This window comes from Salvia splendens, chromosome 6 (genome assembly GCF_004379255.2).
Source record: "Salvia splendens isolate huo1 chromosome 6, SspV2, whole genome shotgun sequence".
NCBI classification, from domain to species: Eukaryota; Viridiplantae; Streptophyta; class Magnoliopsida; order Lamiales; family Lamiaceae; genus Salvia; species Salvia splendens.
The window spans coordinates 2,795,736-2,936,207 of record NC_056037.1 but is presented as its reverse complement, the minus strand read 5'-3'; the positions used below and the strand labels follow the sequence as shown (position 1 = coordinate 2,936,207).

Genomic DNA, 140,472 nt, shown 5'->3' with positions numbered 1-140,472 from the left:
CTTATGAATCCAAAGTGGTGTCCAAGACCGCAATGGACACAAAACGTGAGAACGGATGAGGTTGAGGTGTTTAAGCGTTAACACCATTGTCTCGGTGCACGCCGTGGGGGATTAGTTCAAAGCATCGCGCTACTAAGCCGCCTGTGTATCCGATGGTGTCGACTATGGAGGGTTCAAAGTCAACAACTACCTATCCTTATGCTTATATACCTCTCGAGGGTTGAGCTTGTGTCTGCATGCATATGCATTCGGCTATTTCCACTCATGTGGGGGATTGTAGAAATCATGGTATTAAATATGCCCGGTCAATGGATTTTGACCAAATAATAAATGTGACGAGACATTTAATTTTGTGAAATTAAATGACATAGCGTCGATCTACATTTTACGTAGATAAATGTAGTATATTCACTTTCTCAAATCCGATTTCCGGTGAGTGAGAAATAGTGGATTAAAGTTGGGCATAATTAGCTTTTAATTAAAGCTTGGAGTTGGAGCTTAGGGAATAATTAACTAGTGTTAATTATCCCACACTGGAGGATTAACACATCTTTTAATGTGTATAAATTAAGTGACTTTATGTTACTTAATAATTATAGTGGACCAAGATGGGTGAAAGAGCCCACACGCGCGCACACGCGCGCCGCCGCCGCCGCCCGCCCCGCCCGATCCCGATCCCGATCCCGATCTCGATCTCGATCTCGATCGTGATCTTGATCTTGGGCTTGGACTTGGACTTGGATCTTGGCAATTGGTCTTTGGGTGGTCTTTGGGCTTGGGGCTTGGCCCAAACTATTCTTTTTGGACCACCGCCGAGTCAGCAATCCAAGTGGCTTGACACGCCGTCAAGCGAGGCACAGTCACGGTTGCCACGTGAGAAATCCACACGCTCCACACACGGATGACACACTCCTGCCACACGCTCGTAACCGTCGGCGGTTACAAATCTGCCATGATGAGCCTTCATGGCTGTTGACCCACAGCAGTGGACTGAGCCTATAAATAGGCTAGCCACTCCATGCATTTCACAACATCATTCACAAGCATTACAGCATAAGCTCTCTCCCTCTCTGCATTGTCTTTCTGTCGAAGCTCTGCCCTCTCCTCCATCCAGTTCGCCGGAGCTCTACTGATTGCGGTGCTGCATCAATAGAGACGTAGCCGTTTTACCTTTGGGGACGACACGCCAATCCGAAGAGCACTACCGGGGCGTATCTCGTCTTGCGGGAAGAGGCCTCCTCGACTCGGCTAAACTTAGTTCACGGTTTATTTGTTTCATTGTAATTCAGTTCAGTTTCGTTTCTTGTATTCCTTCTTTTGGGTTGTATTACGCCCGGCTTTTATCTCTTGTAATCCAGAAACCAACATTATTTTGGTCGTGTTACCATGTCTTGCTATTTGAACATCTCCAAAGGGGGGAGATAATGTGTTATAAGTTATAACTATATTTGTTTTCTTTGAACAATTATTCTCTAATGGAAAATGTAAGATATTACTATACCTTTATGTTTTTAATGCTATCTCGTACTATATATTTTTTATTATTTTTGAAAATAATTTAGAGGTACTTTTCTATATGCATTTTTCTTTTGAAATTTGTTACTTTTTAAAGGATATATTTCTCTTTTCAGAGGCGGCAAATGATAGTATCCTTTTTTATATGTCTTATTCTTTGGAGATGGTCTTAGTGGTGAGTACTTTATGATCATCCATCCCATAAATATGATTCATTTCATTCAAATTTATCAATGAACTAATAAAAGAAAAATAAAATGATAAAATAACTACTCTCTCCGTCCATTAAGATATCCACATTTCCTTTTTAGTTTGTCCTATTCGAGATATCTATTTTCTATATTCGGATATAAAACCCTTTCTCCTCTTTTAATAAAATATTCAATCACATTTTAAACTTTACTTTATCACACACAACTACTCTACTTAAAATCCATTGTCATTCAAGAATGTAAGTATAGATTTTAGTTGTGTGGAGTAAATCATACTAGTACTCCTGTAATTAATTAATATTTATAAAATTAAATTAACACATAGTACGGGTACTATAAAATTAATTTAAGAAAAATAAAATAAAATACTACAATATAGTAAATTAAAAGGTTACTATTATAAACTACACCGTGATATTAAATCAAAATTTATTTATAGTTTCAACTTTGATTTGTTGTACATATAATATCTGAAAAAAATATTTAATTATATCCATAATCAATCTGAAGCTATGATAGTTATTGTTCTATGTCAAGATTAGAGAGAATTTTGAATAGCGGATCGGACCATTGGTGGTGTGTATTGTCGCACTAACTTTCAGGTGCGATTCTGTTCACATCGATAGTCCGATTGTTCTCGTCGTCTAGAGATGCCGGCGGTTCATGAACCGGCGGTTACGGTTCAGAACCGCAGGTTCCAGTTTCGGAAATTGTCGAACCAGAACCGAACCACGAGGGTGTTTCACGGTTCCGGTTCCGGTTCCGGTTCCGGTTCCAAAACTGACGGTTACAGTTTCGGTTCGGAACCGTCAGTTTTCCGGCGGTATTTCACAGTTTTTCACGGTTCCGAACCGTCGGTTTCCGGCTAGATTTTACGGTTTTCCGATAGTTTTTCACGGTTTCGGTTTGAAACAGTCCGGAACCGGCGGTTTCGGCACGGTTTCGATTCATATTTGGAACCAGAACCGGCCCGCGATTCAAAATATGGTGGTTCCGGTTCAAGAAAAAAGTCAGGTTTCGGTTCGAATCCGGAACCGGCGGTAACGGTTCCGCGGTTAACCACCGGAACTGAAAACCTTAGGGCATCTCCAACGTATTATCAATAAATAATATTAGGTTTACCGTAATCTAATTGTGGCACAGAGACTTCCAAATGTTTGACAAAAGTCTGCAACCAAAAACACCCTTGTGTTGTGTGGGTCACTCACGCTCAGAGTAGTAGGTGCACACTCATAAATGACCAAAACCAAAGCAATCTCACTCCCCACCATTTTCACCACTGTTAACAAAAAAACCCTCTCAATCACAAAATGCCCAAACCTCAGCCGCATTCCTTTTGCGCCCTTCTCCTGCTGCATTTCCTCCTCTGCTCCTCAATTCCGGATCCAAAATCCGGCGAATTGAGCAAGACCGTTTGCGCGGGGAAGATCGGCGAGTGCGCGGCAGAGGAGGAGGTGATGGATTCAGAGAGCAATCGGAGGGCATTGCTGATGCGGCGGAGATACATCAGCTACGACACTCTGAGAAGAGATATGGTGCCGTGCGATCGGCCCGGAGCTTCGTATTACAACTGCAAGGCCGCCGGCGTCGCTAATTCCTACGGCAGAGGCTGCGAGATCATCACGAGATGCGCCAGGGGAGATTGATTGACCTCGGGGGTTTTTTTTTTTTGCAGAGCTCTGTTTCTGGTAAAAAAATACTTACCGACCCCTTTTTAAAATTTTTATATACTAGTTTTTATTTATGATTACGTTTGTATATTTGATTTTGATGTGATGCAAATCTTGCTTGTTTGTGGGAACATATATAAATGTGATTGGATTTCAGAATTTTGTCAGATGAAAGTTTATTGAAATTCTGTTGAACTCAACTGATTTTTTATACAATGCATGATTGTAGATTGGTTTGATTGAAAGTAAAGATTACATGGCTAATCATTGATGCTAAATGAAGTACTAGTATAAAATAAGTTTTTATCTTTATCTTAATGTTAATATCATGTTTTAATTGTTTTATCATCTGTGCCACAGTTATTACGTTTATATGTTTATACGGAGTAGTATATTTTTTATTTGTCAATTTCATTCTCTCCATCTACTTTTCGTGCACAATAATAATTGGGTGTTTGAAAAAGAAATAAGCCAAAGATACATGAGATAGCCGAAAAAGAAAGGATAGACTGAAAAAGAAAAGATAGACTGATGTTGTTCTCAACATTCTCCACCACGGTTGCCTCCTCCCCCGCTTCTTCCTCTGCCACCGCATCCTTGTCCCACTCCACCACCGCCGCCACTCCTTCACCGCCTTCTTTACAAAATGCATATGCTCACTGAGCACATACACACATATGAGAATCAGTGACGAATCTAGGATTTAGAAACGAAAAGAGTGGACATGACTATTATATTATTCTAGTCTTTAGAGCGACGTCGAGGCAAATAAAGGAGGCGGATATGAAAATTTTATGTCTGGATAAAGGAAAATTAGTCGCACGGAAGGGGCAAGCGAACCCTCCCGACCCCCACTGCTAGCGACAGTCTCAAAAGAAATACCGTGAGACGAAAAAGTGACTGGTTCTTTCATAGACATCAAATAGTGAATTCATATATATGACAGAAAAAATCTAATGTTCAAACCCCAATACATTTCCCCACTTCCATTGAAAAGAACAAAGTCTATTTCAGCAATAATTACATTATTCATACAAAACATTTCATCATCATTCCATACATTATTCATACAAATTATATCATCATTATTCTATAGTATTACAAAAAGTTTGAAATTTGCATAAATATATACTCTCTATCCCATAGGAATATGTCATTTTAGGTTGACACAAGTTTTAATGTGTAATTAGTAAAATATAAAATAAGAGAGAAGAAGGGATAAAGTAGCAGAAATTATGTGGTAGAGGGAGGAAAATAAAGTAAAAGATAATGAGAAAAAATTGCTATAAATTGATACGAACTATTTATATGAGACAAGACAGAAAAAATAGCCTATTTCTATACAACGGAAATTGAAAGAGTAAGTAAAAGTTTCATTCTTGCTTCACTCTACTTAATGCATATCATCAATTATATTTAGATAACGCCAACTTTTTGCCCACATTGAAATATTGTTTCAAATGTTCTTTAGTTATTTTATGTTAGATTGATTTTTCTTTTGCATCGTTTCATGTTTTATAAACATTATATAGGTAAAATGTTAACAACGTTTATACATATATGATGATATAAAATTAAAATATAAATAAACTTTTTGTGTAGTTATATAAACTTTAAAATATTTTATACTAATATAAAATAATAGGAGTAATAAAAATATGAATGAATTAATGGTTGAAAATTGAAGAGTAAAGGCTAAAATTGGTCCTGAACGTATGCCCATTTTACGATTTTGGTCATAGACATTATCTTTTGAATTTTCGCATCCCAAATATTTCAACTCAGATCACAATCGGTCCAAAACTAACTTCTTCGTCAAATTTTAACAATCAATGTTATTAATCTTGATTTTGACCAAATTAAGCCGTTAAGTATGATTACTACCTCCCTAATTATATCACTAATAATTTTTAAATTGAAATCATTTAAAAATACAAAATAAATAAATTTTAAAAAAGAAAATGAATGGAAATGCCCCATTAAGCTACCTCAAATGAGACGAGATCTAGAATGTAGAGGATCGCGTCGGGGAATCTCCGCCGGAGAGGCGATTGTTGCTGAGGTCTAATTCGGTGAGCAACGCGAGGGATTTGAACGATGGCGGCACGCCGCCGCTGAAGCGGTTGGTGTTGAGGCGGCACGCCGCTCTCTTTGAAGTTCAAAGCCCTCCGCCGACGTTCATCGTTTTTCTTCAAAGCCGCTCTCCGATTCTCCGACGAACTTCCTCAACGTGTAGGAGTTATTCGTTTCAATTAGAGTTGATAGTAAGTAGTATTACCACAATTTCTATCCAAATCTCCTTGAATTTCTGTTTCGCACAATTCTGACTCTTCGATCATTTTTTTCTGGATTTCATAAATTATGATTTCATTCTATATGTTGAGTTCAGGATTTTGATTTGATTTGATTTTATCTTATCTTATTCTCTTAGGCCACCATTATGTTTTGGATGCATTCAATTCATATGAGAGAAGAGTTGTGATCATATGATAACCTATATTTATGGTGATAACCTAATAACCCTCATTTTATGGAGGAAAAATATCATTTTATAGAACAGAATATCATTTTATGGATTAAAAGTATCATTTTATGCATGCTGAAAAAATATAATTTTATAGTGTATAAATATCATTTTTAGTAAAAAATGATATTTTTGACCCATAAAATGATAGGTTAGGTTATCACCATAAATATGGTTATCATTCTAACGCACCCCTATGAGAGAATGTGTATATGAGGTCTAAAATCATTTTTAATATTTTTTTATTTGTTTTGTACTTTTAATAGATTTCAATTTTAAAATAATTAGTGATATAATTAGGGAGTTAGTAATCATACTTAACGGCTTAATTTGATCAAAATCAAGATTAATAGCGTTTTTTTTATCAAGATTAATAGCGTTGACCGTTAAAATTTGACGGAAAAGTTAGTTTTGGACAGATTGTGATCCAAGTTGAAATGTTTGAGATGTGAAAATTCAAAAGATAACGTGTAACAAAAATCGTAAAATGAGTCAATGTTCCCGGCCAATTTTTGCCTTTAGTCAAAATTGAAATTACACCACTAATTGGCGTTGGCATCTCAATCGTCTACTTTGATGATTAAAGAATTCTTTATTCCTTTTTGTATATGCGCACAGTTTCTTATAACAACTGCTCCAATTTCCGTTCCTTCAAAAATCCAGTCAACTACACAGTCAATCAGAACTCCCGATAAATGGATGGAGGAGCTTCCGGCGGCGGCGGCGGCCCGGCGCCTTTCCTGCTGAAGACGTATGAGATGGTGGACGACTCGTCCACAGATGCGATTGTATCATGGAGCGGGAGCACGAAGAGCTTCGTCGTCTGGAATCCACCGGAATTCGCCCGCGTCCTCCTCCCTTCCTACTTCAAGCACAACAATTTCTCCAGCTTCATCCGCCAGCTCAACACATACGTATGTTTCTCGATCAATTCAACTGTTGTGGTTCAGTTTTCCCTTTAATTGTTCAATTAGGGTTTCAATTTTTAACGCTTACTGTTTTAGAGATCGAAATTGTGCGAGAATGTATTTCGATGATCATGCTTGTTGGTGGAGATTGAGCTGCGTGTGCCATCGTGTGTGATGAATTAGGATTTGATTGTGATTTGTGGTTGTTGACATCGTTTTTTGAGGCAACTTTTTTTTTTTTGCTGATGAATTAGGATCTATTTCTCGATTTTCTTATGTGTAGTTCTCGTTTCATGGTGTGGCTCTGCTTACGTTTTACTGAAACAATATTTCTCGAAAAACTCTTGTTCGCTTCTCTTTTATCGTCTTGTTTTGGAGAAGTACAGATTTCCGTTTTAGTTCAGAAAGAGAAAAACTGAAGTAGTAGTTAATTTGAACTATATCATTGCATAACTGTGGTTTACTAACGCGTAAAGGGACGTTTTTGGCTATAGGGATTCAGGAAGATTGATCCGGAGAGATGGGAGTTTGCTAATGATGAATTTGTGAAGGATCAGAAGCATCTTCTTAAGAATATTCATCGTAGAAAGCCTATTCACAGCCACAGTCAGCCTCAGGGTCCGGTTGATCCTGAAAGAGCGACATACGAGGAAGAAATTGATAAGTTGTCTCGTGAGAAGGCTGCTCTCGAAGGCAATTTGGTGGGATTCAAGGAGGAGCAGTCTGCAGCTAAGGGACAATTGGAAGACTTAACGAAGCGTATAGGTAGTATGGAGCAGAGACAGGAAAAACTACTAAGCTACCTGAATAAGTCAGCTCAAAATCCTCAGTTTGTTGAGCGCCTTGCTCAGAAGCTCGAATCAATGGATTTTTCAGCGTATAATAAGAAGAGGAGACTCCCGCAGGCAGATGGTGTCCAGTTGATTCAGGAGACTGTTTCGGTTGAAAATCATAGCAGCTGCAGGCCCGAGGTTGACTGTACAGAACAAGACCTAGAATTCTGCAATAAGCTCAGGCTGGAGTTATCTACAACTCTTTCCGATGTCAACTTGCTTTCACATAGCACACAGAGCTCGGACGAAGACGAAATAAGCCCTCAAGGCAGAATTGAGGAATGGCCAAGAGACGTCCATATGAGAACAGCAAGTTTTATATGCCCCCCTGAAACGTTGGAGCTATCAGATACTGGTGCTTCTTCAGATTTACAGATGGATACATCTTTGCCGTGCCTGAAACTGCACTCCTTGCATAATAGCCTGACTTCAAACAATGAAGGTGATGATCACCTCTCCTGCCTGCTGAACCTCTCTCTTGCTTCGTCTACTCTGGAGCTCAACAAGAGCCAGAACTCCACGGTGATGCCTCAATCAAGTTCAGATATGTGTACCTCATCACTGCCTAACAGTGACATTATTGATACTGGCCATCACTGCCTAACAGTGACAGCTGATAGAATTCGCCGGGATGAGGATTTTGATTTGTCTTCCTCACCCGATGCTGCCAAGCAAGCACCTGCAATGGAGCAGAAACGGGTGAATGATGTCTTCTGGGAACAGTTCTTGACTGAAAGACCCGGCTGCTCGGATGCTGAAGAGGCCAGCTCTTGTTTAAGGGCGAATCCTTACGACGAACAGGAAGAGAAGAAACCAGTGACAGGAGTGGCAAGAAACACTGAAGGTATAGAACATCTTACACTGTAGGTAAACTTTATTGCTATGTTGTACTATCACTTTATGGAACCTGATGTTTGTTTTGTGTGATTTTTATCTGTCTTAAATGATCATCTGCTCATGATGTGTAAACCCTGAAATCTGGCTAGTGGTTTTTATAAGAAGGAATTCTCCATTTAATTTTTGTGATTATGAATAAGGCGTATGAACGATCGAACATTTGATTCCTATTTCATTCCATCGTGGAGTACTCAATTGTGTTAGTTCGATTTTAAGAAAGCAACGACTTTAATCAAGAAAAGTAAATTAGGTGAACTTGAAAATCTAGCAATCAGCTTTTTGTCCACCAAAAATATCAGTACAAATACTGGTATAGTCCTGGGAAAAAATACCAATGCTGTTTGAACCGGGCAAATTTTTTTTTTTTATTGAAATTGTACCCAAATACAATTTATAAGTAACTGAACTCAACTATTTTCTGCTGTTCAGTATCGAAATAGCAAGATGTTGAAAAGAAAAGTGTGGAAATAATCGAATGGAGAAGAAATGTCAAAATAAGTGTAACGGGGGCAAGAAAAAAAGGCAATGCTATCAAAACTAACTACTATGATGATAGTTTTTCTGCACAAAAATTGTTTATTTTAGTACTTATATAAAATGTCAATCTGCACTACTCCTTTTAAAAATGGCACAAATTATCAAAAAAACATCAAATTTGGGATTAAAAACTTACAAAAATAGCTTATTGTAATTTTATCAATTTTCTCAGTTAAACTATAATTTAGCATTTGAGAAAATTATTTACTCCCTCCGTCCCACCATAAGTGATGGAGTTTTTTTGGCACGGGATTTGAGAAAATGATATACTATATTGAATTAAAGTGAAGAGAATAAAGCATGAGAGAGGAAAAAAGTACTCCCTCCGTTTCTTCATAGTTGAGTCATTTTTCCATTTCGGGAAGTTTCTTCATAGTTGAGTCATTTCCATTTATAGTAATTATTTTTTCCATTTCGGAAAGTTTCTTCATAGTTGAGTCATTTCCATTTATAGTAATTACTTTACTCTCTCTTACTTTACTCTCTCTTACTTTTTTCTCTCTACTTTATTCACTTTCTACTTTATTCTCTCCACATTTTTCTCTCTCTTACTTATTTTATCTATTTATTTAACACACTCAACATCTCTTTCTTAAACTCCGTGCCGAAAAGTTTCGCCTCAACTATGGTGAAATGGAGGGAGTAAGAGATAAAGAGAATAAAGTGAGAGAGAAGAAATAAAAGTAAGAGAGATGGAAAAAAGAAAGAGTGAATTGAAGTTTTGTTTTTTTGTTAAAAAAGAAATTGATCACTTGTGGTGGGACAATCCAAAATGGAAAGTTGATCACTTGTGGTGGGATGAAGGTAGTATTATACCATGACAAAACGAAATTACAATGTGGTGAAACCGTTCGGCTTCTTAAACGACATATTATAATACACCTTGTCAGTCAAGTTAATAAATTTAGACACGAAGCACATTAAATTTTTTTGATATTGGACCATTTGAGAAAATATTAAAGTGACGATATAATCCTGTTTTTTAAAAAAATTATCTAATTATTAAATCTAGTTGATCAAGTGGATTGAAGCTGAATTGGAAAGCCCAATTGATGAAGGCCCATTTCTTTAATTTCTAACTTATCAAAGTTGCAATTGAAACCTTAAAAGTAAAAACTACAACTCTGAAGCTCGACTGAACAACAATGGCGTCGGACAAATCAAACGATGCACCTAAAGAAGCAATCTTTCGTCTCTTCGGCGACAACCCCACTTCTGGATTAGGTTTCCTAGACTTCCCAGAAAAGCCTCTCCCTCCCCCGCCGCCTTGCCTTGAAGTTCTCCTCTCAGAGGTACTCTTTTTCTACAGACACACATTTGTTTTTGAACAAAAAGATACAATAAATTGCTTGATTAATAATCAACTATGTACGAAATCAAAGCTGCAGGTTTCAGCAGATGCGAAGTGCTCTATGGAGCCTGTGGATGTTGCTGGGCTTACGCTACTTAAGGTGAGTGACAATTCTCTCCAATATATTTATTTGATTGTAAACATCGGAACTCAAATATTTTTTGGAATCCGTGACTTTGTTTTTTTTTTTTATAACAATTTTGGTCTTGTTTTTCTTCCTTTTCTTTTAGGAGATTGTGGCTTAATTAATTGTTGGAATGGAATGACTTCATTGAATAGTATTGATTGAACTGAACTGGATGATGTTCTTGCAGGGGAGGGTAAGCACTGAGGAGGTGTTTGCCTTGTCCAACTCAGATTTAGTGCCTGGTAAATATGAAGGTCGGTATTGTTTCAAGATTGTTTTTTTATATGCATACCGATGAGTATGTCTATCATTCTTTACATATTTAGAGTTGTGCTCTCTGCCCATTCATTTGTATGTGCTTTCGGAGTGATCAATGCTTTGTGGATGGGTGCAGGAGGGTTAAAACTATGGGAGGGGTCGCTAGATTTAATTGCAGCACTTAACTCAGAGATGGGGAATGGGAGGCTGTCTTTCACCGGGAAGCGAGTTCTTGAGGTGGGACTTTAATGCTAAGGTGATTCGACAAACTTTAGTATGCATACTTGTGCTGTAACGAGGCCCTCTGGCTCTTAGTCATTGTTTATGATGGAGCTACTATTTTTCAAGAAAGGTTCAAGGATTATAATGCTTTGTTTCCAAAGGAGATGTCCATCATCAATTGGATATAGGAGAATAAATTTTGAGATTTTCATGAACTTCTTAGTGTAATATCTAGTTCCTGACTTCCTATCTTATATACCTTCTCTATTTTTTTAGTCTTTGGATGATACGGGTAAAAGATTAATAGACTGAAAAGTTTTGAGCAGACTTCGATGCATTGGTTTCTTCTTGTTAAAAACTGGAATTTGATAAATGACTGAAGTAGGCTATGTGATGGCTGACTCATTATGGTAACTCTGTGTCTGACCTCCCTTTCATGCTTACTTTGTTTCATCTATCAGCTTGGATGCGGCCATGGACTTCCTGGTATATTTGCTTGCCTAAAGGTAAGTAAAGGTGCAGTGACATTTTGATTGTAATCAACTTTGCTTCATCTATCAGTGAGTTCGTGACCATTGCTTTCACTGCATTAGGCGGCAGCTGCTGTGCATTTCCAGGACTTCAATGCAGAAGTCCTCCGGTGCCTCACCATTCCCAATGTTACTGCTAATATGGAAGAGAATCCTCAGTATTTGTCTGGTGAAGTAAAGGAAGGCCGCATCAGCACTGAGACTCGGTTCTTCTCCGGCGACTGGGGTGAAGTGCACTCGATTCTGGATCAGGGAACTGGTTATGATGTCATACTTATGGCAGAGACAGTTTACTCGATTCCTGCACTGCCAAATCTGTACAAACTTATCAAGAAGGTTTAATTTAGTTTCTTTAATCTCTCCTTTTCTATTCAATCACTTCTCTCTCTGAGCACCTTTCATTTCCTTTCACCAGTGCCTGAGTAGTCCCCATGGAATTGTCTACATGGCAGCAAAGAAATATTATTTTGGGGTTGGCGGAGGATCAAGGCGCTTTCTCTCTCTCGTTGAAAAGGATGGTGAGCAATTCTAAGACATCAGTGCACTGTGTTTATTTTGCTTCATATCAAAGAAAAATAATGATTTTCTTTGTTGATGGTCAAGATTTTCTTTCCCCCCTAAAAATATGAAAAGAAAAACACTACCATGATTGTTAAGAATTCTGGTTTCATTTGGAGCACAAATAGTAAATGTAAACTCTCGACCGTGTGAATGTACTAATACGAACGTCTCCAGGTCTTCTTTCCTCTTCTCTGGTTGCTGAGGTTGCAGATGGTTCATCCAATGTTCGAGAGGTCTGGAAGCTTCATCTCAAATGAGCTCACAGCACCGAGCAGCGTATATTTCATTTCGAAGAATGGACATCAGATAATTATTGCAGCCTCATTTGTGACTTCTGCAAGTTTTAACTATTGTATTTCCTGTTTTAATATCTTCATGGAAACTGTTTTCTATAGTTATTCATGCCCTAATTATGTTAATCCGATTGACCGATTCCATACGCAGTTTTTTCCTCTGATTTATACTACAACAAAGAAATGAAGTCCTGCATTTTATGAGCTAACAATCCATTAATGTCACATAGATTATTGCAGAAGCTTTTCTGTATTGCAGGTGTGAACCATTGAACAGCAAATACAAGTGAAACAAAAAAAAACATGAGAGGCCGGGCTGAGAAGAATCACGCGTCATCCCTGCATCGGTAGTATCTGGAGCATCCCCTGTGGTAAGGATTGGATGGCTCGGGGATGCAGCCGCTGCCTCTGGAGTAAGGCTGGCCTGCTGCTCCACCGTTGCATACAGGCTGGTCGGGCTTGAGAGCGCCCGGTGAGATGTATCTCTTTTGTTCAAGAAACCTCCTGCTGATGTCTGATTCCATCAGCATCTCCAAGTCGCTGTTGCATTCGGCTATCGAGCCTGTGCATGGCGATGGAGAGGGTGCCGTTGCATTGAGGGAGGCGGCGTTGATTGGAGGTGTGAGGAGGGTAAGGAGTGTGAAGAAGAAGAGATGGAGAAGAAAATTAGTGTGTTTCGTTTCCATTGATTTTGCTTTGAGCAGCACTGAAATTGATCAAAGATTATAAAGTTGGAAGATAGTGGAAGATGCACTAAGAGCAGGGTGCTGCACTTCACCTAAACTGGAACTGTTGCTTAATATTTTATTTGGAAAATATCAGAAAATGTCACCATGTTTTGTAACTTTTTATTCAATAATATCATGTTTTTCTAATGTCTACATGGCTTTTTGAATGTGATGTCGAATGTCTATTCTAGTTGATTTTGGTAATGGTAGTATTAAAAAATAAATTATGAGAGAAAATCGAGAGAGATTATTAATTTTGGACAAACGAAACAAATAATGAAATGAATCATTTAACTTTAGACATCACTGAATACAAAAAAAAGAATACGAATTAATTAACGAAATTTAGAAAGTGAAACATTTTATAATTAATAAAAATTGAAAACTTGATTAAGAGTTTAAAAAATAGAGGTGTTTTGTGGTGGATAGCATCATAGCTTAGCCACCACACCTCCATCATTGCTGCCCACTTTATTTCTTTTATACACATTCTTCTTATTTCTACACGATAAAATGGCTATAATTAGATACTGTATTAAATTTTAAGCCATGTGGCTCAAAATTAAACTTGTGATAAATTAATAACTCTATATCCTATCTGTTATCCTAAAATCAAGAACAAGACTAGCTATATAAATAATATTTGATTTTTTTTTATTTGGAAAAACAAATCTTATCTACTAGTATTTCACAATTAATTCAACTAATAATACTATAGTTATGAAATCATTTATGTATTATTCTTTTAAAATAAATTAGTCATACTAAATTTTTACTTTTCCGATCTTTTTTTGTAATTTAATAAATGTCAAATACAATTCGAACACGGAAACCGTTAATATTAGTCACACACTTTTATCAATTAGGATGTGAATAAAATATTCAATTTATAAAATACTGATATAAGTATATCATTATGTACTCGTCGTGTGGAGATGTAAAGTTATTTTGTTTGCATATTCATATCCTCAAAGCTTTATAATAAACAATTACTTATAAAGTGTATTTCTTGGGAGCTCATTCACATGGGAAACACATAAGCCTTCAAAATGAATTAACAAAAAGTATATATGGTGTAATATTTTAAATTATCACTGATTGATTAAATTATTTGATTTTGGTGTGTGTGTGTGTGTGTGACGAAGGAATGATAAACTTGAGGAAATTGATCGATCTACGAATATTTGCCAAGTTATATAGATAAGGATGGTGATTGGATGTTTGGTAGTGAGTAAGTATTTATCTCACGCCATTTATCTTTTTTTTTTCTCACTATATATGCGGCTATGCCCATTTTTAATAGATATATTAATCCTAAATAAAGTTTTGAAATATGTATTGTCCAAATTTTAATAATTATTTGAATTATTTCTGAGGTTTTTTAAGTTACCAATGTCTTACTAATCTATTTAATTTGTGTACCGTTACTTTAACAATCGCTTTCACATCGTTAATTTCTAAAAGAAGAAATAAAAAAATATTGCTAGTAATATTTTTGCATATAAACTTATTTACGGAGAAAATAATATGACATCTACATGTCATGATTCCAATATTGGACTGAAATTCTGATTATAGAGTCGATATAAGTGGTAAAGTTTATAATAAAGTTAAAAAGTCGAAACAATGAGATAAAATTGATACAGTTATTAAAAGTTAGTATAAATTTAACGAATTTAAAAAATCCGGATATAATTGATGAAACCATTAAAAGTTGTGATTATATCAATATTTTGGATGAGTTTGTCATAGAAAAATATTATGCTACACATGTGAACATTATTGAGCACTATTCTGGTTTAGTTTATTATCTATTTAATTTGGTTCTAAATTTCTACTAATACTTTAAAATTATAATGTTATTATTCTACAAACTACATAAAATTCAATCAATTTTTCTCTATAAACTTTCAAAATTGAATGAGAAAAAAATGAAACTTTGATTGCTATGTTGATTGTGATCAACAACGTCAATTATCATAAAAATCAAACTAGCATAGTTGATTCCGAAATACCATAGTTGCAGGAATAAAAATCAAACTACTCCCTTCGCCCCATTAATTAACACTATTTTTCTTCTTTATCCGTCTTATATTAATTGACAATCTTTACTTTTTTATTAATGAAATTCACATTTAATATTTTATTATAAAATTAATATTTAAAAGTAGAATTCATATTCTATTGACCTTTTCTAATAATAGGATAGAGTGAGTATCTCTTTCCAAAATTACCTATTGCACCTAGACACATTTTCTCTTGGGATGACAAATTTGTATGGAGACAAAGCAAGCCTATACTTAGAGTTAACAATAAGAATAGCTCATCCATAGCCTAGACACAAACTCCTCTTGTCACATTATCAATACTAAAAATCCTCCTGTCACATCATCAAAACAAGCAAATAGCCCAGTAATAGCCTAGTCACATCACTCAAAATTATAGTATAAAACAAATAATTAACAATCACACAAAATACATAATTAAATTTACTACACAGATACGAGAAAATTCAATTATATTATTAAAATTAAAAAGTACATTAATTAAAAAAAGTTACATTAATTTAAAAAAAATTACATTAATTAAAAAAATTACATTAATTAAAAAAAACTCATCTTCCACACACGAGCCCCCCTCCGCCTCACTTCTCGCCGTCATCGCCGCTATCCGGTGTTCGATATTTTAGTGTAATTGAATTAACTTGATTGATCAATATGATCATAATGAGACATCAAATAAGTTGGAAGTGCGGAGTGCACACTTGTTTGAATTCGTTATGATTGGACGGGGGTTCGGGGGCATCGCCGCCGAGAGCGGGGTCCAAGGGGCAGAGCCCCTGGCCAGGCCAGCTTGGAAATTTTTTTATTTCCATTAAAGTTGCTATACATAAATCTCCATCCGAAAATGTAATTTTCGATAATTGAAGGACCAAATTACAATATTTAAAACCCGTCAAAACTAAATAAAGAATAAAATTAAAAAAAATCGACTGGCCGATCGGGAGCCTGCAATGGCGGCCAGCCGATCGGCGAGCGCATCGACTAGCGCCTGCAAATCGGCGAGCGCTCGCCAGCTGCAATGGTTCGGCGAGCGGACCTGCCTGCGCCGGGAATCGGCTGGCCGGTCCGCTCGCCGCCACCGTGGATGCTCTGATTGTATCATCCTTTATAAATGAATTTGTTTGTACTTGCGTTGCGTGCCATAATTCTACTCGTGAACACTCTGAAAACCTTAAAGGCGTTATCTTTTTCAATAAGTTGGGATCTTGGCGTTGAGCAAGAACAAGAAAGCGAGCGAGAGAGAGAGAGAGTGTGGGAGAGATGGCAACAGATATTGATTTGGCTTCATTGCAGCATGCAAAGGTGGAAAATGGGTGCTGTAAGAAAGGGCCTGGCTACGCTACTCCGCTTGAAGCCATGTCTGGCCCCAAGGAAACTCTAATCTATGTCACTTGTATATATACTGGTACAATTCTCACTCTTTCTGCTTTTTGAATTCTTCATCTTTACTTTTATGGGTAGTTTTGCTAGTGTTTTGTAATGATCTATTTTCCCCCTTTTTTCCTTTTTTGTGGTGGAATGTTTGTGATTGGGGTGCTGTTACTTGAAATTTTATTGATGTGGAATGCTAAAATCAATCATGAGCAATTGGTATGGTGATTCCTGTATTTAATTTATTTATAGTAGTGGATAATTAGGTGAAATTGAAAAGGGAATTGCATCAGTGGTTTATGATTAGGGTTTCAAGAGGATTATCAGTTGAAACCCTTTTTCATAGAGTTGGAAAAATTTGGGATAAATTCATCTACTAGTGTAGGTGGTGATGCTGAATTGCTGATCCTGATTACTATCTTGGCGTGCTTGTTTAATGTTGGCAGGAACTGGGAAGGAGAAACCAGATTACCTTGCAACTGTGGATATTGATCCGACTTCGCCAACGTATTCTCAAGTCATCCACCGGCTGCCCATGCCTTACCTCGGAGACGAGCTGCACCACTCTGGATGGAATGCCTGCAGCTCTTGCCACGGAGATCCATCAGCTGCACGGCGGTTTCTTGTCCTTCCTTCGCTAGTGTAAGCAGGCCTATGTTTGTGCGTTTCCATTGGCACGTGTTGAAGTTGTTTGTAGTCTTACCAATGTGTAGATTTGTTGGTGACTTTTCAGATTGTGACATCCAATGCCTATTTTCTCAGGTCTGGCCGGATATATGCCATTGATACTCAAAAGGATCCGAGGGCTCCATCTATACATAAGGTCGTTGATCCCAAGGATGTAGTACAGAAGACGGGGTTGGCATATCCCCACACAGCTCACTGCCTTGCCTCTGGTGAAATCATGGTGTCGTGTCTTGGAGATAAAGATGGAAATGCTGAAGGGAATGGATTTCTACTGCTGGACTCCGATTTTAATGTCAAAGGAAGGTAGGCTCTGTTTATATCTTCTCGTGGATTAGTCAGGTGTATTTTGACCCGTTGTTCGACCTGAACTTGTGACTGCTAAACTCATGTATACGACCTTATATGACTAGTTGTGTGCTTCAATTCTGTTTTTAGAAGGCCAATGCTCTTAATTTTACGACAGGTGGGAGAAACCAGGGCACAGCCCCCTATATGGATACGATTTCTGGTACCAGCCTCGACACAAGACCATGATCAGCACGTCATGGGGAGCTCCTGCGGCTTTCACCAAAGGTTTCAACCTTCAGCATGTTTCCGAGGGTTTATACGGGAGACATTTGCATGTCTACAGCTGGCCAGGAGGAGAGCTGAAACAGACATTGGATCTCGGAAATACCGGCCTCCTACCTTTGGAGGTTACTACCAGTACGCTACATCATGATTTTCCTCCGTATGTAGCATTTCTTTAATATAACAGATGATCTATCCACAGATACGGTTCTTGCACGATCCAGCCAAGGATACGGGCTTCGTGGGGTGTGCTTTGACGAGCAATATGGTAAGGTTTTTCAAGAAGCCCGATGAGACTTGGGGCCACGAGGTAGCAATATCAGTGAAGCCACTCAAGGTGCAGAACTGGATCCTACCCGAGATGCCCGGTCTTATAACTGATTTCCTCATATCCCTTGATGATCGTTTCCTCTACCTAGCCAACTGGCTTCACGGAGACATCAGGCAGTACAACATCGAAGATCCTGCAAATCCGCGGCTGGTAGGCCAGGTTTGGGTTGGAGGTTCCATCCGGAACGGAAGTCCTGTTGTGGTGGAGGCGGAAGATGGCACGACATACCAGACCGACGTACCAGAAGTCCAGGTACGCCTCTTTTCGTTCCTAAGAAAGTATGCCACTGAATTGTAAGGTCGAGCCGAGCCAAGGCGAGTAGTGTTAAGCTCAAGTTCAATTAATGTTCTAAATAAGATCAATTTACTATTTATCACATTTCTACTAAAATTCATCATTTTAGTATAATAATATGAAATTTATTAGATAATACTCCCTCCGTCCCATTAGTGTCAAGTTCAAACTCGACTTATATAATCAAACGAGCTTCACTGAATGAGCTCAAATGACGTTTTGTTGAGTCTGAGTATTTATAGTGTCATCTCAATGTATGCATTCGTACTGAAGTTTTTGTTTTTCCACAATGTATCGACTTTTTTAGGGGCACCAACTAAGAGGAGGGCCTCAGATGATACAACTGAGCTTGGACGGGAAGCGGCTGTACGCTACAAACTCTCTGTTCAGCACTTGGGACCGTCAATTTTATCCCGAGCTCGTGGAGAAAGGCGGTCACATGCTCCAGATTGATGTGGACACGGAGAGGGGAGGTCTCGAGATCAACCCTAGGTTCTTCGTGGACTTTGGAGCTGAGCCGGAAGGCCCCTCCCTCGCGCACGAAATGAGGTATCCCGGTGGAGATTGCACTTCCGACATCTGGATTTGATCTCTGTAAAAATAAAAATAAAAATAAATGTGAAAAATAAGTGCAACCGTATTGCGTTTGGATGAAACTTTGATTTAATTATACAGTGTTTCTACTCGTTTCTATGATATCCATAATCTATTAATTCTATGCATTTGAATTTTGTCATTTCTTGATTGTTATTTGTTACTTATGCTTGGGTTTTGAGGCTCCTTTTTGCGATATTTTGGCTTGAGTATTTTGTAAGACGTCAAAAAATTGAATTTGTTTTATAATTTGAAAATGTAATTTAAAAAAATTCTTGTTTAATTGTAAGTGAATTGTAACGATATAGAGTTGAGTACTAAAAATCAACTTACTTTTTAAAGATATGAAGGATAAATTTAAACATTATCCATCCCTACTTTTTTGATAGCACATACATTTTCCTTCCTCTCAAAAAGAAAGGAAAGATTGTTGTAAATTAAACAAGTACTCCTAGATACTTACATTATTGTAGAAGTTAGTCTAATCAACATTATTAACACTACCAAACGGCGCTCTCACGACATAATTTTGATTATGATCAATAGATATTATATTAGTAATAATTTCTAAAACACTGATTTCATGTTCTATAATATCTCACGAGTTTTATTTAGATTTGACCCTTTCATAGGAGTATTAATTATTTGAATAAAAAACACTGTATTTCCCCAATATATGCCATAGATTCAGTTCATAATTTCAGTTTCATGTTAATATATGGCATAATCTCTAGAACCCTAGATTCATGCTACTAATTGCAATGATTAGTTGTCTCACCAAGTATTATCCATCTATAATTTTGATCAAATAGGTCTCCACTGTATACATATAAAGAAAGATTGTATCTGACTTTGCTCTTGGTCATGTACATTATCTTCTTGTATTAAAATGAATTATATCAGTTAAATTTAGTCTTAGTTTTCCTTTAATCTTTTATATTTATTTTATAGAATTTCCCAACAGTTCGAAGACTAAAGTGGCAACACAAGATGATAACCCAAAAGTAATTTTCAAAAGCCTCAAACAATTTCTAATTTTGGTAATTCTAAACATCAATTTCGAACTTGCTAGCAATTGTTTTTCTTTTATGAATATATCTCAAACAAAATTGTTTTTTTTAATAAGTGTCGTGTCATCGGCAACTTGCACATGAAATTATATTAATTCATTTTAAAGCATTAAAAACTACCTCCACAATTACATGCCCCATCTCTCCACAACCCATGTGTTGTGTGATGCAAACAAACAACTTTCTTCTTGAATCGCACCGAATTTACACCATATTATATTTTATTGTTTTTCTTTTGAGTCGCTTGCATTTGGATTATTATTTCAAGAAAATTGTTTATTAAAATTCGCCAAACGACATCTATATTAAGATTCACTTTGCATTTTAATGCAATTATGTTCGGACCGAGTCAATCTCATAAGACAGCCTAACAATAGACTACTCCTTTAATCTTATACAATAGATAATCCCAAAAACGGGATTTATAAGTCTAACACAATGAAGAAAAAGACCTGCTTTGAAAAACAGTAAAATAACAACTGTTAACCACGGATGATAACGAAGAATGAAAATAAACCACAATTTAGATTAACTAAATTTAACTAAGTTTAGGATCAGTTGAATCCGTGTTTTAGTGACAAAACATTTTTCGAAATGTTATCGTAACAAAAAAAATTAAGTCCATGGTGAACATAGTTATCAACTTATCAAAACTAAATTAGGCAATCAAATTTTTAAAAAACATATAAAAGTTTGAAATTAATTTATAAAAAAAATTTAAACTTAAAAAAAAACAAAGACAGTATCTTCATTTTGCATACAATTGATCATTATAGTGTCGCTTCTATTATAAAGTATACAATCTTGATTATAAAAATAAAAAATAGAGCAAATGGAGTAGTATATTATCTCCGTGTATCCAGCTTTATTACAGCAAATTTCTAAAGACGTGTGAAATCTGAGAAACAGAAACAAACAAGAGAATAAAGCGTTTTTTCTACAGCCTGGAATGATTCATAATCAATTTAATGTCGGATATTCATAACCACTCTGTTTTATTTCTCTTTTTCTTTTCTTTTCCTATTTTTCCCATTGCATATTACAGCGATGAATGCTGATTCTTCAATTTTTAATCCTCAAAATCTAGGTGCAATTAAAAAAATCATCATATATCTCTAAATTTATTTCAATTGTCAATGATTATTTATTTATTTATTTATAACTTTTTATCAAACCATCCAACTCTAATAAGTCATACTAGTATAAATCAATTGAAAATTGTATACACATCATATGCTCAATAAATTTCAAATGAAATAAAACGGTACATCAACACAAGTTTCCATGTTGAAATTTTCAATCTTGATTTCTTGATAATCAAAGAGTTAGATCACACAATCCACCAATACATTTTTTCTCCAAAAATAGAGCTATAATATTGTACAAGTCGAGTAAAAAAAAGAATAAATTAAATACAACTAGCAATCTTCCTTTTGAGGCTCAAAAATGAGTTGAAGGAAAATCAAATACAACATGCATCATTCCAAAAACAGACTTATAACCTTTTCAAATTTCTCCAGTCATTCTTGCTTTCCATCCAATTTCTCCCGCCTTCGATCTTTCAGCAGTCATCTACAGTCCGTGGAGCTAAACGTGTCCGCGAATCCAGTAGGTTTTGAGGGGATGCTCGACTGCGTCTGGCTGAAGGAGATATCATCGAACATTCTAGAAGTGCCTTCATCGGCTTGCCATCTCAGGAGGGCTTGAGGGAGGCTCATGTGGAGGTTGACGCCATCACCTTCGTCCTCCTGGGTTCTAGAAGGTTTCCACTGCTCCACGAGCGGCCCCAGGACGTTCACTGCATGCCCCATGTCGGGCCTCTGGAATGGCTCGCGAGCAGTGCAGTGGCCAGCCAGCTCGGCGACCTTGCAGATACTTTCATAGGTTTCGTCGTCTGGCTGGAGATTCTGGTCAATGGACTTCCGGAGGTTGTCCTTGCTGATAAGGACCCTGCGGAACCATGTCACCAGATGGGACTTCTCATCTGGCATGTTCTCATCGAGGGCTTTTCTACCAGTTAAAATCTCCATCAACACAACTCCAAAGGCGTACACATCGACTTTTGTTGTTACTCTTCCCGTAGCTGAAGTGATGAAAAGCTTAAGAGTGTTACTATGATTTCATCTGTAAGAAATTCAATCATGTAGATAGAATGCATATTTGATCTCTAATGATCAATAAACAGCTCGAAGTTGCAGCAAATTCAAGAACCCAAAAACTCAAAATGCAGTGTTCAATACTACTAATATACAAACTATGTCAACATATCAAGAACATAATGTTATTGTAGTATGAGTTAATATCAAGCTAAACACTTGATCTAAAGCATGAATTTGAAGCATAGAATTTGCAGCAAGTGAAGTTTATCAGTACTATACATAGATATAAGCATCAAATAAACAGAAGAGGTAACTCATACCAGCATATTCAGGTGCAAGATAGCCGAAAGTTCCAGCCAACCGCGTCTCAACAGAATACTTCCCATCAGGTGCATTCTTCACCAATCCGAAATCCGCCACCTTGGCTCTCATGTCATCGGAAAGAAGAATATTTGATGGCTTCAAATCTCTGTGAATGAAACTCTGCTGCGCCAAGCTGTGGAGATACTCGACTCCTCTGGCCACATCCAAGGCTATTGTCACCCGTTGTTTCCAGGTCAGAAGCTGATAGCCATGTTCCTCCCATTCAAACAAATGCTGGCCTAAATGCCCCTGCGGCATGTACTCATACACCAGCAGCCTCTCGTGGCCGTTTATACAGTAACCTAACAGAGCGACGAGATGTCTGTGACGGACTTTGGTTAGGACCGCAATTTCTGCTTGAAACTCTTTCATCCCTTTCGTGCCCATAGCATTGGACTCCATCCTCTTCACTGCAATCTTGGTCCCGTCGTGCAACTCACCCTTGTACACGACCCCAAACCCTCCTCTACCCAAGATATTCGCTTCACTGAAATTGTCAGTCACTTCCCTAAGAACCTGAATTGAGATGGCAACGTTGCCACCCTCAAAAACAGGCATCTCGCCATGATCACCGCTGCTCTGGCTCATGATCTCACTTGAGACACCCGCATACCCACTCACCCCATTCACTCCATTGCCCATCACCATCTCCTTCCCTTGTTCAGATCCCTCAATCACACTAAACCTCTTATGCCGTCTCTTCAAATAGCATTTATAAGACACAAACAACAGAATTCCAACAAACACCAAAACAGCTATAACCACACCAACAACCATACCAACCGAAGGGGATTTTTTCGAAGATCCAGAGCCCCCATCCGATTGCCCCGAACTCTTCCCCGATCCACCACCACCTCCACCACCACTCTTACCAAGCAACGCATTTCCACCATATAAGAAACTTATATTACGAGGAAAGCTCAAAATTGGCCCGGTTAAGTTATTATTCGACACATCAAACGTCTGAAGCGAAGGCAAAGTAGTCAATACAGCAGGAATGTCACCTGTGAGCTTGTTATCACTCAGCACCAAAGTCCTCAGCGAAGTGAGATTAGCAAATGCAGGTGATATAGAGCCCGAAAACCCCTGCTTCGCCATGTTCACAATCGTCACATTGCTCCCCTGCGGATCGCAGTGGATAAATTGCCATTGTTGGCAAGCATTGTTCCCTTCCCACGACTCCGCTAGCGCCATCGGATATCCGAGAGCACCTGCGACCTCAAGAAGAACGGTCACCTGCGGATCACACGGCCCGGGATCAGGCAAACAGAAGCTATTGGTTTTAAGCCCTAAATCCGCTTCGACTTTATCCGGAAACTTAGGGCAGGGCCCCTGCAGCTTATTGTTTTGAAGTGTAATGTTAAGAAGACTAGGCAGATTAACCAAAGAAGGAGGCACTACTCCAGTAAACCTATTATCCCTCAGCTGCAGATCGAACAAATTAGGGCAATTTGATAAATCAGGAATTCCACCAGTAAACGCATTCGCATGAAGCCAAACTTGAGACAGCTGAGACATATCGGAAAGCACATCGATAGTTCCAGAAAGCCCTAGGTCCTGATTGTTGAGCCAGAGGTTGCGAATCTCGGATCCGGAGAAGGATCCGGGCAGAGATCCGGTCAAGTTGTTGTAGGAAAGCCTCAAATCCTGCAAATTGAGAAAGGAACCGAAGATATCTGGAATGACGCCGCTAATGCTAGCATTGCTGGCGTAGAACTTGACGAGATTTGAGCTATCGGAGAGATAAGCTGGGATTTGCCAGGAAGCGAGAGCCTTGTTTTCACTTATGCTGAAAACCTGGAGATTGGTGAGGCCTGCGAGGAAGTTGTCGGAGATTGAGGAGAACTGGTTGTCGTCGAGGAGGATCTGCTGGAGTGAGGTCATGTTTTCGAAGGAAGGTAGGGCTCCGGAGAGGGAGTTTTTCTGGACGGCGAAGGATTGGAGCTTGGAGAGCTGGTTGATTTCTGGCGGGAGAGTGCCGGAGATGGAGGCGGAGTCGAGGTTGATGTTGGTGACGAAGGAGTTGGTGGAGTCGCAGTTGACGTTGTTCCAGGTGCAGAACTGGGCGGAGGAGGACCAGCCGTGGGGGGCGGGGGAGAGGGAGGAGAGGAGCTTGGACATGGCGGCGGAGTCGTCGGAGGCGGTGAGGCTGAGGAGGGAGAGGAGGATGAGGAGGTGGTGGAGGCGGCGGTGGCGCGTGGCCATGGTGGTTACTAGAGAGAGAAAGAAGAGAGAGAGTAGTTTGGCTAAGCGCTGTGTTTTTCGGCTGATTTCTTTATCTGGTTTGTATTTGTAGTGCTTCAATGGCGCTCAGCGTTGCGTGAAGGATGGACTGTAGATTTAGAATAACTTAATTTTAAATTATTCAGATAATTATTGACAACTTTTACCTACTAGTAATAATTTATAGTACTAGTATAAAATTATAAAAAACCTAAAAATAGAAATAGTAAAGGCTTGATTAACAATAAAAAGGACTTCTCAAAAATGTGAGTTTTAGAGTACAACATGAAATAATTATAGTAGGAAAAAATATAGTCTCAGATGAGATATTTTTACATTATTTTTTTAAAAAATTGCTTTTCACTTTTTTTTTTTATCTTACAGTTATTTGACTCTATCTATCTATATTCTATTCACAATAAATTTCTTTCTTATCTCCCTTCTATTCCACCATTTTCGCTCTGTCACTTATCTCATTTATCACTCTCTCATTAAATCCACACGGTATTACTATTTTGTTTCAATTTCTATTAATAATATTCCCATCATTTACACATAAAAAAATTGAAGCAACCAGTTAATTTATATTGAATTTTTCTACTGGCAAAACATGGTTAACACCATTGTTAACTTTATACTAGTAATACATTATTACCTTCAAATGAAATATGAAACCAAAATATCATAAGCATAGTAATAGATCTATCAAAATAATTTTAAAATCATTTATTTTGAATATCAATGGTTAAATTAAAAAACTGCGCATTCATTTTCATTCTATTGAGTCACGTTTAATTTTCCTTGTTAATTTATGCAGAAACTTAATGCAACTTGATGGTTTATTCATACATTTTTGTGTACACATTTTTGTGTATCTATCTATATATATCCACAATGCATTAAATGGATGCATCAGAAAACGAGTCAATGTATTTAGTAATAAATAGTTTATGATCTTAGAGAAAAAACAATGATAGTTGATGATCATTAACTCCGTAAGAAAAGACACAGATTACAAAGTGTGGAATCAAATTTGTTGCAGAAAGGCGTGGATATTATTAAACGAAGATCCATTATCCGCCATAGCTTCCGTCGCCAAATCCTTCCATTTCCTCGCATTTTCCCTCACTACCCTGCTCTTCTCCCCCCCATCCATCACCATCTCTATACACCTCCGCAACTCACCCCCACCCCCTCCCTCCACCCTCACCCCGCATCCCCACACATCCTCCATCAGCTTCGCATTCGTCCCCTGATCAAACCACTGCGGCACCGCCACCACCGGCACCCCCAAACTCAAACTCTCCACCGCCGAATTCCACCCGCAATGCGTCACGAAGCACCCCACCGCCCCGTGCCCTAGAATCTCCAGTTGCGCGCACCACCTCACTATTTTCCCCAATTTCCCCAATTCCGTGGCGACGCTCAGCTCCTCTTCGTCTCTGTCTTCCTCATCCTCGTTTCGTTGGATGACCCAGAGGAAAGGTCTCGCGCAGGCCAGCAGCGCCTCCGCGATCCCCTCCATCTGCGCCTTCGGGAGCTTCAGCACGCTCCCGAATGACACGTACACCACCGACGACGGTGGCTGCGCCTCCAGCCAGGACGCACATCCATAGTCGTCTGGTGTACGGAAGAGATCGCCTCCGTATGACCTGTCGGTGGGATCTCTTCCATCCAGGTACGCTGTGGGGATCAGCGGCCCGATCCCCATCAGCTCGTACCTGTCGACCGCTCTGAGCGCGTCTGGCTCGAGCGCGTCGAAAGTGTTCACGAGCACTTTCACCTTTTCGTCTTCGGCTCTGCCCGCGTCTAGGGTTTCAAGCTTCTCTCTCATCAGGGATTTAAATCTCTCCGGCGTCTCCGGCAGGAGGAATGTCGGAAGGTCGCGCTGCTTGAGGGGCGGGAGGTGAGGGAGGCGGATGTCATCGGAACCGGCGTCCACGGCGGCGGCGTGGCCGTTGAAGTAGAAGTGGTAGATGCAGAGGACGGTGGCGGGCTCGACCCAGAGGAGGGCGCTGGGGAGGTGGACGTCACGCGCCACCTCCGCCGCCCAGGAGAAGAGGTGGGAGTAGACGAGGAAGGTGGCGTCGGTGCGGAGGAGGAGGCCCCGGAGGGCCTCCCGGCCGCGGGATTTCATCTCGGACATGAAGCGGCCGCTGTCGCCGCCGGGCTTGAGGCCGTCGTCGTAGCCGTCCGAGAACGAGACGAAGTCGAGGCCCGGCGGGGATGCGGCGGAGGAGGAGATGGCCATGCGCCGAGACGCGTAAACGCTGGTGAAGAAGGTGACGTCGGTGCCGGCGTTGAGGAGTCGCTTGGCGAATTGGAGGGCGGGATTGATGTGGCCTTGTCCCGGAAATGTTGCCAACACCACGCGCCGGCGGCCCATTTCTATGAAGTTATTTAGAGGTGTTTATGGAGAGAGGATTCCTATGTCGTGAAGAAGAGAAATACATGTATATATATAGGCTATAGGAGTGTTTGGAGTACTTTTTATAAGATTTATCAAATTCTAACATGTAATTTTATAATTTAACTAGAAAGTTTTTAAAAATTGTGTATCATCATAGTTATATACCAAACGACTTCATTCTCTTTATAAATTTACAACATCACTTAACTCGCGTGGTAATATCCACATAATTTATTAAGTTGTGGAATGGACCAGAATTAGAGTAAATTACCTTTTATTTATGTAACGCAGTATTATAATTTAATGATTTTGTAATGTAAACACGCGCCACCCATCTTTCAAGCACATGCCAGCTACCGTTATGTTTCTGTAGCTACCTTGCATTCAATTTCTGGCCAACGTAATACTATGTGCACCAATAAGACTTGGGTTGAAAACGACTACGTACTTTCAGATTCATATTACAACAATTCATTTTTTAAAGATGAACAATGTTTGTTGTAACTTGTAAGACATGCTACCATTTTTTTCGATTTTTTTTCCTTTCATAACTTCGAAAGTTTCGGCCCGTCTTCGATGTAATATTTCAATGCCAAACATTGTTCACTTTTTAATCAAAATGGCTCTCTGTATACTGATGTTAATTCTTAAAGTATGATTTGTCAAATGATAATACCAAACCCAGTTTGTGTTTTTGGATATTTATGCCTGGTGGAAACTAATTAACACACACGTATAATTAAGTGCAAAATTTTGAATATTGTTTTTAGTGCAACGATATGAATAAATTAAGTATTTGGCCATAATGAGATTCATAATTGACCGTTCTAAAATATTTTTCTGATTTTCACGAGCATAATTACATTACATTTCCCCCCTTCTTCCACATATAGGTACTAATTAGGGTTGGGGGAAAATATTGAAAAAAATGATATATCGCTCGTATCGTATTGAAAAATATCAAAAATTATCAAATTTTCGGTATATCGTAATTTTCGATACGATACGGTATCGTATCGTAAGTTTTCGATACGATAACGATATAAATTTCCTTATATCGCGATATATCGTTTTATATTGAATATATGATATATCTCGATATTTTTGGTATATCGAATTATATTGAAAATCAATACATATTGAATTATAGATATATACCGTATATATCGAAATATATTGAAATTAAATATGTTTTTGAATTCATTTTTGTGTTATTTTTCAGTTTTGAAATTATATTTTTTGATATACATGTATTTGAAACGGTACGATATTTCGGTATATCGTATCGATCTTTAATATATCGTTCTGAACGATATATCGAAATATCGATACGATAATGATATTGATACTATCCATATCAAAAGTTCGATATATCGAAACTTTCGATACATCGAAACTTTCGATACAATAACGATATGAAATTCTTTTATATCGATATTTTCGATACGATACACCATACAATATTATTCGTATCTGCCCACCCATAGGTACTATTTAATTAGCGCATTAAATTAGAAAGTTAAAGAGACGCGTCATGGGTCAATTAACGTAGTACTTATACATTTTTCCGTCTCATTGCCATGCATTATATAAACGTGAAGTGTATATATTAATAATATTAGGGTAGACCGGTAGAGTATCTTAGACAATCAATACTGGTAATATAGCTTGTCCCAACAGTGTAAATCTTCTATATTTGGTAGTCAACGATAAACAAAGAACTTAACCCTTTTTGAGATATATGATTTTCCAAACACGACTATTTCAAGAATTTTGTCTCATGCGATCCGTGATTTATTTATATGCGGCACGAATTTTTGCCTCACGCGATCCGCGCGACTGTTACTAGTCCGTTAATCTCACTATTTTGGCAAGATAATTTTACTCTTGGCCAAACATTAGGTGTATATTCTTCTTTTTCATTCTCTCTCGACGACTCTCTCCTGTTTGCACTTCCTCCCCTTTTCTATACATGCCTTCGTCTCGTCCCTCTATGCACCACCGAGGGCCTTGCCTCGCGCTACAGTCGACTTAGCCTCACTAGGCTAAGTCTCCCTCCTCTCTAATTTCCTTCTTTGATTCATGATTTATTGATTAAAAAAGATTTTAATAAATTTTTATCATCATTGTAATTTAATACATCAAATAATCTAAATTACTAAACACCTCACTAATATTATCTTGTTTAATCATATACTGCAACAATTATCGAACAACAACATATAAAATCAATACTGTATTTATTTAATTTTGCTTTTATTTATGTAATAATCTAACCGTTTATTAACCGCCGCCGACAATTTGATCCAAGAAGATGCCAAGATTAAGTTGAGAAGTTCCACCGTCGTCCACAGCCTCCCTCGCCAAACCCCTCCATTTCTTAGCCCTTTCCCTCATCTCTCTACTCTCATCTCCGCCGTCCATCACCATCTCCAAGCACCTTACGATCTCATCCGCCTCCACAATCTCCCCCTTCACCGCCCTCACTCCACACCTCCACAAATCCTCCACCAGCTTCGCATTCGTACCCTGATCCGCCCACTGCGGCAGCGTCACCACTGGCACCCCCGCCGCCACGCTCTCCAGCGTCGAATTCCATCCACAGTGCGTGACGAAGCAACCGACGCTACGGTGCGACAGAACCTCCACCTGATTGCACCAATTCACCACTCTCCCTCTTTTCACAAACTCCTCTTTACAACTCAGCTTCTCTTTCTCCTCCGAGTCTCTCATCACCCACAGAAACGGCCGCCCGATCCTCACCAGCGCCTCCGCTATCGCCTCCGTCTGCAGCCGCGGCAGCTCCGAATAGCTCCCGAACGCCACGTAGATCACCGATTCCCTCTCCGAAGAATCCAAAAATTGCATGTAATTTTCACTTTTCTGAATCAAATCACCTCCGAAGCTGGCGTCGGATTGATCCGCACCGTCCAAAAACGCAGAAGGAATCAACGGCCCGATCGCCAGCAATCTGTACTTATTCAACTCTCTCAGAGCCTCAGCCTCCAACGCGTCGAACGTGTTCACCACCACCGTCGGCCGCTCATCCTCTCCGTCCAAAATCTCGAAATTATCAATCAGCATCGGAATCACGAAATTGTACACGCTAGGATTCGTCTCGAGAAAAAAAGACGGAAGATCGCGGCGGCGGAGGAGCGGCAGCCCCGGCAGCTCGATGACTTCATCGGAAGGATTAAATTTCTTATAATAGTAATGAAAATAGACGCTGAAGAGAGCGGCCGGTTGGATCCAGAGGAGCGTGAAGGGGACGCCGAGGCGGCGGGCGGCATGGCCTGCCCAGGGGATAAGGAGATTGTAGACGATCCGAGAGTAGGGGCGGCCATCGGCGCGCTTGGCAGCGACTGCGTCTTCGAGGGCTTTGGTGCCGTGGTCGGAGAGGTCTTGGAAGAATTTAGGGACGTCTTGTGTGGATAAATCGAGGGTGGTGGAGAAGGGAAGGACGTCGATTAGGGAGTGGAAGGAAGGGGAGAGAGTGTGGGACATGCGGGCGGTGGCGGAGGTGGTGGTGAGGATGGTGACTTTAAGGCCATGTTTGGCTAGGCGCTTTGCGAATTGGAGGGAAGGGTTGATGTGGCCTTGCGCGGGGAATGTTACTAGTAGGATGTGCTTCTCCGCCATTGTTGCTAAAAGATAACTTTGATATCTGAGTGTGATTGTGTGTTTGTGGTCTCAGTTATTTGTTGTGGTTGTATTATATATAGAGCTAGACATGCATTATCATGATATGACATCACTATTAGTGCGATTACAGCAGGGATCCATTCCCATGGTTACAAATAGTTCATATCTATTTGCGGCAATCTTTTTCTCATTCTCTTTTACTTTATCATTTATTAATCATACCATCGTCTACACAATTTTAACTATTTTTTCTTCTTCTCTCTTGCTTTACCTTACGCATTAAAATCAGTTCCAATTCTAAGTGGCCTATTTCTATGGGTGTGAGGGAGCATAGTAGGAGTATATTTTATTATCACATTATTTTTTTAAAAAATAAATAAATAAGGCAATTATATAAAAGCATATTTAAAATTTGTGATAATATACACTTTTATAAAATCAATAAATGATTACATAAAAGAGGTATATTTGGATAATATTTACAATGTGAATCTAATTCTGGTAAAATTTTATAAAAACAAGATAGACAATGATAGATCCTCTCAAGTCAAAGTCTGGTTGTTTTTTCATAAGAGCATCTGTAACGCAAGGGGCCGGGCCGCATCTCGCGAGTCCCGGCCCGTCCCGAGCGTTGCACGGAGGAGAGTCACGACCCAGGCCCGTCCCGGGGCCGCGTTCCCAGCCTGTCGCGCGTCCCGCGTCCCGGCCTGGGACGGCGTTGCACGGTGACCGGCCGCAACTGTAGAGTCCCGGCCCAGCGTTACACGCTCCTCGGACCGGGCCGCAACCATTTTTTTTTTAATTCGAAATTTTTTTCTATAAATACTACTCAATTTTCATACACATTCAACTTCATATTCAACTTCAAATCTCTTCCTATAATTCGAAAAAATGCCTCCACGTCAAAGAATATTCGAAGATCAAATGTCCCGGTCGTTAGCAGAGGCGCTACCGGCAATCCAAGAAGAAATCAACAACGAAGTTGAACGCTACCAAGCTGTTATTCAAGCTTGGAACGAACAACAAACCCGGGTACCACGTACCCGGATGTATATTCATCGAGACCGTGAACAAGCTGCCTTGCGGCTTTTCACGGATTATTTCTCTAGAGATCCGCGATGGAGTGATCAGATGTTCCGTCGCCGGTTCCGGATGCGGAGGCCGTTGTTCCTACGCATTGTCAACGCAGTTGTAGCTCGTGACCCGTATTTCTGCCAAACTACCGATGCTGTGGGCCGGGAAAGTATATAGACGTTGCAGAAATGCACGTCTGCCATTCGTCAACTCGCTTACGGAACTACATCAGATATGTTCGATGAGTATCTCCATGTAAGCGAGCCTACTAGCCGGGAGTCCCTCGCTAGATTCTGTCGGGCAGTCGTCGAAGCATTCAAGGATACGTACTTGCGAAAGCCAACGACCGACGACGTTAGGAAGTTGGTCGACATGCACGAGCGGGCCCACGCCTTCCCGGGGATGCTTGGAAGCATCGACTGTATGCACTGGCAGTGGAAGAATTGTCCAACGGCTTGGAGAGGACAATACACTAGCGGGCACAAGGGCACACATCCCACGATTGTGTTGGAGGCCGTTGCCGATTGCAGATTGTGGATCTAGCATGCCTACTTTGGTGTCGCGGGGTCCAACAACGACCTTAATGTGTTGAACGAGTCTCCATTGTTCAACGACTTGTGTGCTGGGCGAGCACCGAACGTAGAGTTCACGACCAACCACCGTCGGTATAGTATGGGGTACTATCTGGCAGACGGGATCTACCCTCGATGGCCCGTGTTCGTGAAGACTATCACAGCTCTGACAACCGATCGGAGGGCAATGTTTGCCCAAAGGCAAGAGGCGGCTCGGAAAGATGCCGAGCGTGCATTCGGAGTCCTCCAAGCGCGGTGGGCTATCGTGAAGGAAGCGGTCCGTGGTTGGCAGCGGTCAAACATCGCCGACACAATGTATGCATGTATCATAATGCATAACATGATCGTTGAGGACGAGCAAGATAACGTCACTTTGTGGAGCGACGATCCGCTCGCCAGCACCGGGAGCAACTACGTTGTCACCGAGCCGCCCGTGCAGGGCCTTCCTCACGACATCCGCAATGTCATGGCCCGTTCAGCTGCGATGCGCCAAGAGGAACAACACACTCGCCTCCAAGCCGATCTAATTGAAGAAATTTGGACTCGCACCAATGTTTTCCAGAATTGACGTTATGTTTTTATGTATTTTATTTTCAGTTTTAAAATTTCTATGTTGTAATTTTGCAGTATTCGATGAAATTAAATTTTTCGTGTTATAAATTTCCAGCGTTTTTTATTTTACGAGTTAAATAGGTTGGAGTTGTGAATAGTGCCATTTATTAGTTGCGGCCCGGGCCGCAACCTGCAGGGTTACAGCAGTTGGGGCCTGGGCCGCAACTATAGAGGAATGATGACGTGGAGGGGACTTGGGGCCGGAAATGGGGACGGGGTTAATGATGCCCTAAATATCAAAAGTCGGCATTGGTTTGTTTTGCTTGCAGGAGGAAATATTGGTTTGTTTCATAAATATCAAGAGTCAGGCTCTCAACATAGGAATTTACAAATAAGATAAGAAAACAAAAAAATTGACTATGTTGCTTAATAGATGTAAGTAGTGATATCGACAACGATCTGATCTTCTACTTACGTATGACATCGCGCAAGCCCCCCCGGCCCGGGTCGGGTATGAGTCGGAGTCTTACTGCAGGACAGTCGGGCTGCTCTTCCGTTTCGCGGCAGTTTTGCATTGAGTATGGGCTGGCAATGGCTGTGATTGAATTTTTTTTTGTCAAGTTAAATTAAGTAACTTAGGAATGATGTTTATGTAATTTAGGATTTTTACTTGTACATATTTATTAAGTTAAATTACGTAATTTATGAATTTGGCTGATTAATTTAGAGATTATCAAGAATTTAATAAATGTAGAGAGTTAAATTGATGTTGAATGACATAGCAGCAAGTTGTAGTTGATATGAGACTAAAAAGATGGTTATTGTTGTAAACGATAGTATTTTATACACATAACAAAATATCAAAAACTCAACCACCTAGGTTGGGTCGAGTGGAGTCAGCTCCGAAGCACTACAAGAAAAGGCCTTTCACCGGCCTCATCCCCCACGGCCCACACCACGAAGATAATAGTCATAAATTTTGGGCTTTTCTTTACTAGGCCCGTTTTAAGTTCTTACTATAGTACTCCGTATTTAAAGTCAGCACTCAGCCCACCTTTGTCTAGGGTTGGAAAATGAGTTGTATCTCCTCATTACTTATAGGGAGCCTTGTTTGTATTATTCACACCATCCCATTTACCATAAACGGTAAATAAGCTTAATTTTCCACCAAATTATTTCACTCACATTTTATTATAAAACTAATATATATAAGTGAGACTCACACCACGTCTCCCTCGCCCTCGCAGTCGTCCAGGCACCCTCCGCTACAGCTGCCTCCCCCTCCTCTCAAATCGTGATTGCGGCAACACCGGAAGGCGTCTTCGTCGCTAATTTTGTCGGAGATGAAATCGATCGGATACACCCCCGATTGCGGCACCTGCAATTACCTATTTCTGACTCTTTCGAAAATCGGTCAATTTAGAGAAGCGGTGGAGGTGTTGAAAGGGATGGGGAGGGCGGGATGCGTCCCCGATTGCGACAGCTACGAGGGATTGATTGCTGAGTTGAGCGAGGCGAGGAAGGTGGACGCCGTGGCGGAGGTGGTGAGGGAGATGATGTAAGGAGGGGGTGAGGCTGAGGGATGAGACGGTGACGACGGAAGGTGAGGCTGAGGGATGACGGAAGGTGGCGGAGGTGGTGAGGGAGATGATGTAAGGAGGGGGTGAGGCTGAGGGATGAGACGGTGACGACGGAAGGTGAGGCTGAAGGATGATGGAAGGTGGACGCTGTGGCGGAGGGATGATTGAAGGTGAGGCTGAGGGATGACGGAAGGTGGACCGAAGGTGATGGTACGACGGAGCTTGGCGGCGGAGATGCTGGGGGGTTTTATATTTTTATGTATAATATAAAAGTTTTTTATTTATAATAATTATTATCATTTTTGAATTAATTAAAAATGATTAATTGGGTCAAAATCGGATAAATCCATGTTGACCGTTAATATTAACCGATTTTGTCAAATTCGGACCAAATGTGACCCGTTTTTATTTGTGAGGGACCGAATAATTTAAAAGATAATGTTTTGAACTAAAATTGTAAAATCGTAATATGTTAAAGACCAAAATGAGTCTAGAGACTAAGGTAAATTAACCATCTGACATGACCCTACTATTCTGCTTACGTATTCAATTTGACAAGAATCTGTTGAATTTTACACCAAATGAAAATTCTTGGCAAAGGCTGTGAATCTTCCTTGACATACAATGATCTTCGTTGGTGAATAATATTCAAAAGTTGTCCAGTTTGATTGCAAACACACACTCCATCCCGCAAATTTTTCTTACTTTGAGTAGACTCATTTTTCAATTATATAACCACTACAAATAAGTGAGAAAAAAACTCACAATAACCTTAACAAATCAAAGCATTAGATTCATCTTTGAGCAACAATGGCGGAGAAGCGCATCCTACTAGTAACCTTCCCCGGCCAAGGCCACATCAACCCTTCCCTCCAATTTGCAAAGTGCCTAGCCAAACACGGCCTTAAGGTCACCGTCCTCACCCACACCTCCGCCACCGCCCGCATGTCCCACACTCTTCCCCCATCCTTCCTCTCCCTAATCGACATCATTTCCTTCTCCACCGGCCCCGACTCCTCCTCACAAAACCCCTCCAAATTCAACCAAGCCATCACCGACTGCGGCACCAAGGCCGTCGAAGATGCCGTCGCCTCCAATCTCGCCGCCGGCCGCCCCTACGCGCGGATCGTCTTCAGCCTCCTCGTCCCCTGGGCCGGCCTCGCCGCCCGCCGCCTCGGCGTCCCCGCCACTCTCCTCTGCATCCAACCGGCTATTCTATTCGACATTTATTTTCATTACTATAATAACAATTTTAATCCTTTAGATGAAGTGATTGAATTACCAGGGTTGCCGCGGCTCTGCCGCAGCGATCTCCCGTCTTTCTTCCTCGACACGAATCCGATCGTTAAAGATTTCGGCGACAAATTGCTGAGTGATATTTTTGAGATGTTGGACGGAGAGGATGAGCGGGCGACGGTGGTGGTGAACACGTTCGACGCGTTGGAGGCGGGGGGCTCTGAGAGATTTGGATAAGTACAAATTGGTGGGGATCGGGCCGTTGATTCCTTCTGCGTTTTTGGACGGTTCGGATTCATCCGACGTCGCATTCGGAGGTGATTTGATTCAGAAAAGCGACAATTACCTGCAGTTTTTGGATTCTTCGGAGAGGGAATCGGTGATCTACGTGGCGTTCGGGAGCAATTCGGAGCTGACGTGGCGGCAGACGGAGGCGATAGCGGAGGCGCTGGTGAGGATCGGGCGGCCGTTTCTGTGGGTGATGAGAGGGTCGGAGGAGAGAGAGAAGGTGAGCTGTAAAGAGGAGTTGGTGGAGAGAGGGAGAGTGGTGAATTGGTGCAATCAGGTGGAGGTTCTGTCGCATCCCAGCGTGGGTTGTTTCGTGAGCCACTGTGGGTGGAATTCGACGCTGGAGAGCGTGGCGGCGGGGGTGCCGGTGGTGGCGATGGCGCAGGCGATGGATCAGGTGACGAATGCGAAGCTGGTGGAGGATTTGTGGAGGTGTGGAGTGAGGGCGGCGAAGGGGGAGATTGTGGAGAGTGATGAGATCGTGCGGTGTTTGAAGATGGTGATGGACGGTGGAGATGAGAGTAGGGAGATGAGGGAAAACGCTAAGAAATGGAGGGATTTGGCGAGGGAGGCCGTGGATGTTGGCGGGAGCTCTCAAGTTAATCTTAAGATGTTCATTGACCAAATTATTGGTGATGTTCAGTCAACGGTTTGTCTTTTGAGTATTAGATGAAGGCAAATTTTATTTTTATTTTAATAGTATAATAAAATATGAATAAAATAGGTAGTATGGCAATCTTTTGTATACATATATTAATGCGACAAACGAGTTTAATTTACGTAATAAAATATAGTACTCCGTACTCCGTTTTAAACTTTAAAGGAATGAATTAAGGCCGAATTAAATTAGGGACCATTAATTTGTATGGTAACAAACATGTTGAATTAAGGCCCATTATCTCTGAAGAGCCCATTTGTATTCGTGTAGTAGTTCATTATCTACAAACTCTCTCTGCACGAGTTTATAAGATATAGTAGTATTTGGAATTTGGTTTCAAACTTATACTCTATAGAAATTTGGATTATTTGATTGAAAATTCTTAATCTTTTGTCAAATTCGGCTTTATATACCTAAATTAAAATCTAACTGTAAATTACCAAACTATTGATTTGTTCAAATTTTACTACCTATCAAAATTTTGGTGTTAAAATAACTTAATATGTACTTAACTCAACAGATCAAACCATTTAATCTAGTACTATAATATGATCATGTTTCACAACCTAAAATGAGAAAATCAAATATCCAACTCCTGAATTTTGCATAAGAAATAGATTGCATTCTACATTTCAAACATGAAAATGATCAAGCTTTTAGCCTTTTAAGGTCTGCTGCTCTTGGGTTTTATAGGTGTTGAACTAAGAGCATCTGCAGCGGCAGACGTCCCGGCAGACGTCGGACCGGCGTGCCGGATATCCGCGAGGGATGTCCACGGCTTTCCGATGACGTCCGTCGTGATGTCTGCCATTGCGGGTTCCCGACGGACATCCTGATTTTTAATTTTTTTTAAAAAAAATATTTTGTGCGTATGTCTTTGGGGATGCCCGTCATTGTATAGTGGGATGTCCATATGACGTGGCAGTGCAGTGGGATGTCCTTATGACGTGACAGGAGGTGTTTTTGGGAAGTCCGTCGGGATGTCCGCTGGGACATCCGTCCCACTGTGGATGCCCTAAGGATAAGGAGTATTAGAATCTGACCTATTCACACTCTCCAAACTAAGCCAACTCATTTTTTTGATAATCTACAACTGTTCTTCCTCATAAATCTTAGCTAGCTGTATCAAGATCCGTTTTACATTGAGACGGGCAAGTCAACAAGCTTGGTGTTTGTGATTATAATAACCCTTCATTTTGTTGGAGTAGTGAACAACTGGATGCAGAGGAGGTTTGGACCAAAGCATTAAGTAAGCTACTTTGTTGAAAAAGTTAAATATTGTTTCACATGTGAAACAAAACAACAGTAGTGGACTAGTGGTGGCAAAACATTTTAATGGTTCCATTCATTTTTTGTTCATTTCATACTGTTTAGGACCCGAAAATCGCATACTCCATATAACATTTCTTACCTAAATCATTAAAATTTCATAAGTAGTTACTCCTTGGTCTTATTAAAATGGAGAGGGTTATGTTTCTCATTATTGATAAAACTAGTTAGGTCATCTCCAACAATACAACAAATCTAATTTTTTTGTAAAAAAATTCTCCAATTATACTAAAAACTTAAACCTATTTTTACATTTTTTGTGGAATAACAATAAATATGGATATGTACTGTAGCTACAACAAAAATTTTGTGAGCCATATACTCCCTTCGTCCCCCTCAAGATATCGACATTCTTGTATGTCACGGGCATTGGCGGACACACGTGTTAGTAGGGAGGGGCTTAAGCCCTTCCCAAACTAAATATTTTTTATTCTTTTAGTTATATTACATTATAATTTTGTAAGTATTTTGTGTAAAATGATGTGCAAAGTCCCTACCAAAACAACAAAATATAAAAACTTATTATTTCATCCAAAAGTTAGAATAGATGGCCCCTATTATAATAATTTTCTACGTCTGCCACTGGGCACGAGATTTTAGAAGGAATTTTTAGGTAGAATAAGTAAAGAAAAAAATATAGTTGAATATTTTAATGAGGATATGAAAATTTCCAAATATAGAGAGTGGACATTTTAAGTGAGACAAACTAAAAGCGAAAGATGGACATCTTGAATGAGCTAGACGGATGGAGTACTAAAAGATTTTAGTGCAAACGTTGAAGTAAAATTACTTTTTGGCATGACATATATATTCAAACATGAATTTTAATTAGTATAAATGATTAAAGATGGTCCAAAACTCTAATCATAGAGTATTATAATTTTCCAAAAATGTGGTGAATGAAAGATGATACTCCGAATTAATTAAAGTACGGCTGAAAATAGAGTTTACTCTTTGGTCATAAAAAAAGGTCTTAAAATTGAGAGGGTTAGGTTTCTCATTATTGTAGTATAAATTAAACTAGTGAATCATAGTAAAATTTTCCAAAAAGTTAGTGAAAGAAAGATGGTGGAGTATTAATTAAAGAAAATGAAGCCCATAAATTTAGAACTATGGCGTTTAAGACAAACACCTTTCAATCAAATTTAATTATAGGAAGATTCTTATGTGTAGTGAAGACAAATTTTAGTTCTTGTAATGTTAGGCTACGATAATATTCATGTCAAAGCATAATATAATTTAACACTATCCCACGCATAGGTCGACACTTTTCTTTGAATGTTAGTAGTATATATTTTGTTATTAAAAATCATTACTTGTTCAAATTGAGCATTTCTCTCAATAGAAAAGGGATGGGTATGATGGCCATTATTCTATATATTGAATTAAATAAAAACTTTTTACATATGTTAACTTAGTTGAAAAGAAGAGGGTTGCCGCAATTCTAGATTCGATGAATCTCGTGAAGTTGGTATATGCCATGGCCATCCCATTTCACCCACTCACAATTTGGTTGTGATTTTTTAATTTAATACATGTAGGAGTACTACCTACAACTAATACACTAGTACTTTGTATATTGAAATGCTACTTATATGACAATTATTTGTGCCTTTGTGGCATGGCTCTCATTTAACTAATTTATGTTTAATATTGATTATTAATTATATCAATTGTATAATTATAATCAAAGCTTGGTTTATTATTTAAAATTATAGAAAAATAAATAAATCAAATTTAATAATTAAATAGTTTTTAGAACTAATAACATTAATAATCACTTTTGGAATTAAAATAAATAATGCTAACAGATCACATAAAAAGTTGCAGTATAACATATACTATGTGTTTGTATAATGAGAATTGGTTTATGCTACTTTTTTAAAAGGGTAAATTAATAAATGTATACTAGCAGTCTTGTCGGAATTTGGATTTGTAATTTTGTATCCACTTCAAAAACTACACTAAATTTGAAAAACTAAATGTAGTAATTCTAGAATAAGTCAATTCAATAATGGGAACTGAATTTATATCTTGGTCATCAACTTACAAATGCTTAATTTTTTTTCATAATCCAAAAACAATCCAGTAGACACAAACAACTAAAAATGACACACTTCCTTCAACAAACCCATAAAACACAAAATTAGGGGCAAAGTTTTAAACAATATATTGAAAACAAAAAAAAATGGTCACATCCTCAGTAGTCTTTGGTTGCTGTTATCCGATAATCTTGATCAGATTTTAGACCTGGTAAAATTAAAACTCCATTTGATGGGAACCCACACAATATAATATTAACATAGTTTGTTATTTTCCTATTAATCTTAGTTTAAGATTGTGGCTTTCAAGTGGAGCATTTAGTTACTTGTGATTAGAGCATCATAGTTATCATCACCATGAGATAATCTACGATTCTTAATACATACTACTACAGTACTACTTATTAAACTAATTAGATCATTGTAAACACAAGGTGGCTAATTTGCATTTATTATTTAAAAAAATTGAAACTATAAGCAGTTTAATATATGGTTTGGCTACCCGATTCATTAAATTACTCAAATTTTAGGGATTTTTTTAATTCAAATTAGTTGTAGTCAAACTTGTCACAAGGTGATTCTCTCAAACTTTATAATAATTTTTCAAATATATTATACTCCCTATGTAACATTGACGACATCACTGGTAATCAAATGAAAGTGATAATTGTATAAATGAAATAAAAATTATAGCCAGTTAATGACACAATAAATGACACCATCCTCACGTCTAGGTGCATTTGACAAAATGTAAGCATTTCTTTTTTATGTTTTACTATATTATTATCATTTTTAGCTGCTGAATTATAAATTAAGATTCTTCATCAATATTTGTATTTTTATGAAGGGGTCGATATTATTAAATCACACGTGGCAATTATTACCTTACTTGATTATAATAGTACTCCGTATAAAACAATATATTGTATCGTCATTATATATGTGCATAAAAGCATTATTGAATTCTGATTAAATTCTGATATGCTCTACAAATCTGTAACTCTAAAAATATGGAGTATAAGAAAATTCATAAAAACTGAATTCGTTTTCAATTATCCCTTCAACATAAATTTTAATGAGGTTATATCATATATGACGGTTGAGAAATTTCAAATTTATAAATTTTCGACTATTTTAAAAATTATGGATAAATAAGATTTAATCAAATTTCATTTTTTTAATAAAACTTGTCAAAAAGATAAAAAATAGAATTGTCACATTAATTGTGTGAGTCTACATTTGGCAGGATAGACTTTATGAGAGATAAAAAATATAATTGCATTTGGCAGGATAGACTTTATGAGAGATGAGAGTGTCCACTATAGGGGCGGCGCGCCGGCCGCCCCGGAAGCGGCTAAGCCCCGCCTTCTATAGTGGGCGGGGCGTCCGCTCCGAAGTGGACAAAAAATCGGGGGCGGAAGGGTGTTCGGCGAGAAGGAGGCGAGGACGCAGCTGAAGAAGAAGGGGTGGGGCGAGGGCCACGGCGCCCTATTGGATGGAAACGGGGCGGACGCAGGCAGCGCGGCTATGAAACGACTGTGCAAGAAGGGGGCAGAGGCGGCTGTCCTCCTACAATGGACACCCTAAGAATTATAAGAAATGGTAAGAATCAATTGTAACATTAACTGCTTGGGTCTACGTTCGCAAAATAGACTTTATGAGTGAAAGCAAATTTTCTTTTTAAAATCAAAGGCTGCATCATGGTGACATTGGTATGACGTCATTTAATGATGAAATATTGGGTCCCTATTTTATATACTACTTGTATTTTCTTTGTTTTTAATTTTAACTTCTATCTAAATATGTAATACTATTAGTACTAATTTATAATATTAGTAGGTGTATTAGTTTTTTAAATGGTAATTTGCTTCATTTCCCCTCATTGACAATAAATCTAATGTTCAAAAAAATGACAAATGAGGTAGAAAAATTATCTGTTTATATTTATATAGATCTAACTGGGGTAAGAACTAATCTACAGTTAATCATATAAATTCAAATATCGAAACTACTATATAAATTTTGTTAGTGAAATAGTTTTATAAAGTATGATTTTTTTAATTTTAGAAAGTCATATCTCTCTAATGAGGTAAACTCATTCTCCGCTAACAATATTTTAATTACTTTTTCCCTATGTCGCTATTGCTTTATTAATTTTACATTAACATTTGTGATGAACCCAAAAAGCATATTTTTTTTGGGATGAAGGGAGTATCAAATATTAGTTGAAGGGATCTTCCGAAATATTACTAAATCAAAGAAAAAACTCAATAATGGTCTCTTTTCCCTATTGCGGTCGAATTGGCTGAATTCATGGATTTTCAATTGTCCAAATGTGAGAGGATTATACGCCGATTTGTTTTTTCTCTTTCCAATAATTAATCAAAATTTTAGTTATTAAGAGTAGATGAGTTAACCATTAAAGCGAGATTCGCAAGCGAACGGTTAAAAAGTTGGCATTGCTAAGTTTTTTTATAGCTTACGCAGTCTTAAAAAGGTCGTTATTTCGAGTATATAAATAGGAGATGTGAGAACAGACTTGAACACACAAAACCCAAAGAAATTTTTTATTTTGTGTATGATCTCTGCAACCAAACTCGTATTGTTGAATCACAAAACCATCATCACCAATTCTCCAATTCGCCAAACGTTTTCTTCTTCTCTGAGAAGCATAATGTCTGTATCCGCTCAAAGCTTCGAACACCCAAGATTGGTCGCCAAGAAAGTCCTGGCAAAGCCCCAGAGCGAGGGAGAAGGTGCTGTTGTTAGACGAAGCATTGGAAGGTGCGCCCTAATTTCTTCAAACTCTAAGCTTTTTAATTGGGCATTTTTTTGATTTCGAAGAAAATCATTGAAGTAATTGGATACTTCACCTTGTAGCATGAGTTGTTATTGAATCGTGATTTTGGTTTGATTTGGTGCTCAATAATTGTAGACCTGAATTGAAGTCGCTGGATCCCTTTCTCATGCTGGATGAATTTTCTGGTAACATTTTATTTTTGTGATGAATTTTTTTTTGAATTATTTAATTAAGTTATTCAATTTGAATGATTTGATTTTCATTGTAGTTACACCGCCTGCTGGATTTCCTGATCATCCCCACCGTGGTATCTACCATTATCAAATACTGCTATAATTATTAATTTCTTATGCAAATGAAAAGAAATATTGACATCTATGCTCTGTTTTCAGGGTTTGAGACTGTTACTTATCTGTTACAGGTAATTTTGTGGTGTTTTCATAGTTGAGAGAGGTCTTTTTGTAGCCATTTTTGGATGAAATCAATCAAACTTGCTATCTGTATATAGGGAGGTATCACACATCAGGATTTTGCTGGACACAAGGGTACAATACATGCTGGTGAAGTGCAGGTAGTTTGATCAGCTAATTATTAGGATGACACTTAATTCATTATCTATCTATGTGTTTCATTGCCTCTTCGAATTCGGGTTTAAATTTTGTGTTTGGAGTTGTGCAGTGGATGACTGCAGGGAGGGGTGTAGTCCACTCTGAAATGCCTGCAGGAGAAGGTACTCACACAGGCCTCCAACTCTGGATCAATCTCTCTTCCAAGGATAAGATGTTCGTTTAATTTCCTTTTTTTTAGCCTTGCTATCCACAAATGTAGTATTGATTTGATGTTTAAAAGTTGATGAAAAATCTATGTTTGAATGAAGAAAATGGTTTGTTACTTTTAAAGGATTGAGCCTAGATATCAAGAATTGCGGAGGGATGACATCCCCAGTGCAGAGGAAGACGGTGTTGGTGTTCGAGTGATTGCAGGGGAGTCCATGGGGGTTCACTCCCCGGTTTACACGCGAACCCCAACAATGTACCTCGATTTCACCCTCCAGCACGGCTCTCAGCATCATCAGAGGATCCCGGAGTCATGGAACGCGTTTGCATACATTATTGAAGGGGAAGGGGTGTTTGGGACGCCCAACTCACCTCCCGTGTCAGCTCACCATATTTTGGTTTTGGGTCCGGGAGAGGGGATGAGCGTGTGGAACAAGTCGGCCAAGCCACTGAGGTTCATCTTGGTGGGCGGCGAGCCACTCGGTGAGCCAGTGGTTCAGAATGGTCCCTTTGTGATGAACACGCAAGCCGAAATCGAGAAGACCATTGAAGACTACTACTATGGCAAGAATGGGTTTGAGATGGCAAGAAACTGGAGGTCTAAATGAGTGCTGTTAAAACAACAAAGTCAAATTAATTAGGTTGTGAAAGTTTCTGTCTGTCACTAGCAATCTCTATCTTCACCAACACAAATTCACACACATACACACATACCATCATCATTGATTCAAGATTTTATCATAATAATGCGGACAGAAAGCTTCTAGAAGCTAAGAAAATATGCAGCACTGAGATTCTGTGTTTGATGGGGCCAGCTTGCTTCTAGAACATGTTGATTCTTGTATTATTATTTTTTCTTTTGGTTGTGTAATTAGTTTTTAGATTTACAAGTTTGTTCTTGTCGGAATAAGATCTTCTCCTAATAATTGCATTAATCTTGTGACCACTGATGATTTATTTGTTTTTGGTTTGGATAACAAAAAAAAGCTTTTCTTGTGAGTTGGGTACTATCATACCAATAGAGGGTAATTGGTGGAACCACTTAGATTATTAAATGTGGCAGAAATTGATTTGAAAATAAATCAAGTTTTTTTTAGGAGATTTCATTGGATATTCATTGATAATGACATTGTGATATTGACTTTGATCAAGTGCTGAAATAGTGTACACTATCCATTTACATTTCTGTTTTTGTGTTGATATATTTACAACTTTCGGTGGAACTCAAAAGTGGTATTTTAGTTGATCTGTCACATTGTTTCTAGAAGATGCATCAAACATGTATTTATAGAATGGAAAATTGCTTGTTTATTAGTGGAACAAACACAAAGGTGACAGAAGCAGAAAAAATTGTAAATGTTGGAAGTTAGATTTTGATAGAAATAGTGGAATAAAAATGAGGGATTGCACCAAAAATGTTGTGTGACTAGCCCACTAAGCAATAAGGTATCTTGAAGCATTTATATTGGTGGCTTACTGAATTTTATGGGTTTGGACATTTTAGTTAAATTTCCTTTTGAGTTGAGCTGGTCAAACGCTGATTGGATGGGTCGGGCGAGTGATGTGCTCGTTGTGTTTTACATGGTACAAATTTTTGTGCGCGCACTAGATGCAACAATGTGCTCGCGCACTAGATGCAACAATGTGCTCGCGCACCGTTAAAGATGCCCTAATGACAAACCCTTATCTCCAAAAATCCACTTATTTTCATTAGTCTGGTGGTGGGGTGGAGGTGGGCAGAGGGAACAATCTTATCGATAATGGGATATCTAGACATCCTCGATACAAACTTGGAGCTCCAAACCAAGACAAAGAATAAACTAAAATGAGTTGTGATTAAAACAACTGTTGTGTGATTTCTATAAATAAATGTTGTAAGAGTATAATTTACACTTCAGACAAAAGAAGTTTCAAGTATAGAAGAGCACCATTCAATTCAATATTTAAAAAAAAAACATAAGTATTTGGTCATTGTAGGATCCCTTTCAATGAAAATAGAACCATATTCAAGAATGTAATGCCATGGCTTTTGATTGATCATTTTGCTTAGCTGGAGCAACAAGATGATCCTCCCTTTTGCTTTGGTTCATTAGTGTCATCGTGGATATGGTCGAGGGACACTCTGTTGAGAGACAATTGTGCTTTATACGAGTCTGAATTCAAGACCTTCCTGCTTACATTGTTATAAATATCGTGGATGACTAAATCAAAAGCCTTCTCAACGTTTCTCGAGTCCAGTGCCGAGGTTTCCATGAAAAACAATCCTTCTGATTCGGCGAGCTTCTTGCCTTCCTCCACGGTCACGTCCCTGATATTGTCCAAGTCTAGTTTGTTCCCCACAAGAATCTTGGCAACTGCTGTGTCGGAATGTGCTGTGGATGAAGAGTATCAAGTGCATCAGATATATGCATTGTTCTCTGGTATTTTCAACTCATTCAGCAAATGTTAATGAGCTAAGGAAGGTGCAATAGTAAAACAGGGTAAACCTAAGCACAAAGGTTTATCAAAAAGAATAAAATTGACGAAATCAAGATCATGTTTAGAACATAGAGGTTGAGGCTCGAGCTTATATGCTTTGCAATTTATAAAACTGGCTCCAACTCAATCTAGCATAGGCCTCCAATGATCCAATCTTGAATCACATCATCTTTGAGCCCCCAAACAAAAATGAAGTACATATGCACCACATTATGATTTCTCATACAAAGACTTAGCAACCAAGAATACCAAAGATTTGACACTCTTTATGTTAAAAATTGCAAATATGTGCAAAGCATAAATGTGTGACAGATAATCAAATATACCATATATTCTATCAGAGTATATAGTTTTCATATCAGCAACTAATCAATGCCGGAAATAGTGCAATTTTTTCGACATAGAAAAATTCAGATCTGTTTCAAATTTGTGCCCTGGCTCACTGGAATGTGTTTTACGCAACAGGAGCATTGAAACGGACTCCAATTTCCTCAAGCAATTTGTATACAATCAAGCAAATCGAACCTTCTATCATTTCAGTTCCAATCAGAACAAATGAACTCATCTATCTCATCCTCGATTTCAAATTCCGATTCTGAGTAACAAAATTGATCATTCCAGATTAAGCAAGCAGAACAAATGTAGTCATCTATAGCATCCGCGATTTCGAGAATCGAAATTGATGATTCAGATTAATCAAGCAGAAAGGGGGGACAAGGAGACGTACTCTTGAGTTCATCGAGCCATCGGGGAATATTGTCGAAGGTGGATCTCCTGGAGATGTCATAGACGACGAGCGCGCCGAAGGAGCCGCGGTAGTAGGCGGATGTGACGGCGCGGAACCTCTCCTGGCCGGCGGTGTCCCAAATCTGAGCCTTGACTTCCTTGCCGTCGATTTCGCGCGTTTTCGTCTGGAACTCGACCCCAATGGTGGCCTTTGTGTGGAGGCTGAACTCGTTTCTGGCGTAGCGGGAAAGGAGGTTGGATTTTCCGACGGCGGAGTCGCCTATTATGACGATTTTGAAGAGGTACTCCTCCCCCTCGTCGTCGGAAGAAGACGCCATTGCTGAAGAAGTGAAGATAGAGAGAGAGAGAGAGCGCGCGCGGTAATTTAATTAAATATACACGTATCTGATATATTTATTTTGTTTATTAAATGGAGATAGATTTAGAAAATATCTTAATTACGATTTTGGCAATAGAGATTAATGGTAACAGCTCTATAATTTGAAGTTAATCATCGTGTATGAGATATTCGGCATTTGTGATTATGGTATTCAAATATCTTCCAAATTTCGTTGACTATTACTTCATTCATGTTCTCTCATTTTGTTATTTTTAAATGTAATACTCTTATTCCATTTTTACTATACTTAATAACTAAGTCACATTATTTCATAATTCATATATATATATATATATATATATATATATATATATATATATATATATAGACTCTGTATTTAATCATTTTTTCCATTTACGTTTCTTCAAATTCTTAATCGTGCCAAAGATTTCTTAAAATCATGTGAATTTCAAATGAGATAATTAATAACAGATGAAGGAGGTAATATATTGAAAAAAAGACATTATTACTAGATTTTGAAGGTAATTGTTTAAATAGCTAATTAAATTGTATACATTTTGAAACATTTGTGACGAATATTTCAAGATATTAGTATGATTTATGAGGGAATTCAAAAACAATATATTAAATAATAATGGAAATCTATATATACACAAAATTAATACACTCTAATCACCTACACCATATTAACACAATTAATTGTTTAAATAGATGATAAAATTGTAATTAATATTTTAAAACATTTGTGACGAATACATATCAATATATTTTGAGGGTATTTCTAAAATAATATCCTAATCAACAATTAATGGAACGTGTAAATTTGTCTATCAAAAGCCATATTATCAAATTAATACACGTGCATATAATTGCTTAACGCTCGACATCATCACGGAGTATAAAGTTTGAAATAAAGTGATTATTATGAAAACTCAAACTCTGCCAAAAGCGACTTACTTGTTCTGAAATAAATTATTCTTGATTATGTTTTAACCAAATTATTGTGTTTGTCATTTGCTATTGAGCCAAAAAGGTTACATGTCATGCATGTGGCTAAATTTATTGCTTTTGGATTATAATTCAATTCGTCATGTGTAATTCAATAATGTTTGGTACTACAAATTTAGTTAAATTTATTAATACTTCAAATTAATAAATCAAAATTTTCATGTGAAAATCAATATTGTTTGGTCATGTTTCGCTACTAGTACGTAATAGAGTACAACTTTATTGTCACAAAATATACCAGTATTTTGTAATATGTCAAAAAATGGTGTCCCATGGGGTGAAAATGGGGATTTATCATAATTTTTTATTGACATTTTCAATAGTAATTTTTAAAAAATGTAGAATTATTTATTGATAAATTTTAAAAATATTTAGTAAAGATAAAAAATTTATTTTGTGAAACTTTATTATATAAAACTAATATAAGAGTTACAAGCATGAATAAGATCAATAACCTGTGAAATTTAAAATTTTGGTCACTAATATATTTTTATATGTTTTGAATTCCATTTATTTATGATTTTATTTACATAGTGATGGGAAAATATTAGTGAGGTATACATCTTATTTATTTTATTGAAAAATAGATAAATATTTAATGATATTTATTATATGCATAGTCTCAATTAATTTTAAGGTGTATATATTTATTGTAGTTGAAAATCCTATAATTTACTTTGATATTTATGTTTGGAATGAGGGATTTGAATTGATTTTTATTATCTATTTTATCATTTTTAAATGAATTGTTTTGGAAAAAGAATGATTGTCAATATATAAGATAAATAGAAAAAATAGAAAGAATATAATTACCTCCTCTGCAGTTTTAAAAAATGAACATAAAAATCTCTTCAAATCTTAAAAATAAAAGAAGAACGTAGTAATTCCAACTATAGATTCCTAAATAAAGCGAGGCAATAAAAATACCAATACCAAGATATCAGTCAATATTAATACTAACATTTATTGAAAACTACATGACTCAACCAAAACATCAGTAGACAGTAAACAACAAGATCGAGTCATTCCCTCAAAGAATCTCATACCAACCAGATCGAAAATTTAAATGATGAAAAAGTTTGTTAATGAACAAGAGTTAGAATTCTTAAGTGAAAACTAGATTAACAAATTTACACAAATTCCCCAAAACTCAGAAGCAAAGATTGGATAGAGATATTCCTCATAGCTATAGCTTTAGCCTTTAGATGATGAGTTGCTTCTGTATTTACAGATCTTTTTCTACTCAATCACTCTCTTCTTCTCAGGTGAACTACGTTTCTTAGTCTTCATTCTTTGTGCTAGCTAGTTGTCCCGCGTCTTCTTGCACCCACAGGAGCAGTTATCAAGATCATGGTTCAGTTTCTGGAAAATTATCACAGAAATTAATACTATATGATAGTTGAACACATGGTTTTATGTTGAATTAACAACTGTAAGAAACAAAACATTCATGTAATGTACTAATATTATTCTTATTTTAGAAGGGTGGAAATGTGAACACAACTATAGCACAATTTTCAGCAATTTATTGAATTCATTTTGGGACATTTATACTGACCTCAACCTGATCTTGAAGGGTTTTGATGTGTTGGACTGCTAGATCCAGCATGTCGGCGTAGCTGGTTTGCTGCAGCCAACGTATATATATACATGTAAAACACCAAGAACACACACACACACACACTGAGAAAGAATGAGAGAGAGGCTCAACCTTATCCATGTTTGGAACAAGATCTTGCAATTTCCTCAACTTGCCGCTGATTCGTGTCCTTCTCTCCTACATAACACAAGAAAACTACTTAATAGGAATTGAAACATTGTCATGGTATTTCCTAAGACACCTAAAGGCATTATTCTAACTCATCATCCATGACTATAGATCCCTATATATACTATGTTATCAACTCTAAATCATAACTAACATACATATTTTAGGATCATATTCCATGGATCATTTGATCTGGCATGTTGAGATATTCACATGATAGTTGTTAGGCATCAAAAATTTGAAGTAAACTAAATTAATTTAAATACCTAATGAGTCACTTCTTCTTTCACCAATTGGTTTTAGATCATAACTATCGGTTAGTCTCGACTTCACGTATGAAGTACACTTCAATGAAAATCTAACATATTATTAGAAAAGACTCCATGCTCGGGCTGAATGTGCCGTCAGAGCCTCAGAGGTGACGGAGCATGTGTGATCATGCTAACACATACGAATAACTCACAATGTAACAAAGTAGTATTAGAGTAGACCATGCTCAAGCCGAATGTGTCATCAAATGTGACGGGGTATGAGTGATCTATTCAAATATTAAAAAATATGAAGGCCTCACATGTGAGAGCATTCCTGTTGATACATGCAAAGTATCTCGCATAGTTGGTGAGTGACTCCTCCTATCACCAATTAATTTATAACAGAACCTCACTAGGATTTAGTGGGTCCCCTATTGATGACAGACCTCCTAAACCTCACTAGAGTTTAGTTGGTCTCTATTCACGTATTTAATATGCTTAAATGAATGAGATCATACTTGACTCTATAGAAATCTAACATTTCGTTCTATGCAACTATGCATACAGCATACTCCATGCACGATGAAAACTTGAACTTCTAATTAATTATATGCATATCTAAAATATGGAGGAATTAAAAGAGAGTAAATAAAAAAATACCCGTTCTGCAATGCTACGAGGATGCGTAGCAAAGCCACGCTTAGCTCGAATCTTGCACGTAACAGAATCCTGCGGTATGTTGATCAACTTCTCCATGTCTTGAGCTGTTTGCGAAATGCTAAACTGAAACTACAATCGCAGAGTCAATGCAACAATATTTGTAAGTTAAATCTCATATATAACGATCGATATCAATAGAAAGTAACGAATAAAATAAAAGGAGATGCTCTCTCCGTAAAGAAAAAAATGTCATTTTTTGAACAATATAAATTTTAATGCATATAAAGGGTAAAGTAAACATAAAATATGTGTAACATAAGAGATATAAATAATTGTAGAAGTAATTTTAATGGACAGACCCAAAAAAAAATTTAATAAAAATGGAGTATGTTGCGAAAAGAGCTTAAGAGCTTATATAGATACCTGAGATTCGTCAAGACTGTCGGCGACGTGCTTGCCTCGATTCGGCTGCGCAACTGAAAACATTATAGGATTATTACTACTTGCTTCCCACATTCCAAAGGACCCGCCACCGCCGCTGGTGGTGGCGTACGACTTCTTCTGGTGGTGGTTGTCCATGGCGGCGGCCTCAGCAGCTTCTAATTCCGAGATGCGAGAGAGCGATTCTTTTCCGGTGAAGCTCCGCTGTGAATTCAATCTGGAAATGCCGCCACCGCCGGTCTCGGCTATCCCCTTTGAGTTGTAGCTGCCGATGCCTCTCGTGACTGAAAACCCTGCTGTTATTGTCAATAATATTAATCTATTTTAAATTTTGTGCGGAAATGTACTTTTATTGCGTGGAAATTAAGACATTTAGATTAGGGTTTACTGTTCTATAAAACTAATGAATGTTAGTACTACATTTTGATACTAAGAAATGTATTAGAAATTGGTAAAAAAAAGTTAGTAGAACATTGAATTATACTTCTGTATATATATTTATTTAAAAATAAAATAGTAGTAGAATTAATTATTGGATTTCAAGTTTCATTCATTATAAATAGTAAAAATAAAAATGAGATATTTAATGAGAGATGAATTATTATATTCAATCGATTCAAAAACAAATCCATTACATACATTTAGGGTTTCACATATCACAAAACTAGGTCATAAGAATTTAATAATTGCAATTTGTTTAGCCTGATTAGGTGATCAAGTTATCAAAACCCTAACCTAAAACATTCTTTTAATGTACACTTGAAACATATATTATAGTTCCAACCAACTATACAACAAATTAAAAAGCAACCCAATCAAAACAAATTACTACTAATTAAGAGTGGCTTTTTAAATATCACTATTTATCAGTAAATCAATAGTAATTACAAATTTTCATAACAATCATTTTAGTAGTATATAATATGAACAAATACAACTAATTATGATATTATATACGTACTCCATACTGTATATGTGGGGTGTTTTGTAAGAAAACGTTGGGCTGATGATGGTGGTTTAGGCCACTTGCAAGGCACGTGAGAGGCACTCACTAAATACAAATACAATGTATCTTTGAATTATTGAACAAAGTGATTATTTATAATTATATATATAAAATATATACCATCCATGCAAAATTCAACTGTCAGTCACCTATGGGCGTTGCCCCCTTTTATGAATTTTAAATCTGCAACTTGCATTTCTTCAAAATTTTAAAATAAAAAAAAAACAAATAAAAGATGGGAAAGAAAACATAAATTTTCTTGCATGATTTTTTTGTTGCAACGAGCTATATATACAACGAAAATGTGGAGTACTGTATTAGAACATAAAGTATAATAATAATAATAATAATAATAATAATAATAATAATAAAATAATAATAATAATAATAATAATAATAGTACATGATATAAAATAATTAAAAATCTCATCCTACATGTCTCTTTTAATTTGTCCAAGTGGTGAATACTCTATAGCAAAATAAAAATTGGCCAATTCAAGGTGAGCAAGTTGATGGAACGAGAGACCTAAAAGTCAAGAATTTTAATATAGTTTCTAATACTTTTTGCGTAAAGTCATGAATTTCATAGCATATTAGTACTTTTTAGGTCGGACTATATATTCACATCAAACTCACGAGTAGATAATAACAACAATAACAAGTTTAAATATTAGAAAACTCAAAATTTCCATCATGGATTCTATATATGGTACACTTCAATATTAAATATATAACCATTTTCACTGAAAATGAATAATAAAAAAATAAAACTAAAATTTGAGCGACTTGGTTTATTTAATTAAGTCAATATTTATTACTACTATAGTACGACTACTAAATATCGGGTGTTGGGTCTTCCATTATTTGTCACATATTGTGAGACAAGTTGGTGCTAACACCATCTGAATTCACTACTTTGCCCCTTGATCCTGCATTCTTACTTACTCTACAGTCACACTAGTTAATTTGATAATTGGATACTAATTAATTAAATAAGTAGTAGTTGCATATATTTATATCTTTTCAAAATTAGAGGGATTGTTAGGTCAAAAATAAATATTTCATGGTAAATGTTATCACGTAGTAGTACTACAATATTGAAATTTTTTAGCAGTATAGCTTCTGTAATTAGGGTTCAATGGTATGTCATAGAGTAAAAAAAACAAATTAGTTACTTTCAAGAATTTTTTTTTCTAAAAAAGGAATATATACCTGATTGAGATTATTTGACATTACTTTTTATAAAAGCAATCAAATATTTATTTACGTCCTAAGTTACAAAAGAACATAATATTCGTAGTTGCATGCAGACACAAACATAAATCAAACAACCAAATTAATCACACTCATTAAACTAGCGATTATTTAAACATCATCGCTCAAAATAGGAAGGATAAAATGGTAATTTAACGTCAAACAAAGAAGCATCATATAAATTTCGGCAAGCAACCAATGAGAAACGATTACAGTGCAAAAATGCTCATAGAATAAATAAAATATTAATTTATATATATGCATACCGTTTCTGTCTCCAGCCGCCGTCGCCAAGTGATTGAGAAATCCCGCCGGCGAGCTGCTCTGCCTCAGCAGCGCCGTCGAAGACGGCGCCCCGCCGCCGCCTCCGAATCCATACGACGGCTGCAAGCCAATGGTCGTGTTAGCCGCACCGTGCTCCTCCTCGCCGCGGCGCTGCATTGCGGCGGAATCGGAGGCGTCGGGTTGGAAGTAGCGGCCCGGCCCGGGCACGAGGGCGGAGAATTCTCGGGTCGGGCCGACTACAGCGTCGACCGCGGCGGTGAGGAGGGAGCCAGGGGCGGAGCCGTAGCGCATGAGGCCGCCGCCGTTGGAGGCGGCGCCGCTGGTCATGGAGGAGGAGGAGGAGGCGGAGGAGGGATGCATATTCGATTAGGGAGAGAGAGAGAGAGGGGGGAAGGGTGTGGGATATTTAAAAGTGGGGTTGTGTTGCAAGTTGCAAGGGAAAAGTCTAGGAAGAGTGATTGGGGTAGAGGTGGGTGTTTCAAGAATTGGAGTGTTGTTAGAGACCACTTGATTAAATAGCTTACTAAATTGCAACTTGTCATTTGTCTCTATAAATTTATTAGCTTTAGGGGTTAGGGTTAAAATCCCATGTTTGACTATGAGTAGGGGTTGTTCATTAATTTGAAATTGAATCTTTCTTATGTAAAATATTTGTTAGATTTGGTTCTATGCGATCCTATTCATTAAAACGTACTCGATACGTAAAATGGAGACTAGTAAATCCTATCATCCATTTGGTAATCATTTCATTAAAGTTATGCACGGTCTCATTCATTAAAACATATCTTCAACGAACTATAGCATCACTAAAATCGATTGCATATAGACACATAGGTGTTGGTATCGTATCCATATGGACTATACGTAACTCTAAGTAATGCAACTTGAATATCTTATACATTAAAAGATAAATTGTATAGGGTGTTTAATTACTGAAGTAACAAAATGAGATAAAAGAATAGTATTCCCTTCGTTTCATTCACATGTTTTGAAAAAATAATACTCCAATAAGTATAGCTAAAATGGAGCAAAATTAAATTCAAAATAAGTGCAGAAAATGAAACACATCTATTAATATATAGTTAATTCAAGATATCTAAACGACCTATTATGTACACAGGATATGTCATGCCTAATCGTATATGAACATAATTGTCTATAACACTACTAATTGATACAACTCCAAGAAACTTTAAATGAATGCCCTAACAAACTAGGTTCCTGAATCTTTAGATGGATCCTCTCTCGATCATGTAACATTGCACACCTCCAGATCTATCGATACATACATCAACTAATGTAAAGCCGTATCATACCTTTCAAGTACAAATAATTGAAGTAAACCTTGAAATAAGTAAGACAAATAAATACTTAAAATATCGAAAGTATAGATTAATTTCAACACATATAATACAACAATATTAATTTCTCACAGATATTGATACTAATATACTACTATCATTTTAAAAATATATGAAGAAAATAAATAATAAAATAAACTCCGTGGAATAAATATAGCTGCTTCCTTGATCTTGTGCAATTAATTTGCTTTGGTCGATCTTAAAAAAAAAATGGAAGCATAAAAATGATGGATGGTGGTAAAACATATCAACATCTTATTTAGCTGCTGGAAAGTGGAAAGTGGAAAGTGGAAAGTGAGCAACAAAGAACTAGACAATTCAATAAAATGACAAAAATATGAAATATAAAGGGTTTTTTGGTTGGCGTCTTTAACTAGGACCGAAACAAATGTATTTGATCCAACGATGACAAACATAAATTTGCTAGAATAAGAAGCCCAAGTGATCTTGTACTCCTATAATAAATAATAAAGAAGCCTAAGTAATCTTGTACACCTATAATAAAAAAATTTGGTGGATTGGGCCGGTTTGATTCAATTTCGAGATCTTATACTCCTATTCTATACCGTACTATAAAATTTTTAAACAATAAACTTTGTTCCAACTTATTATACTACCCCGTTTTCTAAAAATTGGAACTTTTAATACAACACAAGTTTTAACATAAAATTGATAAAGTAAGAGAGATAAAAAAGAAAAATGCATGTATTAGTAAAAAATGAATCCTGCTCATAAAGAGAAAGAGGTTTTCTAAAATAAAAAATTTCTATTTTTAAGAAATAGACCAAAATGCGAAGAGTTTTTATTTTTAGGAAACAGTGAATTACTTCACGTTATTTAGTTATTTTTAGTTATGACAAAAACTATATTGAATCCCTTATATTTTATTTCCTGTACTCTCATTTTATTCTCACTGCTAAATCATGAAACACAGTTTTCATAAATCTAATGCCTAAAATAATACTCCTTCTATCTTATAAAAATAAGGACATTTTCCTTTTTTTTATCCATCCCATAAGATTATCTAATTTCTTTTATGGAAAGTTCTCAAAAACACTTTAGCCATATATATCAATTTATTTACAACTTATATCGCTAGGACCCACCATTAAACACTAACAAAAATGTGGGTCATTAATCCACTAATATTATTTTAATTATAATTTTTATTATATCTCTTACTTTACCAAATATGCATTAAATTTTATACCGTCCCAAATATTCTTATTTTTTTGGGACGAATGGAGTATTAAATACTACTCCACTTTCTAGATATTGTGCCAAAAAAACGATACAACGAGGGATTATGATTTAAGTACAATTATGAAAAAAAAACATTGCCAATTGTGGTGAGCCACAGGCCCAGTTGTAAAGTTAGTAAATACTTACCTCACTTCACCCATATGAATCGGCCCAAGCCCAAATATGAGTATAAATATGTAGCTAGGGTTTTCACTTCGCATGCGTTCAGTCTCCATAGAGAGAGAGAGGGAGAGGTAGGTCTAGAGTGAGAAAGCTTAGTGAGCGGCGGAAATGGTGAAGTTCCTGAAGCCAAACAAGGCCGTCGTGGTCCTCCAAGGACGCTACGCCGGCCGCAAGGCGGTGATCGTCCGCTCATTCGACGACGGCACCCGCGACCGCCCCTACGGCCACTGCCTGGTTGCGGGGCTAACCAAGTACCCTCGCAAGGTCATCCGCAAGGACTCGGCGAAGAAGCAGGCGAAGAAGTCGCGCGTCAAGTGCTTCATCAAGCTCGTGAATTACAACCATATCATGCCCACGCGCTACACGCTCGACGTGGATCTGAAGGATGTCGTCACCGCGGATTGCTTGCAGTCGAAGGATAAGAAGGTGACTGCGGCCAAGGAGACCAAGGCGCGGTTCGAGGAGCGGTTCAAGACAGGGAAAAACCGCTGGTTCTTCACCAAGCTCAGGTTCTGAGTGTTTTATAGATGTTTTGATAGGGCTTTAAATTGATTTGATGCCTGCTACTTTTTTATTGAGTAATTTTGAGATATTTTGTTTTGGAGGAGATGATTTTGTCTCTGAATTTGAATATCAGTCTGGTTTTAATGTCAGATGCTTTGAACTTTATATGGTATTCTGTTGATGCATTGCTTTTTTTAGTGTGGATTTTAATTTCTGGATTTAGTTCGAGTGATTATTCATTGAAATTATGTTTTAGTTGCTGTTTGATCTAGCTGCGCGAATGAACTTGATTTGAAAATTCTTCAAATGTTTATAATAAAAATAATTGTTTACCAAAGACATGCTAGAATTTTGAGCTAAGCTTATTGTGGATTTTGATTTAGACCTCAGTAGGTTTATTCGAAATCACCTTCTAATTTTATCCTCACATATATTGAATTCAATACTCTTCCTTAACTGTAAGGAAGTAACTGTAATTCCTTTAATCGCAATTACTCAACTAACATTCGTAGGTTAGAAATAAGTATATGGTGAAATGTTTGATTTGATAGAAAGGTAGGAATGGTGTTTATTTTTTTTCCTTTTGCATTTCTGGAAATATTCCTCTAGTCCCTAGTTAAGATATCCGATCCATTCTAATAGAAGTTAAAAGATGTACAGTACATTTTCCCAGTGATGATATGATACTTCTCCTCCAGTTCCTTGTTAAGATATCAATCCCTTTCTAATAGTAGAATTTTTAAAGTGGATTTACCTCGTGGCGTAATTTACTAACCATCGATTCCTTAATCTATGTCTCAAAAGAAACGCACTCAACTATGATGAGACTCATGAGACCAAATGAGTACCTTGGTAATGTTTTTATTCAGTGGATCTTTTTTATCCATTCATTTGGGTTCTTTGCTGCCCAATGATGAGTGTTAATGTTAAGTTGCATGTTTGTGTCTTGTTTTGAGCTTCATTAATTTTCCATCTCAATATCTTTCTCTTAATTAGTCTATTCTTCAATATGGGAATCAGCTAGATTTTTTGAAATATTGGATTAGGATATTTTGATTGCTACTTGTGGTCGTTCATTGAAAGGTTGCACATTTTTAAAGCGCTTCTAGTTTCGACCATTCACTTGTTTGGAATTCTGTGAATTGAGATATCTAGTTAATAAAATGTTTAATTGATTACATTTCCTGTTTTATTGTTAATTTTAATTATAAACAAACCAAGACGCTCAACAATTCAGCATCGGAGGTTTTCTACTGAATTTTGAAGCAAGTGATGGTCGTAATGCTTGTAGGTGTGAGAATCCACCACCCCATGATCTGTACTCCTGATAATGTATTGAATCATGGCAAACCTATACCTTAAGCTAAAATAATAATAATAATAATAATAATAATAATAATAATAATAATAATAATAATAATAATAAAATTGTCCCCAATATAGCTGTACGTTATTTACTGTATGCACCAAAGTAGTACAAGAAACATAATCGGAAATCATGATAAGTAACCAAAGTCAAGGATTGTCAACAAAAATGTTTGGAAATACTAATAACAATCAAACGAACGAATTCGACAGGAAATGTAGTTGTTTCGACCATTCCATAAACTCAATTTCATTTCAAAATACAAAGCCAAAATTTCATTCCAAACTCATTGTAACACAATACATATAACTAGATCTTATACCTCAAATCATACCATAATTAAAAAAAAATCATTTTATATTTCTACAATCTCCAATTTTAACAATTTTCGTTACTTGTACAAATGGAATAAATAATTCATAATAATTTTAAAATTATATTAATTAAATACTTTAAATTTTGAATTTTAGAAACAACTAGAAATGAGGACGATTTGGGATGATGTGATTTTACTAAAATTCTCGGCTGACATAAATAAGGCTATGCATAGGTTGATTATTTGTAGTGCACTATTTAAATAATAGTGCACTAATTAAATGTGTTTTAACACTTTTTTTTAAGAAGTTAGCATTTTATTGGACTATTATTTGTCTAATTGTTTTTTCCTTAAAAATTTATTTTTGAATAGAAAATACTTCAACTTTCCATTTTCCATCAAGAAAGGATACTAAGGACTTTTCACCCCAATAGATTCTCGGCTGACATAAATAAGTCTATGCATAGGTTGATTGATCGTCGAAGAAAAAGGATAAGGCGGGTCAAATGGTTGCGGCAGCGATGACGTACTTCCTCTTCCCAATCCCCTATTTTAAGCTCACCATTCCTCACTTCACTTCACTTCTCACTTCGATTCATCACTCAAAATTCTCAATTCCGCCAAAATGGTGCCCAAAATCAAGCTCGGATCGCAGGGCTTTGAGGTCTCCAAGCAAGGCCTCGGATGCATGGGTATGTCCGCCTTTTACGGGCTGCCGAAGCCCGACGCCGATATGATCAAGCTCATCCACCACGCCATCGAATCTGGCGTCACCTTTCTCGACACCTCCGACCTCTACGGTCCCCACACCAACGAGATCCTCATCGGAAAAGTATTCTTCCTTCTGTCCATTTTTTTCTGCTATTACTCTCTGCCGCCGATATCTGTTTAATTTGTTACAGCTTTTAGCTTTAGGGCTTTTGTTTTTATATCGATCTTACTTGCCTCAAAAGAGATTGGATTTAGTTTCCCAGTTGTTTATCTCTGATAATCACAATTCATATCGGTATTTTCTGGTTTTAGAAGAATTAATAAGTCAACTCTTGTTCTTATATGTTTAGCTGTTTAATACTCCATGATTCTACTTTTTTATCAAGGAGGTTGAAATGTTTATGCTGTTAATTTACTTTGTTTCCAAGAGAATTTTGCCTAGTTTAATTTCCATATTTAAGTTTCAAATTTTGATTTGATGGAAACTATTGAGACTCACTATCTATACATATAAAGAGTCCATAGGTAGATTTGTTTACAGATCATGTGTGGGTGTTTTTTTTTTGTCGAATTTGGTGTTGAATGAGTTGCGATGTTCCTGGATTTAATGATTTGGACTTTTTGCAGGCTTTGAAAGGAGGGATGAGGGAGAAAGTGCAACTTGCTACTAAGTTTGGGATAATATATCGGGATGGGAAGGTTGAGGTACGTGGTGACCCTGCATATGTGAGGTCATCATGTGAGGCGAGCTTGAAGCGTCTTGATGTGGACTGCATTGATCTCTATTATGTTCATCGGATTGACAAGCGTGTTCCCATAGAAGTCACTGTGAGTACTCTCTTGAAGATACATTCCCTCTAGCAGCATATACTTGAAAAGAATGGATACTGTGTTTCAAACTTGCAATGCCTCTGGTGGTTCCTTTTCCTGTTAATATTTGGAGAAGAAAACTTGGCTCAATGCCGGTAAAACGTATAATTTGATGAACTGATAGACAAATTGCTCATGTCTGAGACGTGAATTATGACGATTGTATTTGGAACAGAAATTTTTGTGCAGTATAAAGCCATGGCTTTTAATTGAATTTTTCTTGCCTTGTTCCTAATGCTGAATGTGGTTCATGATTTTGTAGATGGGGGAACTCAAGAAATTGGTCGAAGAAGGAAAGATAAAATACATTGGACTCTCAGAGGCATCTGCTTCAACAATTAGAAGGGCTCATGCTGTTCATCCAATAACTGCCCTTCAAATTGAATGGTCATTGTTTACAAGAGATGTGGAAGAAGAATTGATTCCTACATGCAGGTAAGAGGGATACATTTTACTGAATTATGATGTTTTGAAGGAAAAAAAACAATAGGTTTGTCCTGTGATTTTCAGAGAACTTGGTATTGGAATTGTCCCATATAGTCCACTTGGACGCGGCTTCCTTTCAGCAGGTCCCAAGTTGCTAGAGGAGGCATCAGAGGGTGACATTCGCAAGGTTAGCTTTGTTTGTGATATGAAATGTATCTCGGCTCCTCCATAAAAACAAGGATAATGTCTAAAATTTCTGTTGCATTTGCTAGTTTTATCCGAGGTTCCAGGGTGACAATCTTGAAAGCAACAAGCTCATATACAAAAAGATTTGTGAAATGGCTACAAGTAAAGGTTGCAGCCCATCCCAATTGGCGTTGGCTTGGGTGCATCACCAAGGTGATGATGTAGTTCCTATACCCGGCACCACCAAGATCGACAATTTCAACGACAATGTAGGAGCACTCTCTGTGAAACTAACTCCAGAAGAGATGAGCCTTCTATCATCTTTGGCTGAGAATGTCAAAGGAGACAGATCCATAGCCATGGCGAGCACATGGAAAGATGCAGACACGCCCCCGTTGGAATCGTGGAAAGCCGAGGGTTGATATGCATGACTGCACCTGCTCTGTCCACGTCTCCAATAATTCTTTCCTCTCTGTTTGTTTGAGTTTTTTGTCTGAGTTGGAAAATAAGGGATGTAATAATATTTGCTTCCAAGATGGTTTGATACTCTAATGCTTTCTTGCTTGTATATGTGTGAACTTTGTCTTAAAAACATAAATTATAATAGTAATTATTTTGCATCGTATTTATAAATGGAAATAAATAAATATTTAAATATGCAATTTTTAAATTAAAGGTAATAATGGGTTTGTGTTGTTCTGCACATCGCAATGGAGCCTGGAACAGACAGACTGCAACCCACACCTGACCTCCGCGACATACGGGTTCTACACCTAACCTAGCACATTAACCTCTCTCTCGCAACACGTAGGACATGACTAGGGGTGTCGAATTGAGTATACGTGGGTACACAATCCGTAAAATCTGATTTCCGATCTTGAAATATGCCCCAAGTCTATATACAATATCCGGCCCGAAACCTATATTAGATATCTGATTAATGAAGGTGTTCGTACTCCGATCAATAAGATATCTGAAATGTCCGAGCCAAGTATGAACAGAAAACAATGTTACTACATTAATTTCATTGAGCAGAAAATAATGTTAAGACTATATAGACGGCTGAAAATTTGATATGAGCTTCACACTCAGAAAACGTATATTTAGAGGGAGATTATTAATGTGACATAGCTTTATTAAATCCCTCACTTTTCCATTAAATAATAACTTCACTTACAACGTGAGAAATGAGAGATGGAGAAATTTTTACAAACATGTGTGCGTATTATCTCTATTGAGTCAGAGAGTGTGTACTAGGAGTAATATATAATTATAACAATATTTAACACCAAACAAAATGAAGAAAGTTGGAAAAGTCTGAGGGATAGAAACGGTGTGAAATTGAATTTGGGGAGATACATCATGGCATGGCATGGCTGCTGTGTTTTTCAGAATAAAAAATTAGAAAACCTAACCTAGAGTTTCAATTTTCTAGTTCACTCGTTCTATAATATGGCCACATACATTTAATCTTATTTCTACTACCATTTTATTATAAAATTAATATTTTATCTATATTCTATTGTATTTTTTCACTAATTTTTCTATATTTTTTAAATTTCATGATGGACTTACTGAAACTTTTAATATGGAACCGATGAAGTAATAATTGGGAATTTGAATAATAGAATATTATTCAATACCCGATTTTTCCAAACTATAGGTACCCAAACATAATCCGATATTAGATAGTACTTTCTTCGTCCTATAATAGATGACACACTTAAAAATTTGTATGAGATTTTAGGAGATGTTATTTTGTATGTTAAATAGAAAGAGAAAATAGTTTATTTACATAAATGTGAGGAACTTTTAAAAAAAAAAGGAAATTTGACACTTTTGTCCGATAAACTAAAAAGAAAAAATGAATATTATGAGGATGGAGGAAGTATTATGATATCACGTGATACCCGATGATTTTCGATTGTATCGGCACATCATTTGAGATTATGATGGGACAAGAAATCAAGAATGGTCTAAGCTTAGTAAAATATGTTGCCATGTGTCGCGCAGCTGAGAAAGGCGGGCTCACATAATTATTTAAAATTTAAGTCAAAACACGTTTGGAAATGTGTTGAATAAAGAATAATCATCGAAGAAGAAGAAGGAGAGGAAGAAGATTGGGCCTTGTGGTGACAAAATCGCTTACGGTATCGATGACGCACTTCCTCTTCCCATTCACCTATTTTAAGGTCGCCATTTCTCAATCCACTTCACTTCACGGTTCGATTCATCACTCCAATTCTCAATTCCGCCAAAATGGTGCCCAAAATCAAGCTCGGATCGCAGGGCTTTGAGGTCTCCAAGCAAGGCCTCGGATGCATGGGTATGTCATCCTTTTACGGCCCGCCCAAGCCCGACGCCGATATGATCAAGCTTATCCACCACGCCATCCACTCCGGCGTCACCTTTCTCGACACCTCCGACCTCTACGGTCCCCACACCAACGAGATCCTCATCGGAAAAGTCAGCGTTTATCGATCTCTGTTTAATTCGATTCAGATTTTAGGGGTTTTGTTCTGTCCTGCTCTTATTTGCCAGAAAAGAGAGAGAGAAATTAGATTTGGTTGCTCTGTTTAATTTGATTCTACTTTCTTACCAGAGAGGGTGAAATGTTTATGTTCTGTAGTTTAATAATTTGTGCTATGAGTTGTTAGTACTGATTTTGTTAGTTAAACTCATAATTATGATGTTAATTTGCTTTGTTTCCATATTTATGTGTCAAATTTTGATTGGATGGAAACTGTTAAGATTGACTACATATAAAGAGTTGATTGGTTGAGGTCCTTCATTCTCTTTGTATGTTAGTATGTTTAAAGATGATTCAGTATAAGCTGAAACATTTACATGGATCATTTGTGTTCCTGGCTCCGTCCCTTTGTGTGTGGAGTTTAGTGTTGAATGAGTTGCGATGTTCCTGGATTTGATGTTTTGGAGTCGTTGCAGGCTTTGAAAGGGGGAATGAGGGAAAAAGTGCAACTTGCTACTAAGTTTGGGATGATATTCCAGGATGGGAAGAGTGAGGTACATGGTGACCCAGCATATGTGAGGTCAGCATGTGAGTCGAGCTTGAAGCGTCTTGATGTTGACTGTATTGATCTCTATTATGTTCATCGGATTGATACTCGTGTGCCCATAGAAGTCACTGTGAGTACTCTCTTGAAGATGCATTCATATACATGTATTTGAAAAAAAAGACTTCAATAATACTCTGTTTCTTCATATGCACATCCATCACAAATAAAAGACTCAAATAAACTACCTTTCATTCAATATTTCTTGCCTTGTTCCTATGCTGAATGTGGTTCATGATTTCGTAGATGGGTGAACTCAAGAAATTGGTCGAAGAAGGGAAGATAAAATACATTGGCCTCTCCGAGGCATCTGCTTCAACAATTAGAAGGGCTCATGCTGTCCATCCAATAACTGCCCTTCAAATCGAATGGTCATTGTTCTCAAGAGACGTGGAAGAAGAATTGATACCTACATGCAGGTAATAGAGTACTATATGAATTCTGATGTTTTGAAGAAAAAAAGAAGATATCAGCCTTTGACTTGTTTTGTGATTTTCAGAGAACTTGGTATTGGAATTGTCCCATATAGTCCACTTGGACGCGGCTTCCTTTCAGTCGGTCCAAAGTTGCTAGAGGAGGCATCAGAGGGTGACGTTCGCAAGGTTAGTGATTGTTCGTGATAAGATATGTATCTTGTATCTCCCAAAAAAACAAGGGCACTGTCTAACGTTTCTCTTGCATTTGCTAGTCCTATTTTCCGAGGTTCCAGGGTGAAAATCTTGAAAGCAACAAGATCATATACGAAAAGATTTGTGAAATGGCTACAAGTAAAGGTTGCAGCCCATCCCAATTGGCGTTGGCTTGGGTGCATCACCAAGGAGATGATGTGGTTCCTATACCGGGCACCACCAAGATCGACAATTTTAACGACAATATAGGAGCACTCTCTGTGAAACTAACTCCAGAAGAGATGAGCCTTCTATCTTCTTTGGGAGAGAATGTCAAAGGAGACAGGTACGTAACCATGGTGAGCACATGGACTGACGCAGACACGCCCCCGTTGGAATGGTGGAAAGCCGAGGGTTGATATGCATGACCTCCTTCCATGCCTCCAATAATTCTTGTAGTGTAGTTAACTACTTGAAAATCTACCGTCTTCCCTTTATGTTTGTTTGTGAGTTTTTTGTTTGAGTTGGGAAATAAGGGAGGAAATAATATTTGCCTCCAAGATAGTTTGATACTCCAATGCTTTCTTGCTGTGTATTAGTGTGAACCTTGTCTCAAAAAGATAAATTATATTACCAGTAATTATTTGTAATCGTATTTTATAGTAAAAGAAAATATAAAATATTTAAAATGCAATTTAAACCAGTTTAAAACTTTTACTAATTTTTATTTTAATGGGCAATTGTGCTTTATTTATAATTAGATTGAGGTCCTCCTTTACTCTTCCATGTGGACATAGTATTCCTATTTCGGTAGTAACTTATTTCAAATAAAAATATTCTCTCATTTAGTTAAGATGTGTTTATTACTTTTTATAAATTAAAATCTGCCACATATATATTGACCACAGGTGTCCCGAACCCGCCTCTGGCGGAATCCGACTAATCCTGTTCGACCGGGTTTGCGGATTAAGGTCGAAAATTTCCCAGCGGGTGGCGGGTTTGAACCCGTGACCTCGAGGTCACCACAGCTCCGCTCTGCGACCTGTTGGTCAACATGTTTTTCACTCCTTGTTTTTTATTGGGTAAATAAGTTGAGGACTTGAATTATTATTATATGCCCAATATTATTCGTGTTTGATTATATATTGTTATAAATCAATTTCAGTAATTATTTTTAATACTTAAGATTGTAATAGCTATAATTAAATTTATTATTACTCTCTCAGTTCCATAAAGTTTGTTCCATTTTAGTATTTTCATTCATCCCCCAAAGTTTATCCTAATTGAAATCTATTAAAAAAAATAGAGATTAAATACACCCTCAATCTCCTCAATGAGAGACCCTGTTATACTGTACACCTTCATTTAATATAAAGTCAAACAATTTCTTAAAATCTGTGCCGAGTCAAATTGAGACAAACTTTGTGGGATGGAAGAGTACTAAATAGTACTCCTATTAGTTACTACTCCTACTATATTTTATTATTTCACACAACGTTTTTCTTCAAAAACTTTATGTGATTATGAAATTCTTATACACATGTACTTTAGGATTATTGATTATTTATGTTACGAATGCTAAAAAATATGCATTATAATGTCAATTTTGTTTATTATTGATATGATTTTAACTATTTATATAATACTATATACTACAGTATTTCGGTTCGATCGGTCGCACCAGTCTAACCGTGATCCAGTAGCTATGCTGTGCTGGTTCGTCCATCTATCCGGTTTTTAAAACATTGAATAGGACTGTCTCCATCGTGTAAACTTTACCACTCTAAAATAATTGAGTAACTTTTATTTTGGCAAAAAGTAATACATTCTCTTATTTTATTTTCACATGCTTTATTTTTCCTCCACTTAAGACACTAGACATTTTCTTTATAGTCTCTATGTCGACATGAAGCAATTCAATTAGCAAAGAAAGGAGAGAGGATAACGAAAAATAGATTAAAAAGGTGGTGAAATATTGATTATAATATTTTAATAATAAAATATGATATAGAATGAGTTAATTAAATGTGGAAATTATAAATTTATAATAAAAATAAAAACATGAAATGTGACAAAATTTTCGTAACGAATGAAATAACAATATATGACAAGACTTTCAGAGACAAAGGGAGTAATAAATATACTACGATATCCGATAATTTTGGGATTGGATGGAGACAATATTTTAGATATGGGAGAATGTAATAAGTCTACGTTTGTGAAGTACGTTGCTGTGTGTCGCGTAGCTGAGAAAGGCAGGGGCCCACAAAATTACTTTCGATGAGTCATAAGTCAACTGACGTTGATATATGTTGAATAATCCTTGAAGAAGGAGTGGAGGAGGAAGATTTGAGGTGCGTGGCGATACAATCGTTTACGGCAGCGATGACGCACTTGTCCCCTATTTTAACGTCGCTATTTCTCAATCCACTTCACTTCACTTCGATTTATCACCCAACGTCCCCAAAATCAAGCTCGGATCGCAGGGCTTTGAGGTCTCCAAGCAAGGCCTCGGATGCATGAGTATGTCCGCCTTTTACGGCCTTCCCAAGCCCGACGCCGATATGATCAAGCTCATCCGGCGTCACCTTTCTCGACACCTCCGACCTCTACGGTCCCCACACCAACGAGATCCTCATCGGAAAAGTCAGCGTTTCTCGATCTCTGTTTAATTCGATTAGATTTTAGGGCTTTTGCCCTAACTTGCCAGAAAAGAGATGGATAAATTAGATTTAGTTGCTCTGTAATGTTAATCTGTTTCTACTTTCATATCAGAGAGGCTGAAATGTTTATGTTCTGTCCGTTTGATAATTTGTGCTATACTGTTAGTACTGATTTGTTAGTATCATGCTCTTAATTTCCATATGTATGTTTCAATTTTTGATTGGATGGAAACTTTTAAGATTGACTATTTGTACATATAAAGAGTTGATTGGTTGGGGTCTATCATTCTCCTTTATATGTTATGTTCACAGATTTTTCCAGTTGAAGCTGAAACATTGCATGGATCATGGGTGTTTGTTTGGAGTTTAGTGTTGAATGCTTGATTGAGTTGCGATGTTACTGGATCTGATGTTCCGGAGTTGTTGCAGGCTTTGAAAGGGGTGGCGAGGGAGAAAGTGCAGCTTGCTACTAAGTTTGGGATAATATTCCGGGATGGGAAAGGTGAGATTTGTGGTGACCTAGCATATGTGAGGTCATCATGTGAAGCAAGCTTGAAGCGTCTTGATATGGACTGCATTAATCTCTATTATGTTCATCGGATTGACACCCGTGTGCCCATAGAAGTCACTGTGAGTACTCCCTTTTTTAGCAGCATATACTTGAAAAGAATGGATAATTCTGCCTCTTTTACTGTATTTCAATTTCAGTGCCTCTGGTGGTTTCTTTTCCTGTTAATATTTGAAGAAGAAAACTTGGTTCAATGCCGGTAAAACATAGTATAATTTGATGCACTGATAGACAAATTGCTTATGTCTGAGACATGAATTATGACAATTGTATTTGGAACAGAAATAATTTGTGCAGTATAAAGTCATGGCTGTGATTCAATTTTTCTTGCCTTGTTCCTGATGCTGAATGTTGCTCATGATTTCGTAGATGGGGGAACTCAAGAAATTGGTTGAAGAAGGAAAGATAAAATACATTGGACTCTAAGAGGCATCTGCTTCAACAATTAGAAGGGCTCACGCTGTCCATCCAATAACTGCCCTTCAAATCGAATGGTCATTGTTTTCAAGAGATGTGGAAGAGGAATTGATTCCTACATGCAGGTAAGAGGGATACATTGTGCTGAATTATGATGTTCTGAAGAGAAAAAACAATAGGTTTGTCTTGTAATTTTCAGAGAACTTGGTATAGGAATTGTCCCATATAGTCCACTTGGACGCGGCTTCCTTTCAGTAGGTCCCAAGTTTCTAGAGGAGGCATCAGAGGGTGATGTTCGCAAGGTTAGTGATTGTTCATGATATGATATGTATCCCGAATCTCCCCCCCCAAAAAAACAAGGATGATGTCTAAAATAATGCTTCATTTGCTAGACCGCCTATTTTCCGAGGTTCCAGGGTGAAAATCTTGAAAGCAACAAGTTCTTATACAAAAAGATTTGTGAAATGGCTACAAGTAAAGGTTGCAGCCCATCCCAATTGGCGTTGGCTTAGGTTCATCACCAAGGGGATGATGTGGTCCCTATACCGGGCACTACCAATATCGAAAATTTTAATGACAATATAGGAGCACTATCTGTCAAATTATCTCCAGAAGAGATGACCCTTCTATCTTCTTTGGCTGAGAATGTCAAAGGAGATAGGTACATAGCCATGGTTCGCACATGGCTATGTATGACTGCACCTGCTCCTTCCATGCCTCCAATAGTTCTTGTAGTAGTATTTGTTAACTACATGAAAATCTATCCTTCTTCCCTTGTTGTTTGTTTGTGAGAGGTAATGGCCTATTTGAATAATGCTTCCAACATAGTTTGATATATACTCTTCAAGTAACGTGGGACGGAGGGAGTGTATATACTCTCTCTTACTTTACTAATTTTATCTTAATTCTCGTGTCATCTCATCCGTCCATATTTTTATGGGACGGGGGGAGTATATGGGAACAGAAAGAATTTTACGGCAAATGTAGGAGACCAATAGTGGACTTTAGTCTAAAAAAAAATTAGAATACCTAACCTAACTGGAAATTTGTAATAGGAATGTCTCCATGCCGTATACTACTTTACAACACTTTGACCCAACATGAAATTAAAAATACTACATTTTTTATAGTTAAAATATTTTTTTTATTTTATAAAATTCTAAAATAATTGAATAATTTTTATTTTGGCGAAAAATAACACTCCGTACACTTATTTTATTCTTAGTTATTTTATTCTTCTTCCACTTAACATGATAAACATTTTTTTTACAATTTCAATATCGAAAATAAGCAACTCAATTAACAAAGAAATGAAAGTATAATGAAAAATAGATTTAAAAGTTAGTGAAATTTAGATTCTAATCTTATGGTAATAAAATGTGATGTGATATGGAATGAGTGAGTAAAATATGAGGTCTATAGCCAAAAATAATAAATACAAAATGTGACAAATTTTACGTGAGAATAAAATCGCAATATTTGACAGACTCTTAAGCGACGGGAGGAGTCATTAAATTATGAAATTAGGTAATTGAGTATCATCCGATACTAGATTTTTCCAAAATATAAATACCTGAATCTGATCTACTATTCGATATTGCGGTATCGGGTATATCCGTATATGATACTCGATGATTTTGAAAGGGATTGGATGGACACGTAGTCTAAGTGTGTCGCGCAGCTGAGAAAGGTGGGTGTGAAGTTTGGAGAATCAAAATACATAGAAAAACTATTGAGGAAAAATGAAGAAACTGTCATGGTAGATTGAAGAAACCGTAAGACTAAGAGAGGGGGGAGAAAAGAGTGAAAATATTTTTATTGACTACATTGTGAAAGAGTTGACTACATAATACAATACATTGCCTTATATATATGCTGAGAATAAATGCTAAACTAAATCCTAATTACATTTTATTTTCCCATTCTAATAGCCTCCCTCAAGATAGAAGCAAACAATTGCTGCCATCTTGACAAGAACATCAAACTACAAAAGAAGAAGAATTACAAGCATCTCAATCTTATTCTAAGTAAATCCTAATTACATTCCATCTTGAGCATATTATTGATGTCGAGCATTGCATTGACGTGGCAGCACTCCATTAGCCACCGGCTTAGCCGATGACATTTTCTATTTTTTTAGAGTGAACTACACTAATAGTCCCTGATCTTGTCAAAAAATGCATAAATGGTCATCAAAGAAATTTTATAGCATTTTTGTTACGATAAGACTAAAATAACCCCAGGTACCAAAAATATGAATTTTTAATGTTTAAGGGCATTTTGGACCTTAAATACTAGTATACTATTTTTGTAATTTTTGTTAATATAGTTTGTTGTTATCATATGATTAAAAATAAATACAACTTAAAATAATTTAATTATACTTTATTTATTTTTAAAATTAAACATTATTCATTATAAAATCAATCTATACGAAAAAAATAAATCTAATAGTAATTTCTTTTAATAAAAATATTAAAGTGAATTTTAGAAAATTCTTTTACTTTTTGCACGTGGGATTTATTTTTACTTAAAAATTTTAATTAAATATTTAAATGTTAGTACTATAATTATATGAAAAATAAATATTTAAATTACGTTAATTAAAATATTATAATGAACTATAGTAATGTTTTACATTTGAGAAGGAAAAATATTATAATGAACTATAGTAATTTTTTACTTAAAAAATGTTACTTAAATATTTAAATGTTACTATATATAAGTTAAAAATAAATATTTTAATTACGTTAATTAAAATATAGTATAGTGAAAAAATATATTTTAAGTATAACAGTTAAAATTTGAGTGAAATTATATCTAGCGTAAATTAAAGCGAACTCTTGCAAGTAACATTTTAATAAATTTATTAAAGTAAAATAAAGTAACTTTTTATTATAAAGCTCGAGTTATACGTTATTCAAGTAATTATTGAAAACATTTATGGGAATTATAATTCAAAAGAAAATATTTATGTTGTAAAAACATTAAATTAACTAGTATTAGAAATGTAATTTTTTTTTACCCGAAAAAGGGGCTTTTATATATGTCCAAAAAAATTGCAAGATTGAAGAGATACCAAAACTGTGATTTTTCAAAGACCAAAAATGCCCTGCATGGCATATAGGGGATTTTTCAAATGTAGAGGGGTATAAAAGACCCATAGGTACCAAAAATGTAATTTTTAGGGACCAAAAAGGATATATTTTTCCAAGGATCATTGATGCATTTTTCGACAAGATAAGGGACTATTAAGGTGGTTTTCTTTTTTTTTAGATTCGAATTTAATTAAAAAATTATTTTTAAATAAAAAAAATATTTTTCCACTTCCCAATAAATTATATTCGTTTTCTCACCACTTTTAATTTATTTTTCAATTTTCTTCCCCAAAATTCACATTTTCATCTATAAATACCCTCATTTCCACACAAAAAATTTCCCACCACACTACACAATTCTCATCTAAATTCTCTCATCAATTCTCAATCTTTCATTCTTGCAAAAAAAATGTCCGGCTCCGGCAATCACCCCTCTGACTCCCGTGGATGAAACCGCGAATAGTTCGGCCCAACACCATTCCCTCATCCGGATATGGAATTCTCGCCCCCTCCTCAAACCCAAGGTTCTCAACACGAGCAAGATGCCCCCGATGGGCGATACGGGTGGGCACCCGAACAAGGATCGCGAGGAAGCGGCGACTCTCAAACTCCGAAGGACAACCCCAACGCTTCTCCTCTTCTTCCTCGTAGTGTTCTTACTCACAGTCGTGGCCTGTGACCCTCACGTCCGCACCCCGTACACTCCTCCTGAGATGGAGAAGATGTTCAAAGCCTATTTAAAATCTCCAAAGATTCAGAAATCGTCACAAACCAAACCGGGGATAGGTTTTGGTTCCGCGTCTCTCGCCGGTACAATGCCACCTGATCGAATGGAACCATCAAGCGCAATGAGAGTATGGTGCGCAATGCCATCTTCAGAGCAAACGACGAAATCCAAAAGTTCCAGGGGTATTACCTCTAGGAACAGATGTCAGTGGGGAGCGGCAAGAGAGAGCTCGACATCATCAGTGCCACCATGTCGACCTACCATTCTTTTCATTACAAACCATTCAATTTCCTCAACGCTTGGCAGAAGGTGTGTACCCATCCAAGTATAGGGGAGACTTATCATCCTCCTCCAGCTCCTCCAGCAAACGGTCAAGGTCGTTAGCCCTGTCCAACACCGGAGAGGATGAGGTGGCTAGCCAGCTTGCCGAAGCTAACTTAGGTAACCCCGACGCCAGCCCGAGCAGTTCCCGATGCCGACCGCAAGGAAGGAAACAGGCGACGGCCAGCTCCCGCTCCCGCTCCCTTTGTGCCACCTCAACCCCCCACCAACTCGTTGTGGACCCTTTTGGCTCAACTCAATTTGGCCGATACGTCTCGGATGACCCCCAAGCAACTAGGTGCACACAGGGCAATGATACGAGGTCTCCGACAAACATTGAGATAGAATAGTCTTCCATGGGGGTATTTTTAATTATGTAATATTTAATTTGTAGGATTTTAATAATGTAATTTTTAATTTTTAGGATTTTAATTATGTAATTTTTATTTTTTAGGATTTTAAATATGTAATTTGTATTTTTTAGGATTTTAAGTATGTAATTTGTATTTTTTAGGATTTTAAGTATGTAATTTTTATTTTTAGGATTTATTTATGTAATTTTTTTAATTTGTAACAGCAGTTCGAGTATTTTTAATGTATTTTTATACTGTAGAAGTGTTTTTAGTAATTGAAGTATTTAAATTAAATAATGGAATGGTGTGACCCTTAAGCATGTTCTTGCGGAAGAGCATGAGTGTGGGTGTTATGCTCTTAGGGAAGAGCATGGAGAAAAAATTAATAAATGTGGGTCCAGGCCAACATCCATGCTCTTTTGCAAGAGCAGATGAGGATGCTCTAACTTTTGAAAAATAGTACAGAACTTTAAAACACATATAACTTTCTTGATTTAAATTATTTTTTCGCACAACATATATCAAAATTAAAGATAATTTCTTAAGGATTCTAACGAGATCTCACTTGTATATGTTCCGATGTCAAAATTTGAAATTTTTCTAGAAATTTTCAATTTTTTCGTACAACAACAAATGTCAACATAGTATATAAAATATGTCAATATAATACATGTAGAATGTCATTCTTAAAGCAATGTATTGACATAAGCAATGTGTTGACATTTTCAAAGCATTGTGTTGATATTTTCAAAACACTATATTGATATTTTCATCCAAAACCCTAATTTTATAGTTTTTATAATATTTTTTTATTTAATTAATAAAATGAAAATTACATGTGACAAATTTTAGACAACTAGATTTCTAAAATCTTACGGTCTGAAATTAGTTGTAGTTAGTAACTAGAGAGTGGGTTAGCAATTGATCACTCCCCTATATATATATATATATACTCCCTCTAAACAATAAAAATAGATCATATTTTTTTTGCCTCATATAAATAGTCCATATCTATTTATAAAATGTTTTTTATAGTCCTAATTTTATAGTTTTTTATAATATTTTTTTATTTAATTAATAAAATAAAAATTACATGTGACAAATTTTAGACAACTAGATTTCTAAAATCTTACGGTCTGAAATTAGTTGTAGTTAGTAACTAGAGAGTGGGTTAGCAATTGATCACTCCCATATATATATATATATATATATATATATATATATATATATATATATATATATATATGTATATATATACACGAATAATGCACCACATGGTCTACGTACTATACCCTAGCCCCTAAGCTTATTAAACCCTTAGGGGAAACAAGAAACGTGTGTCAAACATCATAACATGGTACATTTTATTCGTATGCATTGCAGTTCACATATTGTGCATTATATAGTTAATAACATCCATTACTCGTGACAATTTGGTGAATTATTCGTATCGTTTTATAATTTGTTATTAATGCGTACGTACTATACCCTAGCCCCTAAGCTTATTAAACCCTTAGGGGAAACAAGAAACGTGTGTCAAACATCATAACACAGCACATCTTGTTCGTATGCATTGCAGTTCACAAATTGTGCATTATATAGTCAAATATATCCATTACTCGTTACCATGTGAAGATTACATACATGTCTACGTACTATACCCTAGCCCCTAAGCTTATTAAACCCTTAGGGGAAACAAGAAACGTGTGTCAAACATCATAACACAACACATCTTGTTCGTATGCATTGCAGTTCACATATTGTGCATTATATAGACAATTATATGTCTTACTCGTGACCATGTGATGCATTATTCGTAGCGGTTTCCAGCCATTATTAGATTACTATTGTACCCTCATAATGCACAAAATATGACAAATAATGCAACACGGGATTAATTACCCAATGTTGATCTTGACCGTCCATTTCTCTAATCTAATGGCTGATATTAAGAAGGAAAAAGGAGGAAATATAGGAAAAGGAAATGAATACATCCATATATATATATATATATATATATATATATATGGATGTATTCATTTCCTTTTTGTATATTTCCTCATTTTTCCTTCTTGATCTCAGCCCCACGATTTTGTCATCCGACGGTTAGATTGATGCCACGTGTCATTTAATAATGCAGATTTTCAGTTGAATAATGCACACCGACTAATAATGCACCATTATAGCGTAATAATGCAGATTTTCAGTTGAATAATGCACACCGACTAATAATGCACCATTATAGTGTAATAATGTAGATCATCTGGACCGTTAATGAATGAGATCTAACGGCCCATATTAAGAAGAATAAAGGATCTAAGGGATGAATAGGAGAATAACGCTCCCCTGTATATATATACTCCCTCTAAACAATAAAAATAGATCATATTTTTTTTGCCTCATATAAAAAGTCCATATCTATTTATGAAAATTTTTTTTCCTTTATTACTTTATCATTTATGGGTCATACCCTCTACTGAATAATTTCAATTATTTTTTTCTCATTATCTCTTACTTTATCAATTACGCAGTAAAACTCGTGTAAATTCTATATGACATATTTCTATGGAATAGAGGAAGCGGGTATGCTTTTCCATTGAAAACGTGGAGTATTTACTTTATTTATAATTACAAGAAAATTGTTTTCCTCTTCTAGGTTGGATACATATTTACACAGGAATCATGACTAATTAACCAAGTTATGGTTTTGTGTCGTCGGTGTAGTAGGTGGAAACCTGGTATCGTGTAGTTGGTGCAAACCTGGTTTCGTGTAGTAGGTGGAACATGATCTTGCTCTTTTCTCGTTCTTTTAATTTTACTACTCTCAATTAAATCTGTCTTCAATTTAGATTTTTCTCGGAAATTGATGTCGTCCACTTATTAATATGCACGTTTTCATCCTTTTGATTAGTTAATACCGGTTGCTGGAAACACGAAAACACCATATCCTGCAGTGAATCACGAGTAGGCCTGCAAATTTAATCTGCCTGCAGTGAATCGCGAGTAGGCCTGCAAATTTAATCCGCCGGGTATACCCGACCCCGATCCAATACCCGAAATTATGGGTTTGGGTACGAGTTTGGGTAGTTAATGTTAGGATTTTTCGGGTTTAGGGTACCCGAAACCAGTATTAGGGTACCCGACTAATATCTAATTAAACCCGATTAATTATGTATTTGTGATAAATATTTTTTTTTAGTATAGGGCCTATGGCCCGTAGGGTAAATCTAGGGTAAACCCGATTAGTTATGCTTTCTCCATTTTATTTACATGTTCATTTAATGTCTTTAAAAAATTATTTTAATCTTTTTTAGGTTTCAATTTATGCCAAAATTTTCTTTATTTTAAAATTAAGTAGTGTCTATTTGTCTAATATCTATTTTATATATATAGTCATGGAATCATAATCTAGAGGAAGCTAAAACATTAGAAATTTAAAATTGAAGTTTAGACTTTTAATAATAGTCAATAAATAGTAGTATTGTGTTATTTTTAATAATTGCTATTCTCATCACAATATAATTTATATAAAAGAATAAATTTAAAATATAATAATTTCAGGTTTATGGGTACCCGATTAGTTGGGTTCGGGTACCCGCATCGGGTATTAGGGTACCCGAATTGACATACGGGTCAGGTATTGAGTATGATATTTTTGAAATTTCGAGTTCGGGTACCCGAATTTTCGGGTTTGGATATCCGCGGGTACTCGAATTTACCGGCCTAATCACAAGACTTTTCTGCCACTTATATCTAACATCGATAGTGTCTACTTTTTCTAGAGAATATTAATATGATAAAAATAACCAATACATAATCCAAAAACCAAATTTAAATTTCATGATCTTATAATTTGTTACTACAAGTTATCAATCGATTTCATACAAAATAAGCTATAGTACTATTCCCTCTGTCCCATTATAAGCGAGGGTCACTCGTTTTGTAAAAATGATATTTAATGATAAAAGTAGAGAGAGTAAAGTAAGAAAAATAATAATGTAGAGAAGAAACAAACGACTAGTTGTTAAACACTACTGAAAGAACGGACTTTACCGAGTACAAAAAGTCTAGATCTGTATTTTCCAAGTAACTTTTAGAGTGAACAACCAAAATATCGAGCATTTTCTAAGCACGAATTGAATAGTCTGAAACATTGGAAATATCGTGTATTTTTCGAGCATGATCATAGTTCTCGCAACGTTTTTCAGGAGAAATTGTGAGACCGTTTTTCGAGCATGATCATAGTTCTCGCAACGTTTTTCAGGAGAAATTGTGAGACCGTTTTTCGAGCATGATCATAGTTCTCGCAACATTTTATCGGACACTGTGAATTGTTGGGGCACCTCTGTGCTCGGAACAGTGGCATAATCCTAGATAGGCATGCACACGGTTCAAAAACCGTCGGTTCCGGTTTAAAAAAAATCATGAACATGAACCGGCCCGCCAGGGGTCTAGGCGATTCCGGTTCCGGTTCAAAAAATCGCCGGTTCTAGCGACGATTCAAAACCACCGGGTTTTTTTTGCATTTTCTTCTTTATTTATCTATGAAATGTACGTAAATAAAATTCAAAAAATCACGATGAAAATTGCAATTTTATTGATATAAATTTAAACGAGACTACAAGTTACAACAATTACAAATCACAAAAGCTTTCTTAAATAAATACAAATTATTGAATTGTATTTGCATATTTTTAAAGCTGAAACAAATGAAAAAAAGAAATAAAAGAAAATGGACATGAGCTCAACTTAAATTTAAATTTTAAGTTGAGGTGCCTATGTATCCTCAATGCTCAATTGCATTGGGAATCAAAGCCCATGTAGTTCTTTTACCCGACTTACCTAGTTGGCTGTAAGGGCATGCCCATATTTGATCGGGTGATTGTCTTCATATGACGGATGAGAGTACGATATCCCCACCATCATTAAATTTGTAGACTTTGTTGCAGTAGTTATAACATGCATTAAACTCTGATGTCATCTCTTGAGATAGCGGATCTGCACTACTAGACACTATTGGGATCTTCTTGTAATGTTTAACAAATATAGATATAGTTGATGATAACTTAGACTTTTTATTGTTTTGTGGTACAGGTGGAGGAGGGGATGCATGTCTTCATCACAAGAAGAAGACATATTGAAATTGAGTATGAGAAATTCTTGTCAACATAAGAATGTGATGAGTAGAAATGATGGGGAATGGGGTAACATAGGAGAAAAATTGAAAAAAATCAGATTAAAATAATAATAATAATAATAATAATAAATAATAATAATAATAAAACCGGCTAAACCGGCGGTTTAGGGTTGAACCGACGGTTCAGTCCACGGTTTCTGACGAAAAATTGACAGTTTCTGACCACTTTTCTGCAACACTACACCTGAAAAGGCTGGACCTAGCCGGAAAACCTACTTGAACTGTTGATCCGGCGAACCGGCGGTTTTGAACAGGCGGTTCCGGTTTCTCAAAATCTTGAACCTGAACCGAACCGTCCGACGGTTCGAGCCGCCGCTGCCGGTTCCGGTTCCGATTTGTGAACCGACGGTTCGGTTCGATCTGTGCACGCCTAATCCGAGAACATACATCCTTCTCGTTGATTACGAGATATTCAGAGCACATCCATGCTCGAAAATATGTTACATTGTTTTTTTATCACATGCTCGGAGTTTTTTTAAAAAATATTCATAGGTTATGAGTCTCACATGTCCGGCATATTACATGGTCGTAGGTCAATTGCTTTTATAACCAAGCTAATTATTATATTAAAAGTCAATTACTTGCATAATGGAGTATATACGGTCAATATATTATTTTAATATCATGTCAATCGATTTCGTTAGAAAAAAGTTTTCTTTGTCTATCAATACTTTTCTGCACGCTTCATCCACCTCACATTTTATTATAAAACTAATCATTTTTAAAATTAAAATGTGTATTTTACTTAACTTTTTTCATCAACTTTTGTTATATTCTTATAACTCAATGGGTGATAATTAATAGCAGACATACGAAGAACTACGGTCTATTTTAAGGTTGCCATTCACCTATTTTAAGGTCGCCATTTCTCAATCCACTTCACTTCACACTTGGATTCATCAATTCCGCCAAAATGGTGCCGAAAGTCAAGCTCGGATCGCAGGGCTTTGAGGTCTCGAAGCAAGGCCTCGGATGCATGGGTATGTCGTCCTTTTACGGCCCGCCCAAGCCAGACGCCGATATGATCAAGCTTATCCACCATGCCATCGACTCCGGCGTCACCTTTCTCGACACCTCCGACCTCTACGGTCCCCATCGGGATTCTTACATATTTAACACAATAATATAGTTTTATTATTATTATTATTAACTAATTAAAATATTTTAAAAATAATTTAAAACTTATAAATTACACTTAATTTTTGTATATTAAATAACTATAATTAAAATTAACATAATTATAACTATATTATTATAATATTTATATATAATTGTTATCATAATAATAATTATTAATTTACTAAATAATTAAATATAATTATATAATATAAATCATATAATAATAAATTATTATTATTTTATAAATTTATAATTTATCAATAAAGTCGTAGTGAAATTTTAAATTATAAAATTTATTCAATTATAATATTCATAAATATAATAATAACAATAATTATTATTATATTATTATTATATTATTATAATTGATTATAATACTACATATAACTATAATTATAATTATATTATTGTATATTATGATCAATAATCCATATTTAAACTATTTATCATAATAATAAATATAATAATATAATTATTGTCATTTATAATTAATAATTTATTAAATACTTTTTATTATTATTCTTTTTTGTAAATAAAAATAATAATAACTATGTTTTTAGTATGGTAATTAAATTAAATATGAAATTTAAGATCTTGATATCTTCCAAACACATGAAAGTAAAGTTATTAGGAATCATATTCATGTGATTCATTTTCCCAGGAATCATTTTTCTTGCCAACTTTACTTTTCCATCAATCAAACATGGCCTAAATCCACCAGGTTTCAAGCTAACTTGTCAGGCTATTCGGGTCAATAAGTTTTCAAAAACAAAGTCTTGTACATAAAATTTTTCTATGTAAAATAATTTTAAATTTTAAATATTTTTCTCATTCTTAGTTTTACAATCACATAATATCTTCAAATTTTCATGGCCTTTCCCAATAATAGTTAGAGATAAGCCTTTCATACAATATAAACAAAGATATATCTATGAGCAATCAATTTGAATTAAAATTTGTTTTCATGTAATTATTTTAGTATTGTTCATAATCAATTTGTTATGAAATTTAGAAATAACATCTTACACTTAAAACGATAAATATATTGGAATTTTAGGCTAGTTTTTAATTTTATCTTGACTGGCTTTTGGCGGTAGTATATCAGCGTGGTGGATGACATGTGATGGGGTACGTACTAAACAAGCCCAATAGCAGTGACGGCCCATCAGCCCAAAACCCAAGGAAGAGTATCAGTTCGGCATTACCAAAGAGTTCGGCCCCAGCCTACAGCTCGGTAAAAGCCAACCAATCAGTTCGGCATTACCAAAGAGTTCGGCCCCAGCCTACAACTCGGTAAAAGCCGACCAATCAAGCTCTACTCTCAGATCGGCAAAAGCTGCTCGGCAATAGTTCAGAAGTTCGGTCTCAGTATTCGACCGAACTGGGAGATAGTGGACTCATGCAGAACCTCCACGACCTCCACTACACGATCTATTTAGTGGTGTCAACTCATGCAGGATATCGGACCAAACAAAGAGATAGTGGACCCATGCAGGATCTCATGACCTCCACGACATCCACTACCTAGTTAGTGGTGATGCAAGCCACGACCTAGTTAGTGGTGATGCAAGCCACGATCTTAGTTCAATGTATAAATAGAACTTAGATCAGATAGAAGGGGGCTCTCGAGACATAAAATATCATATAGCAAGTTTGTATTTGTAAGCTGGAAAACCAGATCAAGCAATACAATCTTGCCCTCCTTTCTTCCCGTGGACGTAGATTTACTTCAGTAAATCGAACCACGTAATTCCTTGTGTCGTGATCTATATTCATTACCTGCATTTACTACCATCAAAAATTCGCCCAACCATCACTGGCGCCGTCTGTGGGAACCAGAGAACCAAATTTGTGATAAAGCGAGTTTTTGATCCTCTTCCACCAAAAAAATGCATACCAGATCACGTAACACCCATAATACCGTTCGTGATAACCATGAGGAAGCTAGTCCAGCCCGCAGGTCTGGAAAACAGCCTCGGGAGAAATCTACTTCCAGTTCTCACGGAGAAGGAACAAGCCGCTCAAAGACTCATCGCACCGAGTCTTCCCAGCAGCCCAATTTGAACGAGGCTGTCAAGTTGTTTTTGGCCGAGAAGCAGGAAGAGTTCTTAATTTTCCTGCAAAAAGGCCAAAAGCCGGAGACGAAAACGGTGGATTCTCCCTCCTCATCCAGACATGAAAGTCACTACCGCAGTAGTGCCGTGTCTTCCAGGAAGAAGAATCCTCAACCCCGACATGTTCCTGTTCCTCCTCGGTACCGGAATCACAGGAGAACTCCATCTCCTCCATACCGAAGAGATGTCGGGTTCGCCATGTACGGAGCATTGAAGACTCCGTTCTCGGACGATATCACCCGAACTCCCTTGCCACAGAACTACCGAACTCCGTCGATGACTTATGACGGGTTAGTGAATCCTCATGACTTCCTGGGACGCTATCAGTATAACATGGTGAACCAGGGTCTCAATGAGGTCCATATGTGCAAGCTGTTTCCCGAGCTGCTTATCGGGAACGCAAGAAGGTGGTTCGATAGCCTCCCCCAAGGCAGCATTAGATCTTACCGAGATCTAATGGATGCTTTCCACAGGAGGTTCTTTCAGAAAGCGGAAGCCCGAATAACTTCGGCTCAGCTGCTTTCTATACGTCAAGGTCGCGACGAAAAGATCAGCGACTTTATGACGAGGTTCCACAAGGAATGCCTACAAGTAGACGATCTCAATGATCTACTTGTCATTTCGGCATTCCAAAATGGAATCCTGCCCGGAGCTCTCTACAGAAAGCTCGTGGAATGCAGTCCGCAAACAGCTCAAGAGATGTGGGACATTGCGGACCAGTTTTCTCGTGCCGATGAGGCAGACCGTCTAAAACGGTCTTTAGACAGCTCATCTAGAGAAGACAAAAAGAAGCCCGATCATAGCGATCAGAGGCTTCCTCGCCGAACTCCTTCCCTACTAAAGGAGAGATAGCGGTCATCCGAGGTGATCAAAAAAGAGCAAGAGTGTTTGCAGATTGCGCTTAAAAGTGCCGAGCAATCAGATCGGCACCATCAAGCATAGCATTCACAGCAGCCGGAGTCAGAGGCAGGCGAAATGACCGAAGTCACACCGGAGCCGAACTCGATGGTGTACGGCACTGAAGCCGTGATTCCGGTTGAGATCGGCATACCCAGTCCCTGAACTCTTAATTTCTCAGCAGAACTGAATGAGGACGGACTGAGAGCCGAACTAGATCTGGCCGAAGAAAGAAGAGAATTGGCCTGCATAAAAGCAGCCCAGTACAAGGAGCAAGTAGCCCGGTATTATAACCAAAGGGTGAAAAAGCTGCAATTTCAAGTGGGAGATCTCGTCTTGAGAAACAACGAAGTAAGCCGAGCAGAAAAGCTGGGCAAACTCGAACCCACATGGGAAGGTCCATATCGGGTGTCAGAAGTCCTCGGCAAAGGGTCTTACAAATTGACTCACATGTCAGGAGAACAAGTACCTCGAACATGGTACATTTCCAACCTCAAGAAGTTCCATTTGTAAGAGACAGTCCGGTCAGTCAGTCTTGTGTCTAGTTCGGTCCTAGGGGTATGTGCTTTCTTTGTTTTTTACTTGTTTTTCATGTTTGTCTATGTGCGTTTTGTTTGTCTATGTGCGTTTTGTCTGTCTATGTGCGTGTCGTCTCTTACAAATGTTACTGAGGTATCTTGTTCTTCGAAGGCTGATCCCCTTTTTAGAACATATATAAGCCAACGATTGTGAGTCCAAGCTTCTAAGGAGGATACAAGACCACAATTCAGCTTAAGAAACAAGCAGTCCGTCTGAAACGAACTGCAACAAAGGGAAAGTCCGATCCACGCGATAAAACTCGCCGAATTAGGACAAGGGAAAGTCCGATCCACGCGATAAAACTCGCCGAATTAGGACAAGGGAAAGTCCGATCCACGCGATAAAACTCGCCAAATTAGGACAAGGGAAAGTCCGATCCGAGCGATAAAACTCGCCAAATTAGGACACAAGCTTAGTCCGGTCAAAGAAATTTACTTCATAAGACCAAAGACGAGTCCGGTCAAAGAAGTTTACTTCATAAGACCAAAGACGAGTCCGGTCAAAGAAGTTTATTTCATAAGACCGAGGACCAAGTCCGGTCAAAGAAGTTTACTTCATAAGACCGAGGACGAGCACGATGAAATTTTTTCGCTGAGCTGTAAATACGCAGTGATAGAAGCGAAATGAAGATTTCATTTATTAAATCTTGTTCGGCATACAACTCCGCTGCCCTACGAGAAGGCGTTACGCTATTACAAAGGACTATTCTACTGTCCCTGGTTGCTAAAGTTGAGCCATCTATTCACAAAATCCTCGTGAAGCCGAGTTCGGGCGTTCTCGGCAGCTGAAGAATAAGCAGGTCGACGAGATGCTCTGATCGACCTACCGCCTCTTCCCTGAGCCCGGGAAGCTCTAGCACCTCGGCGGCGAAGAATCTCTTCACGAAGCATTTGTTGATCTTGCTCACTCATAATCACAGCTCCTCTACGAACTTCAGTCCGTCCTTGTCTTGACGTTTCCGGTTGCTCCTGAGTCCGTTCTCGTCTTGACGTTTCCGGCTGTTCCTGAGTTCGTTGCTGACTTGGAGTAGGGTTTTGAGCAAGTGAATCAGGGGTTTGAGCTGGAGTGCGACCATCTGTTGGCGGGAAATGCCTAAGGAATCTCTCGATTGAGGGACGCCGGGAAAGAATGAGGTCGTACCGAGAAGCCCAGCGCCGCAATGATGTCACGACTTGTTGGCAAGCCGAGCTCTCCAGCGCATTGTTCCTCCGGAGTACGTGATATTCCTCCCACAGTTCGTCAACTCGTTCCTGAACTTCAGAGATGGTCATTCCCCCGCGCCTGCAGATGAAATCCTCATACGCAGTCCTCTCAGCGACGGCAGTGTTCAGCTCGGCCTCCAGATCTTTCTTTTCGGACTCTAAGTCCTTATTGTCGGCCTCCAGCTTCACTAAACAAGCCAAGAGTTCGTCATTCTTCATCTGGTCAGCTATGGCTTTTTTCTCAGCTTCGTCTAAAGCGGAAGAGTACAGCCGCTTCCAGTGAAGTACCTCCAGCTCCTTAAGAGTTAAGAATACAAAGCAGCCTATGTCAGTTCGGCATTTCAGTTTGCTGAGCAAGTAGTAAACCACAACAGGAGTAAAAGAGAGTACGAAAAGCTATACGAAGACACAAGTGCAGAAAGAAGAATTTTTTCATTCATAAGAAAAAATTTTTACACAAGGCGGGCTTCAAGGCCATTTTACAAAAAGGAAGAAACTAAACTAAGAGAAGGGAGACGAAATCATACTCCGCCAGCTTCGTCTCCGGCTCCTCGGTGAAGTTCAGCTTCCTTCTCCTTGTCTGCCTCAGCTTCAGCCTCGGCCTCCTTGCTCCCCCCAGCCTGCTCGGTGCCCCCATCACCGATCAGCAGCACCTCTTGCTCGGCCTGCCTGTCTCCGGTCTGCAGATCAAGCTGCTCGCTCTCACCCTCTCCGTGGAAAATTGGAGCGGGTGAAACTGGCCCTAAGGAGGCAAAGATAGCCTCCATATTCTCGTCCCGGTCAGCTCGGCAACTACGAACTCGGTCAGCAGAAAGCAGGACCGAGGACGAAGCAAGCTCCTCAAGGAGCGGCAGACTCTGGAGACGAGCTGCTATCTCTCGGCCGTACAGCGGCAGAACGACTTCGGGCCCCTGCTCGGCATTATCGGTCATCAGTTTCAGCAGATCACCGACAAAGGCCGAAAATTGATTGCTCAGAAAGAGTTTCTCCGCGAAAGCACGGAGAACCTCCCCTTGGGCAACCACGGCGGCAGCATCCCTCCGTTTCGTCTGCTCTCGCTGGATGACGAGCTGATTTTTGGCAAACTGGGCTTCATCCTGGGCCGAGATCCTAGCAGCTCTGGCCTTCTCAAAGTCTGCCTTAGCCTGTTCGGCCTGGTGACGAGCAGCCGCCAACTTCCTCTGCATCTCAGCATAATCGTTGGACGCTTTGGAGAGTTCAACGGCGACGAGCTTGGAGAGCATATCGTTCCTCTGAAAATGGAAAAAGGAAAAAGTCAACCGAGGGGCCACAAAAAATATAGGAAAAAAAGCAAGGCCAGAAAATCAAGAAGAGAATTCACCTCGGCGAAGTCCGTGGGCCATAAAAATGGCTCACAGATATGTTCCGAAGGAGGCGCCAAGACCACGTCTTTCTCTGGCGCTCTTGGGGGCTTCTGGGTCTTCCCCTTCCCCTTTGCCGAAGTGGACTCCGGCTTTTTTGGATCCGAAGAAGAGGTCTTCTGCCTCTTCGGATTCTTCTCGGCATCAGGCGCCGAGCTGGTAGCCTTCTGTTTCTCCGGCTCCTTAAGCTCGGAGGATTTGCGGCTAATCTTATTCAGCATGTACACTGCCAAAAAGCAAGAAAGCAAAGTTAATTTTCGCCACAAAAGCAGTAAGGCACAAAAAAGAATTCCTCACCCTCGGTCTCTTCATCCGAAGACGAGGAGTCGAACACGAAGTCGCCCTTGACGAGCTCAGACTCCAGGTACTGCTTCCTAATCATAGGAATCTTATTGAGCTCGCCCTCGAGCTCGTCCAACGGTTCTAACCGAGGATGAGGAATCACGGACTTCGGCCCTCTCCAGGGAAAGCCCGGAGCCGCTGTCCTATTATAAAAAAAGAAGCGATGTTGCCACTTTGGCCACTTGGTTTTGCAGAAGGCCCTAAAAGGCTGTAAAGGGATCAAGTAAAACCAAGATCCTTTTCTCTTAAACTGGAAAAAATTAAGGATTGCCCTCAGAGACAGATCCTTGTCTAGCCTACGCAGTTCGGCAGCAAAGGCCGATAAGTGCCTCCAAGAGTTCGGAGTCACCTGACCTAAAGGGAGTTGAAAAAAATCTAGCAGCTCTACAAAGGCAGGGGGAAGAGGGAAACGAAGCCCGCATTCCAAGCCGGCTTCATAAACGGTGGCGTAACCCTCCGGCGGCGAGTCAGCCCTATGAAGGTCGTCGGGAATCGCAACCTTCCCCCCAGGAAAAAAATATTTTTCGTGTAAGGATATCACAGTATCCTTACTCAAGATGCTGTGAAAATACTCTACGGTCTTCTCCCCGGATTCTTTCCGGCTAGAAGACCCCTTACCCCCTTTCCTACCGCTACCTGACTCAGAAGAAGAAGAAGAAGACATGGTTCTTACTCTTTGAAAGTCTGAAGAAATTCTGAAGAAATTCTTGAAAGTGGAAGGAAATTTTTGCGCAAAAGAGAGAGAAGGCAGAAGAAGCAATAGCAAAAGTGTTCAAATGATGAAGAAAGGACGTATTTATCAGATTCGGAGAAGATTTCAAAATCATCGCACCGTTTCGAATCCCACCTTTTCAGGATTCAACGGCCGGATTTTACTGTCGCATTTAATGCAGTCACGCGCAAGGCACGTCCCCTGACGTCAGCCTCCCCCGTACCTTTATCCAGAATGCCGAAGTGACTCGCTTCGCCGAAGTGATTCACTTCGCTTTTCGGGGGGGGGTAGTGATGGGGTACGTACTAAACAAGCCCAATAGCAGTGACGGCCCATCAGCCCAAAACCCAAGGAAGAGTATCAGTTCGGCATTACCAAAGAGTTCGGCCCCAGCCTACAGCTCGGTAAAAGCCAACCAATCAGTTCGGCATTACCAAAGAGTTCGGCCCCAGCCTACAACTCGGTAAAAGCCGACCAATCAAGCTCTACTCTCAGATCGGCAAAAGCTGCTCGGCAATAGTTCAGAAGTTCGGTCTCAGTATTCGACCGAACTGGGAGATAGTGGACTCATGCAGAACCTCCACGACCTCCACTACACGATCTATTTAGTGGTGTCAACTCATGCAGGATAGCGGACCAAACAAAGAGATAGTGGACCCATGCAGGATCTCATGACCTCCACGACATCCACTACCTAGTTAGTGGTGATGCAAGCCACGACCTAGTTAGTGGTGATGCAAGCCACGATCTTAGTTCAATGTATAAATAGAACTTAGATCAGATAGAAGGGGGCTCTCGAGACATAAAATATCATATAGCAAGTCTGTATTTGTAAGCTGGAAAACCAGATCAAGCAATACAATCTTGCCCTCCTTTCTTCCCGTGGACGTAGATTTACTTCAGTAAATCGAACCACGTAATTCCTTGTGTCGTGATCTATATTCATTACCTGCATTTACTACCATCAAAAATTCGCCCAACCATCAACATGACGATGAAAAAATTGGATTGACGTGAAATTTGGAAGTTGATAGTGTGGAAATATGTTTTCACTGTGTCGTGCTGCTGAGAAAGGCGGCTGAAATAATTCATTAGATAAGTCGACACGTTAGAGAAGTGTTGATTGAAGAATAATCATGGAAGAAGAAAAGGAGGAAGACAAAATGTCAAAATCGTTTACGGCATCGATGACGCACTTGCTCTTCCCATTCACCTTCTATTTTAAGGTCACCACGAATTCTTAATCCACTTCAAAATGGGACCGAAGATGAAGCTCGGATCGCAGGGCCTTGAGGTCTCCAAACAATGGCTTGGATGCATGGGTATGTCGGCTTTCTACGGCCTGCCCAAGCCCGACCCTGATATGATCAAGCTTATCCACCACGCCATCCAATCCGGCGTCACCTTTCTCGACACCTCCGACTTTTACGGTCCCCACACCAACGAGATCCTCATCGGAAAAGTTTGATTTTTCTGTGTTGCTTTTACTTGCCATGGATGATTTTGATTTACTTGCTCTCTCATGTTCAATATGATTTCATAGCATGTTAATCACTTTAATTTGATTCTACTTTCTTATCAAGCATTTTTCTTTCATCTATGAGTTGTTACTCAAACTCATAATCATGCTGTTAATTTCCATTTTTCTTTCATCGTTTATGTTATATTTACAGATTATTCCAGTTGAAGCTGAAACATTTACATGGACCATGTGTGTGTGTGTGTAGAGTTTAGTGTTGAATGAGCTGCGATGTTCCCGGATTTGATGTTTCGGAGCTGTTGCAGGCTTTGAAAGGGGGAGTGAGGGAAAAGGTGCAACTTGCTACTAAGTTTGGGATAATATACCGGGACGGGAAGAGTGAGGCACGTGGTGATCCAGCATATGTGAGTCGAGCTTGAAGCGTCTTGATGTGGATTGCATTGATCTCTATTATGTTCATCAGATTGACACGCGTGTGCCGATAGAAGTCACTGTGAGTACTCTCTTGAAGATACATTCGTTTTTTACTTGAAAAGAGTGGTATTTCTGCCTCTTTTACTGTGTTTTTATAGATATGCAGTGTGAATGGTGGTTTGTTTTCCTGTTAATTTTTGGAGAAACAAACTTTGTTCAATGCCTGTGAAACCTATAGTTTGATGTATTTGATATACAAATTGCTTATGTCTGAGACGCGAATTCTGATAATTGTATAAAGCCATGCATCGCAAATAATTTAAAAAGACAAATAGTGGAGTATCTGTTTCTTCATATGCACACGATATTTCTTGCCTTGTTCCTAATGATGAATGTGGTTCATGATTCCGTAGATGGGGGAACTCAAGAAATTGGTTGAAGAAGGGAAAATAAAATACATTGGACTCTCAGAGGCATCTGCTTCAACAATTAGAAGGGCTCATGCTGTTCATCCAATAACCGCCCTTCAAATCGAATGGTCATTGTGGTCAAGATACGTGGAAGAAGATTTGATTCCTACATGCAGGTAAAACAGAGATGTATATTGCTGAATTTCTGTTGCATTTGCTAGACCTTTTTCCCGAGGTGCCAGGGTAAAAATCTTGAAAGCAACAAGATCATATACGAAAAGATATGTTAAATGGCTACAAGTAAAGGTTGCAGCCCATCCCAATTGGCGTTGGCTTGGGTTCATCACCAAGGAGATGATGTGGTTCCTATACCGGGCACCACCAAGATCGACAATTTCAACGACAATATAGGAGCGCTCTCTGTGAAACTAACTCCAGAAGAGATGACCCTTCTCTCTTCTTTGGCTGAGAATGTCAAAGGAGATAGGTACATAGCCATGGTTCGCACATGGAAAGATGCAGACACACCCCCGTTGGAATCGTGGAAAGCCGAGGAGGGTTGATATGCATGACTGCAGCTGCTCCGTCCACGCCTCCAATAGTTGTTGTAGTATTGTTAACTACTTGAAAATCAATCTTCTTCCCTTTCTGTTTGTTTCTGAGTTTTTTGTTTGAGTTGGGGGTATAAGATAGGTAATGGATCGTTTATACACTTCTATAAACATAGTTTGATACTCCAATGCTTTCTTGCTTTGTATCGGTGTGAACATTTTCTGTAAGATGCTTCTCTATTACTCCAGAAAATATATCGTCTCATATTTATTAGAATAAATTTTGAATTTATCGAATTCACAGTTTTATGTTTATTTATTTTTTATTTGCTTGGGTCTTTTTGCTAAGTTTTTAAAAATGTTTATTAGTGTATGAATTTAATGAGTGGTATTAATCTTTTTTCAAAATTTACTAGTATTATTTTTTGTGAATTTTATATTTGAATAAATTGAAAAAATAATTTTATTAGAATGCATAATAAATAAATTTTAAAAAAATGAATAAAAAATAAACATGTGGAACTCACGAATATTAAAAGAATGAATGTTAGAGTGAGGACTCATATAAAGTGTGGTAAGATCCAAAATTATAAAGAGAATGGACAATTTTAGTGACATCGTTTGATTGTTTTCGTGACAAAACTAAACAAGAAAGGGGAACAATCAAGACTAAAAACAAAACTCGTGCATAGAAGTTAGAGCAATATACTAATAATTTTTAGGGTTATTAGCCTGTAAATACATGAACTTTCCATTTTTTCTGCTTTTTCCCCAAAACTTTGTTTTTTGAATATAAATACATGAACTTTGGATTTTTTTGTTTTTTCCCCAAAATATAATTTTTCACCAAATTAAAGCTGATGTGTTCACCGGAAAGCACCAACATTGCAGAAACGCCGGTAATAAAAAACGACATCGTTTATAATAAATGAGCTAATTTGCTTATAATTGCACAAACATTTTAGATATTCTACTTTTTCCACTACACTTCAAAAATTCATCATTTTCCTATCCAAATTTATCATCACTTTTGAGGATGATAAGTTTGTTGTGAATCTCGGGGACCGTACATGTACAAATTTATCAACAAATTTGGATGGAAAAATGATGAATTTTTCAAGTGTAATGGAATTATGAAGAAATTTAATGGAAAAATGATGTAATGAATTGAGTTTTTTAATCATATTTATTTTTGTAAATTTTCATGATATTAACATTGAATTTAGCGAAGAAAGGTTGGGGAAATGCAAGAAAGTTTCATTTAATTTGGAGAAATATCAGACAGTTTCAAAAGTTTGGGGAAAAAAAGTAGAATATCTCAAATGTTTGTGCAATTATAAGCAAATTAGCTCATTTACTATAAACGATGCCGTTTTTTATTACCGACATTTCTGCCATGTTGGTACTTTCCGGTGAACACATCAGCTTTAATTTGGTGAAAAATTATATTTTGGGGAAAAAACAAAAAAATCCAAAGTTCATGTATTTATATTCAAAAAACAAAGTTTTGGGGAAAAAGCAGAAAAAATGGAAAGTTCATGTATTTACAGGCTAATAACCCTAATTTTTATATTCTTCTACGAAGAACATCGATTTTACGCATTTAAACTACTCAGAAAATCGAACTTAGACGTTCATATCATTTTCTAGTTGATTTTAGAGTGATTCTTAGTTGTCTTATATCTGATAATCATGTTTCAATTTCCAGAAATAAGAGTTACTCCAACTTGTTTTTTTTTTAAATTTTAATTTCTTACTTCTCCTCATACAATTAATTCTTTGTATAATTTGTTTAGAGATTGGTAGTATATAATTCTGTCTGTCTCTGTGGGGTTGAACAAGTCATAATCCTGCAGGCTTTGAAAGGGGGAATGAGGGAAAAAATGCAATTTGCTTCCAAGTTTGCTGTATTATTCTCTCTGAGTGCAATTAAATGTCTCATTTTGCTGTTTTCCAATATTTCAATACATGTATCATTTCACTTTTATTATACTATGGTAATAGGTTACTCTCTATCACTCACATTTCATACACTATAACTCATCTATGTTGAAGTTATATAATAAAAATAATCTAAAATATGTGTTCTTATCGTGTCGTCTGTGTTGACATTAACTTACGTAGAAGAGGGGGTGAGAGTGAGTATTCGGTTGCCAGAGTTTTCTAGCCAAATCGAATCGAGTTGAAAAATTGAAATTTTGTCAAAATAAAATTAAATTGTGAATTATCTGAAAAATCAAACTTATTTTAAATCGCGGTTTAGTTTAGAAGGAAAATTCGGTTTTCGATTATTTTGACAGAAAAGTAACAATAAATGGCTTGTATTTGAGCTCGTGGAAGAGAGGTTTAAGAGCATCCACATCCGTACTCTTGCCAGCGAGCACGGATGTGGGCCCGACCCCACTTTTTCTGCCTGCTCTTAGGCAAGAGCACAACACCCACATCCGTGCTCTTCCGCAAGGACGAGCATAAGGGTCTCACCATTCTATTATTCAATTTAAATAAAAACATTTCCAAAAAATTAAAATTCATTAAAAATACTCGGAATAATATTACAAATTACAATAAAATTAAAAATTACATAATTAAATTCCTAAAAAATAAAAATTACATAATTAAAATCCTAAAAAATAAAAATTACATAATTAAAATCCTAAAAAATGAAAATTACATAATTAAACTACTAAAAAATAAAATTTACACAATTTAGGCGTAAAAATTACATCCGGGGAAGACTAGTCATCATCCGGCAATACCCCCAACATTCTTTGGAGACCTCGTATCATCGCCACATGCGATCGAAGTTGCTCGGGGTCATATTTGACCTATCGGCCAAATTGAGTTGGTCAAAACCCCCCACAACGAGTTGGTGGGGGGTTGAGGTGGCACATAGAGAGCGGGAGCGGGTTCGGGATCGGGGGAGGATGGAGTCGCGGCGCGACGGCGGTTGGTCGCCGCCTTCTTCCTTCCTTGAGGTCAGCGTTGGGAACCGCTCGGGTCGGCGTCGGGGCTACTCAAGTTAGCTCCGGCAAGTTGGCTAGCCACGTCTTCGGAGCCGGCGTCGGATAGGGATACCGACCTTGACCGTTTGGAGGAGCCGCTAGAGGAGGATGTTACGCCTCCCCTATACTTCGGATACGACCGCGTCTCCTGCCAAATGTTGAGGTACTTGAACGGCTTGTAGTTCATGGATTGGTAGGTCGACAAGGCGGAACTGATGATGTCGACCTCGCTCCGACGCTCCCTGCCGACCGCTCTTCCTAGAGGTTATACCCCTGGAACTTTGGATTTCCTCGTTGGCTCTGTATATGGCGTTGCGCACCATACTCTCGTTGAGCTCGATTGTTCCAGCCGACCGATTTTCATTGTACCGGCGACAGATGCGCCACCAATAATGATCGCCGGATTGATTTGTGCCAACCTCCGGATCTTTGGAGATTGATAAGAACGCTTTGAATAATTGCTCCATCTCCGCCGGAGTGTACGGTGTGCGGACACCGCGAGTAGGAGGAGTCGGAGTTTGGGAGGGGCCGCTCGACCTCGCTCTAGGCTCGGGTGTCCACCCGTATTGCCCTTCGGGGCATCTTGGTCGTCGATCGGGTAAGGCCGGTAGCCACCCGGAACTTCCAAACCATGGGTTTGAGGAGAGGTCGAATATTCCGTTTCCGGACTAGGAAACGATTGTGAACCGAACCACTAAGGGTTCCAACCGTGGGAGCGGGGGAGGTGATCGCCGTGGCCGGACATTGTTATGTTGTAGGAGTGGAAGAAAGATTGAAAATTGAGAATGGAAATGACAGAATGTAGATGAGAATTGTGTAGTGTAGTGTGAATTTTTGGGTGTGAAAGTGAGGGTATTTATAGATGAAAATGTGTATTTTTGGAGGAAAAAAATTGAAAAATAAATTAAAAGTGGGTAGAAAACAGATATAATTTTTTGAGAAGTGGAAAAATATATATTTTTTTATTTTTAATCGAATTTTTTAATTAAAATCCAAATTAAAAAAAAATCAAATTGCCAACGGCATAGCCTGCCACGTATGATGCTCGCTGGCACGGACGTGCTCGATGTATCGAGCATCGCCGTGCCTGCGGCAAGAGCGCAACGGAGGACAACGGTGCCGCACCGCTGGCACGGACGAGCTGCAGCTCGCCGATGTGGATGCTCTAACAATGACGTCATCGCTGGCGATAGCATTACACAGCACTTACGTTATCATCTTTAGTTTTCCGCCAATCATTTGCTATCATTCAACTGGGTAATTACATGTTTCATACAAAATGTTTTACCTTTGTTTCAATTCAGTACAAAAAGTATTAAGTTTACATATTTCATACAAAAAATTACATTAGTGTTTTAAATTAATACATTCCGTTAAGTTCCTACTAACACCGTTACTTCCAATTACATCATACATACAAAAAGTTTCATCAATGTTTCAAATTTGTACAAAAAGTTTTAAATTAAAACTTTCCATTAATTATTTTAAACACAGTTTATTACTTACAAAAATGAAAAATACATAGAAAAAAAATCACCACTCTTCACCATCAAATTAGCGAATTGCATTTTATTGTCGAAACGTTCTCATGTAACAATGGAGAATACAACTAAAAAGATATTGAATCTTTTTGTAAAAATTAAATATTGACTGTCTGAAGCTCAAATTAGTCATTTTGTAAAGATGAAATATAGACTTATTTTATACTTTGTTCTATAAAGAATATAATTAAAAAATAGAGTATATTGAGGGATAGAATTTTTTAAAACCACGATTAATCGCAGGAAGAATTGATATTGACTGTTATTTTTTTAAAGTGATTAATTGTATTAAATCTCTGATTATTCTTTTATTATGATGATAAGTTGGACAAATTATAAACTAACTAATGATGTTTAAAATATTTAACAGAATTTATTAAATAAAATACTAATGTGACTTTTTATATGAAATACATACACTTAATAATTTTTTTTACTAAATTGAAACCAAAGTAAAACATTTTGCATGAAACATATAATTACCCCTCGTTGAACGGCAAACTGAAACATCGAGTGTCAATTGAAGGCAGAAGCCCTAATTAAGCGAAATGGGGGCGATTGTGCCGACGGTGAAGCTGGGGTCGCAGGGCCTCGAGGTCTCCAACCAAGGCCTCGGCTGCTTCGGCATGTCAGCCAGCTATGGCCAGCGGAAGCCCGAATCCGAGATGATCCAAGTCATCCGCCACGCCATCAACTCCGGCGTCACATTTCTCGACACCTCCGACTCCTATGGCCCCTACACCAACGAAATTCTTATTGGAAAGGTATTACTATTTCTTTCTGATTCAATCGATTTAATGCGTTTCTAATTTGTGCTAGTTAGTTGATTGATCTTGTTTGTTGATTTTCCCGCCGAGTATTAAGGTTTGAACACTTCAGAGAAGAGATATTCAAGTTAAGATGTACTTGTGCAGTTGTGCATTGTTATATGGGCTGAGCAATTAGTAATGTAGTATGCTTTAAATAACAATGTGATTGTGACAATCTTCATACGTTGATTTGTGTTTACTACTCATTGCATTTATAGAATCTCAGGTTTTCATGTCTGTTGAAACTGTTGCAGGCTTTAAAAGGGGTGATGAGGGAGAAAGTGCAAATTGCTTCTAAGTTTGGAGTAATACACAAGGATGGGGGAGTCGATGTACATGGTGAGCCAGAATATGTGAGGGCTTCGTGTGAGGCGAGCTTGAAGCGTCTTGATGTTGGCTGTATTGATCTCTATTACGCTCATAGAATCGACACTCGTGTGCCCATTGAAGTCACTGTCAGTACCCTTGTGAAGAATAAATATCTCTGTTGGAATGTGAAGGCTGTAGAATTAGTGATGCTTCTTATGTTAGATATTGGTGATTTCAAATTCAAAAAATGCTGTGTTTGATAATTAACCTATATGATCTTGAATGAAAACTATGAGTAAAAGTGATTACGTTGGTTATATTTCCTTTGCTCTTCGTCCTAAAATGATTTGTTCTCATGCTTTCTAAGATGGGAGAGCTTAAGAAACTTGTTGAAGAAGGGAAGATAAAATATGTCGGCCTCTCAGAGGCTTCTATTTCGACAATCAGAAGGGCTCATGCTGTTCACCCAATTACTGCGGTCCAGAATGAATGGTCACTGTGGTCGAGAGATTTGGAAGAAGAATTAGTTCCTACTTGCAGGTACAAGGTTGAGGTAGTTTTTCTATAATTTAGCATTTGAGGAAATGGTCAAAATCAGCTTTCTTCTTCTTGTATTGTGATTTCAGGGAACTTGGCATTGGAATTGTTTCATACAGTCCACTTGGGCGTGGCTTCTTTTCCCTAGGTCCCAAGTTGGTACAGAACATGCTGGAGGGCGACTGGCGTAAGGTTGGTGCATATATCTTGTAAAGCTTCTCAATGTATACAAATATGAAATCATTTATGCATATAACATAACTTTAGCTTTATCCATATCTATTGAGCAGTTAGATGAATATTAGCTACATTTAATGCAGTCGCAACTAAAATATTGAAGCAGGAACTCATTTTCTTTATTGTCCAATGCCATTTGTTTTATGACTTGAAGCAGATGGTTTCGGAATCTATTTTCAGTTCTTCATGTCTTTTTAACAATGAAGATGCCAAAAACTGTTTTTACTTGCATTTCTTGATAATAGTCTGTCGAATTTTGTAGCACTTTCCAAGGTTCAATGCTAAGAATCTTGAAACCAACAAGGTGGTGTATGAAAAGATCAGTGAGATCGCTACGAGGAAAGGCTGCACCCCGTCTCAACTGGCGTTAGCTTGGGTTCATCACCAAGGAGATGATGTGTTCCCTATACCAGGCACCACCAAGATCGATAACATCAATGAGAATATCGGAGCCCTCTCAGTGAAACTAACCCTGGAAGAGATGACTGAGCTCTCGGCTTTGGCTGACATGGTTAAGGGGGATCGACATGTGTTCATGGAGAATACATGGATGCATTCCAACACGCCACCATTGTCATCTTGGAAAGTTTATACCTGAGATCACCATGTTCTAATTTCCACAAAAAGCTAGGTTTGATAGTCTGGATATCTATTTCCGGTTCTGTAAGCTGTTTTCGTCTGACGAATTTACAGTTATTTTCAGGGTTTCATGGCTGTGAAGCTTGAAACCGACTGAGCTTAATTGGATACTGAGATCACGAACGTAAACTAAATTTTGGGATTTTTTCATGAACTTAAATTTGATGGTAAAAGTCATGAACTTTGCTCCTTATTCAATCTCCATTTCTGGTCCATTTTTTTTTTGAATAGCTCCTTATACATTCAATCAAATTTAATCTCTATACCTAAACACACTAATCAATAGCTCCTAAACACACTAATCAATAGCTCCTAACTCTTATATTCATGAAATGTGTAAATGGTCTTATTTATGCTTTCTTGCATTAGCTTCTTTTATTTGTAAAATAATATCGAATTTTGATGCAAAATCTTATACCATCATAATAAAATATAAAAATATAACATTGAAAATTGTTGTCTTAGTTATAGTAATACTTTTATTAGTGAAAAAAAAGAAAATTTATTTATGTTAACGAAAATTAATGGCTCTGAATTTGAGCCGAGTGAAGCGAGGTCCAACAATGGCGTCATCGCTTACGTTATCATCTTTCCTTTTCCCCCTTATAATTCTGCTCACTTCCTTTGCTTTCCAACAACTGACGGCAGTCAAGAGGCCACTGAAACACATTGAATCCCAAATTGCAGAAGCCCTAATTAAGAGAAATGGGGGTGAATGTGCCGAGAATCAAGCTGGGGTCGCAGGGGCTCGAGGTCTCCAAACAAGGCCTCGGCTGCATGGGCATGTCAGCCAGCTATGGCCTGCGGAAACCCGAAGATGAGATGATCCAACTTATACACCACGCCATCGACTCCGGCGTCACGTTTCTCGACACCTCCGACGCCTACGGTCCCCACACCAACGAAATTCTTATTGGAAAGGTATTATTTCTCTCTGCTTAAGTTCTGAATTCAATAGATTGAATTAGGGTATTCGAGTATTCACTCGTGGAGGTTCAATCTGTTTGTGATTTGTGCTAATTAGTTGATTGTTCCTGTTTGGTGATTTTCCGCCGAGTATTATTGTTAGAACACTTCAGAGAAGAGATATTCAAGTTAAGATGTACTTGTGCAGTTATGCATTGTGATTTTGACAATCTTCATGATTATTTGAGCTTAATTTGGTTGAGGAGATTCTCATGGAGGCTGAGATTTGAATAAAGTGCACTATGATTTTCATGTTTGGTGATTTTCCGCCGAGTATTATTGTTAGAACACTTCAGAGAAGAGATATTCAAGTTAAGATGTACTTGTGCAGTTATGCATTGTGATTTTGACAATCTTCATGATTATTTGAGCTTAATTTGGTTGAGGAGATTCTCATGGAGGCTGAGATTTGAATAAAGTGCACTATGATTTTCCTGAACTATTTACTATTCTGTTGAAAATGTTGCAGGCTTTAAAAGGGGGGATGAGGGAGAAAGTGCAAATTGCTTCTAAGTTTGGGATAACTCACAAGGATGGGAAAATGGATATACATGGTGAGCCAGAATATGTGAGGGCTTCGTGCGAGGCGAGCTTGAAGCGTCTTGATGTTGACTGTATTGATCTCTATTACGTTCATAGAATCGACACTCGTGTGCCCATTGAAGTCACGGTCAGTACCCTTGTGAAGAATAAATAACTCTGTTCGAATGTGAAGGCTGTATATGTAGTTATATACTTACTTAATGATCCATGAACTGTTTGAAGTTGAAAATTTTCCAGTACACTTACAATTGATATTGGTGATTTCAAAATTCAAAAGATGCTGTGTTTGATAGTTAACCTGTATGATCTTGAATTGAAACTATGAGTGAAAGTGACTACATTTGTGTTATTTCCTCTGTTCTTCTTCCTAAAATGATTTGTTTTCATTTCCAAGATGGGAGAGCTTAAGAAACTGGTTGAAGAAGCGAAGATAAAATATGTTGGCCTCTCAGAGGCTTCTGTCTCAACAATCAGAAGGGCTCATGCTGTTCACCCAATTACTGCGGTCCAGAACGAATGGTCACTATGGTCGAGAGACTTGGAAGAAGAATTAGTTCCTACTTGCAGGTACGAGGTTGAGGTAGTTTGTCAGTGATTCAGGATTTGAGAAAACGGTTTAAATCAGCCTTCTGTATGTATTGTGATTTCAGGGAACTCGGCATTGGAATTGTTCCATACAGTCCACTTGGGCGTGGCTTCTTTTCCCTAGGTCCCAGGTTGATACAGAACTTGCCAGAGGGCGACTTGCGTAAGGTTGGTTCATATCTTGTAAAGCTTCTCAATTTTTTATGCATATAGAGTAACTTTAGCTTTATCCGTATCTATCTAGCAGTTAGATGAACATTAGCTACGTTTAACGCAGTTGCAACTAAAATATTGAAGCAGGAATGCATTCTCTTTATTGTCCAATGCCACAATGCCATTTATTTCCAGTTCTCTGTCTTTTTAACGATGAAGATGGCAAAACCTGCTTTTAACTTGCATTTGCGGATAATAGTTTGTTGAATTTTATAGCTCTTTCCAAGGTTCAGTGCTGAGAATCTTGAAACCAACAAGGTGGTATATGAGAAGATCAGTGAAATAGCTACGAGTAAAGGCTGCACCCCGTCTCAACTGGCGTTAGCTTGGGTTCATCATCAAGGAGATGATGTGTGCCCTATACCGGGCACTACCAAGATCGACAACATCAATGAGAATATCGGAGCCCTCTCAGTGAAACTAACCCCGGAAGAGATGACTGAGCTCTCGGCTTTGGCTGACATGGTTAAGGGGGATCGGCATGTGTTCATGGAGAATACATGGATGCATTCCAACACGCCTCCGTTGTCATCTTGGAAAGTCGATACATGAGACCACCGTGTTCCATTTTGCACAAAGAAAAACTAGGTTTGATCGTCTGAAAATCTTGTTCCAGTTCTGTAATCTGTTTTCGTCTGTCGAATTTCCTAGTTTTTTCGAGGTTTCATGGCTGAGAAGTCGAGACCAACTGCCTTCACTGAATAAAAATTAGTACTAATATTTGCTCGTTTGTCTTCATATCTCATCGAAAGTTGAGACTGCAAACATTTAATTCACACGTAAAAGTTTAAATTTTTCATGGCAATTGGTTGTTAAAAACCATGAGCATTGTTATTATTTGAGATTTCCGACAACTGACGATTTCTATGCTGTTAATAAATCACCGTTTCTATTCCACCGAAATCGTAATCGTAATCACACCGACAAAGAAAATGGCAGTTTCAATAAAAAAACAACGTTTATTTCGGCTGATTTCACCGATTTTTAAAGAGTATCAACTATATATAATACTCTCTTCATTTTTTAAGAGTATGAACTTTAAGTCCGATATGAGTTTTAATACATTATTAGTAAAATAAGAGAGAAATAAATAAAAAAAGATTTTTAAGTATTATTAGTAGAAAATGAGTCTCAGACTAGAGAGAAAAGATAGTTTCCAAAATTAGAATGTTCATACTCTTCAGAAACGGATGAAAAATGAAATAATGTATACTCTTCAGAGACAGATGGGAGTACAAAATACATGATACTAATACAATATACTCCCTCCGTTTCTTCATAGTTGAGACAAAACTTTTCGCCACAGAGTTTAAGAAATGAATGTTGAATGTGTTAAGTAAATAAATAAAAAAAGTAAGAGAGGGAAAAAAGTAGAGAGAATAAATTAGAAAGTGAATAAAGTAGAGATAATAAAGTAAGAGAGAATAACGTAAGAAAGAGAAAAAAGTTACTGTATAGAGAAATGACTCAACTATGAGGGAACTTCCCAAAATGGAAAAATGACTCAACTATGGAGACACGGAGGGAGTACTTAAACTAGTATAATGAAATTTCTCAAAAATAGAACTTAAAATCATTTATAAATTTTATTTTCAAATTATTCAATTTTTAATTTTAAAGTGTTTTTAAATGAGTAAAATTATAAATAATTTATCTCTATGTTTTAATCAAAATTTCTGAAGTCCAATTAAAAACATGTAAGCTTACTATTTTTCGTTAATGGCATAATAACCCAAACCCTTATAGAAGCTCAGCTCACAAATTCAAGCAGCAAAGTCTGCAAAATCACCGCCAGAAACCAATAATGGCTCCCAAAGTTCTAATGGTAAGAAATTAGCAGTCGTCTGTGAAGTTTATGCATATGATTTCTCAAATCGTACTTTTTCTAACGATATTCTCAATGGATTCAGGTAGCCGAGAAGCCGAGCATTGCTCTTTCGATTGCTACAGTTCTTTCCGGCGGTCGAGTAAGCCATTTCCGTTTATTTTCAATAATTTCGCATTTATTGTGATGCTTGTTGTTTATGAGAACATGAATTACTCAAAAGTAGCTAGTAATATTTTCCTGATCAAATGTTGTACTAATCGGTGTTTAAGCTTGCTCTTCGAGCAGGAAAGAAATGAGGAAATGGTGAATTTACATAACGAAGTTTCATCATTTTTCTCTTTTGGCATAAGCTAGCTGGCTAAATGTTAAAGATTGGACTTTAGCTACTGGATGCTTTTACATTTTTCCATATTCAGTAGAACTGGTTTTTACCTATTCATGCGAGTAGGTAGCAGTGTTTATTAATGAGTCAACCCTATAGTTGCATTTTTGGGATATGAAATCATTCTAAAGTGAAGTTGCTCCTATAGTGTTTGCATATGGTGGAGTTTGGTATTACGGTCATAAAGAGGAACGTACTTGAAATTAATGTCTCTTTGTTTGGAAAGTTGAAAAGGAATTTCTATTGGTTTGAGGACTAGTACGTATATCATATATAGACTAAATTTTGCATCTAAAGGCGGAATGTTGTGTTTGTTTAGTGAATATGCTCTCATCTTATTGGCAGATATGTTATGCTTTAGTTTCGTTCTGGTGTCTTTTCTCTCTGTTTTTGTTTTTTCGAAAAAATTTCATTCTGCCTGACTCTGTATTTGATTAAAGTATATGCTTTACTTTTGATAAAATTGCATTACATAGTTAGGCTTGTCTAATTGCAGATGTCAACAAGAAGGGTTAGCACTGAGGTCCATGAGTTTGAGGGGAAGTTTCTGGGATTTCCCGTGCTGTATAGAGTAACATCAGTGATTGGTCATGTTTTCAGGTTTCCATATCCTTGACTTGCGAGTATGTCCTTTAGGAGAATTCCTTGCTATTAGTAAGATGACTTGTCTAATAAATTTTTTCATTATGCTGATGAAGAAACCATGCACTGCTTTCATTTTGTAACCTAGAAACAAATAATTGCTCAATACTCGATAGTAACATATAAGTTGTAGCCAAATGGAACTCACACTTTTAGTTTGAAAAAAAAAACTCTGTATCACATTTCTTCCTAGTGAGTTGTTATTCATCTACCAATTGATTTTGATTGGTGCATTGCATTTCTTATTTATTTCTCTAGCAATGTCTTGGTGAATGGATAATTTATCAACTGAGCAGTTGCAAATTGTAATATTTTAAAACACAATCATATTGTAACAAAGAGAAGTGCTTTTCTTTTCTTTAATAATGTTTCTAATATATAATGTATGACTGGAATAACCTGTTTCTGAAATTCTAGTCTAGATTTTCATGGACGTTATCAGGACTGGAATGCTACCAATCCTTTGGATCTCTTCGATGCACCAACTGTTAAAGCAGAATCCACACCGAAGGTTTCTCTTATCTCCTTGATTCTCAATATGTTCTAAGAACATTTATTTTAATGTTTTATACCAAGTCTAATATATATGTAGCATGTATATATGGCTATTCTTGACCAAACATAAGTGGTTATAACCTCTATTGCTTTTCGTCCCCATGTTATTTGTCATCCATGTGATAACATAAATTTTGAGGTGTCTTTGGTCTTTGTCTTTTGGGTGCTATCAGGATGGTCTCTGATTTTATTTTCATTATTTATGATTATAATTCCTTTCATGCTTTTGGGGAAAGGCTCATATTGTTAGGCATTTGAACCAAGAAGCTCGTGGTTGTGGGCACTTGGTACTGTGGCTGGATTGTGACCGTGAGGGAGAAAATATATGCTTTGAAGGTAACTTTGTTTATTGTATTGCTCTCTTTCAGTCTTTCAACACACTGAAAATGTAACAAAACTATGCTTTATGGATGTGTTTAATCACCTCAAATTACCCTGCACTTGTCTAATAATGAGCCAATACCTGTATGTTGTGGCACTGGGCATGCCAATGTCTCTGCAGACATTCAGTCCAGGAGGAAGTACTTCCTCCGTCCGCTAAAACCTGACACGTTTTGCCATTTTGGGGTGTCCGCCATGTAAAGACACATTTACCTTTTTTCCACTTTTAGTAAGTGGGCCCATACTCCACTAACTCATTCCACTCACATTCTATTATAAAATTAATATATAAAAATGGGACTCACATTCCACTAACATTTTTACTCATTTTCTTCTTCATAAAGTCAAACAATTTCCTAAAACTCGTGCCGATTCAAAATGTGTCTTTAATGTGCGGGCGGAGGGAGTATGATTTACTTAGAAGTGTTATTCATATAAAAATGGCAAGTGTACAATGTACTGGAAGATGCAGGGAACTATAGAAAACCTACTTATTCTGGGGGAGAAGCTTTGGTTGGTTGAATGATAATATGGATGTATTTAAAAGTAAAGATTAGAGTTTGCTGTTATACTTTGTTGCCTGTATATAGAACATGGGAGTGATGTACATAAAAGGAGATATATGTAAAAGATGAGGCATAATAGTTAGGAAAGTGGATGGATGTTATATGGCATCAGTTAGTTGATTATCTTCTTCACATTACCCTTTATGTAGAAGTAGATCTCTTTAGTTAATGACACAAGCATGAGAAGTTAATTACCTTAGAACAAATACCTATTTTTTGTTTGGTTCTGGGCTGATACTTTTTGGGGAACAATGTCTATTCTTAATTAAAATATTTCTTTTTTTTTCAGTAATTGAGTCCACTGGTTTCCAGTCAAAGGATGGAAAAAAGATTTATCGTGCTAGATTTTCATCTGTAACTGAGAAGGATATTTTGAATGCCATGAGTAACCTTGTTGAACCTAACAAAAATGAGGCACTGGCTGTGGATGCACGGCAAGAGATAGATCTCAAAGTTGGAGTTGCCTTCACACGGTTTCAAACGAGCTATTTCAATGGGAAATATGGAAACCTTGATTCACGAGTTATTTCGTCAGTATCTCTCCGTCTAATAATTTTTGCGTGCAACGGCAGCTAGATATTTGTGTAATTCTAAATATTTGTGTGACTAACCCAAATTCTTTCTGTAATTCTGTTACTTTGGGTGCATGTGTTACGTAGTTACCTGTGTAAAATTCTAATTGTTTGTGTAACTAACTAACTCAAATTCTACATTCAGTTATGGGCCGTGTCAAACTCCAACTCTAGGCTTTTGTGTGCAACGACACCTAGATATTTCCACTTTTAAGCCAGAAAAGTTTTGGGCATTGCACCCTTATATATTACACCAAGGGTATGAACTAAAATTACAGTGGGAGCGCCATAGACTATTTGATTCAGATGTAAGGTTCTTTTTCTTGAATTCTGTGTAATGTTCTATATGTGATACTCATATACTTAAAAGCCATGTTAATTTATTTGATAACAGACAGCTCATATGTTCCAAAACATAGTAAAAGAGGATGGAAGGCTGAAAGTTATTCGTATATCAGAAAAACAGGAGTCGAAAAGTCGCCCTTCTGGTCTCAATACAGTAAAACTTCTGAAGGTTGGTTCATGGTATCTTTTTTTCCTTATGCAATAAATTTCCTCTAGATTTCATATTGTCCCTCCTATTCACAGTGATTTTTTCTATTTCTCTTTCCTGATCTACTTTGTTTTTAACCCCAATCTGAGACCACCTGATTGATGAACCCACAATTTCACAGTCCATGTCTTAAAGAGAAGGGAAAAAATGTCAAAAAGCGAAAAAGAAAATGAAGAATAAAACAGCCTTAATAATATTTGAAGTTGAATCTCTAATTTGGTTTTGATTCTCAAATAGTCCAGTATGAAATCTTAATATAGATTGTGATTTTTTCTTGACTGATTTAGATAGCTTCAAGTGCTATGGGCCTGGGTCCGCAGCTGGCTATGCAATTGGCTGAGCGTTTATATACCCAAGGTTACATCAGGTTTGATATTTTCACTATTTCTCTTATGTACTACTACTCCATATGTATAAACCTATGTGATTCAGATTCATAGTAAGTGTTTGTTTGTTTGTTTTCCATTTTTTATTTTTTTATAACTTTTTCTTGCACTGGGACATAAACAGTAAGCTGTTATCTACAAATCAACATTATTTACATTTTGTTTGGTCAATATATTAGGGAATCAATCATAAGATTCATCATATGGAGAATTTCCGTGTTATAAAATATCTTCTCTTTGCTCTGCAGCATAATCGTAATAATCAGTCTAGGGCTAGGCAGTTAGGCATGGAAATGGCCCTAGGAGCTCCTGGCCGATGGCATTTAATTTTAATATATTCAGGCCAAGAAGACAAATGATATGATGTATAACAACTTTATGCTAATGTCTTTGACAATACCTTCAACGTATATCACGATTTTCAGATGTACAAAAAGAGTTAAAAATAACTATCACCAGTGATTAATTGGGACCAGGGGTCATGTTCAATACAAACCTAGCAAATTACGCATCATTTTTGCACAGGACAATATATTACTCTCTCCATCCCAACTAAGATGACACACTTTCCTTTTTAGTTTGTCCCAAATAAGATGACACATTTCTATTTTTGTAAATATTTTCTCTCCAATTAATACACCCAATCACTTCTTTCTCTCCAATTAACACATTAACTAACAATTCCTAAAATCTCGTGCTAACTAAGAAATGTGTCATCTTAGCCGGGAGCCCCGGGGCGGAGGGAGTAGTTAACAGTAAGTCAGTAAGCACTAGTATCTCCCTGTATCTATTCTAGTATTTCTTCTGTTGCATAATTGCAGCAGTGAATGTAAAGGATACTGGATATAGCTTTGTTAAGAGTGTTGAGCAAAACAATTTGATGACAATTAGACTGATGATCATACATTGTATCGCCTTCATATTGTCTATTTTTTAATTCTAATTGAAGAATTTTCTTTGTTGGATGCGTTGTTTATTCTTTGTGCTACTGTAGCTATCCCCGAACAGAGAGCACTGCGTACCCATCTTCCTTTGATTACAAAGGTACACTTGGAGCACTAGCCAGGAATCCAGAATTTGGTAATTATGTGCAGTTGCTTCTGTCTGATGGCTATCACAAGCCGCGATCTGGAACTGATGTAGGCGATCATCCTCCAATAACTCCAATGTGTTCAGCTACAGAGGATATGCTAGGGCATGATTCATGGAAACTCTACCAGTATATTTGTCAACATTTTCTGGGAACTCTTTCTCCTGAATGCAAGTATATCAAGAGAACGGTTGAATTTGAATCTGGTGGCGAATCATTCCATTGTGTTGGGCAGCATGTAACAACCAAAGGATTCACATCCATTATGCCATGGCTGGCAGTTAGTGAGAAAAACATACCCCAGTTTACTGAAGGGAAAAAAATTGACATAGCTCGAATTGAAGTAGAAGAGGTATTGACCATTAGCATTTAAGAGCTACTCAATTTTCTTTCTTTTGGTATTGAAACAGCAGATGTCATATAGTATGTGTTTTCTATTAATGTCTAGCTAACTAAAATTTATTGCTGTCCTTGCTGGCTATCTTTAACTTTATGATTTTCAGGGGAGTACACAGCCTCCAGATTACCTTACTGAAAGTGAAGTTATCTCTTTGATGGAAAAGAATGGAATAGGAACAGATGCATCCATTCCTGTACACATTAATAACATATGTGAACGGAATTATGTACAGGTTCGTAATCTTAAATCACTCTTTCTATGAAATTGGAGCGCATGAATATGCTTCTTGTTGAAAGACACCACGGACCCTTCTGGTAGAAAACCAAATATATAAACGAAAAGCACAAAAAAAAGAAAAAAGCAAAAAAATCCGTGAACCATTCAACAAGGGAACGGGGATAACTTATAGCTATATGCTGAAGAAATGATGAGTAAGACTTATTGTAAGTCTATATTTGATGGGCAGGTACAAGCTGGAAGGAGATTGGTTCCTACTGTTTTGGGTATCAGCTTAATAAGAGGCTACCAGTGCATCGACCCTGATCTCTGTTTGCCTGATATTCGGAGTTTCATCGAGCATCAAATTGGCCTTGTTGCTAAAGGTCAAGCAGACCATTCTTTAGTTGTACAGCATGTGATAGAGCAGTTTCGAAGGAAGTTTACCTACTTTGTCAAGCAGGTAATTTTTTCCTTTAGGTGGGAAGCATTCTTGTTTGCACTTTTTCAGATACTATCAGAGACATGCATTCTCACATAAAAATAATTATTTTTTAAATAAATTTTGACAAGTGTATATTTGTTTGGAAAACCTTCTTCCTGCTCATGTAGATTGAAGACATGGATGCATTATTTGAAGCAGAATTTTCTCCACTCTCAGACACTGGACGCGTGCTTAGCAAATGTGGCAAATGTTTGCGGTACATGAAGCTCATTGCTTCCCAGCCATCACGTTTATATTGTGGGACGTGTGAAGAAATTTATTACACTCCTCAGAAGGGTACAATCAAGGTAAGCATATATTCAGTGTATACGATGAACTGCAAGGTTATGAATTGGATGATTTTTGTAAAACTTCGCATATCTGAATTTATTTTCATGTTTGTTCGTAGCATGTTTTTCTCATGAGATGTATATAGACTTGATACGTTTGTTTCGTTTCAGCTGTACAAGGAACTCACCTGCCCTTTGGATAACTTTGAGCTTTTGATCTTCTCATTGCCTGGTCCAGAGGGCAAATCCTTTCCTTTTTGCCCATACTGTTACAACAGCCCTCCATTTGAAGGGATTGGTAATTTATATGGTGCGGCTAAGACTGCTGGTGCTGTCACATTGGGCAAAGGAGCCGGCATGCCATGTTTCCAATGCCCACATCCTACATGCCCGCACTCTATGATATCCCAAGGTGTTTGTGCTTGTCCCGAGTGCGATGGCACACTAGTGCTCGATCCAGTCAGCGCACCCAAATGGAGGCTCTACTGCAATATGTGCAACTGTTTCGTTTCCCTTCCTGAGGGCGCTCATAGGATCTCGACAACCAAGGATCATTGCCCTAATTGTGACTCCACCATCTTGGAGGTGGACTTCAACAAGAAGACCACCCCTTTGAAGGATGGAGGCACACTGCATGTCGGGTGCATTCTGTGCGATGAACTACTGCATTCGCTCGTGGAGATGAAGCACGGGAGGTCGTTTTTCAGGAACAGGGGAAGGGGCCGGGGAAGAGGACGGAGAGGAAGGGGCAACAGGAAACAGCAAGATCCCAAAATGAGTTTCCGTGATTTCTGAACATAGTGTCAGTGTGTGTAGATTGAATATAGAGTTGGTCGCAAACAGTCAGAATGGTTGTAGTTCTCAAATTCAGCAGTCCATGAAACTCGGTTCCATTGCTAAGCCGTGTGCTGCACGGGTTGAGCTGATTGGCTCGTGCGCACAAATATGCGGCACTTGAGGCCTTCGACCAGTGATATGCTCACTTATTAAAACACACGCAAAGCCTTCTAACACTCTCTGCGCCTAAGCTCTGCAACAATGCGTTATACGTTGTTCGCGCACTCTGTGCTATGTGCACCTAAGTCATTCTGTTGTTACCCAAATGCGTTTTTGTAATCTCTATGCGAAACAATTCTCTAGCGCAGAATTTGGTTGTTTCACACACCTGTGATTTTTGTTCTTTTATTTCTTCGACACCAACATAAGCAGATCCATAACGTTGTTGTTTCCCTTACGCTTGTGTCACTTATTCAGTTATTTTCTGTAAACTATAACACACTTCTATGTTTGGAATCCTATGATCAAAATATAGAATTCTAAATATAAATGAGTTATCTTTCCTACCAAACATGCTCTTACGCACCACCTTACAAAAATCAATACACTAAGTGAAACTTTATAATTTTATTTTCCAATCTGAACCTTGTTGGATTGAGAAAAATTTGATTTCTTAATATTTAATATGTATTTATCAATTAAATATCTCTTGAATTAAGATTTTTCTCTCGCTACTTGATTTTGCTCACTTTAATAATTTGTATTTATATGAATATACATTTTTTTGGACATGAAATTTAAAAAACAATTGTGTAAAGTAAGTTAAGTGGAAAGAATACAGTTGTACACGACCATTTGCAAGTAAATATACGCGTTCGTGATATTACTCAGTAAAATGGATTTGGGAGAACATGCACACGCAGTAGCAAGAGTGCTCGATAATCGGCAAGCACATCGTGTGCTTGTAGAGTTATGCTCGATATTGTTGGTTTTAATAAAAAGTTACTTTGTTAAAAATAAGTACACAAATATTTAAAAAGTTTCATTCTTCCTTTTTCAAGAATGGGTGATTTTATTTAACTGATTTTTTTTAAAAATAAAAATAAAAATTTAAAAATAGCTTAGAAAACTAAAAAATAAATAAATTAAAGGCTAGAACGAAACTCGGTCCCATGGCTAAGCCGTGTGCTGCACAACTGCACGAGTTGGGCCAATTGGCTCGTGTGCGGCGCATGAGGCCTCCGACTAGTGATATGCTCACTTAGAGTATAAAATACACGCAAAACCATGTAATACTCTGTGTCTTTTATAATAGTGATATACATAAAAAAAAGGCTGCATATTTTGGTTAATGAGAATAAGTGACAAGATCTAAACTACGACAGACATTACAAAATTAAACACTGAACTCCAATCTCGAGAGAACATACCAAACAGACAAGTAGTCACAGAATCTTGTAATATTGATTGGCAAATTATTATGACAACAAACAAAGAGTATAACATGACTCACTTGATTCACTATAAACAACTGAGAAGAAGTCTTATAAATGGACAAATTTGCACAGTATCAACTGCACAAAAGGGCACACTACTTTACAAAGTAGACAAAAAATGTATTCACATATGAAGTTTTTCGTTCTGTGCTTCTTAGGTCTTGTATTTGGAGAAGTTAATGCAGTGCGATTCTATAAGTTTGAGGTAAGTACATGTTTCCTCATCAATGATAGTGTGCTGGTGCTTTTGTTTCTATTTCTAATCTTAATTGTTATTTAATTCAGGTGGTTAATTCTTCACACACTAGGCTATGCACCAAGAAGACAATGCTCACCATAAACGGACAATTCCCGGGACCAACCATATATGCTAGGAGGGGAGATCTTATCACAGTCGATATTGTTAATCAATCCGATCAAAATATAACTATCCACTGGTAAAATTATCTTATGAGTAATTTTTATATGATATGGTAATGGTGGTGAAATAGTGCATTGTAATTATAGGCATGGAGTAAAAATGCTGAGATATCCATGGTCGGATGGAACTGATTATGTGACACAGTGCCCGATTCAACCGAAAAAGCTTTACCCAACGGATGATCCTCTCCGATGAGGAAGGCACATTGTGGTGGCATGCTCATAGCGCTTGGTCGAGAAATTCTGTGCATGGCGCCATTGTCATTCTGCCTTCGGCAAGGGAGACTTATCCTTTCCCCAAGCCTCATGCTATGTTCCCATCATCATTGGTATGGTATCTCAATATCTTTATACACATTTGGATCTGTTGATAAATTCACACGTGAACTGTCTCCCAATATTAAAGATCATTGAGATAGTTAAATTGTGAAGTAAAAAGAGAACAACTTATATATTTATTGAATCAATACTGGTTTTATCAATTTGTGGTTTGGTTGGTTTTCCTTTCATGTAACAACCACGGTTTGATGAATGAGAGCATGCCTAATGAATTTGAAATGCTGCAGGAGAGTGGTGGAATTCTATGATTGAACATGTCTTTAAGGGATTCCTCGCCGGTGGAACCGATCCCGAAGTTTCTAATGCTTTCCTCATCAATGGCCAACCAGGCGACCTCTATCCAGGCCCGTCCCTTGGCCCGTGCGGCTTGTGCGACCGCACAGGGCCCCCAATTTTCAGGGGCCTCTGAAATATTTCAGCTCATATACATGTATTCCTATTTTTTCAGCCCAACAAAGCTATTTCTCTTGTATAGCAATGCCCAGGCCTTTTTCTAGCACCGTGACTCCAATTCTGATCGGTTTCTTTTCCCGATCGTAGACCTGGGAGCCGCCTGTTCGTGTTCGGTGTTCCTCATCGACAAACGCCGCAACAGGGACCAGCTCACCAGAGCCATCGTTGATCGCTTCTGCAGCGCCTGCCAGCTTACCAGATTTTTGCACAGGGCCTCTCGAAACAAGGTAAATTTACTATCTCGATATCAAAGCCACACTAAAAAATCACGCGTTTTACCGACAGACAAATCCATCATTAAACACCCAAAATCTGCTCGTAAATACTCCATGCTATAAGCGGCATTCGAAAGAAATACTAACAAAAATAAATTACTCTTACCAAATAATTTGTTTATTTATTTTTGGTGTAGATTCATACAAGTTGCAAGTGGAATATGGGAAAAGGTACCAAATCAAATTAATTAATTGTGTGATGGACAACATCATGTTCCGGCAACCACAACTTCACCGTGGTGGGCACCGACGGCGCCTACACGAAACCGCTACGTACTGATTATGTAGCGATTTCGCCTGGCCAGACCATAGATTTGATTCTAGAAGCCAACCAGCCGCCAAGCCATTACTACATGGCGGCCCGAATATATGCCAGTGGTGGAGAATTCGTGACAATATCCCCGCCACTGGAATAATCGAGTATGTCGGAAACTACAAGCCACCTCCGTCACCGCTACTTCCATCCTTCCCTGAGTACAACGACTCGGCCGCATCGATCGGCTTCACAGACCAACTAAAAAGCCTAGGCAACAACGTCGACATTCCTAAGGAAGTCGACGAAACCTTCTTCTATACTCTTTCAGTGAACCAATTTCCATGTACTAATCCCTCGTGCTCAGAGTCCACTAGGCTGCTCGCCAGCGTCAACAATATGACGCTATTGCTTCCGAAAACCATCGACATTCTGACAGCTTATTACAGAGGAATCAGGGGAGTTTACACCCCTGATTTCCCTGACTTCCCGACACCGCTGAAAGAGGAGAGTCGGTCCGCATTCGGGACAGAGGTTCGTATATTGGAGTATAACACGATGGTGGAAGTGGTGTTTCAAGGAACCAACCTCGGCAGAGGCGTTGAGCATCCCATGCATTTACACGGATACAGCTTCTACGTGGTCGGGTCTGGGTTAGGGAACTACGACAGGATCCGGGATCTGCCTAACTATAATCTTGTCGACCCACCGTTGATGGAAAACATTGCAGTGCCAAGAAATGGATGGACCGCTATAAGATTTAAGGCTAACAATCCAGGTACGTAACCAATACTCCCTCCGTTTCCATATTGCATGTCCCATTTTAACACAACACGATTTTTAAAAAATGTAATAGGAGTATTAGTTTTTTATAATAAAATATAAGTGACACGAATTAGTAGAATATGAAACTATTACCAGAAATAGTAAAGACAATAATAAAGGAGGTTCCAAAAAAATAAAATAAAAATGGAACACTGTAATGGCAAATGGAGGGAGTACTTGTTATGGACTCTTGTGTAAAACAACATATGAGGTTTGTGTGTTTTTGGGATGAATATTTATGTTTTGGTGTGTAACATGTTGCAGGAGTATGGTACATGCATTGCCATTTCGAGCGACACGTGAGCTGGGGAATGGCAATGGTGTTCATTGTCAAGGACGGGGAGCGCCCCAACGAGAAGATGCTGCCTCCTCCGCCGGATATGCCAGGCTGCGGCGGCAAAGTGTCATCTCCTCCTCTTGTATTTGGTGGTCCTGACACCATAGCTGAATGATTGTTCACTTCATACATGATATGTTTATTAATTTGCACTAAATTTCTATTTTAATTAGATTTATCTGAGTTTATAATAAGGACTTTAGCTATATTGGACACAAAATGTAGGTTTCATGGCTTTCTTCATTGTGCTATGATAAATTATGGAGTATTTATACTAGCTAAAATCTTTGAGGTTTTGTCTTGAAATGTTTAGCGAGTACCGCTGCTTTGTGCTCTCCAAAATTACAAGAAATCGAGCACCGTAGCGGGAACTTTAAATTTAAATTCATCTACCCATTGAAAAATAAAATAAAAGTGAAACTGTGAATCAAGCCAGCAATAGGTAATTTAGTTATTATATATAAGTACGTACCAAAAATATTACCGCAAGGTTTACTAAGGTAAGCACAAACGAGTATAGTATCCATGGAAACTAAATAGATAATCCTAATTATTACAATTTTTAAACTACCAAAAGTTAGTTCTCATTTTATATAGAATTCTCTAGTTCTATGGTGAAAAATGGATAAAGTACTAAGACAAAGGAGAAAGAGTGGAAAAAGTATGAGAGAAAGACTTTTCATTTTTAAAAATGAAACTATTTTTTATGGACCCAAAATGACAAAATAAGGCTATTTTTGAAATCCTATGAAATCAAAATTAAATAAAATGAGATTACTATGAAATTTTAGGAAAGGCTCAAAAAATGAGTATGAAATTGGTAAAGTACGAGCTAAGAAAAGAAAATATTGTTCCACTAATATTAGTGGTAATGATTCTAATCTCACAAGTAATGTAATGTGGGATGAATTTTTTTTTAAATGAACTAATTTTAGTGGGCAAATCAAAATAATAAAAATGACTAATTTTTTAAGACAAAGAGAGTATTGATTTTATAATAAAATGTGAGTGGAGTGGAATGTGAGACATACTTATTATTTATGGTAAAAGTGAAATGTGACTCTTATTATGAGACGTATCAAAATGACAAAATATGATTTTTATCGTGGGACGGGTGGAGTAGTATTGTAGTAGTCTTTTAGTACAAGAAAATGCTTTCTTTTTGTAGATCTGATTGGGCGGATGAATTATGATTAATCAAGTTGTGTAGTAGGTAGAAAACTGTTCTTGAATCTCTCTCTTGATTTAATCAAGTCATGTGTAGTGTACTAGTGTAGTAGGTAGAAGAAAACTGTTCATGTTATGTGTAGTAGGTAGAAAACTGCTGTTCAATATCTCTTGATCACGTTCAATTTATTAATTTGTTTGACACACGAATTAATACATTGAGGCCACTTAAATATATGATGCAATAATTTTTTAAACACTATATTTAATTTTTTTATCATTAATTTGGTGCATTCATGACTAGTGTCGGTGACAAAAGAAGAGAATCTAACATTGTTAGTTTCATACCATGACTTTTCCCACTTGCATGTAGTATTATATAAATATAGAGAGGCGTGATTCGTAGCTAAGAGCATCCACAACCGTGCTCTTGCCAGCGGCACGGTTGTGGGCCCGGGCGGTACTATTCATGCCTGCTCTCTGGCAAGAGCACAACACCCACAATTGTGCTCTTACGCAAGGACGAGCACAATTAATTTAAAATTCAATTAAACAATAACATATCCATAATATTAAAATTCATTTAAAAAACCACAATAAATATTACAAATGACAAATAAAATTAAACATTACATAATTAAATCCTAAAATTAAAAATTACATAATTAAAATCCTAAAAATTTAAAAAACCACTACTCGTTGCCGAATTTCGCCCACATGTGGTTGATTATGTCTTCTTGTAGTTGATTGTGGATTCGAGTATCGCGCATTGTGTGTCTTGTTTCGATCCTCTGGCCAACCGTCGTATGCTCGCCTCGGCGTGGGGGAGACCTAGCTGTTGAGCTTCTGGCTTCGTCCTCGTCGTAGAAGCTAGCCGCCCTCGGCCCTTCGTCGGCTATAATCATGTTGTGTAATATAATACACGTGAACATGATGTCGGCGATATTATTCACGTACCACAGCCGAGCCGGGGCCTTCACAATGTTAAATTGAGCTTGAAGGACCCCGAAGGCTCTTTCGACGTCCTTCCGCGCTGACTCTTGACGCTGCGCAAAAAGAACCCGTCTCGGGTCGTGCGGGTTGTGGAGCGTCTTCACGAACGTCGACCACCTTGGGTAGATACCATCGGCGAGATAGTAACCCATGCGGTATGTATTTCCGTTGATGGTGAAGTCGATCGCCGGTGCTACACCATTCATCACATCATTGAAGAGTGGTGAAGAATAGAGCACGTTCAAGTCGTTGTTGGATCCGGCAACGCCGAAATATGCATGCCAAATCCATAGGCGATAGTCGGCGACCGCCTCAAGGATAAGTGTTGGGCCGCCGCCTTTGTGACAGCTTAAGTGTTGCCCCCTCCAAGCAGTCGGGCAATTCTTCCACCTCCAATGCATGCAGTCAATGCTGCCAAGCATTCCGGGAAAGCCATGGACTGATTCGTGAAGACGAAGCAACCGTTGGCAATCATCGGTGGTGGGTGCCCGAAGGAATTCATCCCCAAAAGCAGAACGAACGCCCTCGCAAAAATTCTTTAAACAAAGGATTCCAGTTGACTCACCGATATGCAAATACTCGTCGAAGATGTCGGCCGTTTGCCCAGTAGCGAGTTGTCGGATGGCACACGTACACTTCTGCAACGCCGTGATACTTTGCCGGCCGGCTGCATCTACACCTGTTTGAAAGTATTCAACACGTGCGGACAATGTGTTGACAATTAGCATGAACAAGCGCTTTGACATGCGAAAACGGCGCCTGAAGTAATCTGCCGGAAACCGCGGATGGTCGGCAAAGTAGTCGGCAACGAGCCTTTCGTGGGCTCCTTCCCGGTCACGATGGATGTAGCGGCGATTTGATCTAGTGCGTTGAGGAGGATGAGCGGGGGTATTCGCCGCGACATATGCTTCGTAAGCGACACGATGTTGTTCGTAGTATTCTTGTTCTTCGCGCTCCGCTTCCGCCATGAGATGAGTGAAATCCATTTGATGTTTTGAGTGAAGGTTGTATGTGTTGATAGTTTGTATAAGAATTATGAATGAGAGATGAATTGATGTGATAAATGAGTGATGAATGTGTGTATTTATAGATGATTTTGGGAAAAAAAATAAAAAAATAATAAAAAAATTCAGAAAAAACGGGAAAAAAACTGCCATATTTTTGGGATTTGGAAAATATTTTTTTTATTTTTAGCATTATTTATAATTAAATACCGATTTTTTTAAAAAAAAATAAAAAATGTTTAAACACAACTGCTATGCCGTTGACGAATGTGAGCGCGCCACGTGTGCGTCCGCTGGCACGGACGTGCTCGATACATCGAGCAGCGCCGTGCCAGCGGCGCGGACGGCGGTGGCGACGGACGCCACCGCTGCGCATGCTCTAACTTTCTTAAGTTGTTAGCTTTGTTAATTCATCAATGCAATGTATTAAAAATTTCAACATAAACGTAGTTGATATTTTAATATATTATGTTGACATTGATATTTAAATGTCAACACAAATTTATGTTGACATTTTAATGTGATCGTATTGACATTTTTAATATATTGTGTTGATGAGTTAGCAAGTTAGCAATTTACGAAAAGTTAGCATTATAATGCACCCTTAAATATAGATAGGTTTGCGTAATATATGTGGATAGCAACCAAAAATGATCCGTAGGTAAATACCGACCACTAACAAACTTTGACGTAAATACAAAGCACCAAAGTTATCGACGGACTTCGTTATTTTTACCTGGCATTGACCATATCCAAAAAAAAAAACTAAGAACCCCATTGATACTTAATTACACTATTCATGCAAAATACTATTTCATTTTTATTTTGTGTTAGGTACAAAAAATTTTGAAACTCACATAGCTTATTGTATTGTAGAAAATTAGGTGTGTACACAAGTTTTATTTATTTTATCTTGTCTGTCCACCACAAGTTATTATAATGATGGGCCCTATTTTGAACTAGAGAGAAAAAAAAGCTCACTTCAGTTAAAAAGATAAATTGTAGGAGTACTAAAAAAACTCTGAAAATCTAAAAAAAAATCATGAAAAATCGAAACTTATAATTTTAGTTTTGGTTTTGTACTTTAATGACTGGCCAAAACAGTTAACACAATTTCGAGATTTAAATGAATGTTATCTTTAAATTTTATGTGTGTATCTTGTTCTAGTCGTATGTGTTCGGAGTAGAGGTGCCTCCGGAACCGGCGGTTACGGTTCCAAAATCGGCGATTTTCTTGCAGTTTTTCACGGTTCCGAACGGCCGATTTTAGGCGGTTTTTGCGGTTCCGGCACGGTTTCGGTTCAGATAAATTCTCACAGTTCCGGTAAATAAAGAAAAAACCAAGAAAATGTGTAGTACACTAGATGATATTATACTAAACAAAGTAGGAGTATTAGTAAATGTTGGGTTACAAACCTATCCCACATCGGATGAGTGAGAGAAGTTGGAAGGTGTATATAATTCCTGTCCAACCCCAATTACCCCAATTAGTTTGAGGCCTTTTGGGAGTGGCCCAAAAATAAATCCGTGCGGGCTTGACCCAAAGCGGACAATATCAAACTAATGTTGCTTGACGATCCTAGTAAATGGTAAGCGTAACAATTCATGTCAATTATTTTAAAATTAGAGGTGAGCACAAGAATAGGTTGCAGGAGATGGCAGTTTAGACGTCTTCGTCGAGGGAAGTTAGATGTGCTCATTTCGTGGTTGCAAACCTTTGGGCGTTTTGGAACCAAATTCGTAGCACAATACCAATGTGACAGTATTAATACTATATATGAGCACAAGTGTATTAATTCACATACTACTATTTTTCAAGTACATGTGCTCGTTACATTACTCCATCGGTAAAAATTAAAATGGCTTAGGGAGACCAACAAATTTATGCCACGTTTTTTGCAACTACTCTATTGTTGATCAAATTAAATATCGTTCTTAAGCCTCATTTTTAAATTATGATGTACTACAAATATTAAAAAGAGAAGTCTCACTCAATTAAGGAGGCGTGGTGTAACAAGAAAATAAATATAGCGGACCCACGTTCTCCACATTAATGTCAACAATTCCAATTATTAAAATACAATCAACTATAAATACCTAACAAATTCTCTCCGATCTCAACAATCAAAGAAATAGAGAGGCAGCCACAATATTATTGCCCCAAAAAAGGGGGAAAAAAGAAAGAAAATGTTTTCGGCTACGAAGTTTTTCTTTTTGTGCTTGTGGGGTATTATTATGCTGACACCTGTCCATGCTTTGATTCATAGGTTTGAAGTAAGTTACTCATCACTAATATTGGAATTTGTTTTCTTTTTCTTGTAATGTTTTAAATTTTTAGAAAACCCTATTTTGCAGGTGAGAAGATCATCACACACAAGGCTATGCACCACCAAAAACATGCTAACGGTGAACGGACAGTTCCCGGGGCCAACTATATATGCTAGAAGGGGAGATGTGGTCGAAGTCGATATTATTAATCTGTCCGATCAAAATATAACCATCCATTGGTACGTAAAAATATATAGAAATGGTATGATATACTATTAGAGTTATATAACTCTTCGTAATTTCAGGCATGGTGTAAAAATGCCGAGATACCCATGGTCTGATGGCACCAACATCGTGACGATGTGTCCTATCACTCCCGGCAACAAGTTTCGACAAAGGATGATTCTCTCCGACGAAGAAGGCACTGTATTTTGGCACGCTCACAGTGACTGGTCTCGGGCTACTGTGTATGGCGCCATCATCGTCCTTCCGCCTACCACGGAAAGTTATCCTTTCCCCAAGCCTCATGCTCAAATTCCCATCTTACTAGGTATGTCATAATGTGACATCCGATGTTAGATTTATAGACCAAATTGAGTCTATGTATGTCCTGATAAGCTAGTCTTTTGGGATGTGCAGGAGAGTGGTGGAATGCCGATATTCAAAAAGTCTATCGAAGCTTTATTGCCGCAGGGCGCGATCCCCCGATTTGTGATGCTTTCCTCATGAATGGTCAACCTGGGGATATGTATCCATGTTCATCACAAGGTGAATTAATAAATCAATTGATGTGACGTTTATAGACTAAATGAACTATCTTTCTTGACATGCTAGTCTTTTGACCTGCAGATACATTCAGGTTGAAAGTCGAGCCAGGCAAGACCTACCTTTTCAGATTGGTGAGTGCAATGATGAACTACATCATGTTCTTCAAGATCGCCGGCCACAACGTCACCGTGGTCGGAACAGACGGCTCCTACACGAAGCCGTTGAACACCCACTACATCGCGATCGCCCCCGGCCAGACCATCGATTTCCTCCTCGAAACCAACCAGCCGCCAAGCCACTACTACATGGCTTCGAGAGTATACGCCTCGGGAGCCGACTACGTCCCGACAACCGGAATCCTCGAGTACGTCGGGAACTACACCCCGCCGCCGTCGCCGCTGTTCCCCTCATTCCCGGAAATCGAAGGGTACGTGACGTCGATCTATTTCAGCAACAAGCTCAGAAGCCTGGCCGACGATAAACACCCCATTGATGTCCCAATCAACATCACAGAAAACCTCTTCTTCGTCCTCTCCATCAATCTGTGGCCATGTGGGGCGAATTCGTCGTGCTTGCAAGACGACAGGCTCCAGGCAAGCATAAACAACGTGTCGATGATAATGCCGAAAACAAGCATTCTAGAAGCTTACTACAAAGGGATCAGAGGGGTTTTCACACCGGATTTCCCAGATCGTCCAGAAAGAGTCTTCAATTATACACAAGTTAGTTTGGAGAGGAATGAGTCGTATCCGCATTATGCGACTGCTGTGTATATGTTGGATTATAACGCCACTGTTGAAATCGTGTTTCAAGGAACTATCCTCGGGGAGGGAATCGATCATCCCATCCATTTACATGGCTACAGCTTCTACGTCCTCGGCTCTGGATTGGGGAACTTCGACGGAGCCCGGGACCGTCCTAACTTGAACCTCGTGGACCCGCCGTTTATGGATACCACGGTAGTTCCCAAAAACGGATGGACCGTTATAAGATTTAAGGCTAGCAATCCTGGTAAGTTCGTTATTATTTGTCTCATTTCACTTTTTTAATAACTTATTTCATTAATAGTACATCATTATAAAATAAATATTTTCTGAGTAAAAAAAAACAACTTTTAGAATGGCAAATACAATTATTTTTATGAAAAAACAGAAGGGGTTATTTTGATAAGACGGTTGAAAATAGAAAATGGACAAATATGGTCTTATTCATTAGATAAAAAAAAGTTACCAAAAATAGAAGGGTTGCTTTTAAGAGATAGTCAAATATAGAAAATAGTGTATACTTTTATGGAACATATGGAGTATTTTAAAATGAGACTTAAGTTTCAGTAACTTTTTCCACCATACCTTGCTTCAAATTTTCTAAAAACTAAGCCACCAAAAAGTAAGACGTGTAATCAGGGACGGAGTGAGTTCCAAACATGCTAATGCTGCATTTTGCAGGAGTTTGGTACATGCATTGTCATTTCGAGCGTCATCAGACTTGGGGAATGAAGATGGTTTTCATCGTTAAAGACGGTGATCGCCCCAACGAGAAGATGCTACCACCGCCGCCGGATATGCCGCGCTGTGATACTCCTCCTCTAGAACTATTATTTAGGGTCTGAATGTTGTTAATTGTGCAATATACATAATTGAAATATATTTTTAGGGTTTGAATGTCATTTATGCTATTTATTGCTTAGGGTTTCAATAACGATTGATATTTGCTGGGTAGCATCCCATTTTTGAAGTAGTTGAGTTCTTGTGCTGTGATCCACATTATCAGAATATTGGTAGATAAATAGGTTAGACTATTCAAATTATTCAATTCTAAAATATATTTTAATTATTCATAAGAGAAGCTGCCGTAGCCCACGCCGCCGGATATGCTTGTCTCACCTAATTAATTCTCTTCTACTTTCTCATATTATTATTATATACATATAATATGCAATACTACATCGGTTCGCAGGGTTTATAATTTACAATTGTTTAATCATTACTTTAGTTATCGTTATAGGTCAACCGTGTATCTTAATTAGAATAATATATCGGATAAAACTACGAATGACATAAGTAGGAGTAATTAACTATCGAAGATTTATTGGATTTTTCGGCGTTTCATATACTTTTGGTTGTTTTTGCTTACTTTGTGTTAATCAATTTTAAATTTTTAGTCTAACGCACTTAACGAGTGAGATATGTCTAAGATACGATTTTTGGCTGTATATGATTAATTTAAATAAAAAAAAGTTCTGTAAAAAGGATTTTGGACAGTTGAGAATCTGAGATTGGATATTAATATCGCGGCATCTCATAAAAAAAGAGTACTCTCTAGACAAATATTACTAGTACTTAATTTTTTGAGGTATATTTACACTATTAATAGATATATTTGTCTTTATTGTTTTTTTTTTTGTTTAAAAGCTATTTTATCAATCGACCTATGCATATTATTCTCTCATATTTAGATAAATATTTTATAATATTAATCAACCGTGAAGTAAAATTATTTATGAGAAATTTAAATAAATGAGAGAAAAAAATAAATGTAAGAAAGGGAGTGTTATATTGCTAACTCAATACTGCTAATTATAATTAAATTATAGCCCTTGATTAGATCGTCAGCCCTGAAATGTCAATACGATCAACACAAAACGTCAATAAGGGTATTAAGGTCAATTTACAACAAATTAGTTGTAACTAACTTTTGAAAAATATCACATACCTTTAAAAACGCATATAACTTTCTCGATTTAAATTATTTTTTCGCACAACATATATCAAATTAAAGATAATTTCGTAAGGATTCTAACGAGATCTCACTTGCATATGTTCCGATGTTCGTACAACAACAAATGTCAACATAGTATATAAAATATGTCAATATAATACATGTAGAATGTCAATCTTAAAGCAATGTGTTGACATTCTCAAAGCATCGTGTTGATATTTTCAAAATATTATATTGATATTTTCATCCAAAACCCTAATTTGGTAGTTTTTTTTATCTTTTTCAATTTAATTAATAAAAATGAAAATTATACGTGGCAAATTTTAGACCACTAGATTTCTAAAATCCTATGGTTTTAAATTAGTTGTAGTTAGCAACTAGAGAGTGAGTTAGCAATTGATCACTCCCCTGTAAGAAATAGAGTAGAGAGAAATATAATAAGAAATAGAGTAGAGAGAAATATAAATATTGGTACATTGACAAAAATAATTCTTCACGCAACAAGTGAAAAATAAAAGCAAAAGTATTTTAAACGAAATTAAATCTTTGTTCATAAACTTATAGTAGTACTACATCACAAACTCCAAACTATAATCTGGACAGTTGAAAATGTCAATAGATGTCAAAATAATAGCAACAAAAAATGTCAACGGTTGATGTTGTGTTGATTCAGATCATAGTTTGAAATTTGTACAATATATAGAGTTTGCATTTTATCACTATTCATATCGCAAATATATAACCTCAATTTAATTTCGATATACTTATTTCGCGGTTCATTCTAAATTTCTAAGACTAATATAGTATTATGATAGTCATCAATCATCACTTAATACATTTGTCCACTAGATTGGCATCGTCAACATCATTAATTGATCCACTATAATTTATTATTGATTTTTGGAATATAAAATGCTTAACAGGACATTCTATTTGAATTTTTTAATCTGTTTTCATTAGTTTAGTTAACAATGATTCGTGATGCCTGTTTCATGGAACCTAAAAAAATGTCATCATAATAAGTCGTGCGTTCGTGCCTCTTGTAATAGTAAAATATAGGTTGTCTTAAAGTAAAAATCAAATATGTAAATTTTTTATGACAGATCTATTCCTTGGAGATTTAAATACTAGCTTGAAAATCATGCTATATATGATCTTTATATGAATGGATTCATGGTGAAGGATCCCCAAGATTTTATATTTGACCTTGTTAGTTTCTAACTAGCTAAAATCCCTTCAACTCCCTATGAGTTACTACTATTTACTAAGTTAGAAAAGAAAATAGAAATTCAACTGCACAAAAGTAAAAATAAATAATTAAAACTGAGGACATATTGTTTGAGCCGATATATATCGGCTATTCTTTTAGGATGAGTTGACATGTTTAGCTTGTAATAATGGTGCTTTCATTAAGTGGACAATCGAGTCAAATTGGTGGCCGGTGGAAGACTGTTGTGGCAACACGGCCATGACCAACAAGGACATTTGGAAACCTCTTTTCATGAGGGAAAAAGGCAGCGATCTAAGAGAAGGAGAATGATAATTTTAATTCTTCATTCTTTATTTTTATAAGAAATCAAATCAAATCATATTATTGTATACAAATATATACTACTCCCTTCATCCTATATATTTTGTCTCACTTTGATCGGGCACAGGTTTTAAGAAATGTAATGAAAAGTGAGTTGAAAAAAGTTAGTGGAATGTGGGTCCTACTTTTATATAGGAATATTAGTTTTATAATAAAATGTGAGTAGGAATGAGTTAGTGGAATATGAAGTCCATTACAAAAAATGGTAAAAAGTGAAATTGGACAAACTATGAGGGAAGGACCGAAATAAAAAAAATGGGATAAACTATCTGGGACGGAAGGAATAATAAAGATAAGATTAAACAATCTCTTCTAGATCCATACATAAAATTAAATGAAGTGGAATAAATATACATATGTGATTCCTCACCTCGTTAAATAAATGGTCGAGCTCTTTAACCTTGACTCTTGTTAGTTCGTGAACAATGTTTTTAAATCAACACACATGAAAGTACTAAACTCACTGTGAACTATACTTTTATTTTTAAGATTAATTGCATTTTAAGACAATCTTTAGTGAAAACTAAAATTATAACGCAAGATAATTATAATAATGAGTTGAAATGTAAAGTTAATATCAATGAATCTTAGATAACTACAAAAGGAAATTAAAAAATTGTTTCTCGAAAAACTTAAAAAAATAAATTCTTGTTTTAAACTCCACAGACCACGGGCACGCAACACTACACTGGAATTAACAAATACTAAGTAAATTAATTAATCACAAACATTTACAAGTTGAATCATATCAATATAATTAAAAGCAGATCTCAAAACACGTTCGCGTTCCGATGTAGAAAGACTACTTGTGCAATCGTTTGACTCAGAATCGAAAAGCAGAATCAAATTGAAAATCTTCAAGGTTGAATATCGAACACCGAAATTACAAATAGTTTGTTTTTTTATCGGTCCACAAAAATTGTCACGCTATACCCGTAATTAACAATAATCCACCACATTTAAAATATGGCACTCCACTCAAACATTATTTAACCATTTTATTAAAATTCGTTTCTTCAACAATGAATAAATTTATTACTAATAGTCAATAGAGGGAAGAAAGAGTATAATAAGAATATAACTTTGAATACCATATATTTTTTTTTGTGATTTTGGATATTCTTTTCTTTACTTTTATGAATAAGAGTGAGAAAAAAAAAGAAGAATTTTAGAGATTGAAAATGTAAAATTGTTCTGGCGTTTGATAGTTGATACTACCTCCGTCAATGAAAATTTGTCTAATTTTTCCATTTCCGTCCGTCCCCCAAAGTTTGTCCCATTTCACTTTTTACCATTTTTGGTAATGGACTTCATATTCCACTAAGTCATTCATACTCACATTTTATTATAAAACTAATATATAAAAGTAAGACCCACAATCCCCTAACTTTTTCAACTCACTTTCCATTACATTTCTTAAAACTCGTGTCGGGTCAAAGTGGGACAATATTTGGGGGACGGAGGTAGTACTATTAGTTTAAAAATGTTTGAAAACCAACAATTGAAACCCAAGCCTGTTAATAAGTTAATTAAGACAATTAAAGGCCCACAATATTACCATGTTTCTATCTCAACAACCATAAGCTCAAAAGCCCATCTATTTTAGAGGGCTCGCTTGTGACATGGGTTTGAAATGAACCTAATTTTGATAAATCCATCATATTAGCACAATCCATAAGCCCTCAAGCTAATAAACTCAAATAAATCTAGATAAAATTATTGAGCATCTTCTTCTCTCTTACCCATTTTGGTACGAAGATCCTCACCAAACACAAGAGGAGGAGATGAAAGTTCGCCGCTGCCGCAGTATGGAATATCCGGTGGAGGCGGCAGCATCTTATCATCGGGGCGGGCCCCGTCCCTCACAATGAACACCATTCCCATTCCCCAGCTCATGTGACGCTCCAAATGGCAGTGCATGTACCACACTCCTGTAACATACATAGTGGTAAGAACCAAAGAGGTGCTTCAATTATTTTTCTTTTTTTTGTTTTTTTATTTATAAAATACTTAATTTTTGATATTCTATGTGAATAATTGTGCAAAGCCCCCTATCTATCATCATAAAAAAGTGGAGTAGTATATTATTTCAAAATTCGGAATAAATTTGACAATATACCTGGATTGTTAGCCTTAAATCTAATAGTCGTCCATCCATTTTTGGGCACGATGATGTTTTCCATCAACGGCGGATCGACAAGATTATAGTTGGGCGGATCCCGGATCCTGTCATGGTTCCCCAACCCGGACCCGACGACGTAGAAGCTGAGTCCGTGCAAATGCATGGGATGTTCCTTGAAACACCACTTCCACCGCCGTGTTATACGAACCGCCGTTCTGATTTCGGCCCCACTCTCTTCCTTGAGCGGTCTACCATATGCATAGTTGAACGAAGACGGCGGGAGGTCGGGGAAATCAGTCGTGAAAACTCCATTTATCCCTCTGTAGTAGTAAGCTTGGAGAATGTCGATGCTTGTCGGAAGCAACATTGACACGTTGTTCACGCTCGCGAGCAGCCTTGTGGAGTTCGAAAAAGGCTGCAGTGTGTTCATTGAGAGTGTGTAGAAAAAGGTTTCGTCCACTTTTTTTGGAACGTCGACGCTTTTTAGTTGGTTTGTGAAGCCGATCAATGCTGCCTGGTCTTTAAATCCGGGGAAGGATGGGAGCGGAGGTGACGGCGGCTGCGTGTAGTTCCCTACGTACTCGATTATTGCGGTGGTGGGGATGGTTATGGAGAAGATTTCTTCAAAGCTGGCGTAGATTCTGGCGCCCATGTAGTAGTGGCTCGGCGGCTGGTTGGCTTCTAGAAGCAGATCTAGGGTTTGGCCAGGCGAAATCGCTACGTAATTTGTAAGTAACAGTTTCGTGTAGGTCCCGTCGGTGCCCACGACTGTGAAGTTGTGGTTGCCGATTTTGAAGAACATGATGTTGTCCATCGCAGCATTAATCAATTTGATTAGGTACCTTTCCCATATTCTACTTGCAACTTGTATGTATCTGCGCCAAAATTATATATAAAAAATTACTACTAGTAAATTTACTTATACACACATTTACTAATTTACCTTGTTTTGAGCATGGATAGAGGTCACCAGGTTGGCCATTGATGAGGAACGCATTAGAAGGGTCGGGATCGGCTCTAGTGATGAGGAATTTCTTGTAAAGGTTTTCGACCTTGGATTTCCACCACTCTCCTGTTTAACAGTTTAAATTCATCAGTTGCGTCTCGAAGCGTACTTGATATTGTAGATTAATCAAGTCATGGTGAGCAGCGGCTTGATCAAGTCACTCAAGCAGCAGCTCAAGCCACTCAAGCAGCAGCTTGATCAAGTCAGCCAAGAAGCAGATTGATCAAGTCAACCTCAAGCAGCCTGATCAAGTTACTCCCACAGCTTGATCAAGCAGATTCCGTACTTGAAGGAATTTGTGATAAAGAAGAAGATTTAACGGCTAGTTAAATCTGGGCCGTTGTTTTGTAGTCCGTTAGATTAGGTTGAAAGTAAGCCATTAGATCAGAGTAAGTTGATCAAGTTAGTTGGGCAGTTTTTTGTCTTCTTTGTTCTTTTAAATAGTGATAGTCAAGTAGCAGTTTGTAATTCAATTCCATTCAGTTCAATTCAAGATTTCTTTCTCTCAAAAACTCAACTTCAAGTTTCAATATTCGAATTCCAAAGAAGTTAACAATTGGCGCCGTCTGTGAGAAGCGCAAGCAATAGGATCGAATTGCGGCTTGATCTTTGGAATCGAATCCGCGGTAAAGATGGCGGCGAGGTTAGAAGCGGAGAAGTTCACCGGCAAAAACGACTTCGGTCTATGGCGGATGAAGATGCGCGCGATGCTCATTCAACAAGGGCTATCGGCAGCGCTTATGAAGAGAAAGAGGAAGCTGAGACCGATTTTGATGAGAAGGCGGTTATCAAGCGAGCTGATATTCTGGCCAGAGCTCACAGCGTGGTGGTTCTGTGCTTGAGCGATAAAGTGCTCAGAGAGGTCGCGAAGGAGAAGACGGCGGCCGGAATTCTCAAGAAACTGGAGAACTTATATCTTACAAAGTCCCTAGCCAATCGATTGTATATGAAGTAGAGGCTCTATTCTTATAAGTTCTTGGAAGAGAAGGCAGTAATGGAGCAGCTTGAAGACTTCAATAAAGCGATTGATGATCTTGAAAACATCGATGTATCACACCATTATTCATAGGCGGACATAAATGGAGTCGCGAAGGGCATTTTTTCAAATGTTCTTTTTCAATAATTTATACATAAATTACATAAATTATTATGCAAAAGCATCTATCAATAATCTGAATCACCTAACAAAATATATATTCTCGATAAGGTACATTGCACCGGATTGCGATGCCGTTGCTATATTTAATACTCCCTCCGTCCCGGACTACTCGCACATTTCCTTTTCGGCACGGAGGTTAAGGAATGAGTGTATAGAAACGTCAACAATTGCGGCTGTAGGTGATAATTTTTACTAAAAATGGAAAGAGTGCAAATAACTTGGGATGCCCAAAAAGGAAATAAATGCAAGTAGTCCGGGACGGAGGGAGTACTATAAACAAATGTTGAACAACGTTGTTCTAATTCTGAGCCATAAACAGTAACCCTGCAACTTTTGAAATCTCCATTCTCCAACACTACAATTCTGTCTAATCTGGCTAATATTCCTACAATTTCTTAACTTCAAGTTATTGTCTTCTTTGGCAGTCTGCTGGTGGTCCATCAAGCAATTCTAGCAAAACTGGTGACTTGTTTGAAGAAGCATTTACTATGAGTCACCACCGAGTCCTCTCCACATTGCCCTGGCATCAAAGCTACTCTTAATTCCAATCCTTTCTCTCCTCTTCACTCTGTCATCCGCATTGGCGGGGGCGGACGGCGACCTCCGAAACCCTAGAATTTATGGCGTTGGAGTTGGAGGTGGAAAAGAAGACATGGCATCTACCTCCGAAACATGAACGAAACCCTAGAATTCAAGGCGTTGGAGTTGGAGGTGGAAGAGAAAACATGGCGTTGAAGACAACGATGGAGTGAGACAAGGTTAAAAATTTTCAAAAAATATTTAAATTTGAAATTAGAAATTAGGAAACGACGTCGTTTTCTTGGCCCTGGACGACGTCGTTCTAGACTGCCACGTCAACAAAGATTTTGCCTGAAAATTAGATACTTGGATAAAATAGAAAAATTGAAACTTCGTGATTTAATTAGCTGTTTTCAAACTTCGTGGGATTGATCAGATTTTGACCAAACTTGGTGATTTAAATGGCTATTTTCTCTATAATAAAATGTGAGTGTGATTGAGTTAGTGGAATGTAGGGTTTACTACAAAAAATAATAAAAGTGAAAAGTGACAAATTTTTAGGGACAAACGAAAAAGGAAATAAGTGATAAATTTTCATGGACGGAAGGAGTATGTTATATGTCCCTACGTATGCAAAGTAACAGCCTTATTTCATTAAAATCGAATAGAAAACTATCAACAAATTTCATTTTTCATTACTAGAATTGGATTTTATTTTACTAATAATTATAGTACTACTGCTATATTTTATAAAGTTTAATTGCAGCCTTATTTCATTGCATCTTCTTCTCATTTTTTTTTGTTTGTGGGTGGAGATGCAACTTTAATTGATTCATTTTTCTTATAAAAGTCTCTCATGTTTGTCTTTTTTGTCCTTTGCTTTGTTTTTGCATATATGACTAGATTATTTGCTATTTTGTATTACAAGCGTAAGATATTATTTTTATAATTATTACATTAAAAAAATTTAATTCATTATAATACAGTTTATTCTCAACTAATTTAAAATATTAAATTATTAAGAATTTATATTGCTAACCGCCAAAGTGTGAAAATTCATGCACACTTCTATATATACACAAAATTAATTGTAAAAATAATTTACTTAGTTGCTACATTAAATTTTGACTAAAAACACAAACAAATTCCCAGGTATGGATGTGAACTGTGGAAGCTACTTGTTAAAACACACAAAATCAGCTGTGGAACAGAAGAAGGTATCAGAATCAGACATAGACAGAGCCCTTCTCAACCTCTTCTCCATCCGAATGAGGCTCGGCCATTTCGACGGCGATCCGAGAAAGCTCCTATACGGCGCCATCAATGCCACCTCCGTCTGCAGCAACGACCACCAAGACCTCGCCCTCGAAGCAGCACGCTCTGGCATTGTCCTCCTCAAAAACGAAGCCGCCCTCCTCCCTTTCTCCAAGACCTCCACCAAGTCCCTCACCCTCATCAGCCCCAACGCCAACTCCTCCGCCATCTTCACCGGAAACTACGAAGGCTATCCGTGCAAAACCGCCTCAATCCTCCAAGCACTCGAGAATCTTTATAGCTTTCCCACCAAATTTAATCAAGGCTGTGAGTTTGCCAACTGCACTTCAGTTTCAACTGATGCAGCAGTGGCCATTGTGAAGGAGGCGGATCGTGTTGTCCTTGTCATGGGGCTGGATCAGTCGTTGGAGAGGGAGAAGCTCGATAGGGTCGAGCTGGGGCTGCCCGGGCATCAAGAGGATCTCATCACAGCTGTTGCAGAAGCTGCTGTGAAGCCAGTTGTGCTGGTGCTTCTCTGTGGAGGCCCTGTTGATGTCTCCTTTGCTAAGCGAAACCCCAAAATCGGGAGCATCCTGTGGGCCAGTTATCCGGGTGAGGCTGGAGGGGTAGCTGTGGCTCAGACTCTGTGTGGAGACAACAATCCAGGTGGGAAACTACCGGTTACTTGGTATCCGAAAGAGTTCAGCAAGGTGGCGATGACAGATATGAGGATGAGGCCTGATCCGTCTCAAGGCTATCCGGGGCGAACCTACAGATTCTACACTGGTCCGACAGTGTATGAATTCGGCTATGGACTCAGCTACACAAACTACACTTACAAGTTCATCTCAGTCAGCCGTGGCAGCCTCTTTCTGAACAGTTTATCGGCCATGAAGAAATCTGGTCCGATATCTGTGTCTGAACTGGGGAGCAAGGGCAGCGAGAGCATCAAGTTTTCAGCCCAAGTGAGAGTCACCAATCATGGAGGCATGGCTGGCAAGCATCCAATGTTGTTGTTTGCTAGAAGCAACAACACGGGAAGTGGCGGTACGAGGAGACAGTTGGTTGAGTTCAAGACTGTGGTATTGAGTCCGGGAGAGACTAAAGAAATTGGATTTGATATCAATCCATGTGAAAGCTTTAGCCATGCTGATGAAAGTGGGGCAATGTTTATTGATGAGGGCACCCTCTGCATAGGCGTGGGGGGCGATGAACGCGCTATTAATGTCGTAATCTAATGCAACACATCAAACGTTTCATTTATTGGAGTTCCAATACCAATATACAAAAAAATAATATCTAATTCAGAAGTTCTGCAACAGTGCAACTAGATGGTAGAACACTCTTCAGAGTGCCCTTTTTTATAAGTTTCTGTAGGTTCAGATACAACAATCAATCGATTAAATACGACACTAAAGCTGGTAGAGGGAAGAAGAAACAGAGGCCACGCAGGGATGATGGATCAGCATAACATTAAGCTGAGAGAACGGTTGCCTGTGCTTCTTCCAGAATTCTGATTTCTTAACTAAGAAATTTTGTCGGAACGCATAACAGAAAACGATATATGCAAAGTCATAGATCCATCAGGATTGGAGCTTTTCATCCAACTTCTGCCTGTATTGAGCCAAACTCTGCATTACAGTGCCAAAAGAAAGAAGAGTGAACTTTTATCATTGATGCCCCTCATACAAGTAAAAAGTTTAGGAAAAAGCAAAAGAAAAAATGGAAATTTCACACAATCATTTATTAGTAGTATATGATAAGGCAAGTATGAAGTTCATAATATCGGCCCCTCGCTATCATATGATGCAATAGTACAACTTAGATAGCAACAAAATCATGTCTAGTTTGACATAGGATAGATGAAAGCAGCCAGTCGGAGATATAAAGGAAATGATTTTGATCCATTTTATTTTCAGATGTAGGAAATCAAAAGAGTACATAGAGCTTTTCTGAGCTAAAAAAAAGCAGAGTGCTAAGCACCTTCTTTTTTATTACTCCGCTATTATCCTTCTTCAACAAGATCAGTATTTTGTAAGTAATTCAGTTAAGTATGTTTAATAGAGTCCACCCAAACAACCAGTCCCCCTTCGCATATTTTTTTGGTTAACAGTTAGTATGTTTATCTCAACAAAAGAATCAATGGAATTATGTAGAGAAGTGACAGCATTTTAACAATCATTCGCATGATCACAAACAAAGATCTCGTTAAGAATGGAAGAGAAAAAAGCCACATACCTTAGTGTAAGCATAAACACTAGCTTCAGTTGGTGCTACAGGACTACCTCTGCGAATAAATCTACCCTCTTTAAAAATGTAAAGCATCGGTATCCCAGTTGATAATTCCAAGCTAATGACCTGATAAGAGAAACATGTAGCTTTTATATTTGCACGTAACAGAAATAACAACAAACTACACCAATTTCCCTCGGTCTCAATTCTAACCTCCTGAGAAGTCAGCTTGTCCAGATACATGATAATGGACCTGAGTGAGTTTCCATGGGCCGCGATCATCACGTTCTTACCAGACAAAAGCTGAGGCTGAATCTGTTCGACCAATAGTTATTATTATGGCACCTTAAATAAGCATTAGGCGAGTAAATACAGATGTTACGAGAAAGTTGTCTCGTACAAATTCCGTGAAGTATGCAACAGCTCTCTCAGCACACATTTCCAGACTCTCGCCATTTGGAGGAGGTGTGTCGTAGCTGCGTCGCCACACATGGACTTGTTTGGTCCCATATCTATCAGCCGTTTCTTGCTTATTCAGGCCCTGTAGTTCTCCATACCTACATATAGAATAACTCATGGGTAAGGTGTCATGTAATGCAACAAACACAACAGCAGCATTGAAGTTTGCTTAAGTGACTGACATTCTTTCGTTTAGCTGCCAAGCAGTTACAACTGGGATGCATTGTTTCTTAGTATCTTCGCTAAAGATCTGGCTCCATGCTCTCGCTTGCTCATTCTCATCGTGCAAAATAATTGGAACCTGCATACAAAAATTGCTTTCGTTCAAGATCTTCGTATATTAAGATGCACCAGAGCCTGAAACTTTTCCTTAACTAATGCACAAACAAACCACAAAACACCATCTCCAAAATATCAAAGAAGATAATGAAGACAATACCCCAATTAATATCTTTAGATTCATTTTCTGGAGTATCTCTATTTATTGAAGAAAGAGCTCAAATAATTTGAAGGAATACCTTCTTCCGACGATGTTCGGTCATTGCAAGCATAGCAGTCATCTGTGCACGAATTAACGAAGAAGTATAGATCATGTCGACTGGTATGTTGCTGATTCTTTTGCCAGCTTCTATGGCTTCTTCCACTCCCTTCTCAGTGAGTGGGACATCAACACAACCGGTGAACAGGTTCTTCTCATTCCACATAGATTCACCATGCCTGATCAGAATCAGTGCAGCTTCATCTGCATAACAAAATATTAGAAATCATATCAAGAAGAACTAAAAGGTTGTCATTTTCCACATTGCTGAAATGTGCAATCACTCTGCCAACTTGAAGAATGCATTACTTGATTTCTTCTTGGAGTCACTTGGGGTGCCACTTGATGGGGACAAAACCGGGTCAGGGACCGTTGTGGAGTGTGAGGCCGATGCCTGAGTCACAGCGACTCTCCTCCTCCTAGAGCAATAAGTCTCTCTTCTTGTCAGAGTAATATCTAGCTTGATGCCTTTTGAAATCGACCTAATTGAAGCGATTCCATTCTCCTGATCGAGGCAACAGTTACTGAAGTAACCGCGCGATTGAAGAGCCACACCTGCTTGGTGAAATGCTGCGGAGGCCATTCTGGATGGAACAAAACGTAATGAGTTCAGACGATGTTTGCTGAACTAAAATGATGACAATTATCATCTGGTGAAAAAGTAAACACATAAATTTCTCATATTTCACCTAAATGAGTTCCTCCAAATCATGATCTTTTGAATAGAAACATAACCTAATATAGTCAAACTTAAGAGAGTTTCCATAATCTCAAACAAGTAATCAAGAACATCACATAGAAAATTGAACATCACTGAATTAGCAATCACAACCTAATTAATTGAAGATTATCAAAAACAAGAAATCAAACCAAAAACATCACAGCCTAATTATACCAGCAATTAAAAACTAGATCCACCAACAGATTCTTGTATCTAAAATCCAAAAACTGGAATTAAAAATTGACCAAATATAAATTAAAGAAAAGAATGAAATCGAAAGCTTAACCTACAACAAAATTCAAGAGAACAACCAGGCAAATGCAAGAAAAGATCAGAGAAACAGTGAAAGATCCTACCTTTATATATCAAGAATCAAAAGGGGTGTTCGATGAAACCGAGGAAATAGTGAATTTCAAGAAAGTTGACGGCGGAAAAATGGCGGTTGCATGCGAATTGAGGAAATGACTGAAAGATGAATAAGTATAGATGTGAGTTGCAATTGAACGTACAAATTGAAGGGTTGGTGGTGAGGGAAGTAAGGGGCAAATTCAACGATTTGGAAAAATGGCCTCTTTCTTATTTGTATATCTATGAAGCTGGCGATTTGGTGCGGCAAATGGACAATAGAGAGGGGCGTGTGGCGCTGTCTGACTCTGACTGCTACCGTTTGTTGTGTGTGTTTCTTGAATACGAGTACAATTCTTAATTTAATTCAAAATTTTAGTAGTAGTAATTTAAAACTTTAGTAGCAGTAGCATTTAAAGAGTAAAATAAAAATAGTCCCCAACCGATTTGAAGATTATCTTTTGAATTATTTGATCCTTCACAATTGAAAATGGACCGGATTTAGTCCTTTTTTGATAGCACAGTTAAAAATTAACAGTCAAATTCTATTTAAATTATTTTTACTAGATTAAGATTAAGATTAAGATTAAGATTAAGATTAAGATTAAGATTAAGATTAAGATTAAGATTAAGATTAAAATATTTAGTTTTTTTCTTATTTTTTAAATGTCTAAAATTCTCTCTCTCTAGCCGCGCCTTCTTTTTTTTAAGTCCAAAGTCCTAATAGTTAATCATTAATATTCTTCCAATTTTTTCTTGAATGCTTGAACATCTAAATCACAAAGGCAAGAACTACAAATAAAAAAACAAAATAGATTATCTTAGAAACGACATCGAAACGGAGAAATTGAAGATAGAAGGAGAAATAGGGTTCTCTGTTTGGGGGAGATTTAAATTGGGGAGACCAATTCTCCTTTAATTTGGAAATAAGCAACGAAGGAGGGATAGAGATGGAAGGCGGCGACAGCCCCGGCGAGGCCGCACTTTGACCAACCGAAAATCGGAGCTGGCAACGGCGCGAACTGAGATCAGATCAGAGTCTAGCGCCTTCCTCTTCTTGGATGAAGTGCATTGTGTCGTCAGAAATTTGAGTTCACGGCGCGAGGAGCTGGTCGGTGTGGGAGTTGAAGAGGGCGAAATTGCATGGACTCCGGGCAAGTTTTGGGCGTTGTTGTTGGGGTTGTGAGTGACAGGCTTGGTGCCGATGTAAGGGAGGAGGGGCGAGGTGGACCAGGAGGGCATGGGGGAGGAAGGAAGAATTGGGGGTGATTTGGTGGGTATGGCAGAGGAGGGACTCGTTGGCGGTCGAGAGTGGCAGGAGGTGTATTTAAGGTGCACCGCCTTTGCTTTCATTAGAGATCAATGAGTGTCGGGGGAGGGTGGATTTAAGGTGCAAGTAACGACGAGAGTGTTTAGAGAGAGTGAAATTTAATTTATCTTTAAAAAATAAGAAAATAATTAAATATTCTAATTTAAGCTATAATCCAGTCAAAATTCCTAATTTAGTCGTCAACCGTCAATTTGTAACGATGCTATTAAAAAAGGACTAAATCCGGCCTATTTTCAATTGTGAAAGACTAAATAATTCAAAAGATAATGTTTTGGACCAAAATCATAAAATCGTCATATGTTCTTGACTACTTTTGGCTTTTACTCCGCATTTAAATTACAAACATATTGAATGCTAAATCTTGAAATTAGACAAAGAATAAGTTCTTCGAATATTCTATTAGTTCGGTAATACATTCCGACACCATTGTTTGGTAAGGATTGCAAATTCAAATCAGGGTAATGATTTTAAATATGTTATGTCTTTGGTATAATAGAATTTAATATGTAATTCTACATTATTTTATAAGGTTGTTATAAGGTTGTTATGAATTGAGATTTGTTAGCCTAATTGATAATTGAGATGCATTATCAATCACTCATTTTTATTAAATTAGTGGTCCAGAAATTGCCACATGTAAAATATTTTTAGATTAATTCATTATGAAAGGCATAATGGTAATTTCATGGTACATTTTATTTAATAAATAATTTTTTTAAATTTTTTTAAATTTTATTTTTATCAACTACATGTACAATTCATGACAACTACACATATAATGTCAACTATATATATACAATTCATGTCAACTATACACATATAATGTCGACTACATATACAAGTCATATCAACTATACACATATAATGTCAACTATAAGTTGTTGACATTTGATGTGCATGCTATTGACATTTGATGTGCAGACTATTGACGATAATATCCCCGAGTTGACATAATCTACTTGCAGTTGACATTTCAAAAATGTTGTGGATAAGTGGCTGAAAATGCATATCAATTCTCAATTAAGCTAAAAAATCTCAACCTGACATGAGCCTTATTTTTTATTTAGTTTGAAGTTGACCATAATGTAACAAAATATAAGTTTTGATCGTGTTATAAATGGATGAATAATTGTTGTCTTCATAATTATGGTTGAAGAAGAAGCCAAATGTTATTTAGTTTGAAGTTGACCATAATGTAACAAGATTTGATTTTTTTTTAATTGTTAAATACTAGTACAATTTTAATAAATCATATACATATGCTTCAAAATATAAGTTTTGATCGTGTTATAAATGGATGAATAATTGTTGTCTTCATAATTATGGTTGAAGAAGAAGCCAACAAATGGTTAAATATAATGACTGTGATGATTAGCTTGCCATTATGCTAGAGGAAGCCAGAATAATAAATACTAGTACTACTGAACTATGGAGATAAATATGAAATAAAAAATAATACTCCTGTCCCACAAAGATATACGTTTTTTTTTTCCTTTTTAATTCGTCCCACAAGAATATGCAGTTTTTAATTTTAAAAACTTTTTTTTTATTAGGGTGAGACTCATTTTCCATTAATAATATTTTTATTACTTTTTCAATCTACCTCACTCTTACTTTACCAATTTTTGTATTAAAATCCGTATCGAACCCAAAGCGCATATTCTTTGAGGATGGAGGAGTAGTAAATACTACTGAACTATGGAGACAAATATGAAATTTTAGATGTGGATATCAAATTAAATTCGATTTGCATAATTTCAGAGATTGATTATGAATAGGGTCGGAAATAAACTGCATAAATCTATTTTTAGAAGAAAAAAAGCTATTTAAGATATAGAAATATCATTGTAGTAAATAATTCTACATCATTGAATATGATGATGCAAATAAAGAATTTATTGACATGCTCTTTCAAAACACTATCCCATTTGATTAGAATGAATGCATTTTTAGATTTAAAAAATAAGTGAATACGTAAAAAAAGTCATTTTAGTTGGTCCACCTTCATTTCTTAATAGATTTTAAAGTTAATTGTTAATTGAATCTTAATTTTCTGATCATGTGGTAAATAAATTTAGAATTAACTTAATATTTTTTGGTGAATTACAATTGAAAAAATAGATGATAGTTTATTTATATAAATATTCATTTAAAAATAAATTAAATTTACACTTACAATAATTAAAACTATTAGAGCACCCGCAACGCGGGCCGCGGGCATTCCGCGTTTCGTTCCTTCGGAACGAAACCGTAGCGGAACGCGTTGCGGCGCTGCGTTTCGTCGCGGTTCCGTTCCCATGCCGTCCCGGGTGCCGTCGGCACGAGACGCGGCACGGTCCGTGCCGCCACGCGCTTCGGCGACGTGGCTCGCCCTGCGTCGTGCGTGACGCCCACTTGCCGGCCCGCGAGTGGGCGTCATCACGCTGACGCAATAAATTCATTTTTTTAAAAAAATGAATTTTTAAAAAATATTTTTTATTTATAAAAATTGTTTTTTATATTTAAAAACAATTTTTACAAATAAATGAATACTAGAAATTCGTATTAGCCCATATATATTTGATGGGCTTGCGAATTTATGAAACTCATTATTGGTTGTCTCTATTTTATAGAGACATCCTTGAATGTTTTATGTTCCACTTTCGATGTGGGACAAACTCATTCTTAGTTATCTCTATTTTATAGAGACATCCTTGAATGTTTTATGTTCCACTTTCGATGTGGGACAAACTCATTCTTGGTTATCTCTATTTTATAGAGACATCCTTGAATGTTTTATGTTCCACTTTCGATATGGGACAAACTCATTCTTGGTTATCTCTATTTTATAGAGACATCCTTGAATGTTTTATGTTCCACGTTCGATGTGGGACAAACTCATTCTTGGTTATCTCTATTTTATAGAGACATCTTTGAATGTTTTATATTCCACTTTCGATGTGGGACAAACTCATTCTTGGTTATCTCTATTTTATAGAGACATCCTTGAATGTTTTATGTTCCACTTTCGATGTGAGACAAACTCATTCTTGGTTGTCTCTATAAAATTGTATTTTAAATTATGTCATTTTTTATTTTTTTAGGATTTTAATTACGTCTTTTTCTATTTTTTTGAATTTTAAGTTGTAATGTTATTTTAATTTTAATGAAGTGTGTTTGTTTTAATTGAATTGGGTTGGAAATAAAAATAAAAAATGAAATTGAATGAATAGTAATTTAAGGAACGGATAAGAAACGGAGAGTTGCAGGTTTCGTTCCTTAGTTAAGGAATGGAGTAAAAAGGTACAGTGAGGCCGCAAAGAGTAGTTTAAGGAACGGTTTAGGAACGGTGGGGGAACAGCATTGTGGATGGCCTTAATCACACTTCATTATAAAACAACTATTCTTCCCTTGCATATACCATAAGAAAATTCCAAAAATAAGTTTGAAAATGGAGCTTAATTACATATCAATATAAGCAACCAAGTTTGATGTACACATGTCGCATTCTAAATTTCTAATGTCGGATCTATTGTAATTAACAACAATATCTTTTAACAATTAACCATTTTTATTTAAATTATCGTAATTAATCATCACCCTATTCACCCATGACCCATCATAACTTTTTTACGTCTCTACTTACGCACCAATGTTACCATAACTTCTTTTTAATTTTATGTGGGCTATCAGCGTCATGACATCATCTGTGCATGGGCATTATTATTGATGTATAAAACACAAATAAATTGAATGTATTATCAATATTTAATACATACTCCGTACAAGATATGGTAGCATCTGGAACGATAGTAGCTTAATGGGCTGTTGATTGGGCCGCCTCTATTTGGGTCCAAAAATAAATTTGTTAGTTCGATGACAATATTACAATAATTTAATTAAAACCATAATCACACTTCATTATACAACAATTATTTTTCCCTAGAATGCCATAGGAAAATTCCAAAAATAAGTTTGAAAATGGAGCTTAAGTGCTTAACTACATATCAATACTTAAAAAGGGGAAACAATTATTTAGTACATATATCGTTAAAGGTTTTATCCATCATTTATTGCAAGAACATAGTATCTCCATGACTCCATCATGGCTTGTAATTAATATCTTGATGCAGACATTGATGGATACAAATGAATACTCAAAGACAAAACACAAGTGTAGCTAGGAGGGGACATAACTGGGGAAGGGATGAGTGTTATTGAAGCTAGGAAGAGGGACGCTAGCAGAGCCCGAGAGAAGCGGAGGCGCGGCGCAATGAACGTGGACGTCGAAGTCGCATTCCGAGCAGCAGTAGCAGAAGCCACTCCCAACGAGGTTGCAAGAGTTGCAGAAGAATTGGGTGGAAGGATAGGTGGGATAGGACATCAAGGTGAGGGGGTGGTGGGGGTGGGCCGGGTGCGTGAGGGAGCGGCTTGCGCGGAAGCAGTGTTCGTGCAAGAAGTAGTTGCACTTCCAGCAGGCGTAGACGTTGCCAGAGCCCGGGGATCTGCAGCCGGAGCAGTGGATCTCGTGCCCTGGCGCCGTCTGGTGGTAGACCAGGCCGTGGATGTGGCTGAAATGCTTCGATTCCATTCCTTTGCTTGGTTGATGTGTTTTGATGATGGGGAGGAAGAGGTTGTTATATATATTGATCAGTTTGTCAAACATGTTGAGTTTTACTATGTCCATTGCTAGTTGTGAGATTCTTGACAGCTAGGGAGGGGAGTTGAATTTGTCAAATCTCTATTATAGTCATTGACTTTGACTCTGTTATTTGTATATCAAATGCCTATCTTTCTTATTTCAATACTCCTTGTAAAGTTGTCATACTTGACTTTAAAATGATCTAAAATGGTTCTCAAATACATTCTCTTAAAACTCCTATAAACTTTTAAAGAGACTCTGGGTTAACTAATGGTAAAAAAAATAACTTTGACAGAACAAAATGTCAAAAATACTTTAATAGACCACATTCGTCCAATAAAAATAAAAGTTATGAAGGAAATTCTTTTTCAAAGATTCTATATAAATTTATATAAGAAACCGAGATAGTTACCTTTCAGAAAATCTAATGATAGGGAAATTTGGTTATCGGTTCAAGAATGTAAGGTGCCCCTGTTTTTTCAGGGTAAGAAGGGGTAGAGAAAATGCCTTCCATTATCAAAATAGGATAACTTAAAAAGAAAAATGAGTCACTTAGGATAGAGGTTAGTTAAAAAGGAAATTGGCCGAATTCAAACTTATTTTATGGAGCTGTACTACAATTAAATACAATGTAAAGAAAAGAGGTGGTATATGTTCGTGAACCATTAATCAAATAAATAAGCAAGGTTATGCCTTAATTTTTAGTACTATTAATGATGTAATAAAAGGCCCATTGGCGGATCCTGGCCCAAGAACCGCATTTGGTCCAAGCGGACTGGCCCGTATTATATTTCCATTACTAAACTAACTAAAACCAACAATATCCCCAATCATAACTATCTCAAAATAGATTAAAAAAATAAAAATAAAGGAAGATTGACGTCGGCCACCCCTACGCCACGAAACGGCGAACCAGAAATTAATACTACCTCGTTTCTTAAAATAGAAACTTTTGAAACTACACGAATTTTAATGCACAATTGGTAAAGTAAGAAATACTTAAAAAATGATAAAATAAGAGAGAAAGAAAACGTAATGGAAATAATGTTATTGGATTGTGGGGTCCACTTCCTAAAATATAAAGTTTAAAAAGTTACTATTTTTAAGGAACAGACTAAAATGAAAGCTGTTTTGTTGTCCAATTCTATTGTAGGAACTTACAGATGTTTTGATCATCACTACACTAACTTGATACTTTCATCTTCTAATTCGAAAGTACTCACTCTTCTTTCAAATCATCCTATTCTAACCGTTTATTTCCATTCTAGGAAATAATAAGGAGTTTTCTTATTCAAACATCACTACTATTCACCCACCATAATTTTTATGTCTCTA

The 140,472-nt window shown here is 37.5% G+C and overlaps 17 protein-coding genes and 5 pseudogenes across 22 annotated transcripts; 15 read left to right on the top strand and 7 right to left on the bottom strand.

Moving 5' to 3' along the window:
- The first annotated feature begins 3,037 nt into the window (after window positions 1–3,037).
- Window positions 3,038–3,373, top strand: LOC121807926 (protein RALF-like 24). The gene has a single exon (XM_042208257.1). The coding sequence runs from the start codon at window positions 3,038–3,040 to the stop codon at window positions 3,371–3,373; it is 336 nt and encodes a 111-aa protein (XP_042064191.1).
- A 3,143-nt stretch (window positions 3,374–6,516) lies between these two features.
- LOC121808587 (heat stress transcription factor A-5-like) lies at window positions 6,517–8,691 on the top strand. Its single transcript, XM_042209150.1, has 2 exons — window positions 6,517–6,835; window positions 7,324–8,691. The coding sequence occupies exons 1-2, from the start codon at window positions 6,617–6,619 to the stop codon at window positions 8,527–8,529; spliced, it is 1,425 nt and encodes a 474-aa protein (XP_042065084.1). The 5' UTR covers window positions 6,517–6,616; the 3' UTR covers window positions 8,530–8,691.
- Window positions 8,692–10,195: 1,504 nt separating this feature from the next.
- Window positions 10,196–12,564, top strand: LOC121808597 (histidine protein methyltransferase 1 homolog). Of its 2 annotated transcripts, none has more exons than XM_042209164.1 (8): window positions 10,196–10,388; window positions 10,479–10,547; window positions 10,762–10,828; window positions 10,969–11,069; window positions 11,516–11,560; window positions 11,648–11,920; window positions 12,000–12,102; window positions 12,320–12,564. In XM_042209164.1, exons 1-8 carry the CDS (start codon window positions 10,242–10,244, stop codon window positions 12,400–12,402), a joined length of 888 nt encoding a protein of 295 aa, XP_042065098.1. In that variant the 5' UTR covers window positions 10,196–10,241; the 3' UTR covers window positions 12,403–12,564. The 2 variants fall into 2 exon arrangements, with proteins under 2 accessions (XP_042065098.1, XP_042065099.1); XM_042209165.1 differs by having other exon boundaries at window positions 10,197–10,388; window positions 10,485–10,547.
- A 3,799-nt stretch (window positions 12,565–16,363) lies between these two features.
- Window positions 16,364–19,218, top strand: LOC121809305 (selenium-binding protein 1-like). The gene is made up of 6 exons (XM_042209865.1): window positions 16,364–16,634; window positions 17,047–17,242; window positions 17,363–17,590; window positions 17,751–17,982; window positions 18,060–18,440; window positions 18,790–19,218. The coding sequence occupies exons 1-6, from the start codon at window positions 16,490–16,492 to the stop codon at window positions 19,069–19,071; spliced, it is 1,464 nt and encodes a 487-aa protein (XP_042065799.1). The 5' UTR covers window positions 16,364–16,489; the 3' UTR covers window positions 19,072–19,218.
- A 2,213-nt stretch (window positions 19,219–21,431) lies between these two features.
- LOC121809781 (receptor-like kinase TMK4) lies at window positions 21,432–24,883 on the bottom strand. Its single transcript, XM_042210581.1, has 2 exons — window positions 22,566–24,883; window positions 21,432–22,229 (listed from the first exon to the last, which is right to left on the bottom strand). The coding sequence occupies exons 1-2, from the start codon at window positions 24,811–24,813 to the stop codon at window positions 21,715–21,717; spliced, it is 2,763 nt and encodes a 920-aa protein (XP_042066515.1). The 5' UTR covers window positions 24,814–24,883; the 3' UTR covers window positions 21,432–21,714.
- Window positions 24,884–25,787: 904 nt separating this feature from the next.
- Window positions 25,788–27,409, bottom strand: LOC121809989 (anthocyanidin 3-O-glucoside 5-O-glucosyltransferase 1-like). The gene has a single exon (XM_042210860.1). It carries the CDS (start codon window positions 27,215–27,217, stop codon window positions 25,859–25,861), a length of 1,359 nt encoding a protein of 452 aa, XP_042066794.1. The 5' UTR covers window positions 27,218–27,409; the 3' UTR covers window positions 25,788–25,858.
- Window positions 27,410–29,396: 1,987 nt separating this feature from the next.
- Window positions 29,397–30,917, bottom strand: LOC121809891 (UDP-glycosyltransferase 75C1-like). Its single transcript, XM_042210733.1, has one exon. The coding sequence runs from the start codon at window positions 30,878–30,880 to the stop codon at window positions 29,525–29,527; it is 1,356 nt and encodes a 451-aa protein (XP_042066667.1). The 5' UTR covers window positions 30,881–30,917; the 3' UTR covers window positions 29,397–29,524.
- A 4,382-nt stretch (window positions 30,918–35,299) lies between these two features.
- Window positions 35,300–37,000, top strand: LOC121806355 (annotated as a pseudogene).
- Window positions 37,001–42,658: 5,658 nt separating this feature from the next.
- Window positions 42,659–44,725, top strand: LOC121808611 (pirin-like protein). Its single transcript, XM_042209178.1, has 7 exons — window positions 42,659–42,998; window positions 43,150–43,199; window positions 43,283–43,321; window positions 43,407–43,435; window positions 43,523–43,585; window positions 43,693–43,796; window positions 43,915–44,725. The coding sequence occupies exons 1-7, from the start codon at window positions 42,793–42,795 to the stop codon at window positions 44,396–44,398; spliced, it is 975 nt and encodes a 324-aa protein (XP_042065112.1). The 5' UTR covers window positions 42,659–42,792; the 3' UTR covers window positions 44,399–44,725.
- Window positions 44,726–45,623: 898 nt separating this feature from the next.
- Window positions 45,624–47,361, bottom strand: LOC121807021 (ras-related protein RABA5e-like). Its single transcript, XM_042207206.1, has 2 exons — window positions 46,996–47,361; window positions 45,624–46,162 (listed from the first exon to the last, which is right to left on the bottom strand). Exons 1-2 carry the CDS (start codon window positions 47,330–47,332, stop codon window positions 45,837–45,839), a joined length of 663 nt encoding a protein of 220 aa, XP_042063140.1. The 5' UTR covers window positions 47,333–47,361; the 3' UTR covers window positions 45,624–45,836.
- A 2,027-nt stretch (window positions 47,362–49,388) lies between these two features.
- LOC121806731 (transcription factor bHLH128-like) lies at window positions 49,389–54,496 on the bottom strand. 3 transcript variants are annotated; one of them, XM_042206859.1, is made up of 6 exons: window positions 54,010–54,496; window positions 51,466–51,779; window positions 51,043–51,171; window positions 50,075–50,140; window positions 49,922–49,990; window positions 49,389–49,725 (listed from the first exon to the last, which is right to left on the bottom strand). In XM_042206859.1, exons 1-6 carry the CDS (start codon window positions 54,386–54,388, stop codon window positions 49,666–49,668), a joined length of 1,017 nt encoding a protein of 338 aa, XP_042062793.1. In that variant the 5' UTR covers window positions 54,389–54,496; the 3' UTR covers window positions 49,389–49,665. The 3 variants fall into 3 exon arrangements, with proteins under 3 accessions (XP_042062793.1, XP_042062794.1, XP_042062795.1); XM_042206860.1 differs by having other exon boundaries at window positions 51,466–51,776; XM_042206861.1 differs by having other exon boundaries at window positions 51,466–51,767.
- Window positions 54,497–56,860: 2,364 nt separating this feature from the next.
- LOC121806309 (60S ribosomal protein L27-3) lies at window positions 56,861–57,490 on the top strand. The gene has a single exon (XM_042206306.1). The coding sequence runs from the start codon at window positions 56,923–56,925 to the stop codon at window positions 57,328–57,330; it is 408 nt and encodes a 135-aa protein (XP_042062240.1). The 5' UTR covers window positions 56,861–56,922; the 3' UTR covers window positions 57,331–57,490.
- A 1,996-nt stretch (window positions 57,491–59,486) lies between these two features.
- LOC121806457 (auxin-induced protein PCNT115-like) lies at window positions 59,487–65,525 on the top strand. Its single transcript, XM_042206500.1, has 8 exons — window positions 59,487–59,832; window positions 60,339–60,539; window positions 60,844–61,016; window positions 61,092–61,194; window positions 61,280–61,610; window positions 64,545–64,686; window positions 64,767–64,869; window positions 64,956–65,525. Exons 1-8 carry the CDS (start codon window positions 59,626–59,628, stop codon window positions 65,292–65,294), a joined length of 1,599 nt encoding a protein of 532 aa, XP_042062434.1. The 5' UTR covers window positions 59,487–59,625; the 3' UTR covers window positions 65,295–65,525.
- Window positions 65,526–67,066: 1,541 nt separating this feature from the next.
- On the top strand, window positions 67,067–69,428 carry LOC121807924 (annotated as a pseudogene).
- Window positions 69,429–87,756: 18,328 nt separating this feature from the next.
- On the top strand, window positions 87,757–89,687 carry LOC121806456 (annotated as a pseudogene).
- Window positions 89,688–94,467: 4,780 nt separating this feature from the next.
- On the top strand, window positions 94,468–99,532 carry LOC121808300 (auxin-induced protein PCNT115-like). The gene is made up of 8 exons (XM_042208711.1): window positions 94,468–94,728; window positions 95,028–95,228; window positions 95,450–95,622; window positions 95,709–95,811; window positions 96,119–96,442; window positions 98,399–98,571; window positions 98,655–98,757; window positions 99,019–99,532. The coding sequence occupies exons 1-8, from the start codon at window positions 94,513–94,515 to the stop codon at window positions 99,352–99,354; spliced, it is 1,629 nt and encodes a 542-aa protein (XP_042064645.1). The 5' UTR covers window positions 94,468–94,512; the 3' UTR covers window positions 99,355–99,532.
- A 960-nt stretch (window positions 99,533–100,492) lies between these two features.
- On the top strand, window positions 100,493–108,381 carry LOC121807809 (DNA topoisomerase 3-beta). 3 transcript variants are annotated; one of them, XM_042208143.1, is made up of 14 exons: window positions 100,493–100,627; window positions 100,713–100,769; window positions 101,509–101,612; window positions 102,072–102,165; window positions 102,446–102,545; window positions 103,446–103,686; window positions 103,874–104,036; window positions 104,123–104,242; window positions 104,569–104,648; window positions 105,662–106,109; window positions 106,261–106,389; window positions 106,624–106,836; window positions 106,986–107,165; window positions 107,319–108,381. In XM_042208143.1, exons 1-14 carry the CDS (start codon window positions 100,607–100,609, stop codon window positions 107,940–107,942), a joined length of 2,574 nt encoding a protein of 857 aa, XP_042064077.1. In that variant the 5' UTR covers window positions 100,493–100,606; the 3' UTR covers window positions 107,943–108,381. The 3 variants fall into 3 exon arrangements, with proteins under 3 accessions (XP_042064077.1, XP_042064079.1, XP_042064078.1); XM_042208145.1 differs by lacking the exon at window positions 100,493–100,627 and having other exon boundaries at window positions 100,725–100,769; window positions 101,509–101,635; window positions 102,072–102,545; XM_042208144.1 differs by lacking the exons at window positions 100,493–100,627; window positions 100,713–100,769 and having other exon boundaries at window positions 102,077–102,165.
- Window positions 108,382–109,538: 1,157 nt separating this feature from the next.
- LOC121807923 lies at window positions 109,539–112,437 on the top strand (annotated as a pseudogene).
- Window positions 112,438–117,673: 5,236 nt separating this feature from the next.
- Window positions 117,674–120,131, top strand: LOC121807210 (laccase-14-like). The gene is made up of 6 exons (XM_042207426.1): window positions 117,674–117,760; window positions 117,842–117,993; window positions 118,060–118,304; window positions 118,394–118,522; window positions 118,604–119,533; window positions 119,968–120,131. Exons 1-6 carry the CDS (start codon window positions 117,674–117,676, stop codon window positions 120,129–120,131), a joined length of 1,707 nt encoding a protein of 568 aa, XP_042063360.1.
- A 4,416-nt stretch (window positions 120,132–124,547) lies between these two features.
- Window positions 124,548–126,339, bottom strand: LOC121807922 (annotated as a pseudogene).
- Window positions 126,340–128,790: 2,451 nt separating this feature from the next.
- Window positions 128,791–130,137, top strand: LOC121809808 (probable beta-D-xylosidase 7). Its single transcript, XM_042210615.1, has one exon. The coding sequence runs from the start codon at window positions 128,792–128,794 to the stop codon at window positions 130,127–130,129; it is 1,338 nt and encodes a 445-aa protein (XP_042066549.1). The 5' UTR covers window position 128,791; the 3' UTR covers window positions 130,130–130,137.
- Window positions 130,113–133,503, bottom strand: LOC121809809 (2,3-bisphosphoglycerate-dependent phosphoglycerate mutase 1-like). Its single transcript, XM_042210616.1, has 8 exons — window positions 133,198–133,503; window positions 132,430–132,704; window positions 132,101–132,324; window positions 131,765–131,883; window positions 131,524–131,680; window positions 131,337–131,438; window positions 131,130–131,249; window positions 130,113–130,522 (listed from the first exon to the last, which is right to left on the bottom strand). Exons 2-8 carry the CDS (start codon window positions 132,701–132,703, stop codon window positions 130,475–130,477), a joined length of 1,044 nt encoding a protein of 347 aa, XP_042066550.1. The 5' UTR covers window position 132,704; window positions 133,198–133,503; the 3' UTR covers window positions 130,113–130,474.
- Between the last annotated feature and the right edge of the window lie 6,969 nt (window positions 133,504–140,472).

Excerpts from the sequence above, each read along its gene's own strand:
- LOC121809808 (XM_042210615.1), top strand. The coding sequence starts at position 128,792 with ATGGATGTGAACTGTGGAAGCTACTTGTTAAAACACACAAAATCAGCT.
- LOC121807809 (XM_042208143.1), top strand. The coding sequence starts at position 100,607 with ATGGCTCCCAAAGTTCTAATG. Across the intron at positions 100,628-100,712 it reads TGGCTCCCAAAGTTCTAATG|GTAGCCGAGAAGCCGAGCAT; the intron begins GTAAGAAATTAG and ends CAATGGATTCAG. Across the intron at positions 102,546-103,445 it reads AGAAAATATATGCTTTGAAG|TAATTGAGTCCACTGGTTTC; the intron begins GTAACTTTGTTT and ends TTTTTTTTTCAG.
- LOC121809809 (XM_042210616.1), bottom strand. The coding sequence starts at position 132,703 with ATGGCCTCCGCAGCATTTCACCAAGCAGGTGTGGCTCTTCAATCGCGC. Across the intron at positions 131,250-131,336 it reads ACAAGCTGACTTCTCAGGAG|GTCATTAGCTTGGAATTATC; the intron begins GTTAGAATTGAG and ends TTCTCTTATCAG. Across the intron at positions 130,523-131,129 it reads GTGTTTATGCTTACACTAAG|AGTTTGGCTCAATACAGGCA; the intron begins GTATGTGGCTTT and ends ACTGTAATGCAG.
- LOC121807210 (XM_042207426.1), top strand. The coding sequence starts at position 117,674 with ATGTTTTCGGCTACGAAGTTTTTCTTTTTGTGCTTGTGGGGTATTATT. Across the intron at positions 117,994-118,059 it reads CAAAATATAACCATCCATTG|GCATGGTGTAAAAATGCCGA; the intron begins GTACGTAAAAAT and ends TCGTAATTTCAG. Across the intron at positions 118,523-118,603 it reads GTATCCATGTTCATCACAAG|ATACATTCAGGTTGAAAGTC; the intron begins GTGAATTAATAA and ends TTTGACCTGCAG.
- LOC121808597 (XM_042209164.1), top strand. The coding sequence starts at position 10,242 with ATGGCGTCGGACAAATCAAACGATGCACCTAAAGAAGCAATCTTTCGT. Across the intron at positions 10,548-10,761 it reads CTGGGCTTACGCTACTTAAG|GGGAGGGTAAGCACTGAGGA; the intron begins GTGAGTGACAAT and ends ATGTTCTTGCAG. Across the intron at positions 12,103-12,319 it reads CTCTCTCGTTGAAAAGGATG|GTCTTCTTTCCTCTTCTCTG; the intron begins GTGAGCAATTCT and ends GAACGTCTCCAG.
- LOC121808587 (XM_042209150.1), top strand. The coding sequence starts at position 6,617 with ATGGATGGAGGAGCTTCCGGCGGCGGCGGCGGCCCGGCGCCTTTCCTG. Across the intron at positions 6,836-7,323 it reads TCCGCCAGCTCAACACATAC|GGATTCAGGAAGATTGATCC; the intron begins GTATGTTTCTCG and ends TTTTGGCTATAG.
- LOC121806731 (XM_042206859.1), bottom strand. The coding sequence starts at position 54,388 with ATGCATCCCTCCTCCGCCTCCTCCTCCTCCTCCATGACCAGCGGCGCC. Across the intron at positions 50,141-51,042 it reads CTCGTAGCATTGCAGAACGG|GAGAGAAGGACACGAATCAG; the intron begins GTATTTTTTTAT and ends TGTGTTATGTAG. Across the intron at positions 49,991-50,074 it reads TTGTTCCAAACATGGATAAG|CAAACCAGCTACGCCGACAT; the intron begins GTTGAGCCTCTC and ends CGTTGGCTGCAG.
- LOC121809989 (XM_042210860.1), bottom strand. The coding sequence starts at position 27,217 with ATGGGCCGCCGGCGCGTGGTGTTGGCAACATTTCCGGGACAAGGCCAC.
- LOC121806457 (XM_042206500.1), top strand. The coding sequence starts at position 59,626 with ATGGTGCCCAAAATCAAGCTCGGATCGCAGGGCTTTGAGGTCTCCAAG. Across the intron at positions 61,195-61,279 it reads CAGAGGGTGACATTCGCAAG|TTTTATCCGAGGTTCCAGGG; the intron begins GTTAGCTTTGTT and ends TGCATTTGCTAG. Across the intron at positions 64,870-64,955 it reads CAGAGGGTGACGTTCGCAAG|TCCTATTTTCCGAGGTTCCA; the intron begins GTTAGTGATTGT and ends TGCATTTGCTAG.
- LOC121809781 (XM_042210581.1), bottom strand. The coding sequence starts at position 24,813 with ATGGCCACGCGCCACCGCCGCCTCCACCACCTCCTCATCCTCCTCTCC. Across the intron at positions 22,230-22,565 it reads TCTTGCACCTGAATATGCTG|CTACGGGAAGAGTAACAACA; the intron begins GTATGAGTTACC and ends TCATCACTTCAG.
- LOC121809891 (XM_042210733.1), bottom strand. The coding sequence starts at position 30,880 with ATGGCGGAGAAGCACATCCTACTAGTAACATTCCCCGCGCAAGGCCAC.
- LOC121808300 (XM_042208711.1), top strand. The coding sequence starts at position 94,513 with ATGGGGGCGATTGTGCCGACGGTGAAGCTGGGGTCGCAGGGCCTCGAG. Across the intron at positions 95,229-95,449 it reads GTGTGCCCATTGAAGTCACT|ATGGGAGAGCTTAAGAAACT; the intron begins GTCAGTACCCTT and ends ATGCTTTCTAAG. Across the intron at positions 95,623-95,708 it reads GAATTAGTTCCTACTTGCAG|GGAACTTGGCATTGGAATTG; the intron begins GTACAAGGTTGA and ends TTGTGATTTCAG.
- LOC121808611 (XM_042209178.1), top strand. The coding sequence starts at position 42,793 with ATGATCTCTGCAACCAAACTCGTATTGTTGAATCACAAAACCATCATC. Across the intron at positions 43,322-43,406 it reads TCCTGATCATCCCCACCGTG|GGTTTGAGACTGTTACTTAT; the intron begins GTATCTACCATT and ends CTCTGTTTTCAG. Across the intron at positions 43,797-43,914 it reads CTCTCTTCCAAGGATAAGAT|GATTGAGCCTAGATATCAAG; the intron begins GTTCGTTTAATT and ends TTACTTTTAAAG.
- LOC121806309 (XM_042206306.1), top strand. The coding sequence starts at position 56,923 with ATGGTGAAGTTCCTGAAGCCAAACAAGGCCGTCGTGGTCCTCCAAGGA.
- LOC121807926 (XM_042208257.1), top strand. The coding sequence starts at position 3,038 with ATGCCCAAACCTCAGCCGCATTCCTTTTGCGCCCTTCTCCTGCTGCAT.
- LOC121807021 (XM_042207206.1), bottom strand. The coding sequence starts at position 47,332 with ATGGCGTCTTCTTCCGACGACGAGGGGGAGGAGTACCTCTTCAAAATC. Across the intron at positions 46,163-46,995 it reads ATGGCTCGATGAACTCAAGA|CACATTCCGACACAGCAGTT; the intron begins GTACGTCTCCTT and ends CTTCATCCACAG.
- LOC121809305 (XM_042209865.1), top strand. The coding sequence starts at position 16,490 with ATGGCAACAGATATTGATTTGGCTTCATTGCAGCATGCAAAGGTGGAA. Across the intron at positions 17,983-18,059 it reads CCGGCCTCCTACCTTTGGAG|ATACGGTTCTTGCACGATCC; the intron begins GTTACTACCAGT and ends ATCTATCCACAG. Across the intron at positions 18,441-18,789 it reads CCGACGTACCAGAAGTCCAG|GGGCACCAACTAAGAGGAGG; the intron begins GTACGCCTCTTT and ends CGACTTTTTTAG.